Source organism: Mchenga conophoros, linkage group LG15 (assembly GCF_057382185.1).
Source record: "Mchenga conophoros isolate Kocher_MC1m ecotype Shallow Benthic linkage group LG15, M_conophoros_male_GT1.1, whole genome shotgun sequence".
In the NCBI taxonomy this organism is placed as follows: domain Eukaryota; kingdom Metazoa; phylum Chordata; class Actinopteri; order Cichliformes; family Cichlidae; genus Mchenga; species Mchenga conophoros.
The window spans coordinates 39,322,597-39,466,775 of record NC_140540.1 but is presented as its reverse complement, the minus strand read 5'-3'; the positions used below and the strand labels follow the sequence as shown (position 1 = coordinate 39,466,775).

The 144,179-nt window shown below is 40.8% G+C and overlaps 4 protein-coding genes across 7 annotated transcripts; 2 read left to right on the top strand and 2 right to left on the bottom strand.

Moving 5' to 3' along the window:
• Positions 1–47,232: 47,232 nt before the first annotated feature.
• On the bottom strand, positions 47,233–58,366 carry cth (cystathionase (cystathionine gamma-lyase)). The gene is made up of 12 exons (XM_085246839.1): positions 58,113–58,366; positions 56,648–56,729; positions 56,378–56,473; positions 56,126–56,235; positions 55,692–55,826; positions 55,496–55,553; positions 54,982–55,059; positions 54,601–54,753; positions 52,289–52,410; positions 51,179–51,231; positions 49,427–49,565; positions 47,233–48,180 (listed from the first exon to the last, which is right to left on the bottom strand). The coding sequence occupies exons 1-12, from the start codon at positions 58,296–58,298 to the stop codon at positions 48,166–48,168; spliced, it is 1,227 nt and encodes a 408-aa protein (XP_085102965.1). The 5' UTR covers positions 58,299–58,366; the 3' UTR covers positions 47,233–48,165.
• A 3,363-nt stretch (positions 58,367–61,729) lies between these two features.
• On the top strand, positions 61,730–89,562 carry LOC146558897 (ankyrin repeat domain-containing protein 13C). Its single transcript, XM_085246359.1, has 13 exons — positions 61,730–64,146; positions 65,771–65,812; positions 72,238–72,342; positions 76,982–77,067; positions 79,393–79,438; positions 80,339–80,405; positions 81,645–81,789; positions 82,221–82,352; positions 83,229–83,390; positions 86,402–86,481; positions 86,668–86,766; positions 86,951–87,051; positions 87,168–89,562. The coding sequence occupies exons 1-13, from the start codon at positions 63,759–63,761 to the stop codon at positions 87,296–87,298; spliced, it is 1,584 nt and encodes a 527-aa protein (XP_085102485.1). The 5' UTR covers positions 61,730–63,758; the 3' UTR covers positions 87,299–89,562.
• Positions 89,563–90,687: 1,125 nt separating this feature from the next.
• LOC146558896 (uncharacterized) lies at positions 90,688–98,170 on the bottom strand. Of its 4 annotated transcripts, XM_085246593.1 has the most exons (12): positions 97,791–98,170; positions 96,605–96,738; positions 93,862–93,971; positions 93,203–93,292; positions 93,059–93,105; positions 92,837–92,967; positions 92,588–92,669; positions 92,367–92,480; positions 92,063–92,152; positions 91,814–91,885; positions 91,553–91,730; positions 90,688–91,470 (listed from the first exon to the last, which is right to left on the bottom strand). In XM_085246593.1, exons 1-12 carry the CDS (start codon positions 97,910–97,912, stop codon positions 91,267–91,269), a joined length of 1,374 nt encoding a protein of 457 aa, XP_085102719.1. In that variant the 5' UTR covers positions 97,913–98,170; the 3' UTR covers positions 90,688–91,266. The 4 variants fall into 4 exon arrangements, with proteins under 4 accessions (XP_085102719.1, XP_085102721.1, XP_085102722.1 ...); XM_085246595.1 differs by having other exon boundaries at positions 93,862–95,043; positions 96,605–98,169; XM_085246596.1 differs by having other exon boundaries at positions 93,862–94,374; positions 96,605–98,169.
• Positions 98,171–98,614: 444 nt separating this feature from the next.
• xxylt1 (xyloside xylosyltransferase 1) lies at positions 98,615–125,853 on the top strand. Its single transcript, XM_085247355.1, has 5 exons — positions 98,615–99,040; positions 100,468–101,095; positions 107,450–107,597; positions 114,228–114,360; positions 123,198–125,853. Exons 2-5 carry the CDS (start codon positions 100,559–100,561, stop codon positions 123,592–123,594), a joined length of 1,215 nt encoding a protein of 404 aa, XP_085103481.1. The 5' UTR covers positions 98,615–99,040; positions 100,468–100,558; the 3' UTR covers positions 123,595–125,853.
• The last annotated feature ends 18,326 nt before the right edge of the window (positions 125,854–144,179 follow it).

The window sequence follows — 144,179 nt, the reverse complement described above, 5'->3', positions numbered from 1 at the left end:
ATACTTTTGTCGCTTGCAACTAAATAGACTGTAGTCATGGTTTTAGTTACAATCTTTCAGTGACCTCCTCATTTCTTAGTGTTTCTCTGTCACTACACTATTTGTTGCATTTACCTCTAAAAAAAACCTCCCCAACTGCCTTCTGTTTTCTTTGTGGTTGTCTGACACACCCCAATTAGACCTTTGACCCCACAACCGTGGTCAAGGTGGAGACCTGGGCTCCTGCAGAAAGCAGATATCAATTTCAGGAGCGGGACCACTCCTCCTTCACGCCCCCTCCGGCCTCACGCTATAAATGCCCCCTTCACCAACACCCACTGTTCTCATTTTCATGCCCCACCCTTCCCCTCATTTTCCCATTGTTCTCCTCTTCTCCTCTCTTCCTTTTCCTTCATTCACTTCTCGTTAGTACATGGGGATCAGCCCAGCTCGGGAGCCGTCACCAGTCCGCTTTGAGGCCTTCCCCAAACGCAGCACCAGTTACTTCCTCGTCCCTCATCGTTACCGAGGATTTGGTGCCAGCTAGTGAAATAAGCAGAAGAAGATGGATGTATGAATGGATACTTTCCTTTGAATATGCAGGCCAACCCCTAGTGCTCTGAGTCACTCCTTCCCCCATGCGTAACCTAAATATTCTGAAGGCTGATAAGTGTGTGCAGGTCCCTGAATCTGATCAGTGCTTGGTCTTTGTACTGGGACCTGTGCTGTCAAGGAAAATCACCATAACCAGGATACTTACATCTATCTGGCTTACAGATAAGTGAAGATTTAGCAGTCACATGAAGAAGGATTATCAATTTGATAAGGGGTGGCACTGCCTGCATCCAACCAATGAGACACATTTGATTGCAGCAGAGTGTGTGATTTTATAGATAGGTGAAACTATATTATTATAAAAATATTAAGCGGTTAAACATAATTTCTGATGACAGTAAGGGTGTAACGCTCTGTATGAACTGTGTGTGCACCAGTGTTGGGGAGTAACGGAATACATGTACCGCCGTTACGTATTTAAAATACAAAATATGAGTAACTGTATTCCGTTACAGTTACCGTTTAAAAGGGTGGTATTTAGAATACAGTTACTTTGTTGAAATAAATGGATTACACGGCGGTACTTTCCTGTTTCATATATTAGGCTATGCCCTCTCTATTTTTGGTAATTCCGCGGTGGTTGAAACTACAGGGAGTGCAGAATTATTAGGCAAATGAGTATTTTGTCCACATCATCCTCTTCATGCATGTTGTCTTACTCCAAACTGGATAGGCTCGAAAGCCTACTACCAATTAAGCATATTAGGTGATGTGCATCTCTGTAATGAGAAGGGGTGTGGTCTAATGACATCAACACCCTATATCAGGTGTGCATAATTATTAGGCAACGTCCTTTCCTTTGGCAAAATGGGTCAAAAGAAGGACTTGACAGGCTCAGAAAAGTCAAAAATAGTGAGATATCTTGCAGAGGGATGCAGCAGTCTCAAAATTGCAAAGCTTCTGAAGCGTGATCATCGAACAATCAAGCGTTTTATTCAAAAAAATCAACAGGGTCGCAAGAAGCGTGTGGAAAAACCAAGGCACAAAATAACTGCCCATGAACTGAGAAAAGTCAAGCGTGCAGCTGCCAAGATGCCACTTGCCACCAGTTTGGCCATATTTCAGAGCTGCAACATCACTGGAGTGCCCAAAAGCACAAGGTGTGCAATACTCAGAGACATGGCCAAGGTAAGAAAGGCTGAAAGACGACCACCACTGAACAAGACACACAAGCTGAAACGTCAAGACTGGGCTAAGAAATATCTCAAGACTGGTTTTTCTAAGGTTTTATGGACTGATGAAATGAGAGTGAGTCTTGATGGGCCAGATGGATGGGCCCATGGCTGGATTGGTAAAGGGCAGAGAGCTCCAGTCCGACTCAGACGCCAGCAAGGTGGAGGTGGAGTACTGGTTTGGGCTGGTATCATCAAAGATGAGCTTGTGGGGCCTTTTCGGGTTGAGGATGGAGTCAAGCTCAACTCCCAGTCCTACTGCCAGTTTCTGGAAGACACCTTCTTCAAGCAGTGGTACAGGAAGAAGTCTGCATCCTTCAAGAAAAACATGATTTCCATGCAGGACAATGCTCCATCACACGCGTCCAAGTACTCCACAGCGTGGCTGGCAAGAAAGGGTATAAAAGAAGAAAAACTAATGACATGGCCTCCTTGTTCACCTGATCTGAACCCCATTGAGAACCTGTGGTCCATCATCAAATGTGAGATTTACAAGGAGGGAAAACAGTACACCTCTCTGAACAGTGTCTGGGAGGCTGTGGTTGCTGCTGCACGCAATGTTGATGGTGAACAGATCAAAACACTGACAGAATCCATGGATGGCAGGCTTTTGAGTGTCCTTGCAAAGAAAGGTGGCTATATTGGTCGCTGATTTGTTTTTGTTTTGTTTTTGAATGTCAGAAATGTATATTTGTGAATGTGGAGATGTTATATTGGTTTCACTGGTAAAAATAAATAATTTATATGGGTATATATTTGTTTTTTGTTAAGTTGCCTAATAATTATGCACAGTAATAGTCACCTGCACACACAGATATCCCCCTAAAATAGCTAAAACTAAAAACAAACTAAAAACTACTTCCAAAAACATTCAGCTTTGATATTAATGAGTTTTTTGGGTTCATTGAGAACATGGTTGTTGTTCAATAATAACATTATTCCTCAAAAATACAACTTGCCTAATAATTCTGTACTTCCTGTAGAGATGGCACGATACCACTTTTTTTAAATCTCCGATGCCAATATCATAAATTTGGATATCTGCCGATGCCGATATGAATCCGATATAGTCTTTTTTAAATCAATAAAACAGTTTTTCAATATCTTACTGCATTTTGTATAAGGTCATACTATAAGTTTTAAAAAACCAAACACTAAAGCTATTCTGTTATACCTGTATGCAAAAAATACACTGCACCCAAAATATTTCATAGTTCAGCAATACTGATAAATCTAATAAACTTAAACCTGCACCATCCTCACTATTCTGGTATTTTAAAGAGTACTTAGCAGAAATATTAAGCAACCTAACTAATAGGGTTGCCAACTCCCAGCAAAGAAAAAAGGGAACCACCCCACACCTCGTGATGCTTAATTGACGTAATCAATTTTTAAAAAATGCACAGAAAATACATAATATGTATACGTAATATCGGATTGGTCCATCCCTTGTGGAAACCCCAACAAAACACGCATTAAGAGGCTCTAAGGCCTGGGTCTCAATCGCGGCCCATGTCGCCTCTATTTGTGGCCGCAAAATGGTGCGAAGAAATATTAAAAAGAAAATTCACAAAAATGATTTAATATGAAGGCAACAGGCAGAGTGTTACAGGCATAGACCTAAAGAATGTAGCCTCATGGGCGGTGTAGTCCGTGCTGCAGGGAGAATGGACTGCTATACTCATTATGTGTCTGTGAGCGAGGAGGGAGAAAAAGGAGAGTCGAAAAGTACGAGTTGTCACCGAGCAGAAACGGAAGATGGAAGCATGTAAATATAATAATAACCACTGCAGCCAAAAAGAATGCCTGACGAGCCCAGTTGTAAGTAAACTGTTAAGACTCGACTGTACACCGTGTTTGTGTTTTCCTCTGAAACAGTAAGTTCTGTTGGAGCAGCCTTTCAACGCCTCTCTCTGTCTCTCACTAGCAAAGTTGACCCAGACAACAAAGTAAAGCTAGTTTTCAGCTACGAGCCCAACACGAACCCGATGTATTAGCCAGAGGTCCCTTTACGGTTTTACGCCTTTACGGTTCGGAGCCACGGACCTGTTTTATGTAGTTTTATTATATCATTTTCTTTACGAGGTAGCTACAAAAAGTGCAGCCTTACCTAATGTCAACCTACTGTTGCTCATTTTATATTAAGATTTAAAAATCTAGTTGGTATTGGTTTGGCGAGTAGCCTTCAGTAATAGTAATAAATAAAACTAGTACATTCATGTAGTTGTAAAAAGCATGATAATATATTAAGTAATCCGAAGTATTCAGAATATGTTACACTCATTGAGTAACGTAACGGAATACGTTACAAAATACATCTTGGGGCATGTAATCTGTAATCTGTAATCTGTAGTGGAAAACATTTTAAAAGTAACATCCTCAACACTGGTGTGCACTCAAGTACTTTGGCCAAAAAGATTTGCAGTATAAAATGATGCGACTGGGTAAGTAAAACCACTTACCAGTATTACAACTCTACTATTAAGACATAGGACAATGTCATGGATTATTAACTTAATGTTTAGACAGTTTTTATTCTTTCAGCCTTGGCGTCAGCAGTGTTTAATCTGAAAGCAAGCAAAAGGTGTTAGCACAACAATTAGCTCCATATGTTTGATTTGGCAGAGTTTTTACACCAGATGCCCTTCGTGACACAAATCCCTCATAGAGGTGTGTCACAAAGGGCACTCAACAAGCGAGCTTTCTCTTGCCAAGCAAACATGAAAACCTCTACAGTATGGAGCCACACTGAGAGCAGGCAAAAAATAAATATTACAACATTATTCCAATATAGGCCTAGTCTGCAAATTTAAATATAAATTATTGTAAAATGATTTGCAGCCAGCAGGAAAACATTGGAGAAAAGCTGTATCTCATCAGGGTAAAACAAAGACTCCAGATTCCATTAAAAACCTTTTTAGACCCTCTTACTGTCTGTGCACCGAGATCCAAGAGATCTTCTGGGAATGATGGTCCTATTTTCCAGAGAATTGATTGATCAATAGTTGCAATTTGATTCCTATTGATGTCTAATCTTGAGTAAAAGCTGCCGTGGGGATATACCCCAGTTACAAACAAACTGGTAATAAGTAAAACCAAAGACTAACCCTGAAGTTACTTGGATAAGCTCAAATCCTGCTTCATAATGTAGACGTTTGCTTTCCTCAAATGTCTCCTCCTCTTGTGTCCTCCTCCTGCTGCCAGCTCTGACAGGACCAGAGCCCTGGGCTCCTGCACAAAGCAGAGCCCGGCTAATAATGTCAGATTCATTGGGCCTGGGATTGATTTATTTTAATTAATTGGAACAGTCGAGCATTGCTCCTACACTTCTGTTAGATGTTGCTTTTTGTTTCATTTATTCCTTTATGTTGAGTGGCATCTACCCACAAACATTTCTGTTTTCTTATTTTTTTTCTTTTCTTTTCAATGTTATGGTTTGTCCATAATTTCCTCTCCTACTTGCATCTTATTAAAGTCTCACTAAAGTTTTCTTTTGTTTGCCTTCCCCACCTGGCATGTGTCTTCATTTGTGTCTTTTATGTGAAATAAGCGGAGCAGCCATTTTTAACTGCACACTTAGTGTCACCTTCCTCAATCTCATCAGTGGGACCTTGTGGATCAGATCACCTTGAAATTCAGTTTCAACTGTGTTTCTTCTGATCGGTTTAGAGGAAAAAGCTTGTGCCAAAGATAAATTCTGGGTTTTTTTCTGTGCACTTGGAGCTTAACAGGCATATAACTGCTCAGATGTGCACACACAGTTTTGTGGATAAAAACCAGTAACCAACAATGCCTTTATTAAATGGTGCTCCTAGCATTGCTTTGGTATTTTTTTCAGAGAAGCTAACTGAGTAAAGGCTCGATCTGCGAGACTTTATATTTCTTGCTTTAGAAGTAGATTTTATGAGGTTTTGAAGCTTGAAGTGAGTGGTCTGGTCGCATCTTCACACTACAGCCACTGCTCTTACAGCAAGCAGCTTATTTTACATCAGCAGCCTGATGATGATAATAATAACTGGTCAGTGTGAAATCTTCAACCCTGCTTCAAATAAGAGGTAAAAAAAAACAGGGTCATGAGAAAGTTCTAGTTTCTCCGTAACCCTGATTAAACCATGATTGTTCTCCGGTTTGTCCTTGCACTTTGCACTTCATTGGATTTACTGAAACATTGCCACAGGGTTCTGAGGATGACTTTGTCTTTGTGACAAATGTTTGTTTGGCTTTAGTAAGAACAAGGAAACTAATATTATCTTACTTCAGACGTTTATAGGAAGACCAGAAATGCATTTGGTGCAGAGACAATGTAATTTACTACTAAAACTCATTAACTCCCAAACTCCCATGGGGAAAAACCAGTGCTGCTGTTGCTGCTTGGGCAGTTTTTTTTTCTTCTGGTAAGACTGTGATATTGGGAAACCCATCACTTCTTGAAGAGAAGTCAGTTATTGAGGTCAAAGGAAAAACCTTTTTAAAATGAACAAAGTGAAATTCATGAGTTTCTTGGTCTGCAGGCCTCAATATAAAGAGTATGAGCCACAAGTCGATAATATATGGATTTGTGTCGTTCACCTTGTCATTGGGTCTGTCACTCTGTTTTGAGAGTAAAATCTCATAAGTCAAAATTTGAACTGATTTGTACTGTTTAAACAAGGTGTGGTATATCTGAAAATCACATTAAAATCCATCAGCGTACCTTAATATAATGCACAAACCTCTCCTGGACCATTAGGAGTTTAACAATCAAATTTAGCACACAAGTACATCTTGGGCTCCTGGAGGCTCTTATCTGTATCACATCCTAAAATGTTGCCACGTTACATAGAAACCACCTACTCAGTGGCTGATGACCCATTTTTAACATTTATACCATTATAACAACGTATAAAATCACTTATCATTTTAATTTTACGATAGTAACAAAACACCTACAAAGACAATAAAACAATAAAAGTTGTTGAGAACAGGTGTGGCACATTAGTTCAAGGCTGGGAGTGTTAATGAAGCAGTGCTATAATGCATACTGTGTTTTATGAAGCGAATATTCATAGACGCAGTTCTTGATACTCTCTTACTGTGAGAGTGACACACACAGTGTACCAGGAAAAAAACAAAGTAATGTAGAGTATACGAGCAGGTGAGCACCACGGTTAACCTCCCTCACATACATGGACAGACATCTGCTGAGGGGGTAAAACAGTATTAAACAGTATGTTCTCTACAGACATTCTCAAGGAACTCAGCCAAATGCCTCATTGCTATGACTTCAGGGCAGCCAGTTTAAGCAGATTAAAAAGGGGGCATATTTTCACTAGTAGCAGAACTGGATGTGCCAATATGGCAAAACAAGCTACCTTCAACCCTCATTCCCTAAGTGAGCAAAATAGTGATATTTGTCTTGCACTTGTATTACTGCCTTTATTGCATTCTTCCCCTGAAGAATATGGCAGCAGTAAAATTTAGCCATGATTACTGTGTTATGTTGAGTCTTTATTTTACTGCGTTTGTGTATAATAGTCAACAGGGAACTATTGCCATAGTGTTACCAAGATCTACTATTTTTTATTACCAAATACAAATAAGGTCTCTGCCACGTGTAAACAGCAGTCACAGCTGCTACATCCTTCAACGTTTTTGCATTGTATTTGCATGCATCCAGGAACTGCGCCATCACGAAAATGCAAATTAAGTTCAGTGTGGCTTATTGACCACAAGCAGAGTCGAGTCCTTAAATCAATCAAGACGAGGTCACTGATTATTGATGACTTGATCTCATTAATATACGGTAGGTGTGTAGTCAGCCAGAAAGCAGTGGGCCATGCTCGTGTTTAAATAGTGCTCACATTCAGTTCAGTTCTATTTACACAGATACATATTACAACAACAGTCTCCTTAAAGCACTTCACATAGGGAGAGACCCAGAGTTATTTATCATTATCTCTGATTCATGACACAACTCTTCCCATTTATCCAAGCTTTGGAATGGCACAGGGTTACAATGGCTCACATCATTATTCCGCTACCATAGGAATTAATGTCACCTCTCCTTAAGTATACAGTATGTTGTCATGACAACACAGGTAGCACACACCATAATGATTATGGTTTCGGACATTTTATGCACATTTCATACACCAGGATGGGTATGTGAAACGGAAGGTGTTTCAGGAGAACATCAGCAATAATCTCAGACAAGCAATTGTTGTTGCCCATTAATATGGGAAAGGTACGGTGGCCCTGAGAGGCCAAACGGACTGCAACTTAAGAAAACACCAGCAATAAGAAAAAAGCTGGAAAAGCACACAAAACACAACGGAAATAGGAAAAAACTGATTTCCAAAAGCACAAGGGAAGTGTTTCTGTGGAGACAATAACCCGACGGACCAGTTACAGAAACCAAAATATGCTAAGAATTGCGCTGGGAGACACTTAAAAGAAGTGGAGGATCTATTGGTTTTGTGAGGAAAGAAAAGATGAGAAGTAAGTGTGTTAGCCTAACTATTAGCCTAAAAATCCGTCATCAGTATTACATGAATCATGAGATTAAAACACACTTACTCATTATAGAGTTGTGCTCAAATTAATAAGGGTTAAAAGCTACAGTCAACGCAATGTTTGGCTGATCTATGGACTGGAGTGACTTTGGGCATGGAAGGCTGCACGCGCTTACATAACACTGATATCGTGTTTTTCTTTGTGATCTTTTATTCAGTCATGTCTTTTGCTAAGTTTTAAGTAGTGGCAGTTGATTAAACGACATTCATTTAATATTACATACCTGATTCAGAGCATTACACACAGATCAACTTAACAATCTGCAAAACCTTGTAGCTGCAATGTTGTGTCTCCATAAGGGACAGTTGGCTCCAGGAGATAAGTGGGAGTCAGTGCCTGTCCTCGAGAAGGAGAGCATCTTCCTTTGCTGTGTCAACAAGTTCATATTCAAGTGAAGTTCATATTAATACAGGTTTTGTTTCATGGCGATTCTGCGGACGCAGGCTCTGGGCGGAGCCAGGAGTTGAACAGATCTAACATGACAATTAAATTGGTTTCATTCCCTGGCACAGGATGACAGGACTGGAGCAACGACACTGGATAGGAGAAAGTCTCATACTTTCTGAGGTATGAGGTCACTAACCTTTTCTTTTAATTTTCTAGCTCCGTTGATTTGACACATGGGAATGTGTCAAAAAAGGGGGGAAGTTGAGTTTTAACATCAAACAAGGGTTATATGAACATTTTTATGACTTCATTTGTGTTTTTAATAACTTAGGTATGGTAAAGCTTAAGCTAATAGTGACCCAAGAGGTTTCCGGACTTTTTTAGAGAATCAGTGAGAAGCATAAATCATTATTTCCATGTTTAAGCATTAATCATTGAAATGAACTGAATAGCGTTTAGATGATAAAATGCCTGTGTTCATGAGAAGCTGAGTACCACACTGGAGAGGAAACCGTGGGACAGTAGGCGGAAGCAAACACATGATTTTTGGGGGGCAAATGTTAGGATTAAAAATGGCTAATTTGTTTTTGATGTCTTTTGCTAAAATGAGTGGTTTTAATAATTTTCGTACACACCTTGCAAATGTGCTTATAATGAGTTGGCACTCGGTCTTTTGAAGGTCATAAGCTTCGTTCGGCGTGATGGTCCGGACTGATAAAGTGTAGGAAATGCCTTGGGTGCAGAGGGCTAAATGCAAACACGCTTACACACACATAGGATATGATTAGAATAAGTCCCTGGGACATTCTGAATATTCTAAACCAATTCTGAATCGCCAGAAGATCAGTAGATAACAACATTAGATTATTAGAGCTAGGAAGAGAGGTGTTTTGGTTTTCTGTCTCTTACAGAGAAAGGAACAGACACCAGACGAGGTCACAGATATACGAGGATCCTTCGCAGCAGAGACAGACACAGTGACTGCCGAGATACCAACTGGGTCCAAGTGTCATGGCGTTTGGGCTCCGATTAGTCACCTCAAAAGGATGGATCCCATAAACACAGCAATAACCATGAAGGGGGTGGCGGAAATCCAGGAACACCAGACCAACGAGGGGGACACGTTCCTGTTCCTTTTTCTGGGGGATACACAGGACGCACAGGACCCGAGGATACACAGATCGTTGTTTGAAATCGGGGCAGAATAATCCACTGATCTGTGCAATGACTGAAGGGTTGTCTAACCCCTGAGGTTGAAGAAAGAAGAGCAGAGGATCACCCAACTGGAAGGCACTGGTGGCTGCAGCAATAAAATAAAGGCTAAAAGCTCCTCGGACAGAGGTTCTAGTCTGAGTACGTCTGAAGGGTATAAGGTAGCACCAAAATAAAGCTGTGGGAGAACTGGGGAGTGTCATCTGTACCTGCTATTGTTGTAATAATAGTTTTTCTTGCATCTGAACTGCGCAAACACAGAGGTCATCTCACATATGGTTCGTCCAACAGGGGGACAAAGGGCCTCAGGAGTGAGAAGGAATGAACCCGGCCACACTGGATTACAGGGTGTAGGTGAGCTCTCTATTCTAAAGAGCTCATCAGGGGGAGTGTGAGATTATAATATTATTTTATGCCATGTTAGACCCCTAATTAAAGATTGTGAATTATTATGTAGTTTTAGTTTGCATTATTCTCCTGAATTAGAAGAAGGTGATAACTATTGCATTTGTTAAACTGATTTGCATTACATTAGACTGCTGATTTATTGTGAATGAATGATATTGTTTTATGATGCATTATACTGCTGAGTTATAAGAAATACTGTTCGCAGAAAGTCATCGCCTTATTTGTCTGGTTAGAAGAGAACAGAACATGCTGGAGTTTTCTGCCTCATCTCAGCAGGAGCAGATAAACAGGGAGCCAAGGTCGTAGCTTAGGCGCTGTGTGAGAGAAAGCATGTGAATGTTGTAGAATATTTAGCTGGTTTAGAGTTTAGAAATGTGTTATCATAGAATGTAGAACTGTTGTAGAGACACTGACACTGCCCTCAATATAATAAAGGCTGATTGTGTCGTGAACTTAGGAGTAGATTGTAGGAGACCCCTCCCCCACTTGAGCTGTGAAAGTAAAACAGAGAAGAGTTAATGCTGAGTGGAAATTACCCAGAGGATGTATGGGTGGGGGTCTCAACATTGTAACTGGATACCTGTGGTCTGGAAGGGAGAGGGGTTTTATGACCTCTAGGGTGTTACCTATACCCATAGTGTTTTAACTGTCACGCACACACATTCACACGCACATTCACTTATGTGCACTCACACATACACACAGGTATGCGCACACAGACACAGAGTTTGCAGCACACCGTGGGGGTTTTTATGATAGGGTCACCCCTATAAAACTGTGTTTCACAGACAAAGGGGTGAAGATTTTGCAGAGGGACACCGGCCTCGTCTCCCCTTCTAGAAGTGCATGCTTAAATGAAGATGAATAAAGGTTTTGTGAAATGACTACTGAGTTTCGGTGCCGTCTCTGGAAGTTTCGACGAATAAAAGAACCAGGGTAAAACTGATTTCGCAACAATGTTTAGGCTTTTATGATAAGGTGGGGGCCACTAGAGGCTATAAGAGTTTGATCAATGCTCCACCATTTTGAGATCTGATGCTGTCTGCGTGCGGTGTCCATCTGTTACGTCCCTCTGCAGCAGTAACACCATCTCCCACGCGTGTGACCATTAAAATCATTGTTTGACTCAACCCGGCCGGACCAGTGTTGTTATTGTGGTTTTTCCTCTTGTATCCATCCCCAATATTTGAATCCGTAACAATCTCCACACAAGCACTGAGATTTTACACCAGCTGCGATGTTTTAGGTCACAGTGATCCATTGCCTGAGGAAACAGTAATAAAGATAATTTTGTTCAGGTGCACGGATGCTGTTAGATCTTCCATGCACTCAGCAGGTGACCTTTTGACTACTCCAAGGTTGTTTATGCGACCATACTTTTTCCTCACACTAATCACAGATGCATTGTTATGTCTGATTCACTGATCACACAGTCTGCTAACAAATCCTTAATCCCTCAATATTTAAAATATACAGTAAAAGCATAAGCTAGGTAAAGTAGAGGCATCTATCAACCCCTAATTAATTAAATTAAAGTTGTGGCTCTGCTCCTTGAGAGGCCCAGGAGGAACAATTATGTCATTTAGAGCAAACGCACATTTATCTGTCTCAGCATAATGGTCTTTTGGAAGTAGAGCACTGTCCAACAGTAGCAGCAGTGGTGTACATCCAGTATGTGCGCACACAAAACAGCGGGAAGTGAAAAATGTGTCTCAGCTTTTGCAATATATTTCCATCAAGCTACTTTTGGAGAGGACAAAATTAACAATACTAACGTGATTCTGACAACGCTGCACTGCTGCCGGCCTCTTGAGCTCACCTGAAACAGGAAATATGGCACTTCAAACAACAATCAAATCAAAACCGCCTCACCGTCATTATGTTCTGGCCCTGTATTTATAGAAATAACCTCTATGATTTACCGTTTCCAATTCCTCTTTAAAACACTTGCTGGTAATGGGTGAATCATTTTGTTGTATCCAGGCTTTGAACATTACTTGTTTGTCGTAAAGAGACACTTACGCTTAAGCACAATAAAGAAAGACCGTAATTTAAAAAGGCAAACGAATATAAAATTGCCTTTCATTTGCTAACAAGATTTGTGATTTTCTGTGTTAAGATGAGTTTTTGTTCTTCTTTTCACAACTTTTTAGTGAGTTTTATATAAAGTGCTAAAAAACAAATTAAATGAAAACGTTAAAAACACATCAGCTCTCAGTGGGGAGAAAATCAGGCTGGATTTCTGTTCTTGTTCAGACTCTATAATCTGTCAGGATCCAAAGGATGCCGCATTGTTTGATGGAAATTTGAATTATTAACATATAAAAGGCTGAAATCTGTGTTTGTGTACTGACAAATTCAGGATGTATTTCTAATGAGACAATGGATAGTATCCGGAAGACGGCTCAGTGAGCTCCTGGACAGTCTGAAGTGCAACCTGGTGGTATTTGAGGGACCAAAACATAACGTCACAGAGCGCCTCTATTAGTATCAGGTGAGCGTGGGCACCAGTCAATGATATCAATTCCTTCATCCTCCAGGAACTGCCTGCATACTCACACCGCATCAGGCAGGGTGTAATCATGGCAGTGGTTGACCTGCCAGGTTTGGTATTCTACAGCAAATGTCGATCGAGCTCCATACTGCTGGACAGGACCCACTACAGAACGTCAGGGCCTCAGGCCACCTTCATGAACTCTGTTTCTGATTGTTTGGTCAGAAACATTTACACCAGTGGCCTGCTGGAGATCATTTTATATCTCTAGCAGTGCTCATCATGTTCCTTCTTGCATAAAAGAGCAGATCCTGCAGTCCTGCTGATGGATTAAGGTTCACACTCCCTTGCTGCCTCCCAGAGTCCTCAAAGAGACAAAAGACTCTTCCTGTGGAGTTCCTGTTTCCCCCAACTTCCTTACTAGACCCCCACCATTTGTCTTACTGTATGAGTGTGAGACATGTTAAAATCCAGTGGCACCAAGATATCATACAATAAAATAATGTGATTAATACATAAGTAAAAGAAATTCCTATACATGCCCCTTCCTGATTTCTTACACTTACATGTTTCCAATTTCAAATGTTAACACAGATGTTCAGAGTAAATACAGATTGTAGTTTTTTAAATGATGATTTCATTTAGTTTGGGGAAACAGCTCCAACTTTACCTCATGTAGAAAAAGTCATTTCCTTCTAAACCTAATAAGTGGTTTTGTCATCTAGCAAGAACTGCAATCAAGCATTTGCAATAACTAATAAAAGAAGCACTTGTGACAATTGTGTTGGTGACAGCTTTTGTTATAATATCAATAATATTCATATGAATATGGGATACTGTTACATGTTTGCACAGACTTTTGTGGAATATGGAGACACTCCTGGCATTATATGAGCAAAGTGAGACTCATTTTTTAGGGTTGGTGGAGATGAGTGTGAAGATCCAAACAATCCCTGTCAGTGAGGGAGAAGCTTTGATGGAAATATTTGGTAAAAAGTTCACCAGCATGAAGGAAATGAAGTTTCAAACTTTCCTTAGGAGGAGCCCAGCACGCCTGCTTAAAGAAAAGTGAGTGTGGCGATGTGGATGCTTGCAGCGACTGCTGTATAGAGGCCATCCTGCTACACATGAAACACATCAGAGTCATAATTGTTATTTTAGTCACGTGTTTGTTTATTATCCTTATTGTTTTATCTGGGACTGTTTGCAGACATCTCAGAGAGAGGAGACACCAGCATCTGAACAGAGACTCAAACCAGCAACCTGCAGCTCCCTGCTTGGCTGCTCCAGTTTTCTCCTCACTCATGTTGCCCACCAGTGATTTCTAGCTGCCCACCCACACAGCAGGCTAGAATATGCGCTGAGCCTCAGCACCCAATACTTGGACATGTTTTCTTTATTAAATAATGAACCAGACCCCAAAAGTAAACAGCTGTTATTGCTAGGCAACGGGAGCAGCATTTGGTGATGCAGCACCTGACATTCCTGACCATGTGGGCGGAGCATGCATGAAATGGAATGTTCAGTAGAACTGTGCAACACAAGCACTTAGTTCCAGCATGTTTCATTGTATCCAGACACAGCTAGAGACACATCTACAGCAGCATCTCTGTGCAGGACAAACGACAGTTGACGAAGAAACATCAAAAACTTCACTTCACTCCTCTACAAAACGTTGGCTCCTTTGTTTAAAAGGCCAAAATGAATCAGGGGAGAACGAGAAGAGGATCGGCGAGTGCTTCACCTCACAATTCAGTACAGCTGATTAACCTGCAAGAAGAACTTCAAATGATACAGGCTGAAAATATCAAATTAAAAGAAGAGGCAGAAAAATCAAGAGGAGAAGCTAAAGATTCAAAGTTTGAAACTGATGTAGTATTGCAGGAATTACTGCATGTGGGTCTCAAACTTAAAGGAGAGAAAATGGGAAAACAACAGGCAGAAAAGGAGAATGAAAAGATGAAGAAAGAACTGTTGGAAGCTCAAAAAGCATTGGAGGAAGAGAAAAGCACAGCACAAGAAGCCAACAATAAATATCAAACTGCAAAGAAGGAGGCAGGAAATGTGATGCAGGAATTACAGGAGGTGCAGGAAGCTTTTGGAGAGGGAAAAAGGAAAATGCAGTTGGCAACTCAAGAAGCTGCAAATGTAACAGCTGAAGCTGAAACACTAAGAAAGGAATTACTGCATGTAAAGCAACAACTTGAAGAGGAGAAAAGACGTAAAGATGAGGCAGAAAATGAGATTGAAAATTTGAAGAAAGAATTGTTGGAAGCTCAAAAAGTGTTGGAGGAAGAGAAAATGAAAATAGAGGAAGCAAAGAAAGAAATGGAAGATACAAAGAGTCACACTGAAAACATGAAGAAGGAACTGATGAAAGTGCAAGAAGAACTTGCAGAAGAGAAAATTGAGGTGAAGGTATTCAAGAAAGAAATGACGGTGACCAAGAAAGACTGCAAAGACGCACTGAAAGAAATGCGAAAGCACAAAAAGGAAGCTAAAGAGCTCCTCAAACACAAAGGGAAACTGGCCAAACAGCAGCTGAAAGAAAAATTTAAAGATGCCGAGGAGCAGCTCAACAAGACCTTAAACGAACTGAAGGCAAAAGAAAAAGAAAAGCAAGCTGAGGACAGGAGGGGATTCTGGAGCAGACTGCTGAGAAAGAACTGACCCAGCAGCATCAATAGTTTCTTCCCCCTCTCTCCACCTTTCTTTCACCCCATCCTTCTTCTTGGGACGTTTGTTTGTTTTTTAAAAACTGAAATGCACAAATAAAATTGCCATAACTTGACCTCATGTTGCCTGCTTCTTTTCTTGTGTGTCTGTGGATGTAAAACAGTAACACACTTTCTGCTCTGTGTCTTTAATTGTAAATAAATGCAATATGTTTTCATTTTAAAATGCAGTGCAAAAAACTTCTGCTCTGAATCTTTTTTTTAGCAAAAAGCTTTTTTTGTCTGTTGTGGAAGTTTTCCATTTAAATAAAGCCTGCAGACGAGCGGTGAGCAGTAGCTAACATTCTTTAATCAAACACACAAAGAACAGACAACCAAGCTTGATGAAGTCCCTGCATGACCGCGGGACAGACGGTCAGCAGAGTCTGAGCCCAGCATGGCTCTCAGTTAAATATCTCCAGGAACAAAAGGCAGTACACAGCTGTTTCACACCTTAAGGTTCACACTCCCTTGCTGCCTCCCAGAGTCCTCAAAGAGACAAAAGACTCTTCCTGTGGAGTTGTCTGCTTCCCCCAACTTCCTTACTACACCCCCACCATTTGTCTTACTGTATGAGTGTGAGACATGTTAAAATCCAGTGGCACCAAGGCATCATACAATAAAATAATGTGATTAATACATAAGTAAAAGAAATTCCTATACATGCCCCTTCCTGATTTCTTACACTTACATGTTTCCAATTTCAAATGTTAACACAGATGTTCAGAGTAAATACAGATTGTAGTTTTTTAAATGATGATTTCATTTAGTTTGGGGAAACAGCTCCAACTTTACCTCATGTAGAAAAAGTCATTTCCTTCTAAACCTAATAAGTGGTTTTGTCATCTAGCAAGAACTGCAATCAAGCATTTGCAATAACTAATAAAAGAAGCACTTGTGACAATTGTGTTGGTGACAGCTTTTGTTATCATATCAATAATATTCATATGAATATGGGATACTGTTACATGTTTGCACAGACTTTTGTGGAATATGGAGACACTCCTGGCATTATATGAGCAAAGTGAGACTCATTTTTTAGGGTTGGTGGAGATGAGTGTGAAGATCCAAACAATCCCTGTCAGTGATGGAGAAGCTTTGATGGAAATATTTGGTAAAAAGTTCACCAGCATGAAGGAAATGAAGTTTCAAACTTTCCTTAGGAGGAGCCCAGCACGCCTGCTTAAAGAAAAGTGAGTGTGGCGATGTGGATGCTTGCAGCGACTGCTGTATAGAGGCCATCCTGCTACACATGAAACACATCAGAGTCATAATTGTTATTTTAGTCACGTGTTTGTTTATTATCCTTATTGTTTTATCTGGGACTGTTTGCAGACATCTCAGAGAGAGGAGACACCAGCATCTGAACAGAGACTCAAACCAGCAACCTGCAGCTCCCTGCTTGGCTGCTCCAGTTTTCTCCTCACTCATGTTGCCCACCAGTGATTTCTAGCTGCCCACCCACACAGCAGGCTAGAATATGCGCTGAGCCTCAGCACCCAATACTTGGACATGTTTTCTTTATTAAATAATGAACCAGACCCCAAAAGTAAACAGCTGTTATTGCTAGGCAACGGGAGCAGCATTTGGTGATGCAGCACCTGACATTCCTGACCATGTGGGCGGAGCATGCATGAAATGGAATGTTTAGTAGAACTGTGCAACACAAGCACTTAGTTCCAGCATGTTTCATTGTATCCAGACACAGCTAGAGACACATCTACAGCAGCATCTCTGTGCAGGACAAACGACAGTTGACGAAGAAACATCGAAAACTTCACTTCACTCCTCTACAAAACGTTGGCTCCTTTGTTTAAAAGGCCAAAATGAATCAGGGGAGAACGAGAAGAGGATCGGCGAGTGCTTCACCTCACAATTCAGTACAGCTGATTAACCTGCAAGAAGAACTTCAAATGATACAGGCTGAAAATATCAAATTAAAAGAAGAGGCAGAAAAATCAAGAGGAGAAGCTAAAGATTCAAAGTTTGAAACTGAAGTAGTATTGCAGGAATTACTGCATGTGGGTCTCAAACTTAAAGGAGAGAAAATGGGAAAACAACAGGCAGAAAAGGAGAATGAAAAGATGAAGAAAGAACTGTTGGAAGCTCAAAAAGCATTGGAGGAAGAGAAAAGCACAGCACAAGAAGCCAACAATAAATATCAAACTGCAAAGGAGGAGGCAGGAAATGTGATGCAGGAATTACAGGAGGTGCAGGAAGCTTTTGGAGAGGAAAAAAGGAAAATGCAGTTGGCAACTCAAGAAGCTGCAAATGTAACAGCTGAAGCTGAAACACTAAGAAAGGAATTACTGCATGTAAAGCAACAACTTGAAGAGGAGAAAAGACGTAAACACGAGGCAGAAAATGAGATTGAAAATTTGAAGAAAGAATTGTTGGAAGCTCAAAAAGTGTTGGAGGAAGAGAAAATTAAAATACAGGAAGCAAAGAAAGAAATGGAAGATACAAAGAGTCACACTGAAAACATGAAGAAGGAACTGATGAAAGTGCAAGAAGAACTTGCAGAAGAGAAAATTGAGGTGAAGGTATTCAAGAAAGAAATGACGGTGACCAAGAAAGACTGCAAAGACGCACTGAAAGAAATGCGAAAGCACAAAAAGGAAGCTAAAGAGCTCCTCAAACACAAAGGGAAACTGGCCAAACAGCAGCTGAAAGAAAAATTTAAAGATGCCGAGGAGCAGCTCAACAAGACCTTAAACGAACTGAAGGCAAAAGAAAAAGAAAAGCAAGCCGAGGACAGGAGGGGATTCTGGAGCAGACTGCTGAGAAAGAACTGACCCAGCAGCATCAATAGTTTCTTCCCCCTCTCTCCACCTTTCTTTCACCCCATCCTTCTTCTTGGGACGTTTGTTTGTTTTTTAAAAACTGAAATGCACAAATAAAATTGCCATAACTTGACCTCATGTTGCCTGCTTCTTTTCTTGTGTGTCTGTGGATGTAAAACAGTAACACACTTTCTGCTCTGTGTCTTTAATTGTAAATAAATGCAATATGTTTTCATTTTAAAATGCAGTGCAAAAAACTTCTGCTCTGAATCTTTTTTTTAGCAAAAGGCTTTTTTTTGTCTGTTGTGGAAGTTTTCCATTTAAATAAAGCCTGCAGACGAGCGGTGAGCAGTAGCTAACATTCTTTGATCAAACACACAAAGAACAGACAACCAAGCTTGATGAAGTCCCTGCATGACCGCGGGACAGACGGTCAGCAGAGTCTGAGCCCAGCATGGCTCTCAGTTAAATATCTCCAGGAACAAAAGGCAGTACACAGCTGTTTCACACCTTAAGGTTCACACTCCCTTGCTGCCTCCCAGAGTCCTCAAAGAGACAAAAGACTCTTCCTGTGGAGTTGTCTGCTTCCCCCAACTTCCTTACTACACCCCCACCATTTGTCTTACTGTATGAGTGTGAGACATGTTAAAATCCAGTGGCACCAAGGCATCATACAATAAAATAATGTGATTAATACATAAGTAAAAGAAATTCCTATACATGCCCCTTCCTGATTTCTTACACTTACATGTTTCCAATTTCAAATGTTAACACAGATGTTCAGAGTAAATACAGATTGTAGTTTTTTAAATGATGATTTCATTTAGTTTGGGGAAACAGCTCCAACTTTACCTCATGTAGAAAAAGTCATTTCCTTCTAAACCTAATAAGTGGTTTTGTCATCTAGCAAGAACTGCAATCAAGCATTTGCAATAACTAATAAAAGAAGCACTTGTGACAATTGTGTTGGTGACAGCTTTTGTTATCATATCAATAATATTCATATGAATATGGGATACTGTTACATGTTTGCACAGACTTTTGTGGAATATGGAGACACTCCTGGCATTATATGAGCAAAGTGAGACTCATTTTTTAGGGTTGGTGGAGATGAGTGTGAAGATCCAAACAATCCCTGTCAGTGATGGAAAAGCTTTGATGGAAATATTTGGTAAAAAGTTCACCAGCATGAAGGAAATGAAGTTTCAAACTTTCCTTAGGAGGAGCCCAGCACGCCTGCTTAAAGAAAAGTGAGTGTGGCGATGTGGATGCTTGCAGCGACTGCTGTATAGAGGCCATCCTGCTACACATGAAACACATCAGAGTCATAATTGTTATTTTAGTCACGTGTTTGTTTATTATCCTTATTGTTTTATCTGGGACTGTTTGCAGACATCTCAGAGAGAGGAGACACCAGCATCTGAACAGAGACTCAAACCAGCAACCTGCAGCTCCCTGCTTGGCTGCTCCAGTTTTCTCCTCACTCATGTTGCCCACCAGTGATTTCTAGCTGCCCACCCACACAGCAGGCTAGAATATGCGCTGAGCCTCAGCACCCAATACTTGGACATGTTTTCTTTATTAAATAATGAACCAGACCCCAAAAGTAAACAGCTGTTATTGCTAGGCAACGGGAGCAGCATTTGGCGATGCAGCACCTGACATTCCTGACCATGTGGGCGGAGCATGCATGAAATGGAATGTTCAGTAGAACTGTGCAACACAAGCACTTAGTTCCAGCATGTTTCATTGTATCCAGACACAGCTAGAGACACATCTACAGCAGCATCTCTGTGCAGGACAAACGACAGTTGACGAAGAAACATCAAAAACTTCACTTCACTCCTCTACAAAACGTTGGCTCCTTTGTTTAAAAGGCCAAAATGAATCAGGGGAGAACGAGAAGAGGATCGGCGAGTGCTTCACCTCACAATTCAGTACAGCTGATTAACCTGCAAGAAGAACTTCAAATGATACAGGCTGAAAATTTCAAATTAAAAGAAGAGGCAGAAAAATCAAGAGGAGAAGCTAAAGATTCAAAGTTTGAAACTGATGTAGTATTGCAGGAATTACTGCATGTGGGTCTCAAACTTAAAGGAGAGAAAATGGGAAAACAACAGGCAGAAAAGGAGAATGAAAAGATGAAGAAAGAACTGTTGGAAGCTCAAAAAGCATTGGAGGAAGAGAAAAGCACAGCACAAGAAGCCAAAAATAAATATCAAACTGCAAAGAAGGAGGCAGGAAATGTGATGCAGGAATTACAGGAGGTGCAGGAAGCTTTTGGAGAGGGAAAAAGGAAAATGCAGTTGGCAACTCAAGAAGCTGCAAATGTAACAGCTGAAGCTGAAACACTAAGAAAGGAATTACTGCATGTAAAGCAACAACTTGAAGAGGAGAAAAGACGTAAAGATGAGGCAGAAAATGAGATTGAAAATTTGAAGAAAGAATTGTTGGAAGCTCAAAAAGTGTTGGAGGAAGAGAAAATGAAAATAGAGGAAGCAAAGAAAGAAATGGAAGATACAAAGAGTCACACTGAAAACATGAAGAAGGAACTGATGAAAGTGCAAGAAGAACTTGCAGAAGAGAAAATTGAGGTGAAGGTATTCAAGAAAGAAATGACGGTGACCAAGAAAGACTGCAAAGACGCACTGAAGGAAATGCGAAAGCACAAAAAGGAAGCTAAAGAGCTCCTCAAACACAAAGGGAAACTGGCCAAACAGCAGCTGAAAGAAAAATTTAAAGATGCCGAGGAGCAGCTCAACAAGACCTTAAACGAACTGAAGGCAAAAGAAAAAGAAAAGCAAGCCGAGGACAGGAGGGGATTCTGGAGCAGACTGCTGAGAAAGAACTGACCCAGCAGCATCAATAGTTTCTTCCCCCTCTCTCCACCTTTCTTTCACCCCATCCTTCTTCTTGGGACGTTTGTTTGTTTTTTAAAAACTGAAATGCACAAATAAAATTGCCATAACTTGACCTCATGTTGCCTGCTTCTTTTCTTGTGTGTCTGTGGATGTAAAACAGTAACACACTTTCTGCTCTGTGTCTTTAATTGTAAATAAGTGCAATATGTTTTCATTTTAAAATGCAGTGCAAAAAACTTCTGCTCTGAATCTTTTTTTTAGCAAAAAGCTTTTTTTTGCCTGTTGTGGAAGTTTTCCATTTAAATAAAGCCTGCAGACGAGCGGTGAGCGGTAGCTAACATTCTTTAATCAAACACACAAAGAACAGACAACCAAGCTTGATGAAGTCCCTGCATGACCGCGGGACAGACGGTCAGCAGAGTCTGAGCCCAGCATGGCTCTCAGTTAAATATCTCCAGGAACAAAAGGCAGTACACAGCTGTTTCACACCTTAAAGATCTTAAGTTGAATGTTAATATCTATGTGCGAACGTATTTGAGGGAATTTTCTCAGATGTTTTATCATCAGCAGTTACAGTGCTGTGAAAAACTATTTGCCCTCTATCTGATTTCATTTTTGCATACTTTTGTGTTTGTGCCAACTGACAATAGATAGTGACTTAATGTATTTAAATGAACATATTTGAACTTTCCATAATGCAAATGTTTATTTATGTTGTGACAAAGTACTTTACAAAATTTATTACAGTTCACGCTAAGGGAAAGATCCAGGAAAAACCAAATATGTCAATTCACGTGACAGTAATTGTGAAGCTGGCATTGAAACAGCTGATCGTTTTCTGTGAATTAATTACTCACAAACTAATTTTTTAAATTAGTCATGAGATCTAGTGTTCATAAAAACATATTGGCATGAACAACATGAAAGAATGGATCCAGCCTGCCTCGTTCACACTGTGGGATATTTTCTTGGCGCACGTTGGGCCCTTTAGTGGCAACTGAGCATATAAACACTGCATCCTCCCTGAGCATTGCTGCTGTCCATCCCTTTATGACTCTGATGTACCCATCTTCTGATGGCTGCTTCCAGCATAATAACACACTATGTGAAAAAGTCATCTCTAACTGATTTCTAGAGCATGACAGTGAGTTCCCTGTTCTGAAATGGACTCCAGAGTCACCAGATATTAAAGCCGCAACTTTGTGATGTGCTTCACATCTTGTATCTATTTTGTATCATTTTGTATCTTCACATTTTGTATCTGCAACCGACAAATCTGCAGCAACTACGTGACGCAGTACCAAGTCAGTACTAACACAGCGTACCAAATAAAGTGACCATGAGTGTATAGCTGTGGTATTGTGGGAAAACTCAACAGGTCATTTATAACCCTGTGGCTTTGCAAACATCTAACATCACATTTAACAGACAGTTTAAAGATTCATTTGCTTATCTGTAAATATGAGAATTATTTAGCAGCACAAAAAACATTAATATGCATAAAAGCTTAACAACATGTTAGGCCCCAGGGTAAAGTCAGACTTTATTCAAATACCCACACAGGAAATCCTTTAAACAGAAGCTGTAAACTCAAAGGGGTCTGGTGTGTTTACAATACTCTAGAAGCTGCACATCATAGTGATTTTATTCAGGATTCGTAAGGTATAAATGTGACTGGAAGTCCAAACCAAACACTGCAGCTCTTAAACCAGACTCGTGGCATCTTTTAAGTGTCATTACGTTGCCACTCTTCAAATGATGAAGGAGCCTGACATGAGTAATGCTCATCTGTGTAACGCAATGTAAAAAGAGCCGTTGAATGGGACGTGGCAGGTCATTTTGTTCTTCTCAGATGTTTGCAGCAGTAATTGAAGACCGGGAATTTCTCACACGTTCAGAATGACCGCAGGCCAGGGATGAAAATTGGAAAAACAGTAACCATGAAGTTACAAGATCAGAGGCAGAAATATTACTCTGAACAAGAATATTTTCTGATATCCTGTTTTTTGTGAGAGGTTTTACTGTTTGTTTAAGTTTAAGCTTTTTGTCCTGGTTGAACTGTTGTAGTAGTTACTGCTGGTAACGTTTAACACGACTGGTCACAGAATTAATGTTCATTCCCTGCAATGTTCATTAAGGCCCATACGTTTTCGGACAGTGACACACTTTTGTAGTTTACCATGCTGGATTTTAACTCAATTGTTCAAGATTTGACTGAAGTTCATTAAAAGTATGTATAAAGTATCAAGTAAAAGTCGTGGACATCATGTTTGTTCGCTTGGATGCTCTGTCAGGGCTTCACTGCAGTCAGCTTCAGCTGCTGCATGTTTGTGGGTCTCTCTATTTGATAACTAAAAAGCTTGCTGTATTAGACTGTGATCAGGTGATTGAGGTGGCCATTGAAGAATATTGTATTTCTTTCTCTTAAGAAGTATTCGTTTTGCAGTAAGCTTTGGGCCATTAGCGATTCCCGCTGTGACAGGCTGAGCAGAGAGCATATTGCTTCATAATTGATCCTGCTATTTCTATCAGCAGTCACATCATCAATAAACAGTAGCAGCCCAGTTCCACTGAGCCATACATGCCCATGTCCTAAGGTAGCCTGCTTCATGTTTAAAATATGTTGTCATACGCTTGAGTTCATGAAGTGTGCCTTTCCTTTTTGTATGACTCTCATCGTTCTTTCAAGTTAATCTTGTTTTAATCTGGCTGAAAATATTATTTGATACACTCTTTTCTTTTTCAGACGACTCTTTCAGATGTTTTTACGTCAAAATCTAATCTGGCCTTCTTGTTCTTGAGAGTAACCAGTGGTCTGAACTTTGCTTTTAAACCCTCTGCATTTACACTCAGGAAGACGTCTCTTGAAATCCATAAATCCTCGAGAGTGTTCTTGACTTGGTTAGAAGTTGTTTTTCCTAACCATGGAAATAATACCGTCATCATCCACTTCCACCATAATAAAAAGTGAAAGTCTGCTCTTAAATCATATCATGATTGTTTGACTTGAAATCCACTAAGGTGGTATCCAAGTGTCATTGTACAATAACTGTTTACTTTGAGTGTTACATTCACTGACAACAATATTGTCTGTGACTTCTTATTAAACCCTTTTAATGTAAAGCTGTAGCAGCAGAAAATGCTTGGTTTGCATTGACAAGTGCATCATTTTTATTACTACTTTCATCACTGGGTTAGAGTCTCAGTCTATGTTATGCTGTCTGACAGCAGACTGTGTCTTTATTTATTTATATAAATATCTTTGAATTTTCCACTATAATGGATGTGAAATATCTGCAGCTTACAGCAAAGCCCCTGTCAGTCTGAGATGCAGCAGGCATTTGCTTTGTTTTTGCATCAAACATCCATCTGTCCTTATCCCAGCTACATGTTTTAGATCATCAAATAAAATTTATTATTAGACAAAAAACAGAGTAAATACAAAATTCACTTTCTAAATGATGCTTTTGTTGTCTTTGTCTACATCTCAGCTTTATCACACCATTTATCATGTCATCACTGGTCTGGTCCAATCACCTTCTCCCGGCCTTCTCCAGGCCAATCAGCATTCATGACACGTACTTTTAATCTCACTGTGCATCTGTCATTCTCTATGCAGACGCCTGCGTGCAACCCACCTCCTCGCCATCACTGCTTCTCTTCATTAAGGCTCCATTCAAGCCACCTTCGTCTCTGGGGGGGTCCTGCTATAATGCCTTTCACAGCTGGGGTTCTGTTCCACTGAGACGGTCCTAACAGTCAAAAACCTATATCGAAATTCTGTTCATCAATAAATCATGTTCATTCTTTCCAATGATCTCTGCTTTTGTCTAATGGTCTAAAACATCTAAGCTTGACAAATAGGCAAAAAAATAAATCAGGAAGAAGGCAAATTCTTTTTCATTGTATTTTATATAGAATAGGCAAACCTCTGGAAAGTTAATCTGAAGTGCCTTAAAATGCCTTGTTTCTATGGCCGACATGAGGTGACTCCTCGGGCTGTAAAAATAGCCCATTATTAAACGCTTAGAGATCGATCAGAGAGCTCACTTGATCTATGACCTCAGTATTCATTTTCCTAATGACTTTATGATTTTATTTGCTAATTTCAAGTCTCATTTAATACAAAATAGTGTTCATTTTGTTAATGATGGTCCTAGTTTATGTAAATAGGTAATTAAACAAAGTATGATGAGTCTTTTCTTCTCCTCACGTCAGGTTTTGCAAACCAAAATGGTGATGAGTGTCCCCAGCCCTCTTATAACTTCCAATACAATTTCAAGTTCTGTGATATTCGCAGAAATAGTCACATGAATCAGCCATAGTTGTATGCATCGCCAAATGAGTTGGGGGAATACAGGGTAGCGGTGAATAACTTTGTGCAGTGGTGTGGGAGGAACCATCTGCAGCTGAATATATTAAAAACCAAAGAGATGGTGCTAGATTTCCCACAAAAGGCCCCTTTCTCAGCCAGTCTTCTCAAGGGGGTTGAGACTCACGTCCTCTAAGTACCTATGGCTCCTACTCAACCACAAAATGAACACCAATCTTCGCTACTGGAAGTGGTTTTCTGCACAAAGCTGCTACAGAGTTCGGTTGGTGGTTGCTAGCAGGATTCTCTATGCAGTGGTACCAACAATAAGAACATATACTGGCTGAATAGAATAATCAGGTTGTTGGGCTGAAGATGGACCCTGTGGAGGTCAGAGCGAGAGCAGAGAGCACGGTTCAGGTTTAAGTCAGTCATAGGGGTTACTTTCCACCCTCGGCACTCTGACTTCACAGAGAGAGAGTATATACAGCAACAGCCTGCTGTCTCAGAGCTGCTGCACAGATAGACTGAGAAAGTCTTTTGCCCCCTGGTGATTAGACTGCACAGAAACTCTGGAGGAGAGGGACGAAGCAGGGGGCGGAGGAAGTGAATGACCCGATGGACTTTAAGGATGGGATGGACAGTAATGAGTTTGTGAGCAGCTGACCACCACTGATGGATATTATAAAGTTTTATTAAATGAGTTGCTCTGTCCGTCTTTTACACACTATGTAATGTGCACCTGTAATTTTTTGTCAGTTTTAACGTGGCCAGACACATTAAAATTATTTTATCTACAAAAGTGAAAACAAAAAGGGAGACCAAGTGGCTTAAGAGACAAATATAAATCTTAGTGTTCCATATTTGGACTCTGAAGCGTTAGAATGCTTTAATGCAATGAGAAGTCTGGCTTAATGCACCCTGTGTTTTATGATCTACAGCACAAAAATGTTTATTTTGTCCCCTAACAAAGTAAATCGAAAAGCAGAACATGCTGGTAATTTATCTTACCCACATAGTGTAATGGAAAAAGCTGTGGTAAGCTCTCCTCTCTGCTCCACTTCTGCATGGTCTAGGAGTCTAAGTGGCACTGTCACAGGCAGTGAATTGATGCTGTCAAAGACTATGAGGAATGCAAATTCAGCATTAATGGTCTGTGTCTTCCATCTTTGTAAAACAGCCCTTTTTCAACATTACGCCCACAGAGCAAAGAGCTCCTTGCAGTACAGAAATTAATCAAGATCTTAAGCGTCACAAGGTTAATGTGGAAAAGACATCACATAAAACATTTGTCACGCAAGTCTTCATCCTCTAAACTGCATTGTTTTGTATGCAGACACCGACGATGTGACAACATATCGGCTTTCATACTCACTTAGCAATTTTTGATCCTATTTCGAGCAAGTTCATCAAACCATGATGTGGAGCTTTTACTAAATAACAAGCTGAAACTACATCAGTCCAGCCATTAAAGTCATTATCAGCCACAACAGCAGTGTGTCTGTGTGTGCATATGTGTGTCATGGAAATCACCTCTAATGTCTGTATCAGGACCAGTCGACCAACATAGCCACAAAACTGTACAGTTGTGTAATAACAGTCGAAATGAAGATCAATATGCAGGCTGTAGAAGAGTTTCGTTTCTACTGATTTCAAGCTGGGCCGGGAGGCAGTACGTAGGAGTTGACCCAAATGCAGACACAAGTCGGACAGTGATAAGTTTTTAACAAACAGATATGCAAGATAACAAGACCTGTGAACATAGCAGGAGCTCTGACATGAAGGCACTGAAACAGAGTGAGATTAGATGCTGAGTGGGCAGAGCAATTACTGTGGAAAAGGTGAATACTGAGGAGAGTGGGGGGCTGTCGAGAGGGTAGGAGGGTGAGCATCCGAGAGGAGTGTGATCGACTGAGGTTTCAACCTTATGTTTCCAGGAATCCAAGAGTGACAGGCAGGTGAGAGCAGTGAGAAGCTTAGTTTCCGAGAGGCAGGTTGTGGAGCAACGCAGTGAATTTTGCTAAAGTGACCAGTGTTCAGAGTCTTGAGCTGCAGGTGAGTAAACGGCGTCGTGACTAAAACTGGAAGCACAAGGAAATCAAGGCAAGTACAGAGCATAGACATAAGTCTGGTTAGCACCAGAGGTAGCTGACGAACTGACGGAGAGTGATTTACTGCGTCGGCCTTGAGTATTGCCTCACTCATTGCTGTCAATGGATGGTAGGTGAGCAGAAAAGGTGAGGAACTAAGGCTCCGCCCACAAGGTGGACATACAGGATGACAGTGGAAAAACACCAGACTCCAGATGATGCCAGTTGATGGCTTCTGTGACCTTTGTGACTAAAACATGTCATGGTTTCTCTTTTTACCTCTTTCCCTCATAATGACGACCTCTACCTTTAATAATGAGTTTTGACACCTTAGTATATATCAACAAAGATGTGGTTTGATGACCATTGGAATACTTTCCAGGCTTTTCAAGGGTAGACGTATAGGCAGAGACCACTCTCACTAACATCTGATTCAAACCCAGTCACTTTGTTCCATAAGCAGGGCTGAAATGTGACAGAAACCACTCAGTTCAGAAAAGAGCATCAAGGGTCACTTCTAGTACGCATACGAGTTCTCAGGCATCAAACTGAACAGCACTTCAGCTCTGTCTGTTTGGTAAAGCACCCCATAACTGAAATTTTCCCTGTAAGTCCAAGTGCTCGACTTTATGTTCCTGACTCTTCACACCTGCTTCCTTTCTCCAACTCTCTGCTTGAAGTTGGGATTTAAGATTTGGGTTGCAAGCTGTGAAAAGGAAGGTTTCATAGTAGAACAACCTGGTACAGCACAACATCAGCACACCTTTCATTACTTTTTTGCACTATTTATTAGTGACAACTAATGGCAAAAACTTTATTGCTATATTTTATGTTCATATTTTATGCAAATCATTGTGTAGATTATTGGAAAGTCAGGAACTCTCATTTGTGTTCATTAAACATCAAAATGACCATAAATTATGACATCGCCAGGGGCTGCAGTTTAATTTGTTCTTATTTTGCTAAAACTCTATGAGTTTGGCAGTATTTGCTTTAGTATCAACACCCACAGTGACACCATACCCACCTCCACCTGTTCCACTGCAAAACGCAGTTGGTGGATTAATAATTTCTCCTCCGTTATTGGTTTTTCATTCAGGCTATTAACTCCTTTTTTTTTTTTTTGCAACTGTACAGTTTAATCAAATGTTTGAGGCTGGAAGATGCTCCACATTTTGTCAAAGCCTTTTTTTTCTTGTTTTTATTTTTTCTAGCATTTGATTCAGTTTTATTCTCTTTGATGTTTTTGGTTTTTGACCCTTGTCCACTCCAACATCAAGCGTTTCAGCTCTCTTGAACATAAATCGTGTTGATGTCTTTCGTTTATGCACGCACATTTTTATGGACCAATAACCCATCAAAGGAGAGTTTGGAGGACATGAGGCCACAATAAATCTGCATCGGCCAGTGGAAGTGTGACAGGCCTGAGTGTGCGACGGCTGGTTTGTGTCTGGTCTTATCTTGTACTGCACTCATCTGCAAACACATGTTTAATTTCAGTACCAAAGCAGATTGCATCTTTTAATGCAAATGTTACTCAGATCCATTTTGTGTTAAAGTGCGACTAATTTTGAAAATCACCAGTGAAGAAAATCAACTCACTCGACTAAACGTCGGGTTTCAGACTAAAAACAGGAGGAGACTCTTGTTTTGAAAGCCAATCATTCCTTCCATGATTTAGGATTTTGGATGCTCAGAATAAGCGCTTCTCAAAAAGGGGGATTATATATACACTCAACAAAAATATAAACGCAACACCTTTGTTACTGCTCCCATTCCCCATGGGATGGACGTAGAGACCTAAAATTCATTCCAGATACACAATATAACCATCCCTCCCAAACAGTGGTCACAAATCAGTCCAAATGTGTGGTAGTGGGCACATCTGCTATATTGAGATAATCCATCCCACCTCACAGGTGTGCCACATCAGGATGCTGATCTGACATCATGAGTAGTGCACAGGTGTACCTCAGACTGCCCACAACAAAAGGCCACCCTGGAATGTGCAGTTTTTTGCGCTATTGGGGGTCTGGGGACCCAGAACCGGTCAGTATCTGGTGTGACCACCATTTGCCTCATGCAGTGCAACACATCGTCGCATGGAGTCTATCAGATTGTCAATTGTGGCCTGTGGAATGTTGGTCCACTCCACTTCAATGGCTGTGCGAGGTTGTTGGATATTCGTGGGAACTGGTACACGCTGTCGTATACGCCGGTCAAGCACATCCCGAACATGCTCAATGGGTGACATGTCCGGTGAGTATGCTGGCCATGCAAGAACTGGGACATTCTCAGCTGCCATCTGCCCTGAACAATGTGAACCATGATTCATCCGTTAAGCACACACCTCTCCAACGTGCCAGACGCCATCGAATGTGAGCATTTGCCCACACAAGTCTGTTACGGCGACGAGCTGGAGTCAGGTCAAGACCCCGATGAGGACGACGGGCATGCAGTTGAGCGTCCCTGAGACGGTTTCTGACAGTTTGTGCAGAAATTGTTTGGTTGTGCAAACCAATTGTTCCAGCAGCTGTCTGGGTGGCTGGTCTCAGACGATCTTGGAGGTGAACCTGCTGGATGTGGAGGTCCTGGGCTGGTGTGGTTACACGAGGTCTGCGGTTGTGAGGCCGGTTGGATGTGCTGCCATATTCTCTGAAACGCCTGTGGAGACGGCTTATGGTTGAGAAATGAACATTCAATGCACGGGCGACAGATCTGGTTGACATTCCTGCTGTCAGCATGCCAGTTGCACGCTCCCTCATTGCTTGTGGCATCTGTGGCATTTTGCTGTGAGACAAAACTGCACATTCCAGGGTGGCCTTTTGTTGTGGGCAGTCTGAGGTACACCTGTGCACTACTCATGATGTCAGATCAGCATCCTGATGTGGCACACCTGTGAGGTGGGATGGATTATCTCAATATAGCAGATGTGCCCACTACCACACATTTGGACTGATTTGTGACCACTGTTTGGGAGGGATGGTTATATTGTGTATCTGGAATGAATTTTAGGTCTCTATGTCCATCCCATGGGGAATGGGAGCAGTAACAAAGGTGTTGCGTTTATATTTTTGTTGAGTGTATAATAGTAGCAGTAATTTCTAAACAGCTGATGCATAAATACTCAAATTAAAGCTGTTCTTTCAAAAAAAAAAAGTGTCAATGTCCAAAATGACCCATCCATCAATCCCAGTTACCACAGGGCATGAGGGAGGGTACACCCTGGACAGGTTACCAGTCTGTAGCATCCAAAATGACACATATATGCAAAAATAAACAGGGTTTATCTTTTGGACTATGCTGCTTGTCGATGAAATTGTGATCTGTAGTGAAAACAGGAAGCAGGTGGGGAAAAAAACTGGAAAAGTGAAAGAAGTGCTGCAGGGGGAGAAGAATGAAGTCAGTAAAAAGCAACAGGGAATACATGTGTGAATGAGAGAGTTACAGGTGTAACAGTGAAGCTGTAAGGAGAAGGTGTGTTGAAGCTAGATAAGTTTAAATACCTGGGGTCAACCAAAGCAACAGACAAAGCACAAGAAGAGTGTGCAGACAGGGTCGAGTCTCAGGGGTGATCTGTGACAACATCCCTCTCAAGTCAGTTCTTTTATAAATGATCAGCACACTGTTCCTGAAATATGACTGGTTATTTTAGATTGCATTTATATTGACTTTTTGTGTTTATTTACAGAATGATTTATTTGATGTTTGTGTTTGTTTGGTGTTCTGTGTCTCATTCTCTCTTAATTGCCCTCTTGGAGATAAACACAGTGTTGTTGTTTTTTATTTAAATATTCATTGTTTTGTCTCTAGGTTTTCAAATCATTAAATTTCATGTGGGGTCCCAGCTGTTTTGGAAACAGTTTTGTATCTGTTTGTAAATGTGTAACATTTACTCTCATTTTCAATATTCAGTCTACTGCATCAGATGTTTAAAAGCAGTCATCTCGACTTGTCACAGCAGAAGAATCACAGTTGTTCCTTTAAACATGAACAACTACAGCAATTAAAGTCATTTTTGTCATAGTGCTTCATCTACTGTGACAAGACAACATGTCTGCTGTGAGAAAGGTCTGTGGCTCCTGCTAAATTTAAAAAAAAAAGTCTGTTCTGTGTTTGCAGAAAAGTCCACATCAGCGAAATGTCACGAAAGAACGATGCTATTAGACCTGCCCTTTTCATCCTGAAGGCTTGAATGTCAATGTGGGCTTTGGCCTAGCCTAAAATTTTAATACACATATATTTTTAAAATCATGAAGCAGAAAAAAATCAATCTTCAACTTTCCTGTGAGCTGACAGTCTGCCTCAGTAGATAGAAAAGCACACTGACACGAGTGCAAGTTTGTATTTGCAGATTTAATGTGGTATGGTACACAGGGGTTTAGAATGGGTACCAAGATACAATAAAAATCTGCATAAATATGTATATTGCTCTTTGGTGCACTCCACTGCAGAGAAGAAAACTATTATTTCAAACAATATTCCTCCATTAAGTGCTTTGAATTTCCCACTTGTTCACTTTTAGAGTGACTGAAGGACATAGTCTATGATTAACATATTTTTCCTACTCAAAAAGCCATCCCCTGGCCTTTAGAACTCTTTACAGACCCACTTTACTGCATTTACCATATTTATCCAAGATTTTTCCAGGAACACTGAACTGCAGTATTAACATGGTTATTGATAGATTTTCCAAAGGTCATGGCAAATGTGAGGCTGCTGTTTATAAATAATAATATCATACAGAAACAACTGGATTAGCATATGCGTTCCTATGATAATGAGTGTATTATTATCCAACTGTTAACATCTGGAGGTTTGACAGGTTTTTAAATTCATTATGACATTTTTCATATAATAATGAAAGTCTTCAGCATCAAGATACTGACCACCAAACTGCTGTTAATACGGTTGGTGGAAAAGAAGACCAGAGAACCTACAGGTAGTGCTGGAAATGGTGCTGAGGTTGGGATAATCTGACAATGCTGTGTAAGTGAAAACCTGGATCTAATGCACTGACCTACACTTCCTTGCTGGCTGACCAGAACATTATGTCATGACGCAAAAACAGAAAATCTACAATAAAGTTTACAAAAAAGTAATGTGCAAAAGTCTTGAACCCTCTCTTATATCTTTTATAATTTGTTTCCACGGAGCCCAATGCCAGGAATCATTTCTAAAGTGCTTTTGAGCAATAGCTCTTCAGGCTTTCTGGAGTTGTTTGTTCCTTTGTTTGTTTGTTAAGCCACTTAACCCTGACCTATGAATCATTCAAGCATAAAAAAGACCAGGAACTCAAGCAGTAAACTAATGTTCCTTCTACACATAAGTACTGTGTTGTTAGCAGCCTGTCACAAAAACATATAATGTGGTTCTTTTTTTTAAAAAAACTAAATCTATGAAAAATGCCAAATATGACACATTTTGACAGGCATAAAACAATATTTTTACTCCAAGTGCCATCAGCCAAGAACATCGATATAGAAAGCTGACAAATTGCTTATAAAATTGGAGGAAACTGGATAAGTGGATAGCAGAAAAAGAGGTTGCAGGCCTAAGAAAACAAAACTACCTACAGCAAGTGAACAATATCTGAGAAACAGGAAGAAAAAAACAGTGAAGAGCTGACACAGGACCTGATCAATGCACCTGGTGCAAGCGTAAGTAAAGCAAAGCAAATAAGTCAAATTTATTTTTTAAGTGATTCTCACAGACAAACAGTCACAAAGTGCTGCACACACACACACACACTGAAAGAGTGAAATAAATAAGAACATTAAGGGCCACAACAGCCTATTAAAAAGACACAGTAAGACATAAAAACTAAAATATGTTTAGTTTAAAAAATAAATAAACAATTCAATAAAAATTCTCATCAGAAACCCAGTTGGGACCAAAATGTTTTAACTGCTTTTTAAAGAATCCACAGAGTCAACTAAACACAGTGGACTATCCCACAGTCTCTGTGACTCATACTGAAGTTCAGTATACTTCAGTGTGAGTCACAGCTCATATGCATCACTTTTATTTTATAATGTGCTTCATAATTAGGTCACATTAGGTCACATACCTAATTATACCTAATTTGTCATTTTTAGAAAAGTCTCAAGAGCATTTTCAGGATTTGGTTAGACTTGGACTCACAAATCATTCTGACGGTCTTATCAATCAATATTGACACAGCCACGATAAATCAGTATTTCTAAACCCTGGTCTTGCCATCGACTCCCAGACTCCCTCATAAGTCATGCTTGAGATTTCGATGCGTATGCTGTATGAGCTAGTGACAAACAAACCTCTGAATCTGTTTTGTGTCCTTAACTTATCGACGCTTCACCAAAAGAGTGCAACAGTTCCTGTTCAGTTCAGACTGAAAAGAGAGTCTGCCACTGTTTGGCATCATCAGTGTTGAGTTGGGTCACTGGGAGAATTTATTTTGTGCGCACTCTGTGACTTAAACTGCCTGAGGTTACATCTTCAGGTGCTCCATTATTAAAACACTGTTATCATCGACCTTTTGTGACAAACAGACTGAGATAAATGACAAAATCTTAGGTAACCAGCAGGTAACAACACACACGCAGAGATCGCATCCCCTGCAAGCCTTTCATCTGCAGCTCCAGATGCTATAATGGGCTCCCTCAGGAAGATATCCACCACTTTGCTTGTGGCAAAAAGTGGTACAAATCACGTCTTTAGGGATTTTATTATTTGTACATTAAAGCTCAGCATCAGGAACCTTTTCCTCTTCACAACACCATCACCCAAGGACTGAATGTTCCCCTTGAGTGCCTGAGTGTACAAGAGAAAAATCCTTTCATGATCGGGAACATCATGTGTACAAGCCTCATCCCAAGACAAATGGAAATGAAGCCACACGTGGCTCTGACGGCTCTGACAGGCATCTGACAGCTGCTCTTTGGTAACATTAGTAGTAAAAAGTAAATCAGGAAGTCTTGTGTACAGTGAATAATTAAACAACACAATGGTTTATTTTGTTCTGTTCCATTCAATTCAATCCAGTTTTATTTATGTAGTAGCAGTTCACAGTTACTGTGATTTCATTTCTTTTGTAAGGTAAAGAAAACGCCAACAATCAGAAGATCCCCAACTGGGACGCAGTGAGAGTAGAAAGAAAGAACTCCTTTTAAACTGGAAGAAGGCAAAGAAAGCGAAGGTTCATGCCACAACTGCCTGCAATCCAGTGACCACATGAAGAGGAAAAATCACCACAGCCCCAGAAACTAAAACACTTGGTACAACTTAGAAAAGTAGTAAAAAAGATGTCTTATTTTTTTGCCTGTCCCGTTTGGTTCTTTAGCCATCAGAACTGTCTGAAGGTGGATCATCACGTCCTTGCCGTATTCGTCCATTTGATTGACCTTTGTTATTATTATTTATTTATTATATTTTATTTTCAGCTGTTACAGACAGGAAAAAAAATCTCCTGGCTCACCTGTTGAGAGGAGAAAAAATAAAAAAAGAGACAACGAGCAAAAGAGAGAGCAACATAATAAACACAGCACCATTGCAATAATCTGTAACTAACAGTAAATACTAAATATTGAATGATATTGTGTAGCACGCAAGAATGACAGCACACAATGTGCTTTGAGGTAACAGCCAAGAAAGGTGTAGTTTGTGTCTGTGTGCACCTGTGTGGATGAGCTCGCTTGTATTCAAAAGGTTTCTCCATGTAACGATCTGCTAGAGGGAGTAAAAATTCTTAAGACAATCCTAAGACTATCTAATTTATGAGGTACTGGACAAAGTACATTGGAAATAAAGTCATGACTGTCCAACAATATACGGAAAAACATTAAAGAGAGATGGGAGACTGATAAGAGGAAGAAGGACTGTTTTCTTGGCAAGCATTGGAGAAAGCAGCAAACTCCCTTTGTATTGATCTTGTAGATGAATCCATGTGGGCAGCCAAGCAGAGAGCGATGATGAGTGAGTGATTCTGCATTTCAGTGTGACTGTCACCCAAAACACCTGAACTGGTGGACATGAAGGTAAATGTCTCTGAGGCCTACAGCATAATGAGAGCAAATGTCTGTGTCAACTAATCCTATCTGACCTTTGTTGTTTTAAGGGACTTTGCATTTACTGTCATGTTTTTAAGATATCCATCTACAAATCAGATGTGTTAGAGACAGAAATGTCCTGGCTAAATCTGATTTTAAGGAAATATACAGTCGGTGTTATTTGTTATGTAAGTTTTGCTGTCGGTGCCCATTTCTGTATGTCTGAGCCAAGCAAACCTTGAATAACATGTGTTTTTATGGAAGGTATCGAGATGTGCAACGCTTTGCTGTCCCCATGAACTGTGGTAAACACAAAGGTGCTGGCTGGAACCAAAAATAGTTGTTGGGAGTGATTCTGTCGAAAGATTTTCTTTCAACGAATAAACTTTTGGCTAAAGTTCAAGGTAGAAAGAACGAATTAAATAAAAAAATATTAAAAGAAATTTTTCAGCATCTCACAATGTAAAGCTGTCCAATATCTAATATTAAAATTTGTTTAATGATCTAAAAAATGTAAGCGTGACAGCAAAACAACAAAATAAGAAATTAGGAAGGGGACGAATACTTTTTCGTGGCTCGTTTAAAGCTGTAGTGAAGTGAGAATAAATCTGACAGGCAGGAGAAATAAGTGAGGTAAGACTCATCCTTGAGTAGAGAGACGGATGCACTTTATTCAAACTACTTTTTCTTTTTTACAAGATGATGAATTTCTAGCAGCACAGGCAAGGACTTCTGGGAAACCAATAAAACATCACATTGAACCAGATCCAGAGAAATAAGCTGTTCTGTTCACTCAAAAACAGAACACAACACACCGCTGAGAGTGAATAATTGATAGGATACCTCCTCATGACAAGGTCAGGAGAGGGGAGAACAACTCCCTCCATCTCAGCCCACCAATGCAACCGTCTCCTCCATGTTAACACTGACAACTTATTTCCTTGCTCGGGAATGACTCTATGGGAGTAACTATTCTGTGACGTGATGTGCTCCTGCTGAACCAGGTTCTCTTTGGAGAGAAAACACAAACATCAATATAATGACGGCTCCTTATGAAAACATATAAAGTCTCAATAACCAGCAGATGGAGGGTAATTATAAAAAACCAGGCAATTTCCTGCTTGATCTATTGCCGTGTAGATGACAAGTAGTCATGCTATGCTGGTATAGATTTTAGCCTCAAGTGATGTAACCCCACTCACTGACCTTGCAAGGGTAACGCCTCAGTACCAAACCACAATGTGGTAGTTTATACAAACACCTTTAGTAGCAATAACTTTAAGTAGTTATTTTCAGCATAACTTGTCATCTCTCAAGTTAATGTGGAGAAATTTTGGCCCACACTCCTTTATAGCTTTGCTTCAGTTCATTGAATTTATGGATATTTGTTTATGCATCAGTCTCACTCTCAAGGTCCAGAGGGCCTTAAGAGGGCCAGCTCTGCTCTAGGATGCCCTCTGGATGCAGCGGATGTGGTGAGTGACAGGAGAATGGTAGCTAAGCTGTCATCCCTGTTGGACAACATCTCCACCCCATGCGGGAGACTCTGACAGCACTGAGCAGTCAGACTGCACAACAAAGACTTCACAACTGACCAAACACACACATCCACACATGTGCAATAGCAATAACACTAAGTGCAATACTCTTTTTCTGACAACGTTGTATTTTACTCAGTTGTATATAGTATTTTATTCTATTCTATTCTATTGTGTACCGTTGTGCACAGCATCTTATTCTTATCCTATTCCAGTGTTTTTCTAATTTTTGCTATGTAACTTTGCACTGTCCACTTTCTGCTGTAACAAAACAAATTTGCCATGTGTGGGACTAATAGAAGTTATCTTATCTTATCTACCAGAGCATTTGAGTCAGACTGAGGTTTGTAACATTTTGAGTCTTCTCTTTTTCAGCCATTCTCTTGCAGATTTGCTCCTGCTTGTTATCCTGCTGCATGACCCAGTTTGACTTCAGCAGAGGCCTTCTGTCATGGTCTACGGTGGGTGGCTGGAGTTTCCATTAGGCTCCTGAACTGACCTGGGATCCGCCCCTGGGCAGGGCCAACTCCAGCTCCTGCACACCTGGAGCCTATTGCAGGCTATCAAGCCAGAGGGATTTAAACCACACATCGATGTTCACTCACTGCCAGTTCGTCATCAACCCATTTGCTGTACCCACCCTGGCTCACTCCACCTCCGGACTCGGGATACCTAGTGATCATTTTGGAAATCCCTCTGTGCCTCACCTGCCTGCCCTCCTGCCATCACACTCCATCTGGAGCCCCGGATCTCAGGTCAGCCTTTCCACGCCACTCAGCCTCCCCTGGATCTTCATCATCCCCCTCTCAAACACTCCAGGTCCCTAACTGCAAGTAAGAATTGCTGCTCTTATACTGGCCACTTCTGAGCTGCCTTCACTACCTGCCTAACTCCTATATCCTCTCCCCTCAGTGTGACTGTTCCCCACTCAGCTCCGTTCCACTTCTCAGGCCTCGTTCCCTCGCCCTAGCCACGTTCCCCTGGGCACGCCACACCAAGGCTCCACGTCTCGTCATTTTCTGTCTTTGCCACGTTTCCCTTTTTTTCCCCCTTGCACTTAACCGTAATAAACTGTTAAATCATCTACTGTCTCCGCTCTGGGTTTCTGCACCTGAGTCCTATTCAGTACCGGCCATCCGTCGCCGTGACACCTTCACAGTCAGCTGCAAGAAGCCCGGGTCCTGTGGTTGTAAAACAAGCCCAAATCATCAGCCCTCCACCACCATGCTTACAGTTGGTATGAGGTGTTTACACCGGTCTGCTCTGTCAGGTTTTCACCAAACATGTAGTCGTGCATTGTAGCCAAATGTCTCCACTTTGGTCCTGTCTGTTCAAAGAACATTGCAAAGCTGTTTATGACATTCATTCATTTCATTCATTTATTTGTTCATTTTCAGGCACAACAAATACCTATATTGAACATAAAATGCACAAAACAAAAAACAAAAATTGCCTGAAAAAGGAGTGGGACGAAGAAAACTTATTAAATCCATCTGGACATGGACTGATATTTGCAGGCTATAATTTTTGCCGTAGGTTGGTTTTCTAAAATTCACAGTCCCCCGACTGTTGGGCAGTAGAATAATTTCTTCCCCTACATCCTTCTAACCTTTAGCTGAAGAGGTCATCCTCCTACCTTTTGCAAACTGATAAGCTGACATTTGCATTCTATTTACACAGAAAGTGGGCAGTTGTTGCAAAGGGGAGAAAGAAACCACAGTGTGAACTTGTAGCTTAACTATGATATATTTCTATTTCTGTAATTTGAGCAACTGAATGCAGTGCTATTAATACCTTCCAGTAATGACTGTATTTACTGATAAGATAAAGGTCATCACATCTCGCTGCTCAATGATGGCTCAATTTGCACTCCGGTTTTATGTCTGGCCTTTCAGCTGTGACATAAATGGAAGAGTCTTGTTCAGACGAACAAATGAAATTGCTTTCATGTTTTATTCCAGTGGTTATTTCAGTTAATGAAATGGCTACTTGAGATTGCCTCTCAAAGTGAAACATTTCCTACAAACAAAATGTTGTATAAAAAATTTATAAAATGTATTTTATACAACTTCACAGAGAAAATAAATATGTTCATAGACTTGTGATCCAGCAGGGCGATGATCCCATAAACAATTTAAGCTTGGTTTTTCAAATGAAGCAGGCTAATATTAAGCATCAAGAATGACCTTCACCCCAACCTCAACCTATTGAAAATTTCTGCACTGTGCTTAAATCCAGGTTTACGCCAGGAAATTAACCAATTTAGATATAACTCTACCTATTCTGACGGGAGTGGTCAAATATCCAGACAGACAGAAGCTTGGCTACCAAAAAGGTCTCGCTGAGTGGCAGTTTGCTGAGGGACATTATATTAGGGATATATTTATACTTTTAACTAAAATGCCAAATAAATACAAACTTATGCTCTCAGTTCTTCTTTTTTAAAGATGCATGTTTCCCAATTATTCCACGTGGAGTTCAAAGAAATCAAAAAATCCCAAACTCACTATGACATCCATGCCTACGATTGAGTGCAAACTTCTGAGCACAACTGCAAAATCCTTTCATTGATAAAATGAATTAGACTATGCATGCAATCTCAGCACATGCAAACAAAACTGCTTCTGATGAAAGAACAGTTCTTGTGTTTTTCTACACTGCATCCCTACATGTTCGTGTTGAACAGCTATCTGTATTTAGATAAAGGTTTGGGCTTTTGTGTAACAGCTACGCTTACATGTTTGTTAGTTTGTGTGTATTTAAATAAAAAGAAACAAAATGTATTTACTTTTTAATAAAACGATCAATAATATTGAAGTTGGTTGTTCCTATTTAGCTTTTACAATCCGCATGAGTGAGAAATGAAGAAAATCAGTTTCTTTTAAAGAAAGAAGGCAATATACTTTAATCTGTCTGCTGCCGGCTTCTGAAATTGTCTGATAATAACTTTATGAAGTCTGTGAACAACAGACAGAAGTTTCAGCCAAATGATGCATGCATCAGCACTATTCTGTTGACTTTTCAATTCAATTCAATTCAATTTTATTTATATAGCGCCAAATCACAACAAAAGTCGCCTCAAGGCGCTTCATAGATACAGAGAAAAACCCAACAATCATATGACCCCCTATGAGCAAGCACTTTGGCGACAGTGGGAAGGAAAAACTCCCTTTTAACAGGAAGAAACCTCCGGCAGAACCAGGCTCAGGGAGGGGCGGCCATCTGCTGCGACCGGTTGGGGTGAGAGAAGGAAGACAGGATAAAGACATGCTGTGGAAGAGAGACAGAGGTTAATAACAGATATGATTCAATGCAGAGAGGTCTATTAATACATAGTGAGTGAGAAAGGTGACTGGAAAGGAAAAACTCAATGCATCATGGGAATCCCCCGGCAGCCTACATCTATTGCAGCATAACAAAGGGAGGATTCAGGGTCACCTGGTCCAGCCCTAACTATATGCTTTAGAAAAAAGGAAAGTTTTAAGCCTAATCTTAAAAGTAGAGATAGTGTCTGTCTCCCGAATCCAAACTGGAAGCTGGTTCCACAGAAGAGGGGCCTGAAAACTGAAGGCTCTCCCTCCCATTCTACTTTTAAATACTCTAGGAACAACAAGTAGGCCTGCAGAGCGAGAGCGGAGCGCTCTAATAGGGTGATATGGTACTACAAGGTCATTAAGATAAGATGGGGCCTGATTATTTAAGACCTTGTATGTGAGGAGCAGGATTTTGAATTCAATTCTGGATTTAACAGGAAGCCAATGAAGGGAAGCCAAAACAGGAGAAATATGCTCTCTCTTTCTAGTCCCTGTCAGGACTCTTGCTGCAGCATTTTGGATTAGCTGAAGGCTTTTCAGTGAGTTTTTTGGACATCCTGATAATAATGAATTACAGTAGTCCAGCCTGGAAGTAATAAATGCATGAACTAGTTTTTCAGCGTCACTCTGAGACAGGATATTTCTAATTTTAGAGATGTTGCGCAAATGGAAGAAAGCAGTCTTACATATTTGTTTAATATGTGCGTTGAAGGACATGTCCTGGTCAAAAATGACTCCAAGGTTCCTCACAGCGTTACTGGAGGCCAAGGTAATGCCATCCAGAGTAAGAATCTGATTAGATACCATATTTCTAAGATTTTCAGGGCCGAGTACAATAACCTCAGTTTTATCTGAATTAAGAAGCAGAAAGTTAGCGGCCATCCAGGTCTTTATGTCTTTAAGACATTCCTGCAGTTTAACTAATTGGTGTGTGTTATCTGGCTTCATGGACAGATAGAGCTGGGTGTCATCTGCATAGCAGTGAAAATGTATGCTATGTCTTCTAATGATGCTGCCTAAGGGAAGCATGTATAATGTAAACAGAATTGGTCCTAGCACTGAACCCTGTGGAACTCCATAATTAACCTCAGTGTGTGAAGAGGACTCTCCATTTACATGCACGAATTGGAGTCTATTAGATAGATATGATACAAACCACTGCAGTGCAGTACCTGTAATACCTACAGCATGTTCTAATCGCTCTAATAGGATATTATGATCAACAGTATCGAACGCTGCACTGAGGTCTAGCAGGACAAGCACAGAGATGAGTCCACTGTCAGAGGCCATAAGAAGATCATTTGTAACCTTCACTAAAGCTGTTTCTGTGCTGTGCTGAGCTCTGAAACCTGACTGAAACTCTTCAAATAAACCATTCCTCTGCAGATGATCTGTTAGCTGTTTGACAACTACTCTTTCAAGGATTTTTGATATGAAAGGAAGGTTGGAGATTGGCCTATAATTAGCTAAGACTGCTGGGTCTAGAGATGGCTTTTTGAGTAAAGGTTTAACTACAGCCAGCTTGAAGGCCTGTGGTACATAGCCGATTATTAGAGATAGGTTGATCATATTTAAGATCGAAGAATTAATTAATGGCAGGACTTCTTTGAGCAGTTTTGTAGGAATGGGGTCTAAAAGACACGTTGATGGTTTGGAGGAAGTAATTATTGAAGTTAACTCAGAAAGATCAATTGGAGAAAAAGAGTCTAACTTAACATCAATGGTACTAAGAGTAGCTGTAGATAATATTACATCTGTGGGATGATTATTGGTAATTTTTTCTCTAATGATAAAAATTTTATTTGTGAAGAAGTTCATGAAGTCATTACTAGTTAACGTTAAAGGGATGGTTGGCTCAAAAGAGCTCTGACTTTTTGTCAGCCTGGCTACAGTGCTGAAGAGAAACCTAGGGTTGTTCTTCCTTTCAGAATCATTTCTGCCTGTTTTTACTCAGATTGACCAGACTGTACTGCTGGTTGATTGATCCGCATTGTTTTTTTTATTGTCTTTTTATTTATTTTTCCTTAGATCTTGGCTGCAACTGCCGTTGTTGGCATAACGCACAACAACAACAACAACAGTTGCTGCAGCTTCTGGTTTTGCCACAACAGCAACGTCATTGACATTATTTAAAATCAATACAGGAGTAATTATATTCTTTGTCTGCCAAACATAGAGGCTGAGAAATAAATGGCGACAACAAACCCTTCAGACACGTAATTATTCCTTTTCAAAGACACTGTCAATATCGCTTCAGTTTATTCTTTTAGTTGTGTTAGACCTAAAAATAAATGTAACTAAAGTCATTGTTTGTGCTATTTTAAAATGGGGATATTTAAGCTTTCCCAGAATCTATGCAAACTCACTGCAAACAATCATTCTTGTTTTCAGTGCTGAAGACTGTGTGGAAATGATTCCAATGTCCTACCCAGCTTTACTTGCCTAGAATTTGTCTTGTGTGAGACTGTTTACAGTTTCTAGTGTGAAAAATGCCAGAGCTGACTGCAGTTGTTCTCCACTAGAGCTCTTGGCTGACATTGGAAACAGATGGAGCTTCAATCAACCACAAAGCAGTTTTTACCAGCAAGCTCATTTACGCAGAGTAATTCAAATGGGCAGCACGGCAGCACGGCAGCACGGCACATGCATCATACAAACAAACTGGTTCAGTTCAGATTTACAGTATGTCTTAATGTTAGACCAGACAGAGACCAAACAGACTGGATTCTGGTTGGCCATGTGGTCTAGAAAGTTTTTAAAGTGCATGCCAAGTGAGCCTCATCATCATTATGCACACATTAATAGGGCGATAGGCAGGTCAAAAGGCATCTGGACGTCTGGCTTAAAGCTACTACTGTGTTTTGTCTCAGCAGCAGCCTGAGCAGAACAGTGACTTGGTTGCTTTAAACCCTTCTCTAACAGCATTTTAATGACCGTGCTAACGTGTAATTAAATTCTGCTTTTCAGTCAAATAAAGTCTAATTTGAAACCAGATGCTTTTTGACTAAACACATCAGACTTATTTTGGGCATGCTAGACATAAAATTTGTTAATGTTAAATTTGAACAAAGGGTCTTTCTGTAATTCTGGAGAGGTGGCAGGTTATATTTATGTTTTGTGCAGAGTTAGACAAGCTACAGTAAGAAGAATCTAACAACAGTTGGACTCTAAATGAGACATAGCCAAGATTTCTACAAAAGATGCTATGTTTTTTGTAATGTTTGCGTGAATGCATGTCATTCTTTCTGTCTGTAAACACGATAGCTTGAAGGTTTTGAACAAATTCTGATAAAATCTTGTATGAGTGTAAAACGGGATCATTTTAACAGTCCATTAAAATTTGGCTTTCAACAAAGAAAACAAATTGAATATATACAAAATATGACAATATTCCCTTACTGCTCAGAGAGTGAGCTGCCCTGGCGAAGGTTTGTGCTCTTGGAGTGCTTCTTCTTCTATCATAAGTTTGATGTTCCAGCGCCTCTAAAACTCATGACAGCACATCTTGTTTGTAACAATTCCAAAGTGTAAGATTAACCGTTTCCATTTATATGAAGGGTTTGTGTTGGTTTGTTTCCTGGCTAACAGTAGCATGTTCCTGACATCACTTTTGACTGACAAGACACTGAAGATCACTACTCTCCATGCTGCTGTTCATTTAATGGTCCAAGTTTAAATGGCTCAAAGGCTACTGGTTACTGAAAAGAATCCATCAAAGATCAGAAAATACAGAATCTTTCTAAAGAAAAATAAACACACAGTTCTTGTGTCTTTCTGCTTCTATCATTTTTTGATACCTTTCCGTAATACGCCGCTGCCCACACTGAAACACACGTATGAGCAGTGTGTAGTCAATTTCTGGGAACTGGAGTTGATATTTCAAAACAGAGCAAGCTGACATCTGAACTCCAAGTATTTTACTCTCAGATTTGTGTACACGAAAGTACTGTTGGTCAGACATGATGAAGAGCAGAGACCCTCCAGTGAAGGCAAGTAAGTGGTGCAACAGATTGAAAGCACACAATGGAAGGGTCAGAGCAGTCGTTTTTACAGTGTTTACAGTGAAGACTTTGTCCACATTTTCAGTCCCGATTTGTTTAAAATGATGACAGCACATGCTATATTTAACAGGAAATCTAATCCATTAGTCATATTTGTTAAATAAACACCAAGAGCCACACACAGAAATGTGTCTTTCCACAGTAGTCCAGGGTTGTTATTGAAGGTTAAGGTGGATGTGATAAGCAGTGCCCCAAAAAAAGGCTCTGTCTAAATGAGGGGAAATGAAGCTGAAAACCTCAGACGTGTACTTACATTTTCCATTTTAACCGCTCACTGAGTGACAGATTCAAGCCAAGTCACGGATAAAAGGGCTCAGAGCTGAATTTAAAACACTTCAGTAGCCCTTCAATTTTGATCCAAAGCCTGTTTTCCTGTCCCGTTTCCATTTTAGCCCTGAGTTCACACGGGTACAGCTAATGGGACATGCCAGGTTAAACAAGTTCTGTGAGGCTTCTGTGTGAAGATGATTGTTAAGTTAAAGATTTCAGCAAATTTGAAATACTTTGGCAGATGATTGCTGCAGAATATTCTCTTACTCAAAACAAACCTTTACAGTGTGTAAAGCTTCACCACTAGATGTCTGTAGATTAGAATCAGAATCAGAATACTTTATTCATCCCGAGGGAAATTAGGGTTACAGCAGGCAGCACGCTAATGGCGCATGCGCACTTACAAAGGAACCTTCTGACCAACTTTACACAAACATCACATTGGGCAGACATGTCAGAAAGGTAGGCTGATAGGAAAAAACAACGAAAATACACTACATGAGGTAAGAGGAGGAGAAAAAAAACTCCACTCAGACTGAGCTCCTAGTGGGAGAACAGTTTGATAACAGAAAAAACACCTCAGCACAAAAGCACATGATTATCAATACACCATAGAAACACAAGACAAGCAACAGGGGCGGGTAAAGGGTAAGAGAGAGCCGGCGTAGACAGCGCATCCGGTCCTGCAGTGCTGGTCCAGTTGACTGCTATCTTCCCCGGTAGGGCACAAGCATCGAAGGCGTTGGAAAGGGGGAAGAATAGCCGTAACACAGTCATTATCAGGGAACGACAGTGGGAGGCTATTCCAGGGAAGTAATGCACACAAGACAAGACAAGGCTAAGCAGGGAAGATAAGGGTGAGGAGGAGAGGAGAAAAGTGCGACCGCCTTCGCTGAGAGCTAAAGAAGACTGAGTTCCGTTTTCTTGTCCCTCTCAATTCAAGTTCATAATCATAGTTAAAGCTGCTACGGCACTAACGTGTTTTTGTTAGCCGAAAGAGATCAAAAACAGTAAATATACACATTGTTCCCCATAATGGCCGAGGCTGCTCAGCATGTTTCTGCTACTTTAGACAGAAGCTAGACAGACCCCACAGTTTATCCCTGTCTGTGGGCTGTTAGTCCACCGCTTACCTCAGCTGTCAGTGACAGTGAGAAGCATCCACATTTATTTAGTCTGGTATAAAACTATGGTAAACGACTTCTCCTCTGAACAATGACAGCAATACTGCAGTGAGTTGTTGAGGATATGCTGAACTTTGCCTGTCAGTAAGGCTGCTGTTTGTGAAACACTGCTACTCTGACAGTGAATCAACTCTCATATGATGTGAGAATAATCAACTGTTAATCAGAGGGAAAGTGTTAGCTGGCAACATTAGCTAGAATAATGTTCGTTTAGACCAGCGGCCATGGACCGTTTGGTACCGGGCCGCGAGAGTTGAGGCTCACGTGTGAAATTCATGGTTTTCAGGATTTTTATCGATTTTTAGTGTTTTGTTTTGTTTTTTAATCGTTTTTATCGTTAACTCTGTTTCCCTGGGTCTTCTCCCGTGTGTTATGAATAATTCTTCTTTTTTTGGTACCGGTACTGATTTATTATGTTGTATTTATCCACGACATCTTAAAGGCAGGCCTGTAAAAATATTGTCGCACATAAACACGGTCCGTGGCGCAAAAAAGGTTTGGGACCGCAGGTTTAGACAGCTCTTGTGAGCTACCCAAAGACGGAAGAGACGTGTGTCTTACCTGCTGATAATAATTAGCTGTGACTATATTGACAAGAAATAAGCATGTTTATTTTATGCAAACTTTTTTCACACATTAGAGCCCTGACTTCAGTTCAGGAGATGACTCTTGAGGTGAGGAGGAAGAGCGTGACATTTTATTAAGAGGCAGCATTACTTTCTTCACATTTTTGTTTCTGTGGTGAGGGGGACTTAACCTCTGACGATAAAGCACAGGTACGATGCTTCATATCTCAAGTCTGAAGGTGCAGGCATGAAGTGAAATGTCCCTCCACCGCAGGCGGCCGCCTACGTATGTGGCCAGTCTCTAGCCACATACGTAAAACACAGTTGGAAAGGAGAGGTGCTTCCACCCACTGCTTTCAAATATGGTGGTTTCCACAAACCACTTCCCTATTCCTCTGTATTTTTAATGGATACATTATAGGTTCATCAGAAAGCAACAATTTGTTGGAAGATATAAACACACACACTAAATCTTTGTATCCTGATGAACATGATACATTTTTCTCCATTTAATAATTACATAAAATTACTGACTGCAGGTCTGGGTACTGATCAGTCTTTTGCAGAAGATCTGACACCTTAAGTTGGGAATTGCCCCACCGTGCACCCCCACCCCACTGCTGATGCTGAACTCACAACAAGACTTGTGCTTGTACAGCACGATGGTTGAGAGGAAGTGAGACGGGCACAGACTTGCACTTGGACTGATTTTAATGGATTTTTTCGATTACAGTAAATGATGAGCTGTGATGTGGGAGTACAGTGGGTTGCACAAATGGCGTGTGTGTTGTCACACAGATAAAACCCAAAGGAGTTCTGACATGTCTCAACCTCTTGTTTAAAAACATAAAAAGCTCTTTATCAAGCATAATTCTCAGAGATGTTCCTGTAAAAACATTCAGCCGTTTCTACACAGACCTCAACTGGAGTCACTGCTGGGAACGTCTTCACTTGTGTATACCAGACCCTCCCACGTTTACTAGCAAATATCTGGAGCTCCTCCTCTCTTAGTAACAGTTCATTTATATCAAAGTTTTGGCCAAACAAAAAGGACATGCAGCATTTTTTGTTCACCTTCTAGTTTGAGTAAAACAATTGTTCTGCATGGGAAAAAGAAATCTCTGTCCAAAACTGTGAGAGCCACTATCACTTCTAACATTTGGTCAGTAGGTGGCAGCTGAGCCTCAGATTGCAGATGATCGTGTGGAGTCTTTACCTTGCCACCTAAAGTGCCCTAAGGTAGATGACTTACGTTGTGAATTGGAAGTGCATATAAAGTAATCTAAAAATCTGCACATTGATACCATGAATCAACCTGAAGACACAGTTTCATAGCCAGGTTATTCAGAAAAGTGTCTGTTTGACATTGTTCCAGCAGTAATTCGTGCTTCATCAATTTTAACTGAGCAGGACTTTGCCTGATTAAAGCCTTCGAAAAATCCTAATTATAACAAAGCACAGAACAAACATGAAAACAAAGTAAAACCAGCCTAAAAGTCAGCCTCCCCAAGAACAAGCTTCCCTGACAGGCGAATGTCACTGAGCTGAGGTCCCACATGTTGGAAACTCGGGTCTTTCATCCCAAATTTGACTCCTCCACCCTCAAGGATGCCATCTGAAGACATTTCACTTCTTTGGATGCTATTAAAGAGAACAGAAGATAGAGGGGGGAATTAAAATAATTTAATAAATACATAAATAAAATGTACAATCCACATCCAGCTTCTCTTTTTTTCCCCTAAGAATAAAAAGGTCACTCTCTGATGAGCTTAGACGGGATACCAAAATGACTGCGATAAAGACAAGACCAGATTAGATTAATATAGGCCAAAGACAAAACCAGTCACTAATCCAAACCCAGGATCTTACAGAAATATCACCATAAACTACATCACTAACTGACCAACTGATGTCCACAGCCAACCTTTCCTGATAAAACTCAACTGGAAATGAACCCGTCTACCCCCATCTGACCTGCCATCCTATCCAATTAAATGTTTCACAAATCAGAGGTGCCTTTTCCTGGGACCACAGACAGTCATTAGAGAGATTTGTCTCCATTTAATATCCATTTTCTTCAGATGGGCAGCAGAAGGACGCAGCAGCATTATCTGAATGCTGAGGACAGGAGGTACAGCTAAACGAGGTCGTAACAAGATTTTAGGAAATTCAAATGCACTGCTGATGACAGCGTAGTTAGAGGATGGGAATTAGCGGTGAATCATCCCAAACCAGTGCGCTAGAGCTCGGAGTTTTAATGCAGCAGAATCATGGCCAATTTGGGTGACCGTAAATCAGAACGAGTTGTTGGTGTTTAGTTTTGCATCCATTCATAAAATACACCAGAACTCACATCCCTAAACTATCCACGCCAACCAGAACAACGATGAATCAGAGAAAAGCACATTTAATAAACTCTTTGCCACCGTGCCAGGCCAGAGACAGTCAGAGAGGTGGACGAAAACGTCAGACGTCGACACCGGCTGCCAGAGGACGAGATGCGATAAAGATGCAGATGCAGATGTCTGGACACAGTCTGCCAAGTCTGAAAGCGATGCACTACAGTGCTGCACTGCAGTGAGACAGCTTAAAACTGAGTAATGAACTTGAAAATGAATTCTGGGAACACGACAATGTTTCTGCTGAACCAACAAAGAAGTTAAAAATAACATTTGCACTGTATATACTGAGAAACAGCAAATATCCATTTGAGGAGAGGGTATCCAAAAGAGGTTTTTGGTAGAAAAAAGTGAACATTTTATTCACTAAAGCACTAGCTTGACCAACAGGTAAAGTTAACCTTCTCAGGAAGTCAACTCAAGTCTCCCGTAAACTTGATGCCACCACAACACAGAAAGAAAACAAAAACTTAATGTCTGATACTTACAGCAGCAGCCAGTGCCTGATCCAGGTCTTCGATGATGTTGGCTTCGTCTTCCAGGCCAACGGAGAGCCGGATCAGGGTGTCGCTGATGCCCAGCACATTCCTCTCATTTTCTGGCACTGATGCATGGGTCATAATCGCCCTGAACGGTATGATAGAGAAGGATTACACATGAGCAGAAAAACATGCTGAGATTCTAATGGAGAGCATAGACAGTGACTTTATAATGGACATAAAGTGTTGCAATTACACTCAACAAAAATATAAACGCAACACTTTTGTTTTTGCTCCCATTCCCCATGGGATGGACGTAGAGACCTAAAATTCATTCCAGATACACAATATAACCATCCCTCCCAAACAGTGGTCACAAATCAGTCCAAATGTGTGGTAGTGGGCACATCTGCTATATTGAGATAATCCATCCCACCTCACAGGTGTGCCACATCAGGATGCTGATCTGACATCATGAGTAGTGCACAGGTGTACCTCAGACTGCCCACAACAAAAGGCCACCCTGGAATGTGCAGTTTTGTCTCACAGCAAAATGCCACAGATGCCACAAGCAATGAGGGAGCGTGCAATTGGCATGCTGACAGCAGGAATGTCAACCAGATCTGTCGCCCGTGCATTGAATGTTCATTTCTCAACCATAAGCCGTCTCCACAGGCGTTTCAGAGAATATGGCAGCACATCCAACCGGCCTCACAACCGCAGACCTCGTGTAACCACACCAGCCCAGGACCTCCACATCCAGCAGGTTCACCTCCAAGATCGTCTGAGACCAGCCACCCAGACAGCTGCTGGAACAATTGGTTTGCACAACCAAACAATTTCTGCACAAACTGTCAGAAACCGTCTCAGGGACGCTCAACTGCATGCCCGTCGTCCTCATCGGGGTCTTGACCTGACTCCAGCTCGTCGCCGTAACAGACTTGTGTGGGCAAATGCTCACATTCGATGGCGTCTGGCACGTTGGAGAGGTGTGCGCTTCACGGATGAATCATGGTTCACATTGTTCAGGGCAGATGGCAGCTGAGAATGTCCCAGTTCTTGCATGGCCAGCATACTCACCGGACATGTCACCCATTGAGCATGTTCGGGATGTGCTTGACCGGCGTATACGACAGCGTGTACCAGTTCCCACGAATATCCAACAACCTCGCACAGCCATTGAAGTGGAGTGGACCAACATTCCACAGGCCACAATTGACAATCTGATAGACTCCATGCGACGATGTGTTGCACTGCATGAGGCAAATGGTGGTAACAACAGATACTGACCGGTTCTGGGTCCCCAGACCCCCAATAGCGCAAAAAACTGCACATTCCAGGGTGGCCTTTTGTTGTGGGCAGTCTGAGGTACACCTGTGCACTACTCATGATGTCACATCAGCATCCTGATGTGGCACACCTGTGAGGTGGGATGGATTATCTCAATATAGCAGATGTGCCCACTACCACACATTTGGACTGATTTTGTGACCACTGTTTGGGAGGGATGGTTATATTGTGTATCTGGAATGAATTTTAGGTCTCTACGTCCATCCCATGGGGAATGGGAGCAGTAACAAAGGTGTTGCGTTTATATTTTTGTTGAGTGTAGTTTGAGGGAGTCTGATAGGGCTCATCTATTGGTCTCTGCTGCCCCCTTGTGGTGGTCTGTGTTAAACTGCAGCAAGCTTACAGTAAACCATTTACAGAAGAGTGTACTTTTAACACTACCAAGAATAAAAACACTACAGTGACACTTACGGGTGTTCTGCCAAACTTTCGTACCCACCGAGGCTTTCTGCAATCGCAAACATCTGAAATAAGACCACAAAGGACATGAAGATGAAGTGAAGCACGGCGCGTAATGTGTACAGGCGAGCACAAAAGTTTCAAGGGAATTACAAAAAATGAAAAAGACAATTAGTAACCCACAACGGAAACAAGCCAAAGCAGCACTCTTCACTGTTATTTGTGGTCTGGATCATTTTCAGACATTAACAGCGAGCTTACATAGGCCTTTCATACACACAGTGAAGTCCACAATCTGTTCTCCTTGGATCATGCTGCTTCACAATGGTCCACTTGTAACAAATACTATAATAAAACTGGTCAAATTAACATGAAAACAATGTTTTTCCAGTGTGAAAAAAAATGTGATGAATTTGGCAGCAAGTATAAACTGATGTCACATGTTAATTATGGCTATTATAATGTAGCGAAATATTATCAACTTGGAAAGTTTGTAATGTGTCTTGTAGAAAAACAGCGTTTGAAAATGTCACTGTGTCTGTGTGCGTGTGTGTCCGGTCAGTGAAGGCATCTGATCCTGATACAGACTCTATGCAGTCCTATGAAAAACTAAGTACACCCCATGACTCATTAGTTATAGAACCTTTAGAAGCAACAACTTGAAGTAATCATCTTGTGCAAAATAATCGTTTGCACACAAAATTGCAGTTGGATTTATGAAACAGTCGCACTGGCCTATTTTGTTCTTACCACAGTGCGTATGTTCATCGTTCATGACCAACAGTCTTGTTTAATCTTCATACAATTTGCAACCTATCTGCACACTACCCCGTCCACATTTCTCTATATAAGGAAGTAGGTTTACCTCTAGGTGCAGCTGAGAAAGCTGTGAAAGGCAAGAAATAAGAAGAAAGTGAAAATATAGTGTCTGAGGTCCAAACAGGAAGCCAGAAGGGATAGTAGCTCGACTAAACCATTTCTTTGTAATCCCTACAAACACAGTAAGGGTGCATTTAGTTTTTCACAGCACTACATCTCATAGTTTTCCTAAAGCCCAGCAACCTGCTTATTAAATGCAAAATCAAACAGGCCAGAATAAATAAAAACTTTGAGCCAAATTACTTTGAGGTTATTGAGGAAGGTAGTAGCATGCTCAAGTTTCCCTTTAATGTTGAAGGCAATCATCCCTGGACACCCAGTACACTGTCTCTTCATCACTTCGTACTGGGGGTGAGACGGCAGGCCTGTGTCAAAAGAGGGAAGACATATCTCAAAATTTCAAATTTAATTTTAAAGAAAAAGTTGGTAACGTACAACTTAATTTAAATAAGAAAACTGACTAAATTATATTTTATAGGCAAAAGCTGTAAATAATTGGCAAAAACAGCACAATAAGATGAAAGTTAGTTATCTACCCATGAACACCAAAGTAAGTTGGAGGGAAAATGCTGATTAATCAGTTTGCTTAGTTAAAAATTAGCACAGAGGAGGGGCAAAAAATTTTATGGATGAGACACATTCAGTTGGCTACTTTCAATAGAAAATTATGTATTTATTAGAGACGGCACGATGCCACTTTTTTATGTCCGATACGATATCATAAATTTGGATATCTGCCGATACCGATATGAATCCGATATAGTGTGTTTTTCAATAAAACTGTCTTTTTAATATCTTGCTGCTTTTTGTATAAGTTCATACTCAAGTTAAAAAAAACAAAAACAAAAAAAACTAAAGCTATTCTGTTATACCTGTATGCAAAAAATACACTGCACCCAAAATATTTCATATTTCAGCAATACTGATCAATCTAATAAACTTAAACCTGCTCCATCCTCCCTATTCTGGTATTTTAAAGAATAAGCAACCTAACTAATAGGGCTCTAAAACTCCCAGCAAAAAAAAAAAAAAAAAATTTTAAAAATTAAAAAAAAAAAATAGGGACCCACCCCCCACCTCATGATGCTTAATTGACGTAATCAACTTTAATTTGATGCAGTGTGAAAAAAAAATGCACAGAAATAAAAAAAATTTCAAGAATAATTAAATAGATTCAACATCTTTCTTCAACAGAACTGCAGACTGCACAGATGGTACCTTCCCAAAGGAAAAAGTACTACAGCTTACTAGGGTATATTAGACTTAATAGTTATACTATTAGACTTCTATACATTTTACATCAGATTAAAACTTTGGGTGTAAGATTCGGATAATTATTTATTAAAAGCTAGACATTTAAAATGAGAATAAGAAAGAAAAGTATGTCTTTGTGCCCCCTTTTCCCTGTTCTTGCCCTATCGGCCCCCCTGGCTAAACTTTGCTAGATCCGCCCCTGCATAGCCGTCAGCTACGTAGAAAAAGATCCTGGTGTAGAAAGTAATATTAAATAAATTCTAACAACAGCTGATCAAGGTTAAAAGTGCTGCTGTTGTTCAGCCGCTGGTTTCCTCTTTCTGGTGCAAAGTGGGCCAAAAACAAACAAGAGAGATGGACTCGCGACAGAAAAGCTGATCAGCTGATCATTGATCAGTTTCATGATTGAAGTAGCAGCAGGAGAGGGAGGAAGAGAGAGAGAAGAGGCCATCGCTCCATAAATCGGTTGTTAAGCTTAACGCTGGAATGCTTTACAAACATTCAGAGATGAACTTACACACTTGCTTTACTTCTCTCTGGGATCACTTCCTCGGAGATGAAATGCTGGATTGCTAGCGAGGCTACAAATACACACAGCCGCTCTACCACGTGACCACATTGCTGCGACGTGCTACGGTTATGAGCCGAGTTACGCCATGTCGCAAGTTTTGAGGTGCTTTTTTTGATATTTAATGGATCGATGACATTTTTTATTTCTCTCCGATATCCGATCCAGTAATTTACGTCAGTATCAGACCGATACCGATACGTAATATCAGATCGGTCCATCTCTAGTATTTATTTATTTACTTATTATGTAGAAATAGAGGGCAACACAAGGCAGGGAGTGCGTTTTGCTAGAATAAAAAAAAAAAAAAAAAAAGAAGCGTGCCACGGGTCACCGCTCAGCAACGTGAACTCAAGTGACCGACAGTGACAATGGTTTAAAGAACAATGGTTCTTTGGATCAATGTTGTCGACTAAATAACTGGCAAACAAAGCATAAAGAGATGAAACCAGGAAAGGTCAGACTTTTATAGTTTAACTGTAAGACCACCAGAGTTGTGAAAAAAAAGACAGTGTTTCAATGGGGAAGGTCACCATTGGTCAGTGTGACCTCAAATGACCTAAAAAGACAATGTACAACAAACTGTGCAACTTGGGTTTTGCAGGCTCCTCCAAATAAGCTTAAAGCTAAATCAGCAAGAGTTTCCTTGTAAAGATTGAGATTGGAGATAATGACAGGCATGTTTTGACAAGTCTGTGGTATGTGTGATTTTAAAATGTTTACAGCAAATCACCTGGGTAGAGGACGCGCTCCACCCTCGGATCAGCCTCCAGAAACTTGGCAACAGCCAGGGTGTTCTTAAAGTGCCGCTCCATCCTCAGGTGAAGGGTCTTCAATCCACGGTTACACAGGAAACAGTCAAAAGGAGACGGCACACTACCCAGTGCTGACGCAGAGGCGGGATCACATGAAGAAAAGGAAAATCCAAAGAGGTTACAAACAAAGCCTCCCAAAATCCAGATCAACAAATACTTTCCTACTGAAGAGAATTTAAACTGGTCAGAACTTGAGCCTCCAAATACAATGTGTGGCATGGAGGCATATAAAGAGGTTTATTGTACATTTCCATAAAAAAATTTAAAAAACACTTGATGCACTCTTTGTATTTAATCACCATTTTGCAGGAACTTCAGTCGCTCGTACAGATCCTCCCTGTTCATGGAGACGAGTCCCATCACCACATCGCTGTGGCCTGCCAAACAGATTATACAACAATAAAGAGAAGTCCAAAACACAGAGTTTATACTGGAGTTGACTTTGTTGCTCTTCTGTGTTTGAGCTTGTGCGTCTTTGCTATGTGATGATGGTGGGGCAAAACTAACTGGGTGAGCATCAAATTCAAACACCTTGACAAAAGTTCTAACTTCACTGGTGATCCCTGCATGTGTTTCTCTGTTTTAATCGTAGAGACAGGCAACGTGAGCATTTTAGCAATGCTTTACAATTATTATTCATTTAAGCTTAAGATCTTATTTCACCCATTTCAGACTTACTTTGGTACATTTTGGAGACATTTTAGGACTAAAGTAATTAATCCCTTCTAGCGTGCAACAGATCATGTGACTAAGCTCACAAAATGTTTGCATCGACTTCTAATGCAAATGTTAGGTTAGTAAAATCGAACCTACCATTCATGTATTTGGTGGCTGAGTACATGCAGATATCAGCTCCCAAAGCCAAGGGGCGCTAAAGGTGCACAAGAGAAACAAGAGTAAATCATTTCCTGAATTATTCCAGGATGAACTGGAATTTGATTGCAGGAGGTTATCGAACTGTTGTTACACAATCAACAGCGCACAAAATGCACCGTGGGTCAAGTTTCACCTGGAAATAGGCCGACATGAAGGTGTTGTCCACGACCACCACTATGTCTTTGTTGTGCTCGTGGACCAAGTCGGAGCAGGCCTTGATGTCCACCACCTTCATCATGGGGTTGGTGGGTGTTTCAATCCACACCAGCTACGTGAGCAAAGAGATGACGTATAAGTCAAACCAAACATGGGGGCGGAGGGAGGGGTGGGTGTAACTTCCAGAAGAGAAATCACTCGAACTGCTGATTCACAATGACCGTTTCAGTTAGCTTAAAGACACGCCCTATTAAGCAACATACTAGTCAAACCAGACACTGGTACAACAGCATGTGTTTATTTTGCAGATAAAATGGAAACATCTCCTAAAAGGTGCACCCAAACACAAACAAACAAACAAACAACACATGTTCTGAAATCTTCTGAAGTGTAATTTTTGCTTTGACATACCTTAGTATTTGGCTTCAAGGCAGCCTTGAGCAATTGTGGTTTTGTGCAGTCAGCAAAAGACACATCCAGGCCGACTTCAGCTGCGATTCTTTGAAAGTAGCGGTTTGTGCCTTGTGATTAAAAAAAAAAAGAAAATCTCTGTTAGTATCACTAAACCACATAACGCATACATAATCTAGGAAACAAGATAACGTCTCATAGCTCACAGAGTTTGTTTTACACATTTGGCCAAGTTGCAAAGTGGTTTCTCACCTCCGTACACGTCATCCATGCTGACGATTCCATCGCCTGCCTTGAGCATGTGAGTGACCGTCACTGTGGCCGCCAGTCCTGAAGCGAGAGCAAGGCCTGCAGAGGAAAAGGTGTGAGAAGTTGTCCAGAGCAGGAATTATTTTCATCATCGTGTCAGAGAAGCCTAAAATTGGAAGGCTCTGTCATTTTTGAAGCGTTAAACATTTAGTAAAACGATGTTAAAACATGTTGTTTAAATTCACTGCTGTGAAATACGGTTGGCTGACGTACAGTACTTTGCTCCGTCCAGTGCAGCTACGGCTTTTTCAAGGCAGTTCCTGGTAGGGTTTCCACTCCGGCTATACTCGAACCCCTACATCAACACAAGATTTTTACATTTCATCACCACGGTCAGCATTTATAATACTTGCTTGCACCTGTTCAGACAGTAAGGGGATGCAGTTATTTAGTGATCAGTGATGACTTGGTATGTGGCACTTTTGTTAAGTTTAAGTATTAAAAAACCCCACAGAAGTAGATATTTATTATTATTAATGTTATTATAAAATACTTTGTGTTGGATTATATATATGTTGCAGGTACATACAAGCTGTTGCTTCTGCCTACACCCTTTTTGTCTAAAACATAGTCGGGTTTTTCCTTCTTTTTCCTTGATTTTGAAAAATACGGCTTGCTTTGAAAAGATCAGAAAGATGTAAATGAAATAAAAAAATACATTTTTAATTTTTGGAGAAAAAAAATTACCACTTCTAATGGAGGTTAAGTGGTTTGTGTGAAGAAAGCTGACCTGAGTGCAAAAACTCAAAAAAAAAAAAAAAAAGTTTAACTGGTAATGCATTACAAATGAGGAGTATGCAAAGTACCCATGAAGGTGATGTCCAGGTGAAAATAAGTCCAATTCATCAGCCCTCTGCGACTGTTGATATGAGGTGTTTGTATTGATATGCTTGTGTGTGCATTATTAAATTATAACATCCCCACTTTGGTGTCGTGTTCATTGTTCAAAAAGTTTTGTGGATTCTTTAAATGCCTAAGCTGTGCTGCCATGACCTTTTTACAGAGAAGAGGTTTTCTCCTGGCAGCCCTTGCAAATAAGAAAAAAAAAAAAGTTTAACTGGTAATGCATTACATATGAGGAGTCTTATAACTGTGAAACATTAAGCAATGAAAACTGACACTAGTGAACTCTGCCCTCAAGAATTTCTTTCCTGTGTAATGTCCTGCCTCTTTTTGTCAGTGTAGTGCTAGAAATCTGTCATCTGTAAGCCAATCAATGCCAGAAGCAATGAGAAGGGAAAAAACGACTTTAACAATCTGAAACATGAAGAGATAATGATGTTAAAGCGGAAACAAAACAATATTTATCTAACACAGACTCCCAGTAATGGATGGCCATGAACTGGTTATCACACGCAGGAAGGAATTACAATACAAGTCAAGCTTCATCTTTCGACTGAGGGTAGTTTCTTATTTAACAGAGTGCGCAGTCAGTCGCATGCAGTGGGTTAAAAACACTTGAATTCACAGATTTTACGTTAACTTTACTTACCTAAAGAGACATTCTTATTCATGCTAAAAATAATACAAGACACGCCTCCATACAGAGCTAAAACATAATAATAGTATAAGAATAACCTAAAAATATACAAACACTTAGAAACCATCGGGCTTCGTATCGTCCATAACACTGGAACGAGTCTGATCCTAACCTGGCCTAAAGTAACGGGATACTTACAGCGTGCTTTCCTGGAGAGTACTGCTTGAACGTGGTAGAAAGGGAAATCGGCGGCACTACAGCCATAGATTTCCATTGCTCCGGCTCCTGACCGACGTGTATGGCATCTGTTGCAAAGGATTTATAAGCCGTGCGGAAACCGGCGAATAAATCGCTTTGTTCTTCTTTTTTGTCCGCGTTACTCATGGCAGTGCGCTCCAAAAATGACTGCTGCGGGCTGAAGATGAGTACACATTACCCGTGCCCAGTAATGGTAAAAGACATTTAATGGAGCCGTGCGCTGCGCTTGTCTCTCGGAGCCAATCAGCGCTCGACACAAACCGCGATGTGGCGCTGATTTGCTGGGGGTTAGTGGGCGTCCAGCCCACGTGGCCATGCACGTTGTTTACGCTGTTCGTCGTGATGCAACGTTTCCTGCTTTTTAAGTCAGGGTCCGCGTCTCTTTTTCCAACACGGTGCCTACTTTTTTAACACGAATGTGCTACTGCACGTTGTTTCCTTCTGGGTTTATAATTCAGGTATTTACCCAAAGACAGTGATTTATGTTGTTTTGTAACGCAACAGAGTCAGTTTACAATAACACTGACTTGGGGGGGGGGATACTCGATTTTTCAGCAGCCGCAATAAAAGTTCTTGTGTTGGTGGCACAATTCACAGAATCTGGTGCATTTTTTTATCCAATCATATTATTATTATCGCTATTTTGTTTTCTTCTTTAAAAACATTTTTGTGTCTGAAGCTGTGTTTCCAGGAGTGAACCACAGGGGGAGGAAGTGCTCTGTAATGACTTTGAACGAGAACAGTCCGCTTTGCTTTATTGTGTGCAGTTTTCTTCAGTTTGTTGAGCAAATTCACACAAGCGCGTGGAGTTAGTGTGATCTCAAAGTGAAAACAACATCAGATAAATATAGGAACATTTCTGGCTATTTGTTTTTTCTGTCATGGAAACAACAAATTGAATCTTTCTATCAGAACTACATTATCTTTGTTGGTGTAGTCACAACATTTTGGTGTCAGTGAGACAGTGGTAACACGATAGAGGTGGTTTTGATGCAGATTTAAGTATTTGTTGTTGTTTTTCATGAATACGTTTATGTATAGTAATGATTTAGCACGTAGACAGTGGGTGTGCTCTGGTATGGAACGATCTGTGGAAAATCAGAGGTCTCCGTGCAGTCCTGTGATTTAGTAGCATAAAGAAGAACCTTTTGCAGCAGTAACTTGAAGTAATCGTTTTCCGTGTGACTTTATCAGTCTCTCACATTGTTGTGGAGGAATTTTGTTCCACTCCTCTTTACAGTGTTGCTTCACTTCATTGAGTTCTGTGTGCACTTGTTTGTGCACAGTTCCTGATACAGTATTTAGTCAGCTTGAGATCTGACTTTGGGCCCTTGAACCACCTTGATTCTTTTTTTTTTCCTGCTATTCGGCTGTAGATTTTCTGCTGTGCTTGGGATTGTGAGGGACTCATATTTGACTCTAGAATACTTTGGTTTACAAAGAAGTTCATGGTCGATGCAATGAATGCAAATTACCCATGAAGGTGAAAATAAGTCCAATTCATCAGCCCTCTGCGACTGTTGATATGAGGTGTTTGTCCTGATATGCTTGTGTGTGCATTATTAAATTATAACATCCCCACTTTGGTGTCGTGTTCATTGTTCAAAAAGTTTTGTGGATTCTTTAAATGTCTAAGCTGTGCTGCCATGACCTTTTTACAGAGAAGAGGTTTTCTCCTGGCAGCCCTTGCAAATACGAAAACCAACAGGCTCAACTGCAACAAACCCCCCCCCCCCCCCCCCCCCCCCCAATTAAATAAATAAATAAATAAATAAATAATGGGAGCTGTGTGTTTCAGACAGTGTTAATGGACCGTGTTGTTTTGTACATGTTTCAAGGATTTAGGTCTGTGGTTGAAGTGCACAGCCAGTGTTGCATGCTGACAAACTATCAACTGTTACCACCTGTGCCTATTAGGGATTAGGTCCCGGTAGTGTTTTGTGGATGGCTGCGCCCACATGTGCATTAGAACTGCTGAGGAAAGCCTTGTGCTAAAATGCATTTGTATTTTTCTTATTATCTAGTAATATTAAAGATTTTACACATGAAATTGTGAGTGCTGTAGTTCTTATTCATGAGTTAATACTTCCAAACAAGTTATATTTGTTCAGCCTTCTTCTAATTGTACTGTCATGAACTTAAACATTGAATTTGTTAACCGAAGTCTGCAGAATCTGAAGAGTAGGTTTTGGGCTTTTGGCAGTTTCTCTGAGCATTGCACAGTCTGAACTGGAAATCCACTCTTGGAAAGACTGTTGCATTGTTTTAACACAAACTGTGAAAACTTCTGCTTTTACACTTCCAGATAATCAGTAAATCAAGTCCATTTGATTAGTATCTGGCTGCTACTTACTCGCATAATTCCTGTGGAAGCAGAAAGGGTGTATTTAGTTTGAATGCACAGTCACATGAAACCTCACATGACTGTGACTACTGTAAACAAGATCTCACCTTTGTTTTAGGAAACTGTGGACATTTCATGGTTTTGCAGGTATCCAAACAAATCAAGCTGCTGCTGCTATGGCCTTTTCTTGGCAAAGTACTCACTACAGTTTGAACAGAAATTCTGTGAATAAGGGCTTAGAGATCGTCGTGTTTTGTTTTGCTTTTGTCTAAGTATGTTTATGACTATTTATGAAACGGAATCTGTCATATTTCTTGTATTTTAAATACCTTTCTTTTTTCCTGAAGCACTGAGTCCATCATTGTCAGAAAGAATTAATGTTCATTGTTCACTCAGGCTTTTGGTCATACACTTCATTTTAAATGATAACATGAAATAGATTATAAACTAATTACTAATTAGTGGTGATAAAGAAATGCATTCACTGAGGTATCTGGGTGCCATTTTTCTGTTTATTTCTGTTCTTCTTAGTATAGATCTTCCACTATAGATTCATTTGAGAGTTAATATTCCTTTTTATTTATTCGAGCTATTCAATGCGGATGATCCACAGAGAGTATGATACACATAAGATTTCCATCTCCAGCTCTAAACTTTTAAAGTTTTAAAGCTGAGGTCTGTGGCTGAAATTAACACTTCCATATAAAAACATTCAGCTGATGTACTATGTGGTCATTAAAATGTAGAACTTTTATTGTCATCGATGTACATTGATGTATTTTGTAGTATGACCTTAAAAAAAAAATTAAAGTACCTTAGCATTTTACTGAATAAAATATTTATTTATTATATTAATATTTATTTTATGTTGAATTTATTATTCAGTATATATTGCAGGTCACGTGGGCAGATTACACACTGGTAAAAGACCTTAATAAAATGCAGAAGACACAGTAATACAGTATAAAAATTTAAAATCCAATAATGAGTGCAATAGGCTTCTTTTTTATGAATAACAAGCATGCTTGTAACTCTTGTAACTCTACAAATAAACAGTGCAGTGTTAAATAAAAATAACAGTTCCACAGTGTTAAATTATTACTTTACAAAATGTCCTTCATCCAAGTTTTTGTTTTCTGCAAAAACAAAAGAGAACAATATTTTAGAAAGATTTAGCATAAAGAGGTGGTAAGTACACTGTACTGTATGTTAGGTATTTTAGTACCATGGTAGCATTTACTGGATATTGTTTTATAGTGACATTATACAGGAAAACTCTGTCATTCAATAAGGCCCCTTTGTTTTAGTTATTTTTCTCTTTGACCCAAGAATTGATGTGTGAGAATCACAGGCTGGTACAAGGTTGAAATACCACAGAGATCACTCCCTCAGCTACATTAGTTTCTTAATCTTTTAGACGCCTGTTGAAGGCCAAATGGTTTGTTTCAGATTTCACTAATGAAAGAACTCTTTGTTTTGTGCCTTGAAAATATGTCGCTGAGATAATCACAATTGTAGCTGAACTGATAAACTACACAAAGGATGCTTCTTCACCCATGGGCAGGAAGACGCTGCCTTATCTTGGTCTGTACTGGTTTAAACTGATAATCTGCTGTCTCATGAATTTTACCCTCTATATAAACTGTTGTACTTGTGAATAAAGTTGAGTCAATTTGGGAAGACAACCTGAAGCAGTCTCTGTTTTCTTGTTCTCCCAAGCTGCTCCCGAGCTCGTACTAACACGCTGAATGGCATGCTTGAATATTACTTGAGAATATATTTGACTGTGTTACAGACTAAGGTACATTCTCTGCTGATAGACGTCCACGCCTCGAAGGAAGTCGATCCACGGATTAGGCCCTGGAAACCGTTTCCTTCACTGTACACACAGCTTTTATGAAAATAAAAGACAAGCCCCTATGAGCAGACAGTTTTTGTTACATACATAAAAAATATATATAATTATTGTTGGGATAAACGAGAATAGACTGCGTTAGCTGCGGGGGGGTTGCTGGCTGTTTCCCATGTGTCATGTAAGTTTTAAAAAATCATAGGAAGTGTAACTCCCTTGCTGATATATTTTTGAATGCAGTGCTTTCATGCACAGTACATAATAAAAATAAAATATGTTTAGATTTTAAATAAGTTGCGACCTCCAGTTCGTCAGAATTAACAGCCTGGAAAAAGTAAAATTAAATTAAAAATCATTAAAAAAAAAATTAAAGAGGAGCGAGGAAAGACTTTTCACGAGAGAATTAATTGTAGTTTTGGGGGGATTTTTTTTTCTTTTTTTGAGGAATTTGGTTACTCGCGAGCAATCTGAACGCTTTCAGTTACAAGGCCAAAGCTAATGGGTAGTTGATGTGTGTGGGAGTTGGATTTCGGTGTTCGTGTAGCTATATTAGAGGTCATTTTAGATTAAAAATGTAAAATATCAAATCACTTTTATTGTCACATCACATGTGCAGGTACACTGGTACAGTACATGTGAGTGAAATTCTTGTGTGCGAGCTTCACAAGCAACAGAGGTGTGCAAAGTACAATAACATAAGAACAAGCAAATATAAGAATGGCTAAATCTGAGAATTATATGAATAAATATATGTACAATATAAGAGTGTATGCATATTACTGAATGTGTATACTAAATATGTATGTCTACGTGTGTATATGTGTGTGTGTGTGTGTGTGTGTGTGTGTATACATATTTTACAAATTAAATAGAGTAAAAATAAAAAAAATATATAAAATATACAGAGGTTGGCTCTTATATGGCTCTTAAATTTGGACTCAACTCAAATACATGAGTAAAATAATAGAAAACGTGTTTATTTTACACTACTGTAGGCTGTGTTTTGATAAAATAGGAGCGGCTTCAGTGAGTGGCCGGTAATAACCTTTCCCAAACTCTCGCGATAATACGAGCCGGAAGATATCAGCCGAAGCGTTCGTACTAGTCAACTGGAGCCGCTTATGTTGTACTGCAGCCGTCGACAGTTTGGGGCGGTAGGAGGAGAGTGGACTGTTTGTTTTCATAAGAGACCGGCAGGAGGGGGGTGCTACTTTTTCGTCCTCGAGCAAACTGTGGTTTTTGTGTGTCCGTGGGAGAAGTAAGTGTTTTCATGTTGTGCAGTTTCCAGTGTTTGCGCGAAGACTTTCAACTGGCGAATCGCATCAGTTCGCCCGGAGGGTCATCGTCAGCGACGACACCCTCTGCTCCGTCAGCGTCGACCGTTTAGAAAATGACCGGAGAGAAGGTCCGCTCCCTGCGCAAGGACCACAGGCCGAGCAAAGACGAGGACTTACTGGAGCCCGACGAAGAGGCTGCGACCGGGACGTTTACAGCCTCCAGGACGAACAACAAGAGCAGAGCGAGTAAAATCTTCAGCAACCACAAGTTAATCAAGTCTTCATCCACACAACAACAGCAGCAGCAGCAGAACCAACAGTCGCAGATTAATGCTAACACCAACACACTGTCAACATCCGATGTTATCGATGACAACAACAAAAACCCCATTATCCGAACTGGGCAGGACTTTCCGGTGCACGAATGTGTATTTAAGGGAGATGTCCGACGACTGTCTTCGCTCATACGGACGCAGAATATCGCCCAGAAAGACGTCCATGGTGAGTTTAACAACTGCTCATCTCAGCTGCCTTTAAAAAGCCCACAATGAACTGCCAATTTCAAGGTCCAGTGAAGCTTAGTTTTAGCTAATAGGCCATCATTCTCCGGCAGCATTAGATGTAGGCGAGGTTTCTTGTTGCCAAGGCCCAGATAACTGATGTCCAAATTGAGGAGCAGTTTAATGTCAATACCCTGTAATTTCTTCAAATTCACTTCTTTCAAGCCTGCATAAGGAAAGGTCCCAGCGGCCTTTCAGTCCACATTTCAAATTTATCACATATTCCTTGTGACATGAGTCATCTTTAAACACTGGATGATAAGTTGGTTCAGGGCCCTATGGCTAACGCATCAAGGCGTGTTGTGCGAAACTTTGGGATTCCCAGACTTGACTGCAATTCATCTGCAAGGCAAAGTCTGTTCAGATAACGCCACATTTTCCAAATCAACGCATTCTTAACTGACAGATCTACAGCGAAGGGTTGTTCCGGTTCGCATGTAAAGAAAAAAGGATGGGCTGTGCTTACTGTCAGCTCTGGAATGTGTTCTGTCCTCAAAACACTGACATGCTGTAATGAAACAACGTAGCAGAAGGGGAGGGCATTTACTCTGGTGATGCTGAAGAATCTGAACTTGTTAAGCCTTTTTGCCTTCTCGGTTGATGGTTACCTGGGCTCAGTATCTTGAATTCGTGGCTTTATTCCCATAAATTTTTAGCTTCTAGTGGATATAAGTTGAAGCTGGACCATCAAATCACTGAAGTAAGGCAGGCTTTGTTTAATATGTTTATTAACACTATTATATTTCATCCATTCACTTTGCTGTTTTGTTATGATTTTTTTTCCAGAAAACTTGTTGCTTAAAGAAATACCTTTTTAAACAATTGTTTTCCACTTGCTTGTGGGAGGGAGGAAATAGTCCCAGTGAATCCAGACAATACTTTCGTAACACTGCGTTGTTGACGAGTTAAAATGCAGCTTGTTTACAGATTAAACGTCATTTACGTCAGCTGATTTTGGATTGGTGCTTTAAAAAATATCAGTGGTTTATTTGAAACTGTCAACAGTGGTGGCTGTAAGTGAACTCAGACCTCATATACACAGAAAAAAATCTTTCTGTTGTTCATCACAGCGTCCCTTGTGATTTTTAGCTGAACCCCAGCTTTGGCACATTTCCCCATATTTACCCCACGTTGTTTTTGGATGCGTGCCTACCTCCGTCTTCCTCTGTAAGGGAGAGCCTGAAGGAGCTGGTCCTACAGTTTGGCCAGATAGTAGGTAGAGGCTTTTGCACACCTGCCACAAATATCATTTCTCTCTTGAATGATTACCATGTAACACATACATTGTGTCTGTTAGCAGGCCATGTGCCTGCCTCTGAAATGTAGCTTGCTTTGTGGTGCAGTTGGGTAGTAATCAGTGGTATTGCCATCATGGTAGGAGAAGGCACAGTGAGCACAGACTTACCATATCATTTGGAATTTAGCAAAGGCTGCCTCCCAGATTAAACATCTAATTCACTCCAGCTGTGACAGCCCTAAAGGCAAAATGCTCTTCGAAGTCTCTCGCTTGTTTTTGTTATTCTTAAATGCAGTACACAAATTCTGTTTTTTTCCCCTTTCTTCAGGAAACACACCGCTGCATCTTGCTGTCATGATGGGACATAAAGGTGAGTAGTGTTGAAACATTCACCTCCACGTGCTTTATTTTGGTTTCTCTCCTTGTCTCCGTCTCCGTGGCTTTTTAAACACGCCTCTCTGTAGGCCCGTGCATCTTTTGTTTGTGTGTGTTTCAGTTTATTTCCCTCCCTTTGTGTGTGCATTTGCCAGGCTAAGCACCACCAGACATTTGTCACAGATCACCACATAGATCCCAGAAGGCAAGATGCTCATGCATGAATAAAGAGGTTGTGTTAATGGATTTTCTCCTGGTCAAAATCACGATGGAACAAGAGACCTTTCCTTCTTTATCTGTTAAGAGCGGGTTTTCTTTTCTCCCCAACTTTATAGATTCACAAAGGATTATCAGATCATATTTAATCAGTGAGTACTGGATAATGATGATAGTGCAAGAATTAGGCCCCTCTCAGTAGTTAAAGTCTCATTCTGATTGATGTAACACTGCTGGCTCGAAAGACTTTAACTTTGAAGCTGGCACAGGAGGTAATTAGTTGAGATAAGCGATGTAATTTTCAGTGCCTATAATATTTGCTTAGTCTGTTATTTTTAGTTACCTGCCAGTGTCTCTCACCAAAGAGGTTACTTTGGTTTTGTGATCGGTTCGAATTGGCTTGTGAAAAAGAGGTGAACGTGTTTCAGAGGCTACAACAATGTGTATTTTCTCAGAATGTTGAACATATAACAAATTGCACATTAATGAGATCTGGGCGTCTTAGAATAACTGTGAGTTAAGAGTATATAATGAATATGTCATGATGTATCAAGGCAATGTAGGAATCTTACATGAGTTTGTTTTTAGAATGAATTGCTCTGGCTGGACTGAAAGCATCCACATAAAACATTAAAACGCTGTCCCTTCAAGACTCAATGCCTGCATTTTAATATGACAAGGAAACATCAGAACATGCTTCTGAAAAATTAATTTAGCCTTTTTTGCAGTCAGCTCCTGATCAACCATTCAGGCATAGGGTTACCCGTGCTGCACATTGTCATTTGTGGTGTTTGTCACTGAAGCACGGGTTTCGATTGATTTCACATTCGCACAGCTCAATTTCTGTCAGTGTGATGGCTCTGCCACTACCTACTGGTAATTCAGATAGCAGAGTACCGAAGTGTTGTCGTGGACGGGACGCCATGGAATTGATTTTGCTAATGAGGTTGCCTGTCTCTTGCCTGAGCTGCTGCCTGGTCCTCTAGGGATGCTCAGGCCAGACGGGCTGAAGGCTACAGCATGAGATCACAGCCTGGGTGTGGCTGGCCTGTTGGGATGCAGAGGACAAGGCTCTCTTTGTTTCTGGCTTTTCTGCATATATGTCCGCCATTGTGGTAATGACAGTTGTGCATATCAGCAGTCTACTGTCTGATCGTTTGCATGACTGGAATAGTTGCACAGGTGAAATATCTAACGTAAAAGACGAAGAAAATCCAAAGCAGAGCATAATGCAGTCCTGAAAGCTGATGTCATTGTCAGAGGAGTAAGACAGTTTGTCTGGATTCTGCTTCCTGTCATGTGCCTGGAAAGAAAACTCTTTCTTTTTTGTTTCTTTCTTTTTTTGTTTCATTTGTCTAATGGGTGTGAATGAAAGATAAAATGGTGAGATTCTAAAAATGGCTTTGAAAGATACAGTTCCAGTGAGTGTTTGACATTAGTGGGCCACCCTGGCTGGAAAAAAATACTCTAAAGTGGCACACACATGCTCATTTTAAGATTTTGATTAAAATAGTGCATTTGAGTCAAACAGGAAAAGAAAATTTCCTGTTTGACTCAAATCCACAATTGCAAATGTTGCTGAGTATGTAAATAATGGTTAAAAAAAAAAAAAAGCCAGATCAACATTTAAAATGTACTCAGACTTAGTCAAAACTGTAGGGTGAAGGTAGGGAGCTTTAACAGCAATCGGATCCTGTCGACAGAAGCCCCATCTGCAGCCAGTGCACAGCAAGTAGCATTAGATAAGTGCTTTACATCACCATCCTGTTCCCTCACTCATGAGTTGAATGCGACTCAAGCAGGACGTCTGTGCAGCAGATGCACGTGCAATCAGCCCAGCAGCCCACAAGGAGTTTTCCTTTATCAGTGCTCGCACAAGTGCATATTAGATCGAACAAGACAGCAAACGGTGGCTAATAACAAGCAGCCTAAATGTCATTTTATCCAGTTAGCTAACTTTGTTTATATTTAAAACACTAAATACACACACAGCAATACATTATAGCCATTTTGTATAGAAGCTATGCTGCCCAAATTGGGACAAGTGATCCCAAATTTGTCATGATTTGATCATGGTTATATAAAATTCAATTTCATTTTATTTATATAGCGCCAAATTACCGCAGCAGTAACCTCAAGATGCTCTTATATTCCAAGGTAGAGACTGTAATACACAGAAAACAACCTCTTTTGAGCAAGTACTTGGCAACAGTGGGAAGAAGAAACGGGAAGAACCCTCCAGCAGAACCAGTAGGTTGGGAGTGATGGGAGGAAGGCAGGACAAAAACACACTGTGGAATAGATCCAGTGGAAGAGATTCACAATAACTAAGGATGAAATGCAAAATGGTGTGTGTAAGCTCATAGTGAGTGAAGAAGAAACAGCCATCATGGAAAGCCCACAGCACCCTAGGCCTATTGCAGCATAACTAAGGGAGGATTCAGGGTCAACTGATCCAGTCCTAACTCTATGCTTTATCAAAAAAGGAAAGTTTTAAGCCTAATCTCATACCAAATATCAAATATCATACCAAATATTCTTGGACAAGATACTAACTCCGATGCATTAATCGGAGTGTGAATATTTGTGAATGTTAGAAAGCACTTGCATAGAAAAAGCATAGAAAAAAAGTGCTTGTATGAGTGGATGAATGAGGTAAGTTGCATAAAGCGCTTTGTGTGCTCAGTGTTTACCATTTGAGAGGGGCCTGCTTTTAAATATCCTAGGAACCACCAACCAAATAAACTGGCAGTCTCTGAGCAAAGTGGATGATTGGGTGGGTATGGTGCTGTGAGGTTTTTAAGATAGGATGGGGCCTGATTATTCAAGACCTTGTATCTTGTGAGAAGGATTTTAAATTTGATTCTGGATTTAAGAGGGAGCCTATGAAGAGAAGTATGGGTCAAATATTCTCTGTCTTTCTAGTCTGCTGCAGCATTTTGGATCAATTGCAGGCTTTTCGGAGAGTTTCTGGACACTGATAAAAATGAATTCGGAAGTGAAAATTCTTGAATGATGGACAGAAAACAAAGCATAACTGATTTATTTGAGTAATTTAGTTAAACTACTTCTGATAACTAAATACTAATCAAAACATTATTGTATTAAAATTTAATTTGTTAGGAATCTTGTGGAAAAATCTGATGTTCAGGTCACAGAATTATCAGGTAAGATACTTTTGGAGAGAGCCAAAGGAAATAAAAAAGGGGTGGGTGTGTCTGTCTGTGTCCTTGACTCTGTAGTGACCAGTGAAAGATAAAACAGTATCTGTTTGTCTCCACCTGAGCACCATGTCCATGATAATGTGTAAATCGATATTACTTTGTTACGATAAGAAAACAGAACTCTCGGCTGTTCCAAAAGTTTGACTTGTTACTCATTCCTGAGAGAAATGCAAGTCTTTGATATCTCTGAAAGCGCTTCTGTGGATGTAGCTGCCATGTTGCTGTGTGTGTCTTTCTGAGAAAATGTTTGATGGTTGATTATGAAACTGTCCTTGAAACCAAATGGTGGCGTGCCACACACAGGCACATGCCACCTTCATCCTGACCTGCTTTTAAACCGATCCTCATTTGCTGCTGTTTGAAGCCATTTCATCTACAGCCATGGCTCAATATCATAGCTCAGTCTTTACTTAACTGTTGGTAACAACTTGAATGCGTCACAAATGCTATTATTTCACCAATAAGAGCAAACAGGAGACAAGTGCTTGAAACGGGAATTACAAATGTTTGCCTGGATGTTCAAGTTTAAACAAACACTTTAGTCAGTGGAATAGCCACGTGTCTTTGCTGTTAGTCACATTTGATACAAAAAGCCTTCATTATCTCAACATGATGTAGCTACAATTGTGCTGTGATGTCCCGCTTACCTCACAGGTAATGGAAATGTATCAGAGTCGATCTTCGAATAGCAACTGTTTGTAATTTTTATCTTAAAGTGCGAGGCGATTAACTTAGTTTCTGCATTTAATTCACATCATAAACAACTGACATAGAACTCAAGTGTTGTGTGCCTTTAAAACAAAAGTGTATCCATGATGCCACACTATACGCTTGCATCTGAAACACAAAACTCAGACCAGAAGCTTGAAGGTGTGGGGCTCAGGACACACGGCCTGGCTGTTCTCCTCGTGGTTATATAATGCATGTCTGCTAAATGTTGTCGTTAACATTACACAATCGTTTGATTTAGCAGAGGGATATATAGGTCAGAGCCTTGAGGAAATGCAAAGCTTACATCAGAAAGCATGCTCTTGTCCGTTTGTTTGCCTGTGTTGCCTCCATATCAACTTCTATTATCAGCGACTGAGTCCCGGAGCTGGGTGACAGTTTGAACTAACATGTAAAGACTGGGCTTTGCTGTAATGTTGCATTATTATTCACTTTTCAGCTATCTTCCTGTTACCAATGCAGCTATTTTAATTCATTCAAGCATGCGATATGAACAGTATTAGTCAATCTTTTTGAAGTGGTCAGCTTTTGGACAGCGTTCGGCATCAAGCAGAAATTTACCAAGAAAATCCATTAAAGCCAGTAATGAGCCAAGTCTTTGAAACTCTGCATCACTGGTGTGACCATAATGACTTCCCAGTGCCGCGTCTCTGTTCATCTCGATTTTCTTTGCCATGCTCCCATCTTGATGTCTGCTGTACTATACACAACTGGTGTTACTGTTAATTGCTTATGAGGAGAATGTAGCCTAACTGTTTGAACTGGTTGATGTCACATCTTGCCCTTTTTATTTCTGTAACTACACTCCTGGGAGAGACGTGCTTCTCTTTGTTGTGTGGTTAATGCGTCTAATAAGGAAGAGTTTCAGATTGTATTGCCCTCCGTCATTAAGACTTTGTGTTACCCTCTTTCTCATTAATGAAACATGGGGAGTATGTAAATCAAATTCAAATTTTATTTGTCACGTACACAGTCATACAATGTATATGGTGCATGTGGTTTTGTGATGTATTTGATAGCTGTTATTATCTATGCAAAAAAACAAGTCAGGAGGATTTGAATGAGTTCATGTGATACACCCATGACTAAAAAGACCGGTCGAGCAAATGTAACTTCTGGCTCCAACAAGCAAAGGCCCCACATATGCACTCAGCAGCGGACCATTAGCACTTAGCCCCTGCTTAGCATTTGTAGGACTGTGACTTTTCGGGCCAGTGCTGGGACAGAGCTGTACAGATGCCAACATTATAATGAGTGATGTCACAACAAAACTGACAGCTGAGCCGGAACAACAGGCTTCAGTTGTGGCTGGCTGTAGTTTGTTGACACGCTGCCCGGAGAGCAGAGGGATTTTATGCTGCACTTACTGCTGATCTCACCATAGAAAAGAGACGAAGCTCTTTGGCTGTTTTCCAGGTGTTAGAATTCAAGCACCGCTCGGAGGGTGACTACATAGTACCAAGGGATGTCTTTTCCTTTAGCTCAAAATTTAGTTCGTTAATTTAAAGCAATGCAGGACAAAAAAAAAAGAAAAAGGAAAGATTCCAAGTCTTGCATAATTGTAGGTCCCATATGGCTTTTTGGTTAAAGTTCTATACACAAACTAGCCCTCTGGACACCCTGGAAACATTGTGAGAAATGTGCTCTATGTAACCGATGACACCTGTACTGCAGAGTAGTCAGTTTGAAGTAAACACATCAGATAAAACTTGCAGAGCAGGAGAAGTAAAGCTGTTTAACTTTGCATCTCATTTTTGTTCGGTTCCTCTGTGGTTTGAAAATCGAACACATGACTAGAGCTGGACGCAGGGTTTTTCTTCTGTGTATTAAGCAGTCACCATAAAAAATATCAATGTAGTTTTTTTTTTTTTTAAGTTTTTATTGTTTTGTTTTCAGCATATATTGTATTATGTGTTTGCTTCATATTAATAGGATGTAAAATGAAGATACATAAAAAAACATACCCCAAAGCACCTTTTACTTCTGTGGATTTTTATTATTAGTTACTGGAACATTAATTTCCTAATATCTATGACTATGAAGTTTGGGTGCTGTCACATTTTCAGACTATTTCTGGTCAGGAAATCATCCTTCAGCCCGTTGTCAAGTCAAGATGCCAAACTGAAATCTATTAGGTCTGTGGTACTGCTAGTGAGTCGTGTGTTAGGCACATTCCTGGTGGCTTTTTGGGTTTTCAGTTTGTCCTTCTGTTTGTCTTTTGGTGTTTAGTGATTAACTGTCCTCCTTGCAGAGTGTGCCCATCTGCTGCTGGCCCACAATGCACCAGTGAAGGTGAAGAACGCTCAGGGATGGAGCCCCCTCGCCGAGGCCATTAGCTACGGAGACCGACAGATGAGTAAGTATCTCTGACTCGCTGAGTAGCTGGCTTTGCTCAATAAAACACTCACGCAGAGGTTTGAAACTGATGTTGGTCAGTGAACTCGTTTACTAAAGCGAGGCATCAGGCTTGCACCAGTGGGAGAAGGCAAGAGAGAGAAGTTTTCATCAACAGATACAAATCAACAAACGGCTCTGCACATTCTTCCACGCGGCCGCCTCGCAGTGAGGCCACCACACCGGCCTGGCTCTTTTGTCCCTCAGAGGGGGGCATTCCTCAAGGCCCTCTGGCTTTTGTATTCCAGTGAAAAGCAATTCATTAGATATTTCCCTCAGTCCTGATAGGCTGATTATGCTCAAGCCCATATCACACGTGTTTTTGTCCCACGTTTCATAATGCCCCAAAAGTTTGTTTTGAAACAGTGAGAATGTTTTGTATTATTTCACTGTCACGAGTACCTGTGGCACTGTACAAAAAGTCACGTTAGATTTTTTGTAATGACTGAGGGAGAATGGATTGAATGACAGCTGTTACAGTTTTGCTAGTAGTGCTCAGCTAGTGAGAATTTCACCTGCAATCTATTTAGAGCTTTTGATGACAGAAACAGGAAGGCTTGAGGTTTGTTCACTGTGGTGGGGTCTGTAGCTGTGGTGAATGCATTAAAAGTATTTTACAACCCTTCACTACTGCTACAGAACTACCAGGTTAGGTGTTGATTGGCCCACTTCATTCTCAGCTATTGGAACATCTCAAGTACAGCATTCGGATTTTACATATAAGTTAATAAGTTCCAGTTAAAAAATGACTTTGCTAACCTAGTACATGTTGATACATGAATGAAAGAGCTTGCTCTTTCATTCATGTATCCACACAGCCACTTCGCACCAATGTTACGTCATAAACGGAAGCAGCTTTAAGTTCCTCCATTGACTGCTTCCTCTAATGAACTGACTCAAAGTATGTCTGTTGACTGAAACCTCTAATGAACTCTAATGACATTTCATCTTACAGCTGGCAGGTTTCTTGTGCAGGTGACCATGCAGGTACATGTTGCAGTAAGGTTTTAAAGAAAGGTGTAGCTCTCTATTCTCTGCTCAACATTCATTTCCCCCGTATGTTGTTGCGACACAGTGCGTTTGTTACCCGGGTGTGTGGCTTTCCGTTTGAACGAGGAGACAAAATGTGGCTCAGAAATAGTTTTTGTCATGTGTTTGGTTCAGAAAGAGCTATTTCAGTCCTCGCTCGCCTCTGCCACACAGCTGTGTTGTCAGCTTCAGGGACTTGTTCAAAGAGAGTTTCAGTCATATTACTGTATGTGAGGCAGGGAGCTGCTTTTTCATGTGGGTGTCAGGCAGTAATGGTCTCACTAGCCTGAATAAACAACCAGACTTGGCAAGAAAAGTTTAAGTTGAAGAAGTTTGGCTTAAGAAGATCCTTTTCTCTTTCTGTGTCTTTGTAATAAGCTTGAGTTTAGATTTTTCTCACATGTTTTCTTCCTGTATTCAAAATTTATAGAGCTATTAGGAGTCACTTATAAATATCCACGATTAAGGCATTAGAATAGATTAGAATTAGAATAACTCATGATTCATCAAGTCATACATACACAAGATCACTTCATAATAGAATTAGTGCCAACAATCAGCAGCATTCATACATACAGAATAGAAATGCATCACAGCGTCTTATTTTTCTGTATACTAATTGCTTTTGGCTGAAATAATCCCTGACTATTAAATCACCCTGAGGGCACAAGTTCAACATCAAATAATCACTAACTGGCTTTCTTGTAGATAGAATCATCGTTATCCATAAAATTCATCTTCTTATCAGTATATGTTGCAGTATATGCTATTAATGTTATGGTGTTATATGTTATAGTGCATGTGTGAATCAAAACAAGGCAGCATTCAGTAACAAATGAGGAGATTTATATTACTCCTCCAACCTGTGCAGAAGAGTCAGGGTTAGAATTCCTGTAAAAGTAAAGGCACCAACAACACTATCACCAGCATATTTGAACATTTTCAGTTGGATAATTTTTATTTCTGAATATTATTATCTTGATTGACTGACTGAATGATATTTTACATTTTGCTTTTTCGGGTGATATGTGTGGCATTAGAAGGAAGAAAAGTTGTTTTTTGTTTTTTTATTAAGGCCATAGCAAAGCAAACGAATTCTTAAATGTTATTTTCTTATTTATTAATTATAAGCTGCCATAGTTTTATTTTAGCTTGTAACTAGTGAATTTTTCTACATTTATTTGCAAACAAAGGTTTGTTTATAGCCTCACTGTAACCTCACTGACAAATTAATGTAGAGCAAAATTATTGTGCATATAAAAATATGACAGCACAGGCTGCAGGGATAAAGAACAACGGAATTCTGTTTCAGCTTGTAATTATTTGTTATGTCTAAAAATTACATTTTCCTGATATGATTCAGAGCGTTTAAATGAAACTAAATTGAATCAAGCTCCCTGCATGTGATATGTCATCTTCAGTTAACTCGGCCGTTTGAGTTAGCTTGCAAAATTTGTCGACCTCGGTGAGTTTTCGCATCCATTTAATATTCTGGCCTGTGTCATTTTGAACTTTTCCCACATTCTTGGAGACCTGCCAGCAGCAGCCCTCCACCTGCGTATCTTGTTAAATAGTTGCCCTTTGTGGTAATGTAAAAGCAAGTTTTTTGTCTTGACTCTGTCTCTTTTTATTAGTGTGGAGGTGAAACTGCTGAGATCACTCGACTAATTAGTGCCAGCAAAGTGCCCCGATCAGTATCTCGGTGAATTAGTGCCAGCGTGGAGAGTCAGTTGGGTTTAGTGTTGAAACGGCCCGCATTGGTTTCTCAGTCTGTGTTGGCTGGGTGGTCTGTGACCAGATGGTGAGATTTTACTCCCTTCCTTGTCCTGCTGCGAGGCGGTGAGGATCAGGAGGAGCCCCATCCAGAGCTTGTCTACACTCATTAGGCAGCCAGGCCACAAAGACACCCTCATCCTGTAGTTGTGTCTGTGCCGGCTGGCGCATGTGCGTTCCTGTGCTCTCATTTGGCCTAGTTTTACCGTTGAGTCCTCTGCCCCTCTGTGCTGCTGCACGGGGAGCACCAGTTAGACAATATGAACAACATGTTTGTGTATGTTGACTCGCCACGTGGACATGCAGGAGGGCACAGGAGATGGTCAGGCTGATGACTATGCCATATGGGCACTGCTGCTTTTAGTCCTATTAAAATGTAGGACGGGCGGGTTCTCAGTGGCCAAACATATCCCCCCCTTTTTTTTTTCATAACTGCTTCCATGACTTAATCACTGGAATAGTTGTTGTCATTTATTCCCTTCATGGCTTCGTCAAAAGCACCACAGTTATGTTAGTGAGCAACTGATGCTCCCACTCCCTAATAAGCATCACATAACATCTAAATAGTTGTTGTAAATTTGCGTGGAACCGTTTTCTTTTGCACAAGTCTCCTGCAGCCAGTGCTGCAGAACGCTTGTTAATGTGACCCATCATGGCTAAAAGCCCCCTGTGAGCATTCCTCTCCCCTAGTTCGTTAAGGAGGTTAAAGGAGTTGCTCATTAGCAGGCAGCTCTGTATCTGCCATTGCTGCTCCCTTTGAACTTCCTGGAACGGTTTGATCCCTGCAGGCTATGCATCAGGGTTGGTTGGATGATGCTGGGAGTGCCCCATTTGGCTCCAGGAAGCTGGTAAATCTCAGTAAAAATTGCTGTAGCCTGTAGCACTTTTTTTTTTTATTGTTGACATGATTCGCTTAGAGAAACCGTTAAGTACACAGTATTTCCTGTACGTTTAAAAACGTCTTGCCCTAAACGTTAACCTTACCAATATTGCAGGTCTGCCCTTTGCTGTGCAGCATAAAAACAGATGGTATGATATTTTTGGGCATGAAAGAAGCACAGTATCTGTCATTCTGATCACCACCTGTAATTTTAAATAAAACTGACGATGTTCTGCAAGGCACTCAGATTGTGGGAAATCTTGAAAGATGCCCATATGGAAGTGAAGCCCAGCACCCTTAATTTTAGAAATGTTCAAGTAATCATGATTAACCTCCTAGGACCTGGCGTCCACATATGTGGACATCACATTTTGGGTTATTTAGACCAAAATACTCAATTTTGCTCTACAAGGGCCTGATATCCACTTATGAGGACATTATACTGCTACTGTTACTCAAAATTTTAAACGAATATGCTCATATGTGGCTCTTATTTTTCTTAAAAACAAAAATAAATAAAAAAAAAAAAATCTGGCAATTTTTCGTTTTTACATTCATCGGGCCCCAATGTGACCAAATTTCAAAGAGAAATTAAAAATGCTGCTGTGGAAGAGTTCGGGTTAAGGACAGCCTGTCTTTCAGGGACTGTGGAGAAAATGGTCAGATTTGCCAAAACATGGTTGTTAAACTTTTTTTTTTTTTTTTTAAACATGGTTGATCAACTCACAGTAGAATATTTATTAAGTTTAGCAGTGGGATCGGATCCAGTAAAACAGGGTTATAAAAAATATTCATGGCAAAAAATAATGTGCCATCCAATAACCTTAAATTAAACTTTGATATGTTTTTGTATAGAAAAAGCTGGTGTGTCACTTTTTTTCTCTTCTGTTTTTCTGCTCATCTTTCCGTGCGCTCTCAGTCACAGCGCTGCTGAGGAAGCTGAAGCAGCAGTCCAGGGAGAGCGTGGAGGACAAGAGGCCCAAACTGCTGAAAGCCCTCAAAGAGGTAACGTAGTCCTAAAGTCCTGCTAGAAGCCAGTTTTGCCACTCTGCACCCAACTTTGGCAGCCTCTTTTTGTTTTGTTTTGTTTTTTGTTTTTTGGCCGCTATTTTGAAGCCTCTGCCCTGAACGAACTGAGTTGGAGCCGTAACTTTATTTTAAATACTCAATGGACTATTAAAAAAATAAATTTGCTCAAATTAAGTTTTAAAAAGTCTTTTTACCTTCAAGTTAGCCATTATGAAGCTGTAGAAGTATAATTCCAGAGTGCTGACACCATCGATGACTCTCACCAGAGCACTAATGTCATGCTAATTAATTCAGTAAACCAATAAAACCAGCCCTTTTTTTTTTTTTTATTGTAACAAATAGATATGCCTGCCACTACACAGATGAAATTGCAGTGAGTCTCTGCTTTGCATTTGGTGGTCAGAGGGCCCGGTGGCGCCAGTGTCCGGCAGCCTCGCCTCTGTCAGTGCGCCCCAGGGTGGCTGTGGCTACAATGTAGCTTGCCATCACCAGTGTGTGGATGTGTGTGTGAATGGGTGGATGACTGGATATGTAAAGCGCTTTGGGGTCCTTAGGGACTAAGTAAAGCGCTATATAAATACAGGCCATTTACCATTTACCTTTTTTTTTTTTTTTTTTTTTTTTTTTTTATTGTAACAAATAGATATGCCTGCCACTACACAGATGAAATTGCAGTGAGTCTCTGCTTTGCATTTGTGTCGGTTAAACCACAGGATTTTTCGAGTACCATTTCTCTCTTTTATAATGTCTCTGATAGTCCTTGCTGCTCCTGACCCTTTGATGGGATATCTTGTTTTATGGTCATCAGATCTTTTTACCTGTCAGAGTGCTCTCATTCAATTCTGTCCTGTTTCTTTTCCTTTCACTGGGATCTATTCTGCAAGCACAGCCTTAGCACATGTCAGGGGTAGACATTTGTTCAAACACAAGTAAGAGAAACAAGACACTGCAGACCGACTCAGAGAGTATTAGAAAACGTGCGCACGGGTGAATGCCTCTGAGAAGACACACACACCGAGTGCAGGCTCGGTTGCTTTATTTATAGTGAAAGTAAGTTACATAGTACTTCCTCTTTTAACAGAAAGGGGAGAGGTCAGGCATTATCTCAGCTTATCTGACCTTGCACACATACACTGAAAATAACAATGCAGAAGTATATCATGCTTATCTGACATCACTAGGGATGGGTATCGTTTAGGTTTTATCCGATACCGGTGCCAAATCGGTACTTTTGAAACGGTGCCAGTGCTCAAACGATGCTCAAACCGGTGCTTAAAGAATGGAGAACACAAAATTGGTCCAAAAACCTCTCATGGTCAGCTGTTTTTTGTAAAAAGATAACAATGTTAGCCTTTTCTGCAGCTATGGGGCATATATGGTATCACTCTTGGCTGGAAGCAGTGCTTAAACAATGGAAAAAACACAAACTTTGTCCAAAACCTCTCATGTTTAACTGTTTTCCACTTTTTCTTTGGTCATTTTAGCCTTTTTGGCCAGGGTGAAGGGAGTATCTGCCATCAAACAAGAGGTCAGCTGTGCAGTAATGCTGAGGAAATCAAGAACAGGACACGAGCAAATAAAACTCTGCGTTTTATCGTGTTTAAAGAGGTTATACCACTTCACCTGACCTTCCTCCCTCACTGTAAAAGTTTTAAAGTCTCAAGTACTTGACAGACCTCGAAGGCTGTATTTTCCCTGAAATGATGAGACCGGCGATTTTCTTGTGTCATCATCTCTCTGAGATTATAAAGCTCTGGGAAGTGATGATCCTCGGCCAGCCTGACATCATTGCTGACGTGTGGATTGAGACCACCGATCGTAGCGGTGATCCAAGCCTTACAAGATAATTAGACTGTACTGAGGTGGGGTTTGCTATGTAAAGAAGCAGAGGCTCAGTTATACTTTCATGTAAAGTGAAACGCTGGCGTGCTACTTTTATAATCTCATTAAATAAAACCAAATATGGTGTCCAAGTCTGTGGTTTAATTTATTTTTCTGTTGCATAGAGCTCGCTATGTCACTATTGTTACAGTGGGTGAATTGTTCTGTCATTATCAAAACCATCGTCCTCGTGGTGTAACTCAGTAGGAGTACTATTTATTTTTGAGTATTCTTAATAATTTATTTATTTTCAATCTGGTGGCTGTGAGGCACAGAGAGGGTAGGGAAGTTGGAGAGTGTTGAGAGACAGACTCTGACATTGTGGGTTTCCGGCCTTTTCATCAGATCTGTGGAATAATAATCAGCAGTAGAAACACGTAGCCTCACTCCTTATTGATTTTTCTTTATCTGTGTTCACAGCTCGGAGACTTTTACTTGGAGCTTCACTGGGACTTCCAAAGTTGGGGTGAGTCAAGTTTCTCTGTCTGCTCTCCTTTGACAGTTTCTCAGATTTGATCCACTGTGGAAATGAATCACATGTCATTGTTCTGAAAAACGAACACTAAGGAATCTCAGGGAGAAGAACAGACTTAGTGTTCAGGTGGTTACGGATGGATTACCGTGTATCATGAGGGACGTTGAGTGACGTCAAGCTGAAAATGACAGTGCCTGTTTGAAATGAGCCAATACGCCTTCCTTTAAAATGGATGTCTCACCTTTAATGATCTAATACATCAGGTAAAACATAACAGCGGGTAAAACATAACAGCGGACCTCACAGATGGAGCACGGTGTGTGGCGATAGACGAAATGCCTTCACTAGAGCTCAAGCATCAGCATTTGCTTAGCTTGCAGACCAAACCCAGGACTGTAGGCCTGGGCTGATTTCTGTGTACTCAGTGTGTCTTTGTGAATTATTGACAAGGTGAATAGGGTTATGTAACACACACGTGATGGTAACAAAATGTAAAATGGTTACATAAGGATATATTTTTGCCAGTTGAGATGGTGTAATAGTGAAAGTTATATTTTTAAGGTTTGTGTGCTCGGAGAACAACACAGACTTGTATCAGATGCACATCTTGCTTATTGACTGGTCTTTATTTTCTGTTGTTGTTTTTGTTAATGCGCAACTATTCTTCTGTACTTTGGAGCAGCAAGTAGAGTATCATGCCTTCAGTTACTTAATACGATAGGGACTGTGAGTTATTAAATATTTAGCTGTTGAACTACTTCTGGTATGTGGCACTCTAGTTTCCAGGTTTATATGCCACCAAAGCTTTGAAATCTGCAGTTTTTTTTCCTCAAATGTGCTTTCTAAATTTAGACGTTTTACACACCCTTACTGTATCTTTTCATGTTGCAGTGCCTTTGCTCTCCAGAATCCTGCCTTCAGATGCCTGCAAGATCTACAAACAAGGCATCAACATCAGGCAAGTCCTGTCAACAAATGTTCATTTAAATAGCATTCTGACATTTCAAAACTCAGTCACTTCTCAAGCTGCCTGTTAAAGTAAACCAGAAGATGCAAGCCCTGCCATATTAAACATTTCCCAGAGAAAGCCTGCTCTTCGTGCACTTTGTTTTTAAGGCTTGCTGGTTTATTTGTAACTGCTGCTGTACACAGCATCCACTCGTCTTTCTTTTCTCTACTTCCAGTTTCTCAGTTTTGTTAACTAGAGTGTGAAATCAGCGCCTGCAGTATGAGCAGTACGAGGAAGCCGAACAGCGATCCCTCTGTGCGCACAACTCTTCCTTCTGTTTCGCTTTAAATCACAGTCTCATAGATGAAGCTACTGTACAGTCTACTGTGCTGAGTAGCTCACTTACAAAGAGCATCAGCAGAAATTCATCACACCCTGACACATGCTGACACAGTCTCAACAGTGAATCTACAGTAGGAATATATGCCGCTGTGCTCCAGCGCCTTTCAGGCAAAAATCCAACGCTATGCAGGCTTGAGGGCTGGCTTCCACATTTACAGCATATGCACATAGATTTTCATACATATATGACAAATCCTGCCACCCCTTTATCACGCACGTAAACCTATGCCTCTACGTTTGGGTTTATATCAGCACAGTCTATTTGAGGATTGAATTGAGTTTGTAAAAGTGTGTGTGCGCGCGCGCGTGTGTGTGCATCTTCACTCTTCCTTATGAGGTAACCTTGATGTGGAGCTTGTCATTATTCTGTGAAACCGCTCCTGGCTGTCTAATTTGGTATTCAAAATGCCCTCTTATTATGCCAGAGTTGTAGGGAGAAAAAGGGAGAGCGAGAGACGGAGCGGGTGAAAGGAAAAAAACTGTCACAGCAAGTTCATTTACATACCAGCTCCACGGTGTGTCAGGCCTATCATACCTACCCGTAGCACCTACCGCTTTGTGTGCATTCTTCTCAAGCAGATCACTTATTCTCTTTGCCGTCACGCTTTATTTCAGGACTACCCACTCTGACAACACAAAGAAAATTTTGAAAAGTGCTGTTGGACTCCCGTGGCAGTGATTACCATACACATTGTCTCCGACCTTTCAAAAGTGTAACATCGAGCACAGTTTTGTCTTCGCTCACAGTTTTGACACGGTTGTGCTGCTGGCCTGAAAAGTTAACTTGAGCTCACAATAATTCTGACTTTTGTCTCCTCTGTGTATGTTCACGATGTGTTTATGCAGACTGGATACAACCCTGATAGACTTCACTGACATGAAATGCCAGCGGGGTGACCTCAGTTTCATCTTTAACGGCAATGCTATTCCCTCAGAGTCTTTTGTTGTGCTGGATAATGAACAGAAAGTCTACCAGCGGATACACCATGAGGTGTGTGAAACCCTTGGGACCCTTTAATTTGTGATGTCTGTTAAGAACAAAGCAGCATATTTAAAGTTTTGTCATTGACTTGAAAAATGCAGGTTTGTGATTCTACAGTGAAGACAACTAAATCTAAAGTTGTTTAGTTGTGTTTAAGTAAATTATATAACAGTGTCCCTACATATTTTGGTATTTCTTATGCCTAGCAGGAATATTTGACCTGATGACAGCACTAGACCAAAGGTCAGGGCATCTAAATGTTAACAGATGTAACCCTCTGGGAAACTACAACAGTTCAACATCTTGTGCAAACACTTCAGAAAGAGTTGGAGGAACCGACTGACATCATTGTTTCCAACACTAGGATGTGGCTGTTCAGTGTTCACTATGCATGATGCATAATGATGTGCTATATTTATTTATTTATTGTACACTTTAAGGAGTCGGAGATGGAAACAGAAGAAGAAGTGGATATTCTGATGAGCAGCGACGTGTACTCCGCCACACTGTCCACCAAATCCATCACGTTCTCTAGGGCGCAGACTGGTTGGCTGTTCAGGGAAGACAAGACGGTGGGTGTCATTTGTCAGCTTTTAGAAACTCTGCTCTGACTGTGGACCTTCAGGGACTTTTAAAAGTTTAAGACATAACGACTGTAGTCAACTTTTGAACCCAGTTCTTGTACTTTATAACTCAGTTGACTGGGATAGCTGGTGAAATTAAACTTTACTTATGGTTTCACAGATATATCAGTGTGTAACGTGACATTGATTGCAATATCTCATTTTTAGGTTGTTGTGTTTTTTTGTTTTGTTTTTGACTGTTTTCTTTAAAAAAACGGACCTGAAAAGAACATCAGCAGCCTTTAGACCGGATCTGAAGCCTGATCGATATGAGATTTTAATACCATGTATTTGATGATCATCAGATATATGGACGGATACCAAAACCTTTTTTTTTCTTCCAGACACATGAAACATAAACAGATTTTGCTAATGTTGTTAAGTGTGTGTATTTATGAGTCCTTACTATAATAATAAGACGATGGCCTTGTTTTGCCGACGGGGAAATTTGAGCGTTCGGTGGTAAACTATTCAGTGTTAATTCATAACAAAGGTGTTTTTCTTCTTTAGCTTCATCGTTTTTATTTATTGGCAATTTCAAATTCCAGTGCCAACATATCATATTTCCTGTTGTAACCCCCACACCAGGAAGGAAAGGCAGTAAATACATCAGAGAGGCAGTGATGACCCCAGGAAGGGAGCTCAGGTGACAGGATTGGGGTTCAAAACAACACAGACAAATCTGGCAGTGTGGAGTTAGTGACTGAAATATGACAGTATTGCTTTTTGCCCTCTCAATCCTTTGTCCTTTTGACTTCTGTTCGAAAGGGAAATTGGTCAGTCTGTGGCAGGGGGGAACTTATCTAACTGTTTATTAATCTCCAGGAGCGCGTGGGAAACTTTCTGGCCGATTTCTACTCTGTGAACGGCCTGGTGCTCGAGTCCAGGAAGAGGAGAGAGCATCTGAGCGAGGAGGACATCTTGAGGAACAAAGCCATCATGGAGAGTCTGAGCAAAGGAGGGAACCTCATAGAGCAGAACTTTGAGGTGAGCATCACTGACATGAATAAAGATTTATGTGTCTTTGTTTGATAACTTCACAAACCAAAAAAACAAAAACAGTCTTCCTGTGGTTATGCCTATTTTATGTGCAGTTGAAGTCCTGTTTTGAAGCTTTAACTTTAGCATTATAGCATCACATGTCAATTCTTTAGAGCCAACCTTCAGCATATTTAGACGAGAGGTTGGATTGATAAGTTATGAGCTATGGCCAAAAAGCTGCTTAGCTATCTGCATCCATATTATTAGGCACAGAGTTATGGAGTGCTATGCAACATTCCAGTTCAAGTTTATTTATATTGCAGCAGCACACAATAACAGTCATCAAATGAACTAGTGTCCTGCTAGAATCCAGCAGACTTCTTGGACAGACTGTAAAGTTAACCGCACATCAAGCCAAAACACACAAGCACTACAATCATAGTCGGGAGGTCCAGTTCAGTGACTTGAATTTGGAGACATGAAGTCTGGCAGACAGCTACCAGCTGCAGCTGCCTGTAACGGCATCCAGGCGTCCTTCAAAGTGGTCGTGCTCCCAATAATTCAAACTTTAGGTCCTGATAAGATTTAAATAGGTGAGTTAAGTACATTTTAACAAAGACCTCTCGCTTATGAAAAGGGAAGTGGAGACCAAAGGTTTGTGGTAGTAAACTGAAGTTAGGTGCTTAACATCTGAATCTGTGAAGGGTGACTCTGTTTGGGCCAGGAAATGCAGTTTTTATCACTAAACGTTTGTCACCATACTTCTTTTAACCTTTTTTATTTCTACAGGGAGATACAGTGCTGCAGGTTTGATGGGCACTGAAATGTACTTAATTTACATTTCTCTAGTTCATTTTCCCACAGGTTCTCATTCAGCAGTGAAGTTAAAGTCGTTAAATTTGTGTTACAGTTTTTTTTCTTTAACTTGGGTCAGTTTGTTCTAACATGAATCCTCGAGTGCACCTGTGTATCAAGTGCACCTGTACACCTCCAGCACTTTGTCGATAAACATTGTCTTTACTTATACCTGCAGCGTAACCACCAGTCCAATCCTGAAACTGTCCTGTCCCGCTGGAACATTGGGGTAGGACACGAGCCTCTCAGACAAAATAAACCTCACAGTACTCCTCACCCCCGTGTCCATACAAAGATAAATCCTACAGAAACGGACCCTGTCGAGCCACTTTGTATGGTTTATTGAAAAATTCCTGACTGGATCCCCACTAATGTTCCTTTTGATGTTTTTATTTGTTTGAAGACAGAATGAACAAATGCCCCTGAGCCACTCTGCATGGATTCAAATTCTACCACTGCCCCCCAGTGGTGAAAGCTACTAAGCTGTTCATCGCTCACCCACCATCCCCTCACTATAGTATGTTCGAGAGGAAGCCGTAAACACAACCACTCTGTGAACATAAAGCCTCTCGACACACAATGGACGCTCACGGCTTTTTGTTCTGTTTTTGACCGTCCTGTGTTCTGTGTTGGGCTTTGTTTCATCAAAGTGTTCTCTGTTGTCTGTCAGAACTTTGTGCTGATGTGAATTGGTGCCTGCTCTTGTTTAAAGTGGGGGGGGAAAACAGTTTGAAGGGATATCATTTTTTGTTTTAGTTTTGATGTGAAAATAGTCTCGCCTCCACACCTGTGGAAAATGATACATGGGAAGTGGATGAGATAAGCAGCTGCTGTGACGCAACGGTGTTTACTACAGCAGGAGAGAACAAGTCAGTCTGTGGACGCAGGCAGAGCGTGGGAGGCTTTGGAATAGAGCTGGACACTATTGATCGCACAGATGAAAGCTAACCCCCCCCTCCCGGTGCCGTGGAATGATGGGGGAGCAGGTCCGGCATGCCAGCAGATCAAGGTCTCCACAGCCTGTGTGTACTCTGTCCTCATCACAACAATGTGCCAGGCCTGGTACACAGTGTGAGAGAGGACATAATAAGGCTGCACACCTTATGTCAGCCATCTCTTGGCACAGAGGTGTCTCGTCATCCAGAACCTGTTTTCAGATTCTTCTGCCCTAGTTGTCGTACTCAACCACAGCTTACAAAACAGAGATCGGCTGGTTTAATAGTGATTTTAAAAAAAAATCTGAACTCTGGCAGAGCAGGGAGCTAATATTTAGGAATAGCAGACTGTCAAAGCACCTCGTAGTTCAGAGTCATCCAGAACAGATCGTCCAATCTTAATATGAACTGACACCGAAGAAGAACATTAAATCAAGAAGGCCAAGCGCCAAACGTTTTCCAATTTTTTGTTTTTAAAAAAAACATTATTTCTTTTGAAGAAAGTTGTCTTTGATCCTTCGTTGCTCGTGGGGAGAGTCACTCACTTCAGCTGATAAAAATGATCTGGTGAATGAATCTGATACGGCAGCGTTACAGCTGAATTTCAACAAAGCTTAACATTTGAAGGCTGTTTACTGTGCAGCTCCTGTTTATTCAGTTAAGATCACTGGTTCACACAGTTGTTATCAACCATGAACAATAACATAGAATCTAATTTCAAGGCCGGCACAACAGCATCAACAGCTCTCCTTCTCCTCCTTCTTCTTCTCTGTGACCGTTTGTGACGCTCACCCGCTGAATTAACTAAAGATTTAACATCACTGAATCAGGACTTTCTAGATTAAGTTTGGTTGATTCCCGCTTTTAGTAATTACTGATTTAGCTTTAATACTATGCTAACATTTAGCTTATTATATAAAGTTACTTTGCTGTTGTTGGATGGCTGTTAATTATGTCAGCATAAAAGTATACTGCTTAGTGATGCGCTGGGGCCCTCTAGTGGCATGTGCCGTGTATGTCATTGCTCTGCGGGGAAAAATTAAAGGTGTGTAGGTAAACACTAATGTTGATATAAAAGTAATGACAAAAAACATCTGTATGTCACAACTTAGATCAGTTTTAACATTTTTTTTGTTAGTTTCACTCACTGTTTTTAAGTGTGACCTTTCAGTATTTTACACTTTAGCCTAACCATGACCTTTTTTTAATCTCTTTTCTGACTTTTAGCCAGCAAGAAGGCAATCTCTAACCCCCCCGTCACCCAACACTATATCCTGGGAAGAATACATCACGGCTGACAATGGAAAGTAGGTGTCTGAAGTGTTTGGGAATAAATAAAGCAGGAATCTCTACGTGTGCCAAATGCAATATTCACATAGGTTGATGTTTTAGTTACTGGAAGAACACTGGTAGTTTTCCATGTCTGCATTAATGAGCTGTGAGCTCTTCCTGACTGAACTGCCTTCATCGTGGGATACAATTTTCTGTCTCAGAGCTCCTCATCTAGGAAGAGAGCTGGTGTGCAAGGAGAGCAAGAAAAACTTCAAAGCCACAATAGCCATGAGTCAAGACTTCCCTCTGAGCATCGAATCGTAAGTCTTCATTTAAGCTGCCCTCCAGATGGTTATTAAAAAGCAGGCAGCATCATTTTCTATTGGTATTTTCAGGCTTGTTTAGTGGGGATAAAGGGGGAAATTATTCATTCATTGAGACCTAAATGCTTTAGTAAAATAGACTTTGTTTTTGTTTGTTGATTTGGGTTCTCGTGTCCCTCAGGTTACTGAATGTTCTGGAAGTGATTGCACCCTTCAAGCACTTTAATAAACTCAGGGAGTTTGTTCAGATGAAGCTCCCCCCTGGCTTTCCCGTCAAGCTCGGTAAGCAGAGTTTTATATGGTGTTGCAAACAGTAGTCTGCTGATTGATGTTCATGACTTTTTCGTGTGATGTGTTCTTCATGTCATCCATATAATTGTGCTCTCGGCTCCCCGCAGACATCCCCGTGTTTCCTACGATCACGGCCACGGTGACGTTTCAGGAGTTTCGCTACGATGAGTTTGATGAATCCATTTTTAGCATTCCCAATGATTATAAAGAAGACCCTAGCCGCTTCCCCGACCTTTAACCTCACACACTGGACACTGAACCGCAAACAAGCAACGAGGCAACATTATGCTACAGAGGGTACTTTTTGAATTTAAGAAACAAAACAAAAAACATGAGGAATAAAAACTGTGTTTTGCGACTACCCCTCGCCCGCCCCGACTCTGAATACAGACGGCGACCAGACAGCCTAACACACCTAAATTTAAATCGGAGGTAGCGGGTTGTTCGACATCTCCTCGTGTCGCAGGTTTGAACTTTACCTTTTAGATTTGATTCGATGCAGCGTCCGAGGCAGGAAGCGCAGGTGACTGTGAGAATCTCATCAGTGAAGGGGCATTGGAGTTAATATGAGAAACAACACAGCAGGTGAATTTTCTGTATATTCAGTACGAGTATGAAAAACAGCAGCTCAGCTGATGCTTTGTATTTAAGTATGTAAGTAATGTTCATAAAGGGACTGTTTTAAACTGATGTGTAGTTAAAGCACTGAGTGACTGTGAGAGACGCTGGAGAGGAATTCCACTTGAAATTGATTTTGAGATCAATTTTTCACTTTTCAAAACACTCGTGAAAAATCATCAGCCTTTTTTTAAAAAATATTTTATGATCTTACATTTATTAAATTACATATCATAATTTATGTCCTAATCTATGTTACAGGCCTGTGTAAGAACTCTATTAAAGAACACACTAGACTATTCCTATTTAATGATTAAGGATGAAATGTAAATGTCCAAAGGGGTCGAATTATTACTAAAAAAGTGTTACTTAAAAAAAAAAAAAAAAAGGATTATAACGGCCATGTTAAGTAAACAAGAAAGTGAAAGGTCTGTTATTTTAATTTGGATGTAAGTTTGAAATGCCAAGAATAAGCTTGACATTTGACTCAACGATATTCTTGGGATGTGAGGTTAATTTAATTAGTTTTTTCTTAAGGTGGCCTTTATAATCCTTTGAGAAGTTTGTTTTGTATAAAGCTGAGTACTTTTTGTAGATAAAAGTCCTTAAAAAAATCAGTTTTCCGTAGAATTCCACTTTAACTGTGCACATTTTTAACGTGTGCGTGCGTGTGTGTGTGTGTGCGTGTGTGTGCGTGCGTGCGTGTGTGTGTGTGTGTGTGTGAGCGATGATTTTTACTGGCACAGAGTCAGTGAATATTTGAGGCACTATTTGGATCCACTACACCTACTCGCCTTCCAGCTGACTTCTTAGACTCATGTTGTGAAGCTGAATCTTTAAACCTGCATTTGAAATATTAACTTTTAATGGCGGCAGTGGTAGCGATGCTGCAGATTTTAATGGTACTGCGAAGTCTGAGCGACAGGGCAGTGTAAGTTAGGCTAACCCAGCCTTTTGTTTTTTACTTCATCAGATTGTTTTGTTGTTCTTTTTTTTAACTGTGTAACCAACCGCACAGTTGTGCTAAAAGAGGAACTCTGGGGATTGTACAGTGAGCAGGTGTCTGGGAATCAGTAAGTACAGCATTCATGCCCCTTTTTTTTCTTACACTTCAGGCATTTCCACCGCACACTATAGAAATACATGTTCAGTTATTGATTTGTCTTTTACTTTCTTTTTTTATTCCTACGTGTTTATGGGTTTCAGACATCCTCTGCAAAAAGAAGAGTTGTGTAATGTTTTTTATTTTTATGCATCATGTGACATAATTTGAGACTGTTGGTTTGTAAATGGTGGGAGTTGCTTTTTTTGTACATACTTATGTTGCTTTAACAAGAAAAAAAAAGAATCTCTTAATTGTTTTGTTGGATTTTTTTCTTTCTACTCCCTGGAGATGTGTGGAACCAATAACCTGTCAGCTGTGTGAAGAAGCTCAATATCAGTCTGTAGGAAGGAAGGAAGGAAGGGTTTAACTCTAAGGAGTCTTCGTAGGTGCTGCTATGGTTCATGAGCTCTTAATGTTGATACAGACAGCTTTCTGTGGGATGTTGCTATTGTACTGGTGGCTCAGAGTTGTTCAGCATCCTAATCATTGAAACACCGTGCTTACATATGCATATTTAGTATGATAACCAAATGCAGTTTGACTTTTCACATTCCATAGTACAGGCAGGCGCAGCTAGTGGAAGTGTGCCTCTTCACTGACATAATGCTTTACATTTATTTGATGCTCCTTCCCGAATTCAGCTGATTGGATTTGACATGTTTTCTGTAGGAAATGATTCATCCATGTCTAAATGTCAGTTGTACAGCAAAAACTGTTGTATAAGTCTGCGACACTATTTTCATATAAAATGTACCAAAATAAAAAGCCACATATCTAATGTTTGCACTCTTGTGTTTTTTCTAACTTGGTCATATTAAAACATGCGTGGCACGGATACGACACCTCATCTGGGTATCCTTTTATTCTGAGCTCGTTCTGGGGCATCCTACACTTCCTCTTCTTTTTTTCTTTTTTAACCTTTGTGGGTTTATAAGTCTTTATTTTGCGTTTTACTGGACAATGGGACAAGACATGGTTGTCAAATAGTCAATATTTCAGTTTTTGTTCAACTAAAACGGAGCTGCGATAGAAAGTTTGGTTTATAGCTTGACTGGGCAGAAAAGAGAATCCGCAGCAGCCTTTCAGAATATTTTTGTTCACGTGGTTTCTGAAACAAAGCAGAAAAAAAAAGAGAAAAAGTTGATATATAAAGTAAAACATGACGACCTGTCCTGTACCCTTAATGGTGAGTGTTGACACCTCAGTACATATCGATAAAGATGTGGTTTGATGACCATTGGAACAGTTTCCAGGTTTTTCCAAGGGTAGCTGCATAGGCAGAGACCATCCTCACTCATTTCTGATGCACATTCAGTTATTTTGTTCTATACGCAGCCTAAAACAGTCAGACACCCACCAGTTCAGGGAAAAAAAGCTTCAAGGGTTACTCTTTGTTTCAAGAGTTTAAGAATTAAATTACTTTTGACAAACAAGCACTTGCACCTGAGGTGGGAGGGGCTTATAAAGAATATGTGCAGGAGGAAGGCTTTATCTACAAATATAAATTGTGGCACCCCCACCCTCTGTACAGTTCTAACTACTGCAAAGTAAGTGGTTGAGAGAAATAAAATATATTTATTTATTACTGGCTGGCTCATGACTTCTCCACACCACTGCATGCATGCCTCTAATTTAGTACTTTTCTTTCACACACACACACACACACAATGCACTGAGCTGTTTAATTCTCAGGCAAAGTCTCTGTACATGGCAACCGTAAGCATGTATAGTTTATCCCTCAGGTTTCAGTGGAAAGAAACTCCATGAATGTAGAGATTAGGACTGAACCATAACGTGACAACACCTGAGTGAAGGTTAACAGTTGCCAGGCACCCAGAACATAACCACAGAATAAATCCCATCGTAGCAATTATTTTTCAAAATAAGGACCCTTGTGGCGCAACTTGACAGTTTACCCCAATTTTATTTGTGTCCTTTGGAAATTCTATTGCAGACAACATATTTCATTGTCACAACACATTTCAATCTACAATGTACAATAATAAAGGGTTGTAAATAGGTCAGTAGAGATGAAACAGCTGGGTGTGTTACACAGTTAAAGCAAAACGGTTCGTTTGGAAAAAATAAAACGGTGAGTGGCAAACAACGAGCAGTGTGAATGAGGACAAAGTCCTGACCAGTAAAATATTTACAGATGCTGCGTTTTTAGAGGAAAACGCTGCGTATTCTACTGTCAGAAAGACAAACAAACTCCAATGACAAAATCTTTAAAAAGTACAGCAATGACAATTTAAAACCAGGTTTCATGTTCTTCATATTTTAGTAATTGTTTCTTATATCTTTACAAAAGTTCTGCCTCCCCCTCCCCTCCGTACACCCCACTGCCCACCCTCCTTTGCAGTGTTTCTACAGTTAAGACAAAATCTGTTTAACTTGGAGCGATCAGGCACAGACATATCGTGGCCTATATTAAAAATATAAAAAGGACAGTGAAAAGACGATGCTATCTGGTTTGGACGTTTTTAGTCGCTCATCTCCATGTCTTCCTGGTGGTGATCATCTCCATTCAGTTTGGACTTTTTGGGGATTTGACCCTCAGATCTCTCCATCTCCTCCTGGCTTTTCGGGGACGAGATTGAGTCAGAGTCGCTCTTCCTCTCGTCCTCCTCCTCCTCTCCTTTTTCGCTGTCATAACCCTGCTCCTCCTCATCGTAGTCCCGAGTCACCTGTGCCGCATTTAATCACGTTAATGACGAGCAGAGTAATGCATCCAGCCACCTGTCTCTAAACAGTGCCTGCTCTACATACCTTAACATCTCCTTTCTCGCTGTCGGACTTGCGGTCCCGATCTCGTTCTTTGTCTTTGCTCTTTTTTTTCTTACTGTTGGAGCGTTCGCGTTCGTCTCTGCTGCGGTCCCTGTCCTCCCTTCTGTCTCGGTCCCTTTCCTTCTCACGGTCCTTGTCCTTCTTTTTTTCTTTCTTGTGGCTGTAAAGAGAACAAAAATATTTTTAAACTGTGGCACTCAAAATTAAATAAACTTCATTGTACATCAGATGGAGAAAGCTCACCGTCTGGGGGACGGAGACCTGGAGACCCTTCTCTTAGGGGAGCGAGAAGCACTGCGACTTCGCCTGTGTCTCCTGAGACACACAAAGGAGTAAAAATAAGTAACATTCATAAAAACATCCTCATCATTTATTCAGGACTTACTTGATTTTCTGCTGTCTATAGAAGAGTTAGAGCTTCTGGTCTTTCACACTGTAAATTGGCTCACCTGCATTTCATCATATTATCACACCGTATTCAAGACTACTCACCGATTAATGCTCCGAGACCTCCTGGCGCTGCTGTAGCTTTTGGGGGGAGTCTTGGATCTTTTCTTGGACTTCTCCTCCTTCCTCCTGTCTCTGTACGAGATGAAAGCAAACAAAAACATTACCAAACATTTTCATGCCTGAAAAGTCTCAAAACCTGGAGCTGCCCACTGCCAACGTTAAAAACTAAAGCTCAAAAATATTTTTGACAAATTTCAATTTTGAAATGATCAACCTCTGGTCTCCAAGCACACTTTGAATGAAATGAAACACAGGAGCCATTTTGCTCCTCAGGATAACAGCTGACCTAGATCTACTGCGACGGCTTCGATCCCGGGAGTAGGACCTCCTCTTCCGTGGGCTCTTGGACCTCCTCCTGCTCCTTGAATGAGACCTACGCCGAGATCTGCTCTTCGAACGTCTGCTCAAAATAAGCAGCAGCACATTTACAAACAATTAATATTCAAAAATATACTAATTATGAAACTAAAAAGGCTTCACCCGACATTGCCGTAGACGCATCTTTACCTGTGTCTTGAACGAGATCTGGTTCGTCTACGCCGTGAACGCGAACGGGAGCGGGAATGTTTGCGCTTGTCATCTTTCTTACCTGCAACAGTAAAGACAAAGTTATACATGTATTATACATTTACTTACTGCTCTCTAAACATCAATAAACAGGTAAACTGAGAAGTAATTTCCGATAACACGTAATCTATATGAAGCAAGTATTTCTGGTACAGTTATATTTGAAGCGTGCTTTGAAACCGCGCTCACTTCCTGGTTCAATAGCTGCAGAAATAAGAGACTGGGCCTCTCGGACTCTCTTCATGGCCTCTTCAATCTCCTTATTCGATGCATCAGCCTTCAGCCCTGGACTCAAGTTCAATCCAGCTGCAAGGTTCAATCTGCAAATGGCATCAATTATTTAGACACTGCTCAAATAAATATGTATGCTGACTGGACTGCACAACCCGTCTGTGTCTGCACTTTTCTTACTTGGGATCCATGGATTGCATGAGCTTCAGGAAATCTGCGGAAAGAGCCTGGAAAGAAAGGAAGACAAGGATATTACTATGATTTTAAGAACTAAGAACTTTTTTCTTGAACTTAAACGGCGCTATGAAGGTAACTGATCCTCACCTGGGGGTTCATGTTCGGTCCGGGCATTCCCATAGCAGCCATCTGCTCAATGCTAGGAGCTCCAAGACCGCCAAATGGTGTCGCTCCCATCTGAAATGTGGAGCATAGACACTAGAATATATTGTAGAGGTAAAAAGCATAGCACGCTTTATTTATGTAACGTTTTGGAGGGGGGATTTTTTTTTAATAGGATACTTTCAGATGTACTGTTTTTGTTATTTTCAGATAATTGTGCTTTAGAAAGAAGAGGGGTGCTTGCAAATGGGCCTAAGGCTTTGTGATGGATCAGAGAAAAGTGTGTTCAGCAGGCTCCAAGCACCTGCTAGTCAAAATCTGTGGTCCAGTAGCTAAATCTGATCAAATAGTAGCATTGCTAACTCTGAACCACCAGCAGCTTGCTTAGTTTGAATGAATTACTGTGCTTTTAGACATAAATGTTACCAAATATCCCCACCAAGACGAAAAAAAGCCTGCTGTGTGTTTGTTTATTGCAATAAGGGAGATTCATGCCCTTTTCCAAGTTAAATTTTGATTGATGGCTGCAGAGAAGGTAGGAGCAGTTTTAGAAAATCATCAACATCTAAAATATCTTTTTCCCCTGATCAAATAACAGTTAAATATTATTGTATGATATGTTATGTGAAAATGTAAAAACTCACAGATGCCAGAGGATTCGGTGTCGGAAGAAGGCCTCCACCGGGCATCATTCCTGCCACAGCATTGGCTGGAGCCAACAGCGACATAGCTTTAGATTCATCGGGAATGACTCCTGGAGGAAAAACCAAGAACATCTCAGTACATCTTCAAAGACGACGTCGACAACACTCAGACAAGACTTGCAGACAAGCCACCTCAGTCTAACTACACTGTAGTAAAAGAATGAAAAACAAAAATCCACTTTTTTGTCTTGTCTGTAAATCTTGATCCCTGACTTTTGTTGTTGTTGTTGTTGTTGCTGTTTTGCTTTGTTGTGAATATGATTGTAGGATTAGCAGCTATAAGTTTCAAAGTCACAATACACACTGTGGTCAACACTGCCAAGATTTTATCACCTGTACTTGTTTTTTAAGTCATGAACCAAACGTAAGCAAGCACAGCCAGTTGTCCCGTGGGATGTGCTCTCAACTTTCATTAGATGTTTTATGAACAAGCGACTCGCGCCGGCTGCTTCGCTATAAAGCACACAAAAACATTGAGATACAGAAAACAAAGTTCATGATTTGGGTGTAGACACAAGGGTACATTTCAACATCACTTACCATTACCAATACAAAAAACAGAAAAGGCTTACTCATTTGACCTTTTCTAGCCTTTTTCTGGTGGGTTCTCTCTCTTTTTGTTTTTTTTATACAACCCCACCACAAAAAACACTTAACAACCAGGTAAAGTACTGCTAATCAAATACAGTACTGACAGGTTTTAGCCAACAGTATGTCACAAAAAATATAGTAAATAAACAATAATCTACACTGAACAATTACAGGCTATTGGCAGCAAAGGTAGTGATAAGAAAAATATTCCCAAAGCTGAAGAGAACCAAACGGTAAAAATGACAGAAAAAAAAATCTCATGAGATGATCATCCATGGCTGTGCAATCTGAAAACAGGCTATTTTTTAATCTGACATGTTTCTTTACATTATGAAGGGAGGAGAGAGGGAGGGAGGGAGAGAGGGAGAGAGAGAGAGAGAGAGAGAGAGGGGGGAGACATGCACCCACGCACACCCACGCACACAACAGAAAGGACACTTGAGAAACAGGATAAGGCTGCAGAAGACAAAACTGTTGGTGGCATTTTCAGCGGGGCCTGGTAAATAGGGCTGGCTGAACCAGGAAAAAGAACTGTAAAACACAACAACAAAAGAAACACCACTGTTAAACTTGAGATTCACTCAACTCGTTCAGAGTCATGTTTGGAGAGGGTCAATTAAAAAAATTAAGTTAATAAAAATGCATTTTTACGGCAACATCAAGAGGCTTAAAACCATAATTATCTCTTGTGTTAGTGAAAGTTTTGGAATGCAAATTTACAGTAATACAGTAATTTATAGTAATAACAGTAATACAAGGCTTTGGAAAATAAAGCAAGTAAATGCCGAGGGCAGTTTCTGTGCTTATTATGACCAAAAGCCAAATCAGAATTAACTGCCACAACACCCGCTGGCCAAAACTCAGATGATGGCAAACACCTTCAAAAATCTAGTCTAGCATGCACAGCTGATTAGTTCTTCTATTTGGCATGCTTTGTGCTGGTGTAGGGATGTCCCGAACATTTTCTCTTCTTTTATTGGTTTAAAGTCTGATTAGTGTTAACAAAAGGAAACAGACCCAAATTTTGATCCAGTATTCATATTTTCCCTCTAATGTAGCTGTGTGATACGTTTCCAGCTAAAGAAATTGACATTAAAAAAAAGAAAAAAAAAGTCAGTTCAGTTTGGAGACTTGTGTGCGTGTTTGAAGGGGATGGATTCAACATCCACACAGGTGTTTTCTCTTATTAGGCTGATCAGACCAGTTTTCAGGAGCTTCACCCTGACTCTTTTCCTGGTTTTCTTGCACCTACTGGACTAGAGTTTGCGATCCAACCATCACAGCCCAACCCAAGCCGATCCTAAAAACATGATCAAATCAACCAATAACCGAAACACCTATGTGTATGTGCAGAGCATTTACTGCTATGTCACTGTGGATCTGATGGCTTTCACAGTATCTAAGACAACATTAAAACACATTGCTGCCGAATTTCAATTCGCAGAAGGTTAAAATATAAACAGAGGATCAGAAATGGTTCCGATATGTTTGGATTGCCTTGACACTATTCTACTTGCTCGGGGTATCCCTTGTTTGGTGAATGCCTACTACATGACACACATTGTATCTGAGAATATAAAAAATCCTTTCAACATGTGAGGACATTAGAGTTCCCTGCACCCTCCCAAATCCCCTAATTTGATTAAGCAGTTGTGAGGCTATTTTTTTCTTTTTTCAAAAAAGATGCCTTGAACAGAGAGAAAAAAAAGTTAATATTTTACTGCAGAACAAGAGAGAGAAGGGGCTTGCGATTGGTGCCATTATTTTTTCTAATCTCCTGATGGCATCAGAGGACCACTTTCAGCCAGCAAGGAAGGGGCTCTCTGCAAATGACTTGTCCACTATGAAAACCACAACACAAATAACAGAGAGAGAAGTTTACAGCTAGATTGTAAGACACAGACACAAATGTACATTTCCCTTTTACATACCTAGAAATGCCAAGCACTGAAAAGCTTAGCTGCTTTCTCATGGCAGTAGGAAAAACAGAAACCTCAATGTCTCTAGTGTTTGCAAGTCTAACAAATACACCTACGCATTATGACGTACGTTCAGAGATGACCACAGCCAAAGGAATAAAACAGATACCCACCTTCAGCGAAAGGGACCACGATCAAGGCTCTGTCCACGAAGACTGTGTTCGTCAGGTGTTGGGAAACTCCCACGGACTCAGCCTCAAGGAATTTTACAAAACAGACACGTGAAGTCACAGGCAAGGGAGAGTCACTGGAAGAAAATACAGATAGGTTGTGCAAAGAATACAAACAAGGGGAGACAACATGCCTTCTTCATACTCAGTCTGTGTCCACAGGGACAAGAAAGCACAGGAGTGACTCTTGTTCCCTGCATCCTCTGCATAGTACAACACAGTATCATCCAGAGGTGACACACAACCTTTTTCTTCAGCCATTTCTGATCCTGTTGCACTCCTTAGCACCACAGTATGAGGATAAAACTCAATACTGGTATAAAACTGGCGGCGATCAAACTTTCAAACAGTTACTAAATTGTTACAACTACATCTACCCGGAAAATCACCACCTTGATTATTTCATACCTGTCCAGTAGCCACGTGTAATTCAACAGAGAAAACACAACACAGAGAGAATTAAGGTAAGAAAACACTGTGCAGTGTGTACTGTAGTTCATTATTGTCCACTGTGGATCTAAACAAAGCATGCACCTAAGGAAATATTCCAATTTAGCTCAACCAGGCGTGTAACCAAATGTCCCACTGCTCATTAAGAGTCATAATTAGTTGTTCTTTTGCACTGTCGCTGGTTTAGGATGCTAATCAACAGCTCATTTTATACGAAAAGCTGCCACATAAGTCCCACTTGAAATCAAAATAATTAGGAGCAACTCTGGTGATTATTAAAATTAAGCCATTCATGCTTATTTCTCCCGTGTATATTTTTATGACTTTGTTTTCTGACGGAGAGATTACAGATAACTCGATAAACAGGATGTATAGCTGCCTACCGTGTATGTGTTAGATAACCGACTTACACAAACGATTACCAATTTTTTGATTGCTTAATCGACAAATGTGATAATCGGCAGATGCGTATGGATGAAGAATTGAAGTATTGTTAAATACATGCATATCTAATTTGAAAGAAGCAAGCGTTGCCACGTTCAATAAAGACGCGGGAGCATTAGCACTACCGTGCAGCGAGGCCTGCTCGATGCTGTAGGCCTCAGCAAGAGCCCCGCGTGAGCCGCCATAGATAGTGGAGGAGAGGATAATTTACCAGTTCATAATTCACAATACTCACTCGGGCGGGAACAGTTTGAGCTCCTCTATGGTTCCGAGGAATCCAAACAGAGTCCTCATTTGTTCGGACGTCGTACTCGGTGAAACGTTTGTCACCTGGATTACGTGCGTGTTGGAATTCATTTTCGCGAGTGCTATAGTCGAGCTAGCTATATGCTAGCAGCGTCCCCGAATCTTAAACAGAAAAGACAAAAACCGTAAACGTTCACAACTACAAAAACATCAGGCGACCACAAAAGCTAGCATCTTCCCCAAAGATAGATGGTGGCTGGTTTTTTTTGTTTTGTTTTTGGGTTTTTTTTTTTCCTCCGGACAGCCCTACAATAGTGAGCACAGAACAACAATGCCACTGCCCAAACTGTCGTGAGGTTGCTTTGGATACTTCAGGTACTGTTTGTAGAATCGTACTTAAGAATTTTTCCTCCATATACAGTCGTCACAGGGTCAAAAATATATGCCGTACGTTTGATCTTTTCAAGAGATGGAGTAAAATTATATTGATCATAGTGGACTGCACTGTGTTACTAATAAAATCCTGGCACTTTGGTTTTGAAGGTGGAATCTAAGGTAGTGCACACAAATGTATTGATGCCTATCTCGAAATTAAACATTTTGAGGTAATTCTCAAAGTCTGTTGTGCTTTAATGTGATATATAAATAAACTTGACTAATGTTCTGTAAAATAAACGAAATAGTGTTTCATAAAGCTGAAACGAGAAATGCACTGGAGAGTAAATAGCTCTATTTTTCCTACACCACATAAAGGCAACACGAGTCGGAATACGGCTGAAACCAGGTGGGTGTGTTTAAGGTTGTGTCACATGATTCTGTTGCTAGGCTGTTAGCTGGTGGCTTCTCCATCTGATGTTAGTGCAGTCTATTACCTCCTTACCCTAAACTATGCTATTATACACAAATCGTTTTCAGGCGACAGCGATTTGCGCATATACAGCGAAAATTTTAACAAGCAAACCCTGATTAATTCTCTTGATGTGTGTGCTGAAAAATCATCGCTGTAGTGGCTACTCAACGACCCACATCTAGGCACGTTGCTGGCTAGCTTAGCACCCGTTTTAGGCGGGATGTCAACAGGTTTCCGTAGTGTTAGTCTTAGTTTTATCTTTCAAAACGTGAGGAGGCAATTTAGTAAATGAGACAGAAGCTGCCACTTAAACCGAGGAGATCTCAGGACAGCTTACTCCCTGGATAAGCTGATATGGTTGAACCACAGAGATCAAGAACATGAGACAGGCAAGTGGATGCACTTCTGTGTTTTATTTTGTATCATTGGAGTTAGAGTTGGTGTTTACATTGAATATAATCACTGTTTGCCCAACAACAATATTTAATTTGATTTATTTTCTTTATGTAATGCACTGATCCAAAGAATAACATGTTAAAATCAAGACACTCGCATAGATGAGCACAGAATTACTAGCCCCTATATGAAAGATTTTGCCTTTTTAAGTATTTCCTAAGTGCTGTTAAACAGGACAAGGAATGTTTAGCAGATTTTCCAAGCACCCTAGTTTTATTTGGGATGTCTACATGATCTTACTTTAACAAACAACTACCGGGGTCAAAATTAATAGCTCCTTTGATGATAATAGTCTTTTTTTTGGTGGTAATAGTGTGTTGTAGTTTTCAACAATCCCAGCCTATTCTTCTCTTTGGTGAGTTTCTAGATTTTGATGGTCTTTTGGCATGGACTTTGGTCTTCAGTTCAACCCACAGGCTTTGTGCAGACCAGCCTGTAATGTTTACTTCGGTGCTCTAGTTTCTTCTCACCTGACACGCTTCTACTATGCATAATCTTTCTTCGGGTTATTCTTAGTACACTTCAGTCTGTCTTAAGGATATCTGTTCATCCGAAGTCAAGTTTTTCTTAATCTTCAACCATGCAGTCCAATTCCTTTGCAGGGTTCTGCTGATTTTCTTCTTTGAGAATACAATTCCCAACTTGGCTAAGTCATTCACTCGTGCCTTGGCAGTTGTTCTGGGGTCTTTAGACACATCTCTCACTTGTTCTCTTTCCAGAGTCTTTGAAACCTTTCACAGGCTGCCAGGCTTGTTCTGTACTCTGTGACTCTCTTTGAATTTTTTGATGCAACTTCTCACTTTTCTGTTTCTTCGCAGTTGAAAACACTGTGATAACTTTGTGTATCCATCTCCTGCTTTGTGGGCATAAACAATTCTTTTTCTAAATTATAAACTGATTTTGTTTGTTTTTGGCGTGATGCTTTCTCAACTGACAGCACTGTTGTGTCACATTGAAAGACAAGCCTCAGTTTGAGCATTACAAAGTTAAAGCACAGCAGTGGTTTGTGGTATGGTCAGTTTTTCAGGGGGCTAATATTATTGAAATATAATAATGCCGCCCAACACCGACTCTACTCTGGATCTTGCTGCATATCCCAGGATTGGAATAGCAGTGCTCAAGCGTCTTGAGGCGACTGTTGTTGTGATTTGGTGCTATATAATTAAAAATTAAATTAAAATGAAAAACATTCAAAGATGAATTTATAAGACCATGGAAATAAGATCTTTTAATGGCTTAGCCAGAATAGATCATCAATCTTAATGCTTCACTTAGATTTGGCTGATAGGTGATATTTAGTTTCATGGTCCACGCCAAAGCTTAAAACTAAAGCAGATGTTTGTTTTTGTTACTCTTGCAGGAGAATGTGGAAAATCTATGAAATCAAAGATCATGAAATGCTGAAAATCTTCCCACTCACGCTCCCGTTCTCATGACGCCAGCAGGGAGTTATGGGCTTCTTAAGGGTAGTAGCCAGAATCATGGGTAGGATCAGTACATTCAGGTCCTATCAGCTGGTGCTTCTCCTGGCTGCTGCACTCGCTGTTGTAGCTTTTTACTACTTTGGCTCAGAGAGACAGAATTTCTCCAGCACCACAAAGAGGATCAAGCAGACCCAGGCCAGTCACAACACCAACAGAAACGATGCAGACCTCACCGTGGACACCAGGCTCTCGCACCCGGACGAGCCAAAGGAGCAAGGATGGGAAGAGCGAGGTGTAGAAGAAGACGGCGACGCTTTGACGTCCAGGAAAGCGGACAGTGAGGCTGGTTACCAACATTACCATGTGCTAATGATGTTCACCAAAGTGGACAAGAGCCGGAGCTTGCAGGATAAATTCCGAGTGGCCATGCTGTCCATGGTAAAACACGGACACTTCTTGGAAGGAGAGGTGTTGGTTCTCCACTTTGTGAGTGACCAGGCCAGCCAAGAACTGGGCAAGAGGATGCTGCTGGAGCTTTTCCTTGACACAACGTTTAAATACGAGGTATTTCTCGACACTCACTCCAGTAAATGCCGTTAACTTATTTATTAGTGTTTCTGACCAAGTATCTATTTATTTTGACATATTAGTTTGTTAATAACAAAACAAAGGAGTAAGTGATTTATGCAGTTAAACACTTGACAGACTGTGTTCAGCTTGATTTATATTTCTAAGATATCTCTATTTCTAATGGGGAGGGAAAAATATGTTTATGTAAATTCTTCTTGTGGGTAGCAGATCCTATTTTTAGAGCCCAAAATGCTCATGATCCACACACACTTTCTGGGATGGTATTTATATTTTTGCACTGAATGAGTGAGAAGGGTTTTTTTTTGTTTTTTTTTAAAGGGAGCTTCTGATAGAAATGTCTAACTTTTGTAACACCTTGACTAATCACTAAATAGAACTGGTGCGCTTCCTGTGAAGCTACTTGACCTTTTAATCAAAAATCCTTCCGTTTAAGAAACACATTGGCTGTACTTGCTATTTACAGTTGAAACACAGGGGGGCAGTGTTTTCCTGCCAAGCTGATGCCTCACACATGGGAATATCCCTCCCTTATTGTGTTCTTCCTGCCAAAAAACAGGATTATTTCCCCCCTCTTGTGCTCTTTCTGTTACATGCATATTTTACCCACTTTCTCCTGTTTTGTATTTCTCACAGAGCACACCATCATAAACTGGCTTACAAACTACAATCTCCCTTTTCAGATCTTCCTCGACAGGCAGGGCCTCCTTTCTCAGGAATGTCTCATCTTATAAAACCTCTGCTGTGGATGTTCCACTGCTCTTTTATCTTAGGCTGATCGCATTCCTGCTGGGATTGGTCAGGGATCTGCTCGGCTTGGGATCTTGGCAGTTTAGTGGCTGCAGGCTGGATCGGATCCCGTTCAAATGATTCTTTTGCAATCAGACCGTACTCAGACTTTTCTAGTGGACAAGTTTTACTATGCAGAGCTAAGTCCTCAGAGGACTGCTGCATGGATATTAGAAAAATGTTGTGTCAAAAACCCATTTTTGGTTATATTTGCTTAAAGCATTAGCAGGGACTTGGTCAGACAAGAGTTCCTCTGTGTTGGTGCGGAAATGCTAAACCTGACTTGTGGGTATTTTCTTTTCCTTTTGCATTTACTATTTCTGTCACAGTTCTATGTCCTTCTTACTGTACAGATCCACTTTTGTGCAAAAGTCTTGAGCCACCACTCATATCTTTATATTTGGGTAGGAAAATGGGTGCACGGATTCATTGAAACATGTGCAAACACACATGGAAGTACAGCATAGAAGGGGAAAAACAATTCTAATGAGCTTCAAAGTCAGTATTTGTTCGATCTTCAAAGCAGCCTGAAATCACTTGGGTGAGTTGTCTGCCCATTTCTGTAAGTAGACTTCAGGCTTCTAAAGGACATTCAGAGTTCTTCTTTGTTCTGCTCCCTGTCAAAATGACCCCGCACTGCTTCAATAATGTTAAGGTCTGTGCTCTGCGGAGGCCAATCGATGACTGATGTGTTTTTCTCTCCATGTTTGCTTTTATTACATTAGCAGTGTGTTGGGGATCGTTGTCACGCTGAAAACTAAAGTTGCCAATCTGAGACTTCACAGATGATTTTGAATGGTGGAGCAAAGTCTGACTGCACTTTTCTGCATTCACGATTCCATCACTTTTTGACAAGATCCCCAAAACCTTCGCTTGAAATGCAGCTCCACTGTTGTACCTCTCTCCTGACCTCCTGGTTTTCAGTCCAGTTCTTGTGTAATTTGACGTATTTCAGCCTTTTCCTCCTGTTCCTTTCATTACAGCCACCCTTCCACTGAGACTGTTTGTGATCAGGCTTTAGTAAACAGTAGATGGATCGACTAAGCACCAGATCCATCTCTCAGGTCCTGTTTCAGGTCTTTTCTGCTTTGTTTTTTTCCCTTTTAGACATGACTTTCAGATACTGTTCATCTGCTGTGCACAGATTTTCAGGCCAGCCACCTCTTCCCCAAATCTGCAATTATCTCAAACATCTCTGGCTTGCCACGTATGCTTCATGCTCCTCTCTCCCCTGGTTTCCTCTCAGTATGCTCTCACGTGAAGACGTTTCTGTACTTTCTGTACTGCAGTGCCCTCTCACCTTTAGTCTGATGTAAACACATCTTGACAGTGCTTTATGTTGTTGTTGTTGTTGTTTTTTTAATCCAAGCTACACGCTCCATACATTCAAAGTCGTTTTTTTTTTCTCATCAGTCTCATAATATCATTCCAGACCAGCAATTTAAAAAAACAAAACGTTTCTAGATCATGAATCATAAAACTGCCTTCTGCCGTCACCGCCACGAGTACAGCCGCTGTCTCTCCTGCTTAGAGACAGCGGCAGAAACGTATACCAGCAGTTTAGATGGGACAGAGACTCCTCGGGGTCTGACAAGGGCAGTGTTGACATCCTTGTCTGCTCATCTTGAGGCTCATTCCTGTTAATGATTTAACTTTAAGGAGCACGAGGATTAGATGAGTATGTATTTTAGGCTACATTGCTTCCCAGCAGCAGCACATTAAATGGCCCACTTGACATTTGCAGCAGAGAGACTGCAGAGTCACGCTGCCTAGAGGTTACGCACTTTACTCCCTAACCATATTTCATGGAACTCACTTGAGCAGTGTCTCATGCAGTGCTAACAGCTCACGGGAATTAAGCAGTGTTGTGATATAATTCCTGGGTTAATATCTGCGTCCTAATGGCAGTGTTTTTGTGTCAGAGCCATTGTACAATGTGTTAGTATTCTGCAGCTGATAAGAGGACATAAAAGGCAATAACAAGTCGCTCAGGAGGATCTAGGAAACACAAGATCAACTCATAACATGGATTTAATAAAACTCAAGAAGGCTTTTTGAGGTCACTGATTTCTATTTATCCTGTAAAGTTCAGGTTCAAGGACGAGGTTAATGTCTCATATTCCTGAAGTTAATGTCATACTGACAGAGACTTTTGTGTCCACATTATTAAATCCACTTTGTAAGCATCCATCCTCCATGTTTATGTTACATATGTTCATCATTTCTCTAGCTTTTCATTCAAAAACATGTTATTGCTCATTAAGTAAGTGCAAAGTCCGAATCTTTTCAAGCTCTGTGCTCTCTGAAGGGAGCGCTGCTCAAGTCAGGCCACAGAAGTCAAAAAAGGAACTTTTGCTCAGTCCTGGCACGCCTTCAAAAGCAACACGGCGGCTGCCAAACATGTCCAGCCTTTCAAGTTCACTGCTAATATTACTCGATCAACTGATATTTTAAAACATCAGAGCTCGAATGATGTGCTCGAGTTTCTCTGCTTGGTTTTTGTCGGTCAAACAAAAGTGAAAACTCTCTGGCTTTCCATTTATGTGCCACAGGTAAGATTTTATGAGTCAGAGTGTCAGAATAAACATACACAACAGTGTGAAGTTTTGGGGCTTTGAAAGTTGGAACTGGGTGTGTTGCAAAAATAACTACTGTTCATTAAACCAGGACACAGTATTTTAGTACTTTCACATAAGCCTGCACTGGGAATTGATAAGGTTTCCCTGTACCAATATAGATTACCTGGGACGTTTTATGACCTTTTTTCTTTCCTTTTCTTCACAAATCCACCTGAACAATACATTTAACCCCTTAACTCTTTACCTCCTGAAAGCCTCTCGGCCTTCTAAGGCTACGTCCACACTAGCCCGGATAGATTTGAAAACGCTCCGCGTCCACACTGTTTTCAGTCGTTTTCAGAGTTGTGCGTTCACATTGACAGTGAGGTATTGTGGCAACACCACTAACCTCGTCAAACACCTCAGAGTAAATCATATCACAGAATATGATGAGCTTATGTGGAGGCGAACCGAAGAGGAGGAGTGGACAGGGACAGGTGCTGATAGGGCGAGACAGACGTCTCTCACAGAGTCCTTTAGTGCTGCAGGCAGGCAACATGCTCAAATAGTGCACAACTTCAGGTTTTTTATCTCTATAGGATTATTCTGCATCATTAAGCTATAAGAGCAAGTAATGTAATCATTATGATGCCATATTATTATTATTACAATTACATAATGCAGTTTATATATTGTATTATTAAATACAATGAAACATTAAGTGTTTGTACAGAGTATCGGTATCGGATCAGTATCATCGATACCACCCTGGATTTTACTTGGTATCGGATCGAAAAGGAAATCAGTGGTATCGCACATCACTAATGTGTGAAACGCAAGAAGATTCGACCTGCCTCATTTCTGTCTGCCACTTATTTACTTTCCGGCTCTTTGAAGCGTCGCGGCAGAATGTCGAGGAAAAGCAGCGAGTTTTTAAAATGGACTAACAATGAGGTGGAGTTGTTGCTGCGAGTAACACGAAAGTACAAAGTTGCAAAAGCGAGTGAGAATTAAAGAATTTGAAGAAAAGCTATCTGGAGCACGTACAGACTGATATTAATCTTTAATAGGGCTAAACAACTGCTGTATAACGCCCTCTGCTATCTTAGTTTAATTGGTCACATGACTGCATCATGTTTTAGAAAGTCTGCGTTTTTGCTGTCCACACTGCAACGTGAAAGCACCGTTTCCAAATGTATGCGTTTTCAAGAGCGTTTTCAAAACGCTGCGTTTTCCATCAGCCAAAACACCGTCTCAGTGTGGACGGGAGGCCAAAACGGAGAGAAAACCCAGAAACTATACTAATGGACTAAAACTACGTCTTTGATGTATGCTGTGGTGTCAGAGCTCGTCTTTAAGGGTACAGGGGAGGTCATCAAATATCGTCTGTATGTTGAAAACAGTTAAACCTTTAATTCCTTTAGTGGGAAAAACACCATACAGCTCCTTTAATCTGTGACCTCAGTGAATGCTGATAGATTTAAGGTCTCAGTCAATGCTTTCATGTTGTATTCAATGTAATTGTAACTGTAAATTATGATGGGGGAGGCTTTAGGGCAGGGCTACCTTAGGATGTATTATTTATTTGCTCAGTCCTATCCTTGTTTTGCTCTGTTCAGCTTTAAAACGGCAAGTTATCGACAGATGAAATGTTCTGCCTGAAGCTTTAAGATTTCAGTTTTATTTATATCGTCAGCTCACAACAACAGTCGCCTCAAGGCTTTTTATATTGTAGGGTGAAGAGACTACAATATTAGAGAGAATAGAAAACGCCAACAATCAGGGGAGACTCTGAGCAAGCAATTGGCAACAATAGGAAGGAAAAACTCCCTTTTAACAGGAAGAAACCTCTAACGGGACATCATGGGAGAGAGCTGAAATTGCTAATTGAATCATTTAATCATTAATCATGATAAAATGCAAAAGTATAAACACAAAGAGAGAGAAAAGAGGTGAGTAAAGAAGCACTCAGTAGCTCGTTGGAAGTCCCCTAGCTTCCTAAGCCTGTTGCAGTATAACTAAGGGATGGTTCAGGGTCACCTGATGCAGTCTTAACTATATCTGCTATCAAAGAGGATCATTTTAAGTCTAATCTTGTAAGAGAGTGTTGTTTCCTAAATCCAAACTGGGAGCCTGTTTCATTTTTTTTTAAAGAGAGAAAAAAAGGACCTGATATCTGAAGTCTCTGCTTACTATTCTACTTTAAAAACCTCTATGCACGTCGTCTAACCCTGCAGTGCACAAGTCCCGGTAATTGCAACGGGTTAAGACTTCTTTTCGCCACACTGACACGTGTCTGGCCTTAACAGAAAGTAGCCCAGCCCAAATCGACTTACTTATTTTTCCTCCTGCAAGAACACTTTAATGATAATCACTACTTAGTGTATTTTTTTTAAATCCTCTTGCCCTAATCTGTAGAGATATCTACTGTACAAGATGTTGTGGGATTTGAAGCTTGCAGAGGCAGCATGAAGGGAAACTTGGGCATAAGAAGGCAGCACCTAATGGAATTTGGGTCGTGGACTGGTGCAGCTGTTTGCAGCCATCGTCTGAACTGAAATCACCAAAACGGAAAGATTTCAGCAGAACTTCCATAGTGGAGTCAGCGTTACTTCATTGGGTCATTCTAATAGGCAGGTTCTTCATTACTTTACTTCACATTAGCTCAAGTCCAGATCTTCTGCTTAGAAAATATCCCATGCACCCCTGATCCTTATCACAGTGCATAGCTCAGCATTGCTCACTGCTTCAAGTATTTGTCATAATTTAGTCCAAATAGCTTAGTGTGCTGTAAATGGATTTCAGTATGACATAAACATTTGAGTAGACAGTTACCGACACGGTAAGCGGGGGAAGTTAAAGGTGATGAGCTCACTAAACCTGTCCAATGCAGACAGTGGCCTCAAGCTGCACCAGTTGTTGAAAACGATATTATTTTCCCAGCTTTCTTTCACGACTCAATTTTGTTCATATTTTCCTGCAGGTGGTGTTTCATGACGTCGTGGCTCTGACTCAGAAGCTCTTCCCTATTGTGGAAGCCATGCAGAAGCATTTCAGCGCTGGCTCCGGAGCCTATTACAGCGACGCCATCTTCTTTCTGTCCGTAGCTATGCATCACATCATGCCTGAAAGTAAGACGTGGAACATTTTATCCCATTTAGTCCCTTTAGTTCTTATCCTATCTGACAGCAACCGTCGCCTCAGTTATTACTTTGTTCCTTTGCTTGAGGAGAGAAATGTACATAACAGATCATGTTTCACATATAGAGCCGCAAGCTGTTGTTGACGGGTGACGATATGTCAGAAAAGTCTGCGTTAGTTCTCTGGCGTACCGAGCTTTAAATAAACTCAGTCACTCACTTCTTTAATTTGCTGGTGCGCAGCTGGAAAAAAGCAGGTTGGGCAGGTATCTCACATGCACGTGGCATGCTGCAGAGGCCCTGGGGAGTGAGGAAGGAAGGATGTGCTCTGTCATTACTGTCCATACCGGTGCCTCCTGTGTGGGTGCTGACTGTGGGCAGAGATCTCTTCTGTTGTGCACTGTTGTGGATCACTTCAATGGATGTGCAGCATGGGGCATGCAGTAGAGATCAACAATAGAGAACAGCTTACATTTTTCAAATGTTTTCAACGTTACTCCGTATTCCAGTTTAAATTTATCCTAACATGAACAAGAGGGATGAAGCTGAAGCGTGTTCAGCTTGATGGTTGGTGATGGCAGTTGTTCAGGTGAAAGCTTGAAGAGATGAGCCTTTAAGTAATTTTAAGAGACGTCATTCATCCAACTGTCTAATTGTTAGACTGCTCAAACTTTAAAGCGAATAATTCAAATAACAAATAAAATCTCGCTGGAGATCGTGTCCTTAAAGCGCTTATTGATCAACCATGTGTTGCACGTCTGCTCTGTGTGCCCACGTGGTCACACATTTCTATTTAAAGAATGCTTTTATCTAGAAAGGGCATAATGTGGTAGTTTTGGGACAGGTGGGGGTGAGAGTATGTGATGCACAAAGCTACAGCAGGGTTGTTTTCTAGGCACCAGTCTTTGATGTAACTGTTTCTCTCATCACTGCGTGAGATAAGCAGCAGACAAAGAAGCTTCTGATTAGTGGCACAAGTGTGAAGGATGGACGTTTTGTCAGATTTGTTGCTGTTTTCAAAAGAGAATTCATGGAGGAAATTGTCAGCACTGTTACGCTTTCCTGTACACAGTCTGAATATGAAAATGTTTCATCAGCGCATATGAGAAATGCAAAATGTTTTTGAGGTCCTTATGTTAATTTTTATTAATTGAGGTACAGGTTACGCCACACTGATGCTACAGTAGAGTAGCATAACATAAAGAATTCATGAGGACATCAAAACCATGTAAGTGTAGCATGCAGGTCATTAAATGTCTTGAAAACAGATCTATGTATTCTCTGTCCTTTGAGAATAGGCGAGAAATAAAATTGCACAATGGAAAGCTGTTAATTAATGACAAGGTTCCTAAACACTTGTTCTGTTTAGGGGAAAGGTGTTACGTGCTTTTGTGTCCCCTCGAGAGGTAAACGTGCTGCTACTTGAGTCTCTGCTGCGACCTCGTCTTTTGTTTTCCACACAGGGTTAAAGTGACACTGTTAATGTGCGAACCGCTTTGAAAAAGTGACAAAGATGATAACTGAATCCCAGGAAGAAGCAGCGGTTTTGTTGAAAACTGTGATTTTGAGTCACCTCTCATTTGCTTATATTTTGCTTCCAAGATGCCAGATGTCATTTTTTTCAAGTGGTCTTGAGAGATGGTTTTCCAGTTTTTCTTTGTTTTAGGCAGCAGCCTATTGCAAGAACATTTCTTTAGTTGAATCTATAACAATTGAAAACGATAACACAGTTTGACAGGCTTAAACTGGTATTTTTGCACCAACAAGGTAACTCCCAACGAGCTCTCAGCCAAAAACCTGGCACATCTCAGCGTGTTGTACAATGTGTCCTTAAAAAATTTGAGGAAACTGGACAAGGGGAGAATAAAAGAAGCGGCAAGCCCGAAAAACGACCTACACCAGATGAACAGTATCTAAAAGTCATGTCATTAAGAAACATGTAAAAATCTAGCAAAGACCTGACACAGGGTCACACATATCGATGACAGTTTTAGTAGGGTTAAGGTTGTGTCTGTATACCTACCTGCCAGTGAAATCACACATTTTAATGTGTGCAGGTTTTCTGATTTGTAATAATGCTGCTCAGTTTCAGTGAATTGTTTGGTGTCTTGAAGGCGTCTTAATTGAACCCAGGTGGAGCCTAGCTGGTTGTATTATCACACTGAACAACACCAGAAACTCTGTGTTCAAGTAACTGACTTGAGTATCCTCAGCACGGGTTAAGGTTTGAGTTCATCAATCTAGCTAACATGTTAACCTTATTAGCGTCATACTGGCAGAGAGTAACTTTCAGGAATTTGTTTCAAGTCTACAGTTTTGCCGTTTGCAAGCCTAAAATACTGTCACTTAGACTTAATAAAGTTTGTGAACGCAGTACAGCTGCTTTCTGTTGTCCTGTTTTTCCATTTTATTTTTATTGTTTGTGACTGTAGGACCTCGTTGTTTGGAGTAAACCGTTTATATTGAATCAGGAAACGTACTTTTGGTGGCATTTTCTAGTGAATCTTGGTAAAAGCAGAAAACAGCGTCTCATACGAATAGACTAACATCAAGGCTATTATTACAGCTTAATGAGGTTGACCCACTTTCTTACTTTAAAAATAAATAAATATATATCATGTTAGGTAACAATGTCTCTGTTGTTTTGTTGCTGTGCCTGAGTTTGACCAGATCTGACCAGAGCCTCAGGCAGGCTCTAAGCCACACTAATGACATTATTCCTGCAGTAAATAAGTGAAAGCAGCACCCACACACCTGGCCCAGATTGACCTCAACTCACATATTTTCCACATAACAATATTTTTTTGTTTAACTGTTTGGGGGGGGAAAGAGTTTTGTATTTTGATCATACGGGGATGGATTCTTTTCAAAAGATTATTTATGTAGAGAAAATTAAATTGAAATAAACAAACAATGTAGAAGTTTCCTACTATTTTTATATGAGTGCGTTTAATTTATGTTTCATATCTTAGACATAAAGATACCGTTAAAGATGCCTTCAGTCTGTTTGGAGATTAGTACATACAAGTTTAAGAAATTAATTAATTTAATAATTAAGAGAGGTTTTCAACAAAAATACAACAAATCTCGTCCTCATCTCTAAATCAAACTAAGCAAATGCACATAAAAGTTTCATTGAAGTTTTGACTTATGTGTACACTGACCGCTTTCAAACTTGAAGTACCCTATTTTTGGGGCTATAAGGTGAACTTAAAATCCTGTAATTTTCTCCAAAATCGACAGTGTGCCTTATGTATGAATTCTGGTTGTGCTTACTGACGTCGAATCGATTTTATGTGGTACACAGCGTTAAAAAATCTGTCAAAAATGTTTTGGTACGACTTTGGTGAGCTATGAAGCCGCATGGCTTAGAGGATTACGGCTACAGTAGTCAGGAGCCTCGCAGAGTCATCTGGGTCCTAAACTCCGTCTCTTCAGGTCCCAAAGTCAAATCAACACTGCGGCATCACTGAGAATTAAAAACTGTCTAAATTCTTTCATCTTTAATAAAATGATCAGCATTGCTGCTTTACCAGGTGTAACAATTAAGTTTAACATCCAGGCATCCATGAAAACAGAATTTATTAAATGTAACTGCGTTAGAAGTTAGCAGGAAGTTAGCTCGCTAGTTTCCACCTAAACATGATATAGCATGTTCTGACTGAGAGATTTCTGAAACAGTTCAAACGTACAGCTCTGCTATCATTTCCAACATAAATGAAGACAGGAAACTAAACAGCAGTGACGTTTGTAGGGTTACTGAAGTTGGGCTAGCTGGTATATAATGATGTGCTCCTCATACATGCCAACTCTCCTGATTTTTCCGGGAGAATCCCGAATTTCAGTGCCCCTCACGAAAATCTCCCGGAGCCACCATTCTCCCAAAATTTCTCCTGATTTTCCACCCGGACAACAAAAATGAAAAACCATATCCCAGTATTCATAGCGCGGCCTAGCCAAGTCCAGTCTCCAACAATGGCGGCAGCTACTTAGTTTTAATATTACTCTTATTTCTCGTTCTGGGTCGCAAAAAAACTTTTAACATATTTTCAGGCGAGAATGTAGCTGTGTAAACTTCAAATATCTGAGCATTAATGAATCAATGGTACAGAAGTGGAGGAAGCAAGAAGAATGAGATGAGTAAAGTTTGATCTGTTTCTTTATTTCCCAAGAGCTGCCTTTGGGACCAACATGGACTTAATCCATGTTGGTTGGATAAACCATACATTTAGGTTTAGATGTAGAGGGGGAAAAAGACGATGTCAAGTTTATTTGTGTAGCACATTTAAACACAACAGATGTTGACCTAAGTGAGAACAACAATCACTATGACAATTAGGGGAGGAAAAAAGGAATTACAAATCAGCACAAGAACATAGTTTGTTTAATTAAAAGAAGGATGAAAGCATAATTATAAATAATTAAAGATAATAATAGGGCTGGGCCATATCATACCGTTCACGGTAATACCGGTATAATGTTGGGCAACGATAAGAAAATGAAATATCGCGATAGAATATGGGTAAAACGCACATGCGCAGTGCCTTTGTTTTCATACGCACATGGCGGAAAAAGCACGGCGGCAACGGAGAATGTGGAGGGCGAAAGCGGCTCGTTGAATGAAACAGATGAACCAGAACTGGTTTGTAAAAATGCTGCAACTTCACTGGTGTGGAACTGGTTTAACTTTCATCCGTCAGATACACAACAAAGCACTATTTTTGGTAGCGCATGCTAGCGGGCCGTCGTTATTACCGTGTTGTTTGGAAAATACGGGGCATTTAAAATCAATCCTTTGACTTTTCTGGAAATCGACAAAGCCCCTTATAATCCCGTGTGCCTTATGTATGAATTCTGGTTGTGTTTACTGACCTCGAAACGATTTTATGTACACGGCGCTCGAGAATCTGTCAAATGTTTTAGTGCGACTTTGCTAAGCTACGAAGTCGCACCGCTTGATGGATTGTCGGAGCATTATGGCTATCGTAGGCGAGCATTACGTACTGTGCTTCAACATAATATTACTGTATTGTGTGTGTATAACCTCTTTTTAAGTTTTGTGGATATTATACATGGTTATGCTGAGGATATGTCGGCCAGTTTCCACTGGAAATGCCTTTTGGTTAAACTGTCAGCGAGGAATTTGCATTTGCACTGTAAAATGTTTATATAACTTTAATGCACATAAAGAACAGCTGCTTGTTTAAGTGAAAATACATTGATGTTTTTTTGGGGGGGGCGGGGGTTTGCACTAATAAAGTTGTGAAGTTGTAAAGTATTTTGTCTAGTGTCAATTATGTCGTCAGTCATATCGTTATCGCAAATTTTCAAATGTATATCGTGATAAATATTTTTGGTCATATCGCCCTGCTCTAGATAATAATATACAATAATAATATAAAGACGTACAGCAATGTAGGAGCTGCAACAGGGTTCTTTGTGTTATCATTACTCAAAAATGCAAAAAGATAAATGTTGATTTGAAAACATGCAGCTCCGCTTTCACCTTTAGAGGACTTTGTGTTGAGTTATTGGTCCAACATCAAACCCACCACATTACGATGTTGTAAGAACTGAAGGCCCTCTTCCTGTTACACTCACGCTCGTTAAGCCATGTTAGTACAAACAAACAGCGCTGACCACGCAGAGATTACGCTTCCTAGCCCCTCTGTGTTGCCACAGCACATTCGGGCATTGTGATGTGCAGCTTCCTTGTTTGGAGAGCACAGAAAACAGGTTGCTGCCGCACTGCTGAGCCATCGTCTTTTCACGTCACTTGTTTTAACAGACAGAAGCACTTAAATATGTTTATGTGTGACCTAGCTGAGTTTTTCTAGTGACTTAAGCAACATTAAATAAATAAGGTCACTGTCTTTCATTGTACGACCGCATTAGTAAGACTGAGGAGACATTTAATCACCAGACATTTAAAAACGAGAATGATGTTCTGAAGTGTCCTGGATCTCAGAAAGTCGCCACATCTTTTCAGTCCATCGGCTTTAGATGTTGTTAACTCGACAGCCTGTAGGTGTTCATCGTTGACTTTACATCCGAAGTTGACACAAGTTTTCATCAGTTCATAATAACGTTGTGAGCACAGTGCCTCATTCCTGAGCATTTCCCATCCTTTCATCACTATGCCAACCAGAATAATATAGGAAGCTGAAACAATGAACTGATGAGGGCTCGAATATCCTGGTTACTGTTATTACAGGTTCTTTCCCAGACCACAAGATGCAGTGTTAAGCATTTACTCTGCATGCTACGCCACTGTGTTCACGTTTCGTCATATTCCTCTCCACATTTTCTTCTCGTGCATGTTTCTCATTTCTAGGTCAGTGCTAACATTGCACAGAGAGAGGCCAAACGAGCCACCTCGGAGCAAAACCTCTGTCAGTGTCTGCTCTTATTTCCTCTAACTCGGTATTCCTGGAAGGGCCAGTTCTCTCACTAAATGTTGTTATCCAAGCTGAATGATGTGCTAGTGGTCACGGAAATGGATCCTTCAGGGAGATTTTACTCAGAAGTACATTTTCTTGGGATCATTTTTAAAATAGACAATCTATTTCCATTATCTGTTCAACTTAGTCTCTGCATTTATCCTCTGTGTTTCCATTTCAGGTCTGACGCGCATAGTGCAGCTTGACTTGGACCTGAAGTACAGGACCAACATCAGGGACCTTTTTCAGGAGTTTCACCGGTTTCCTCCAGGAGCAGTTATAGGGATCACCAGAGAGATGCAGCCAGTATACAGGTAAGCAGTGCAGACCTACAGAGCACCTACTAGGGAAATCTGAACCTGCCAGTCGTTGGAAGCTTCAGACTGACACCAGTCTGCTGCATCTTGACATGCACATGAATAAAAGTGAGGCTCTCTGCTTTTAACTTCGGCGCTCTTGCTTTCAAGTGTTCGCTCAATACGTCAGTATAATTTCCGGCTCAGGCTAGATCAAAGGCTACCATCTGTCATGAGGAGAGACTCGACTGCTGGGCTTTGACTTTTGGCGAGAAAGCATCCTCACTTTGTTTTTAAATTGTGCCAAAGTAAAATTCAGGTGTCAGTCTGACAAAAACAAATTACACCCTCTTTCAATTCAAAGGTTTTGTATGTCTGGATGTAATAAAGAAATTCATCTGTTCCTAGCAGGTCTAAAAATGTGATAACTACAGCCTCAGATTAACAGTGGCACACAGCATATACTATATTGTGTCAGTATGTATTTAACAAAGAGCATATAAGAAGGTCATAAACGGCTAAGTGCACTTGATTAATTGAGAAGTTTTGTCAGTTTTCTGGTCTGGAGCGTTCAGGTGTGTCTTTAACACAGTGCCAGTGAGGAAAGACGTCAGCAGTGATGTTAGAGAAGCAATTGTTGCTGCTCATCAATCTGGGAAGGGTCATAAGGCCAGTTCCAAACAATTCGTCCATTATTCTACAGTGAGAATGACTATTCTCAAGTGCAAAGCATTTAACACTCCTTCCCAGGAGTGGACGTGCCAGCAAATTCACCCCGAGGTGAGACCACGATGCTCATGAAACTGCAAAAATCCCAGAGCTGCATCTCAGACTCTACAGGCCTCATTCAACATGTTAGATTAGTGTGGCTTGTTTGGATGGGTTGCAAAAGGAAAGCTTCTTCTTGCTAAAATGGGGCGACCGTGGCTCAGGGGCTTGGGAAGCACATCTGTAACCGGAAGGTCGCCGGTTCGATAGTGGCATTGCAAAGCGTTTTGGGTGCCTTGAAAAGCGCTATATAAATCCAATCCATTATTATTATTATTATTATTATTATTATTATTATTATAAAAACAACACGGCAGCACGGCGTAGGTTTGCAAAGCTGCATCTAAATGGACCACAAGACATCTGGAATAATGTCGTTTGGATAGATGAGAGTGTGAGAGGTCCCGGGTTCGAATCCCGGGCCGCACGGCTGTGACAAAAACCCAGAGGTGCATAGGAATGTTCCAAACTATTTTATTATTTTTTTATTTCATGTTAAGTTGAACCTGGCTGAAATAGTGTGTTGGGACCAAAAGAGAGCAGCGCATAAACAAATGCAGGTAAACCTCAATGAACTGAAAGGGCACCGTCAAGAGGAGTGGACCAAAACTCTTCAACAATAATGTGAGACACTGAAAGTCATACAGAAAGCAACGAGACCCCAAACTTCCTCAGTTGTCGGAGGTGGTACAGGCGCTGCCTAGCCTTTTCGGACTGGACCTGAATGTGGACAGACCATGTCAGATCTGAGGAGATGTGGACACGTATGGATACATATCAATGTCTGTTTTATATGTGTTTTGGTCACCAGTACCACTTTCGACCGATAGTGTGACATTAACATGATTTAATCCACTGGCCTGACAAAAAGTAAGGGAAAGGGAGAGAAATAGAAAGTAGAGAGAGAAGACAGGAAGCAGGAAGTTCATCTTCATCTGCTAATTCTTCTGTCAAATGAAGTATAAAGTCCCTGAAGGTGACAAGCAACCCTTGAATTGATCGGGATCGTGCATACATACGTTTGTAAGTGGTGTAAGTGTACATACCACATTTTTAATGAAATATTAATAACCAGTTGAAACGCTGTACAAATCTCAGTCGCTCTTGTTGACCCCAGATGGATTTCAGCCTTTTTGCGCCTCACATGCATGCTCACAGTTGGTGTCTCTCACAGTTGCTAAGTGAGAAGGAACATCAGAGGTCTGGTGTCCAGACTGATTCACAGGAACCTAAACGCTGTGTGTCTTTCTCAGATACAAGCACAAATGAAAAAGTTGCAATGCAGCCTGTAACAGGAAATTAAGCAGCCTTTCTGATTGTAGTTTCAGGATTTTCATGCGAAATGAAACACTGGGATTGTGAAATATCGACATGAGGCGAAATTCCTGCAGAATCTGAAATTAATTTGAATTTGATTTATGAAACTGCATCCTTTTCAGGGTTTTGGAAAAAGACATCTCTGTTATGTGTTTGGCAGCTATGGAAGAAATTAACTTCATTTACTGGAGACAAACACAGTTTAAGGGGAAATGCTTTGAGGGGAAATGAGGCTCTCATATCTGCAGAGACTCATATTTCACCTCTGTCGTGCCAGCATCATCCTAATGCGCTTAACTTATTTGCATCGTTTCCAAGTAGTGTTGCTAGTTTATTATTTTCATATTGTCATCTGGACTTGAAACTTGAACCTCGAGCACTTGTTGCATATCTGGTATTTATTAAGGGTGTATTGGACTTTACCTCAGCTGAACCAATCAGACCGGCTACCCAGGTCTTAACTATACCTCGATTTAAAGGTTCACGTTAATAGATTTGTTTCTAGAAGCATGTTTCACCATTCAGCAAGGCTTGGTACTAATATGTCATTTATCTTTTCTCCAACTATGAAGAAAAGACAAATTCCCCAACACTGAAATCTGAAAACTAAACCCACTGATTGACAGTCCAATGAGATACACAAGAAACAGCAGGTGAACTGAAGAGAAATAACACAGTTCATAAATAATTGTTGTCACTTCACAGCGAAGATTCAGAAAACGATTTAAAAAACAAATACAAGAAAAAAATCTTTGTGGAGAAGGAAAAAGAAGCGTTTTTCACTGGGAATAAAACGATCAGTCAAACCAGCAGGGGTCCTTTTGAAAGCACCCGTATACAGAAATTCAAATGGAAATTTTTGGAGAGTTTTTACAGTGAAAAGGGCTCCACATGTGGTAACAGGCCTTTACTACGTTAGTCAAATGGTTTAGAGGTCTGGCGGACTGTCCCTAAATACTCTGTCCGATCTAAAATCTGGTTTGTTGTAAAGTTTATGAGATGATGTCAGTGTTACAAGCTGTGTTGTCAAACCTGCTGATAGAGGAATGTCCTAGATTGTGACTTTACACTTGCTCCGATTTATAAGTCAGATTTATAACTGGCTTAAAATGAGATTCTGCAAGTGGCATAACTATGAGGTCAGACTTAGAAGGCCAAGTTATGACAACTATGGTGAAAATGTTGTTTTGAGTCTCTCATGCCAGAATAATAATTGAGGATTTGGCAGGAACCACGATGAGTCACCTGTTAAGAAGTGCTCTCGTCCTGCAATTCATATTTATCTCCTGTCTCTCTCTCAGAACTGCCAGGAGTAAACAAACTGTTCATCACTCACACTCAGAATCCAGCAACACGCCAGTTTGATTCATACAGTACAAAACTCTGAGTGCCCTCGTTAGGCAGTGGAAATTTATTAAATCCTCTTGGACATGAGGATCCAGCGCTCCGATGTGGCGCTCCAGATTGAATCTCTTTCCTCCCGTCATCCTCGGCTCTGCAAACATGTTTTTAAAACACTGCCTTAAATGCTCATTATATTTTATTAACATACAAAGGCGTTAAAATAAGCTGATGTGGTAACAGATGTCTGGTCAGGTTCTCTGTCTTTTCAGCATTCCTTTATTGGCTTTCTTACCGTTGCATTTCTGAACTTTATGAATGAAAGGCTCATAGGTGCATCTATTCGAAACCTTGGATGAGTTTGAATCTCAGTGACCTCGGCCTCAAGGTCAGAGTAAGTTTTCTGAAACTGTTGTGAATGCAATAACTTGAGAACAAACCAACATAGTAAGTGTGTCTGCTGGGAGGGTGATGGGTAGCTGCATTGCCATACTTATGAGGGGTTGCCAGTATTTAACGTACTCACTGGTGTCTGCACCCACAGAAGTGAAACTGAGCTGCACGCTAATAAATCTTAAAAATGGTTACTTTTAGTGGAACATATGAAGGAGAGAAGACTTCAGTGTATACACAGTGATAGGAAAACCTGACAAATGCATGGATACATTGACGAAATACCAGCTGTTGCATAGCCTAATGAGCAAGCAAGCCTATAATTACTTTGTTTCAGAAAGGTACAAGCTTTGTGCTAATCACTGCTGCTGCTGCTGCACTACTGCATATTACTATCAAACTGACCAATCACAGTTGTTGAGGTCTGTGTTTCTGCAAAGGGTAATTATATTTCTGTGAAGATTCACATCAAGCTCTGTACACTGATTTAGTCATTGTGTGTGTGTGTGTGTGTGTGTGTGTGTGTGTGTGTGTGTGTGTGTGTGTGTGTGTGTGTGTGTGTGTGTGTGTGTACACACAGGTAAACAAGGGCCCCCGATTTTCAGGCTCTTTGTTCCTCAGCTGATTTTTTTTCCCCAGTTTTCTCCAAGATAATAAAACAAACACACCAGGTCCGTTTAGACTACTTCACTGTTTTCCACTCCAGTGCAGCATCAAAACAGGACGTCACTGTGTGTGTGCTTGTGTGTTTGTGTCGATGTCTGTGTGTGTGAGATAGTGAGACTCAATGAGCCAAGTCCAGGTGGGAAGTTTCATGCAGGAGCAGCTGCTATACTGGTACAAACACGGGCAGGTGGTTTCCTGTGGGCTCTTGAAGATTGTGTGCTAATAAAACAATTAATCAAAAAGTGTTTAATTTTAGAAAGAAGCCAAATAAGGATAACAAGTCACAGGTTTGCTTTCTTTGCACTATTTTTAAACCCTTCACTAAGGTGGCTGTAGACAGGAGGTAGAGCAGGTCACCTACTGATCGGAAGGTTGGTGGTTCGGTTCCTGGCTCCTCCAGTCTGCATGTCAAGTATCCTTGGGCAAGATACTAACCCCAACTTGCTCTCCGATGCATCCATCGGAGTATGAATGTCGTTAGAAAGCACTATGTGTAGATAAAGTGCTTGTGAGAATGGGTGTGATTTGGTGAATGAGGCATGTTGTATAGAGCGCTTTGAGTGCTCCGTGAGAGTAGAAAAGCGCTATATAAGAATCAGTCCATTTACCAATTTTTTCCAGCAATTTCTCAGGCTTTTCTTTAGACATGGCTTACACATCGTACACAGAGTGCTTGTGTATGATAAAGTACAGGAAATCTTGTCAACGTGAAGTTACAGATTAAGATTTCAAGTGCACGTGATATTGAAGGCGACAAGTGTGATATTAATATCGTCTTCTCTGCAATGCCTGTGCATTAATCTTATCACTAACCCCTAATAACTCACGCCAACCAAAGTTAAATTCCTCTGTAGCGAATGCGTTTCTATGGCCACATTTATATGTTGTTTGTAATGCTTTGTTTGCTCTCAGGATTTGATTGATGCTTGCTTGTCATGTGTGTTGGAGAAGTGCCATCAGTGGAAAAGCAGTGTTTGTGTGTGCATGCTAATCAGTAAATCTGGTGTCTCTGTTCTTCCCAGTGGTTTACCAACACTGGGAATCCCCACTAATGTCCTCCTGTGGGCCTGGACAGGCTTATTCAGCAGCAGAATACCAAGAAATCGTATATCAACTTACGTTTTTCCACATTAAGCTCAGTGTCTGTCTCTGCACTGACATGTGACTCACTCACTCTTGCAGTTTGTGGGGGTTAAAAGCACATTCCCCGAGCTGCAATTGATTTTTCTCCTCTTTCCTTTTTAAAGGAAATTTGAAAGTGTTGACAGCGGTTAGCTTTTGCGTCACTGAAATTCTGGAGGATATTGCTGAAGCCACTGGCTGAGATCAATAGAAAATACAGAGATTCAAGTTTTTATTGTTTTTCTTTCTCTTTTTTTGTTTCGAGGATTTGTTTTTGTTCCAATTGCAGCGACAGGTCAGGACCAGTGTAATGTCAGGATGCATGATCCAAATTAAATAAGTAGCACTGACTCTGCACCCCAAAAGAAAGAAGCCTTTTATTTAATTACATTTAACCCAGACTGAGTGAACATTGGAGAAGCCTATCCGTTATCTGTTTGTCATCTCTGCATGCTGTCCTGTTAATTGGCCTCTAGCTAATGGACTTGATAATATTTAAATTTTTGAGACTTGCTATTAGCGAGGCAGAGTGCACGTCCTCTTTTCCTGTGCCGAGCAGAGAGAGGGCTCTCAGCTCACACTGCGTTTTGGTGCTAATGGACCGAGCATTATGCAGGAGAATACATCCTCCCACCAGCCACACTGAGAGCACATCCTGCCCCTGAAAAATTCATTATTGGAAGAAATGCCCCGTGCCTCTTCCCTTGCAGCTGTCGTCGTAATGTTTTAAAACCCCGGAGACATGCTTACATAAGTGTCACAGCCACGGGCGCACACAATGAGCAGCGAGGGAATTGCTCTCTTTAAGCTTTGTGTTTTGAGGCTCCATTGTGTGATGCATCCCACATGTTTCCCCTTTTTGCTGTAAGATGATACCGAATGCTTAATATGAAATAATGACTAATGTAGCACGGACACTGAGACACTTTGTCATTGATCTTAATAAAATTAGATTTTGCATCTGGCGGTCAGCATCATCATCAAGAACAGCGAGTCTACCATGATGCCTTCATTCAGTCAACAGAATTGCCAAACGTTGTTTAACATGACGGTGTTAAATGACTTTAATCATGCTTTTTAATGACTCTATTCTAAAATTAAGCTCTTTATCATCTCTTCTATTAAAGCGTCTCTTTTGCATCCATCCTGGAATTTTAATGTGTTTTTGTGTATCCCAACTACAGACGAAAAGGGCCGGACTTTTCATTTGCACAGCCCAGACTCCCTTCTGTCGGTTAGCACATTTTTTGCAGTTATCAGAAACCAGGCTGTTTCATATTCTGAAGAAGCAGAAGCATGCATTTGGAGGGGATGGCAGCACAGACTGCCCTTGTCACCAGCTACTGCTTTTCATTCTTTCACAAGTGAGAGAGACACTTGATTTGAAAGGTTGGCAGTGAAAATTCAAGGCAGGAGAGGACGGAGGTGTGAAGAGTATGAGCCCTAATCTGAGCTAGTGAGCTTATTTGCTCACTTTGAGTGAATGTGGTGTGAGTGTGCTGGTACAAAGCCAGAGAAAGTCTTTGTGTCACAGCATGGAGAGCCATTCTCTATTATTTGCTCAGTTTTCTAACCTTCTCCAAACGTAGAGCGGAACGTTTCATTAAAGTTTAAAGGGCTTTTCTTGGGAATATGCCTTGCCAGTGCCCGGTTAGACTCCATTAACATTGCGTATCATAGATTCTAAAAGGTGCTTGGATGCTTAAAAATATTCCTCAGAGATTTTTTTTTCTCCCACGTTGACATGATTGCATCGCACAGTTGCTGCAGATTGGTTGGCTACACGTCCATGATGCGAATTTCCTGTTCCCCCACATCCCAAAGGTACCCTGCTGGACTGAGATCTGGTGACTGTAGAGGTCATTTGAGTGCAGTGAACTCACTGTCACGTTCAAGAAACCAGTTTGAGATGTTTTGTGACATGTGGCATGTTATTCTGCTGGAAGCAGCCATCAAAAGATGCGTACGCCGCCACCACCGAATCGTTAACACTACGCAGAATGGATCTATGCTTTCATGGTGTTTGCCAGCTTCTGACCCTGCTGTCTACCCTCAGTTTCTTGTTCTTCGCTGACAGCTAAGAACAGGGAAATTTTGACTAATATTAGCTTCACATAAACTCTGGAATGCATTTTTGTCCAAAAAAAGGACGGTGTCCTGTTGCCTTATTTGTCATGTCTGTAACTAGTAAGATAGAAGTCATACATTACTGGCCATCATGATGCTGAAGAAAATGCAATTTATTGTTCTTAATGTATTTTACTCAGTACTTACTTACTTACTTACTTACTTACTTACTTACTTACTTACTCCCTCAGAGCAGCAAAACAGAAAAGTAAATGTTCCCTGACTTCACCATGTTTACTCTGGATGCATCTCAGTGCACGTACATCGTGCAGTGCACGTAGACACAGTGAATGTCTTTAAAATGATAAATACTCCACAGGGGCCCCAAGTCCCCAGTCACTAACCACCACACTCTATAAAACTGTGAGGATAAGCTACAGCTGCCAAATATAGGTCAGCAATAATACGAAAGTGTGACTCAGAATCTCCTGCTCCCACAAGATTTGATCAAACTGCACACACACAGAGAAAGACAAATGCATACTGTGTATGATTTTTATTTATTCTTTTTCATTTTTTTGCCGCCCACATGCATTTATTTATCCAAAAAGTCAGCAGAGCAGAAATTAAATGAGTGGTTAATTTTGTTTTCTGTTTCTGCGTTACTATTTCATCTACTGTAGCTTTCCTCCTCTGTGGCCCAAACTAAGAATAAGCTGTATCTGTGTGTACGTGTGCACAAGCAAGCAAGTAAGAGCACATTTCCATTCATCCTCGTCTTCAGTTGGCACGAAACATCTTCGCACCAGCTGTCAGTACACAGAAGGAGCATTTTGTACTTTCTTGAAGCAAACACTTCATCCCCACCCCCACTCCCTAAAAATAAAAATGGTACAAGCAGCAGCATAAAAATCCTGATCTCCCTAAATTTGATAGGGACGCCTAAACCACAGCAATAGTTTTCCTGACAAATGCATGAGGGAAAGAAAAGGTCATGACTACTTATGTTTCTTCTTCAAATGAAGTCATCAGTTTATTCATCAGTCTGAAAAAAGGCAACTTTCCCTTACCTCCAACCCTTCATATTCAACCTAGTGTTTTGACTGTTACACACATTTTGCCCAAATGCACTTCGACATGCAGACCCATCCTTATTCTGGCACCTCTTCTTTTTTCCTCAGGCACACTTTCTGGCAGTACCGGAAGGAGAACCCTCAGACCAGAGTCGGGGAACCTCCTCCTGACGGCCTCCCGGGCTTCAACAGCGGTGTGATGTTGTTGGACCTAGGTGCTATGAGGTCCTCGGCTCTTTACAATAAGCTGTTGGAGCCCAGCAATGTGGCCAAACTAGCAGACCAGTATCGCTTTAGAGGCCACCTGGGTGATCAAGACTTCTTTACCATGATCGGAATGGAGCATCCTGAACTGTTTTACTCCTTGGCGTGTGGCTGGAACCGGCAGCTGTGCACCTGGTGGAGGGATCACGGATACGGAGACATATTTCAGTTGTATTATCGCTGCGATGGACCTGTCTATATCTATCATGGGAACTGTAACACCCCTATACCAGACGACTGAGGTTTACACTGGCTTGATACTACAACTGTTTTCATTTTATGGCAGTTCCCTTTTGTGACCGCAGTCAGATATCTTGCCCCCTGCTGGCCAAGGGGACCCCACCCCCCAACAAGATGTGGTGTTTGTGGAAGTTGTTTTAGCACAGGTCGCCATTATGAGTGAAAACAGCTCTGCATTACAGTCGTACAGAGTAGTGTATTAACAGGAGGTTGTTTTTTCCGGTACTACACACATGACATTATGATGTAATGTATACAGGTCCATGTGGGATTTGAGCCCGTCACTGCAGAAGGATTTTACTGCTCTTTCATGTTCCGCAAACGCATAAACTTGTTTGCTAGTTTGGATGTGACTTAGACCCCAGCCACACAGGCGTACAGACTGGTGTGTGGCAACCAGCGGTCGTGAGGGAGCTGTGAAGGAGTTGTGAGTGGTTGCTTGAAAAATAATTGCTAAAGCACGAGTCACACAGGCTGGGAACCTTTGGGAAAACTGTATTCCTCTCCTGGTTGGCAAAAACCTTGGAATTGCTTTGGCTGGTAGCATATTGGCCTGAGCTGCAGTGACAACATGAAAGGTGCGCCACACTTTTCCAGATTTTACTGCAGCTCTGCTAGTAGTTAGCGAGTGTTTGCAGACAGCATCATGTAAGTACGGGCAACTGTGGAAATCTGCGAGCAACCAAAGCAATCACTGTGAGGTTTTTGGTGCGTTTCCTTCTATGAAACAGAGCTCACACAGCAAGAGCCAGCCACTTCCAGGAGTCAGCTGCCAACTCGTTGGGGAATATATGTTTCCCTAGCAACTGCATCCAATGTGGCAGACAGCTCTTGAGCAGTGCAATAATGATGTCACAGGAGAAGCATCTTTTATTTCTGTGGAGAGAAAAAATTGCAGTGTTGACGTTTGATTTAGGTTTATTGTTTATATATTTACAGTTTCAGTTTATGTGTTTAACAAACTTAAAAACAAGAGCATCAAGTACACCAAGTAGTGTACAGTATTTAACGCAGTAACTCCCAAATCACTAACTGATGTTGAAATATTAATGCAGTGAAGCAAATGCGTAGACCGACCTCGGCTCGCTTCATTCTCCGACACGTCGAGTTTTCAGTGTCCCAAGTTCAGCCTACATCACACCGTAGCAGGTGAGGGCTAATCTCTGTCAATTACTTGTATTTTTTCTTTCTTGCAACCAGAGGGATCGCTCTTCGTGGACTTTGTGGGTCAGCCACAGCTCTTTTCAAACACGTCTTTACAGGTAGAAAAGCAGAAGTGAGTGGGTGGGGGGAGACAGCAGAGAGCTGGCCACAGGGATTGGAGAGATAACGATTAACAATGACGACACTGAAGGCTGTTGTTTGTGCCCCGTGTTTGCAGTGTAGCCGAGGCCAAACAGACCCACTTCATTCAGACACGTTTCTGAAGGAGCGTTGCGGCCAAAAGCGTGACTGCGGATGCTGACCCACTTTTCAGTTTTCTTGCTGTGCTCAATGAAGTCCTGCTCAGATTCAAAGAAATGTCAACACTCGATATTAATCAGAAACTTAATCGCTTTATGTAGCACTGAAGCACGCTGCCGAGGAGAAAATGAACCGTGGGATAAGACTATAAAAAGAATGTCTTCAGTTCTCAACACCTTATAGCTTTTTCTGTTTTACTACTAACAGAGCCAGTGGCTTTACTGGTTACATGATGATTACATTAGTTTTACTGGGATTGCCACTATCAGTGTACATCACTATCAGTTTCAGTGCATTACAGTGTTTAAAATGACATAAAATGGTTGATATTGATAATCTATCAGAAAGCATGTACAATTTTTTAAAGTACAGTCATGTACCAGAAAGGATGGATTATTAAAGGGAAGGATGAAACCATACGTTCCAGCTTGGTCTTATGGACCTCTGCCAACAGCTGTACTGTAAGTGTCATACAATACATCCATGTGATGGTTTGTGTGTGAACTAAAAACTTGTATATCAGTTTCTTGTTGGTACTCTGCTAACACATACAAACCTATTTGTGTCATCATCTAAAAAAATGTTATATGTGTATCGTCTAGAGATTCACTCACACAATTTCTGATTCCAGGTTATTTTTGTTTGTTTGTTGCCAATTCTGATTTTCTTTCTAAGAACTACACCTGACAGATTATAGAAAAATAAAGTTTTCTTTAATGCACCAATTACAGTTTGGAGTTACAGGACATGTTACTGAAACAATTGAAAATAAAATGCTTTATTGATATAAACAGAACTAATGTCAGTTTCTTAGATCATTTTGCATATAAATTTACCAACAGTGATCCTTTTTTATTTTTCACTCAACTCCACAACTTTCCTGTCACTGCTTTGGTCCTTTGCTCATACCGAGGCTCACACCAAGCTTGTGGCTAGCTCTGAGCTCTGGCTAGCTTTAGCTTTAGCCACGTTCCCTTCTTTTAAATGGTGATGTGAACGCTTTCATGGTTCTCCCCCTACCTATTTGCTTTAGTGTCTTTACTCACAGTGGAGAGCCTCCACAGTAACGACATATTAACACGTGTCTGCGAGTGTGCAAGCGACTGTTTGTCTGCACTGCTGTCCATGTGCTGAATATGCATGAAACAGACGGGGTCACTGGTCAGTTGATCGGTATTGTCGAGTGCTTATTCCTGTGTTACGTGCATCCATTGCCATGTCAGTTGTTTCTGTTGTCCTTCAAACACTCAGACTTTGTATAAAGCGTTTTAGCTCGTTTGGCTAAATGACCAATGCACTTATGCAATTGTGAGGCATCCATCATCTGTCTGTCCCTGTTTGTGAGCCTCTTTGACATCTCGTTGGCTTTTAATTAGTCATTAGTTTGTGCAGATGCAGTCAAGCAGTGACAACAAAACTTAGACAAGCAACTACACCCTGGTTAATCTGACTGAGATCATGGAGAGTGTGAATAATCTGGTGTGTATGGCATTGATGTACTAACACTATACTTACCAAAGTAACAGCTGTCTGTATTTTTCACTTTAATAACCCCTCAGCAGATGATGCTAATGTCTAAAGATCAAATTTGTCTTGACGGAACCAAATGAGAAAGCTTTACATGCCCTTTTCATTTAATAAAGTCTTCCTGTGAAAGCAGCAGAGTTATCAAATCTTTAAAATGTTGTTACATTGTGTGTTTCTCTTTCCTAAATAAAATGTCTTGCTGTTATTAAAATTCTTTGTCCTTATTGTTTGTGTGCGCGTGGGAGGTAAAGCTGCCAACACTTCAGTAAAAGAGGATGTGTTTACTTACGTAAAGTATAAAAATGCATACAGATCAACCTCGCTTATGTTATAACACCAGTCCATGTCTGTGCTCTTGTTTATCTGCTGCAAGCCAGGCCTGACCCATTTCTCTCACTCAAATTTGCCATCACACCCAGTTAAAGCTCCATAAGCAGAACATTTGCAAGAATGTAATGATGTTATCTTTGTCATCAGTGACAGCCTTCATTCACTTGTCCTTGTAAACATCTGCAATCGTTTGAATGGTGTTTTCTTGTACAGCAGGGTGCAGCGTATTGTGGCCTGTTCCTGTTGTGTTAATGTGACAATCAGCGAGGAGATGACAGGCTCGTTTCTTTTCTGCTTTTCATAGAGTTTAATCATGACAGCAGAGATCGCAGCGATCAAATTCAAAACCTACATTTAATTGAGAAAAGTAGAAAAAAAATCAGCATAGCTTACTCTGAAACAATATCTGCTCTCTTTCAGTTTGCTGTAGGCAACAGGTTCAGGTACACCATTTTAGTTTTTTGCTTTTCAAGCAGCCAGGTGTTTTCAGTTGTAGCTGTCCATGCTACATGCGCTAATACACCTCTGTTTCACCTTTTCTGGGATGGTAACAAGATAGATTTTCTCATTTTGATTAAAACCACAGGACCAGTTTTCCTTGACACCTGTATCCAGCTCGAGCACAAAGAAGGACGCGGTGTTTGTGGACCTTCAGTGTTTCTTATCTGTTGTTTTTATCTGCGCTTGATTTTTTTCCCTAAGCCTGCCGCTCACCTCTCGTCAGATGGGGAGCAGACAGCCGTCCCCCTTGAGCACTCATTTCGCCTTTTTCAGTCAATGTTCCACCAGCACTTGATAGGCATAATTAAAAATTCAGGCAAACGCACGTGTGTAATTAAAATTGAACACTTAAACTGCTGGCTTATGGTGACAGCTGCTGTGGTAGAAAGAGAAAAGTAATTGAAATTCAGCAGACTTTGCTGACAGTCTGTCCAATTTGAACATTCAGACCATATCGAATCAAAGATATATTGCCTTTGCTCCTTCTGAAACACATTCAGCTGACAGAAGCTCCACGTAACCCGTGTGCAAATATGTGTACGTGGAGTGTTTTCACTTTAACCTGTGTGTGATTGTTTGTGTGTATGAGAGTGTAGACAGCACAACACACCAATTGGAAAAACAAATGTAGGCCAGTACCTTCCTGAGAGCTCCTCCACCTTGTCTCTCCCTCAGCTATTTTCTCTCTAGTATCTCTCCCACCCATAGACCGGGCAGGCTGCCCACTAAAAAGTTGAATAAGCGGCCTTCATCCATCTGTACAGTTTGTTCTGCACTCATTGTTGCTTTACTCAGACTCCATAAATGTCTTTAGAACTCAATATGCACGATAAAAAAAAATTTATTTTTAGTTTTTATTCTTTTTCCTGAAACTAAAGGGAAAACACACCAGCCAGCCTGGAAGAGCATTGTATTGAAATAGATACAAAGTTGCATTATGTACATGCTGTGTATGTGTGCAATATTTAACTATTGGGGACTTTAGCACAACATTTAAAACCATCCTTGCTGCAAACTGATGAGCAAACTGACAGACCTGGGACTGCCTCACTCCATCTGCCTCTGGATAAAAACCTGATCACTCCCAGAGGGTGAGAGACGGCCACTACATCTCCTCACCTCTCAGTCTCAGCTCTGACTCCCCCACAGGGCTCTGTGAGGATCCCCCTACTCTTCACCCTCCCTACTTCCCATTGCATACTCGCCCAGTCCAGCAGCAGCAGCATCAAACTTGTGGATTACACCACCGTACTGGGGCTCATCTCTGGGGTGGATGAGTAGCTGTCTGGTTGGTGTAAAAGGATTACAACTTGATCCTTAACACCACCGACACCAATGAGCTGATGATTAACAGGAGGAAGGAAATTGGAATTCGGTCCATTTTCATCAGTGGGGAATGTGTGGAAAGGGTGTCAGGCTTCTGGAGCTGCGATGTGCACATCAAAGGGGACCTGACCTGGAGCACAGACAGAAAGCAGGCACAGCAGAGGCTTCACTTCCAGGAAGAACCAACACATCCAAAAACTGCTTGTGTCCTTTTACCATAGAGAGCATATTGACATACTGAAACGGTGTGTGGTTTAGCAGCTGCACAGTGGCAGAGTGGAAAATGCTGCAGATAGTCATCACCACTTCCCAGAAGACCATCAGATGCCCTCTCTCCTCTCTGCAGGAACTTTGCAGTCCCCGCTGCCTCAAAACAGCCCAGAGCATCCAACCCCAGACACCTGTTTGAACAGCTGCCCTCAGGCAAGGACAAAGAGATTTAAAAAATACTTTATCCAAAAGAAACAACTTCATTTACACTGCTCGAGCTGTGCAACTTTTTAACACAATGAATTATTTTATTGTTTCAGCTTAAATGTCTTTTATGTGTGATATAATGTGACACTTACATGTATATTTTATGGCCCTTTTTTAAAATGCATTTACTTTCAATGGGGTTGGATGAATCAGACGTTTGCACTGATTTCACTGTACATGTGAAATGACAATAAAGATGTAATTATGACACTTAACCTGTCAAATGTTCTGCTATGTCTAAAAACCAAGTTAAAATTCACTGCAAGCCAACAAGTCCAGATTATAAGACAATGTAGTGATGTTGAAAAAAGGTTTTTTTTCAATAGCATCTATCGCTTCATATTCAAAGCACAATCATGGTGAATACCTGTGTTCTAATTCATTTCACGTGTGGTTCAACAGCAGTTTGATGCACTGATGCTGTGTACGAGTGCCCACAACAGCACGTGTCTAACCTTGACATAGTCAGTCAATATGCATTAAAGTCCCAAGGTGAGTGTAATCAATGACAAACATTAAGTGCAGCTGTCACGTGCACATGAATCCTATGGCTTTATCCAATTTGTCACCAAACACAGGCTTACTATTTTACACTGAACTAAGCCTAAAAGGCTTTAATACCAGTGACCTAATTTGTCAGCTTTAAACAAAGTAACCTAGATCAGCACCAACATTAAATGTGTTCGTCTGGATATGTTTTATAAAGTTTAGGGTAGGTAGGTATTCCTGACAAACACACCAACAGTCAAATACCACCAGCTGGAAAATAAAAATATTGGGTGGAGTATCAGGAAACAGATTAAAGCTTCAGACAAGAACAATAGTGATAAAGGACAATGATCTGTATGCAAATGTTCGGGTCTTCTTTCCTGTCCTCCTTTCCCTCTCTATCCATTACTATTTTTCATCATGCTCCTATCTTGGCACCCAAGTTTTTGCATATGCATAGCAGTACACAAATTAACATGCACTCACACACGGCACCGCCATCTGTGGCTTTTGGAGATTGCCTTGTTTTCAGCCTCTCAGTGTCACAACAGCTGTAACTTCTAAACAAGAGGGAAGATTATGATGACAGCAGAGGATCATTTCATGAATCACAAGCGATGAAACATCAGTGCAAATGGCACGACCTGAAATTGGGCCACGGACTGTCAGCGCTGTTGACTGAGGCTGACTAGATTAGCCAAGCAACAGGTTTGAACTGTGCAGTTTTATAAAGTTTTATGCAGTAAGGTGATGAGCTATTATTCTACGTGACACTCACTGATGGAATAGATTTCCCAGGGGGGAAAAGAAGGAGATAACGCCACGCAGAGACAGAGAAAGATGTGAGACAGGAGTTATTTCAAAACTTGTTAGACTGGAAATTTTAAGCATTCCTGTAATGCCCTTGTTCATTTTTCCCCTTTTGTTTCATCATCCTTTATTTACCCAGGTGAAAAGTCTCATTGGGCTCAAACAGATACTGGATGCAAAGCCTACACGATGTGTTGCTGTTTTTTTATATTGTGAAACATCCTGCAAAACAACTTCAAGTATACTACATTTATTGTGTTCAAAGGTTGCATGAAAATACCAGGTAGTTTTAGTGCAGGCCACACTGGTTTAATAAGTTTACAGTGATTAACTGGTGCAGAGGGACTGTGTTGTTCATGATCCAGGTTGAGTTGGGTGGTGGTGTTGCTTAGATTCACTCACTGAATTCTCACATGCACGATAGCTTGTGTAACATTAGCTTACATCACGTTGAATTCAGTTGGATAAATCCACAAACAGTGAATCCAGAGCAGCAGCAGCACACAAAATCTACTAACTTATTTTTAAGTGATTCTTTTCCCCACATAGTGCCACTAGAACTGATCTTAGGGCTGAATCTCACTAGCTGAGGACATTCGATAGAATTAGAAATTTGAAATAAAGTTTGTATTCGATTGTATTAACAATAATTCAATATTATCTTTAAATGGCAGGTTATATTTGTACAGAAATACCTGGTAGAAGACACTATTTTTATACTATGAGTATGTTTCAGAGTTCACTTTCTGCTGGAGATCTGTTCCTGTTAAAAGTGAGTTCCTTCTTCCTGCTGTCACCATTGGGCCACTTGTAGGGGATTACCTGTTTGTTGCAGTTTTCTCTCTAACGTTGTTCATTCTTTACCTCACAAAATTAAGTTCTTTGAAGTAACCGTTGAACTGAATACTGAGGAGAACAGCAAACACACACAAATATGTGTGTGTGTCTTTTTATATACACTGTATTGGCAAAAGCATTAACTGAATTCAGGTGTTCCAATCACTTCCAAGGCTGCAGGTGTATAAAATCAAGCACCCAGTCATGTGTAGAGTGGGTTGCTCTCGGGAGCTCAGTGAATTCCATTGTGGTACTGTGACATGATATCAAGTGGATTGTGCCAAGTGTAAAGTTTGGTGAAGGGGGGATTATGGTGTGGAGTTGAGTTTCAGGTGCTGGGCTCAGCCCCTTAATTCCAGTGAAAGGAACTCTTAATGCTTCAGCATACCAAGACACTTTGGATGATTTCATGTTCCCAACTTTGTGGGAACAGTTTTAGGATGGCCTCTTCCTGCTCCAACATGACTGCACACCAGCACACAAAGCAAGGTCCATAAAGACATAGATGAGCAAGTCTGGTGTAGAAGAACTTGACTGGCCTGCACAGAGTTCTGATTTCAACCTGACAGAAAACCTTTGGGATGAATTTGAGTGGAGGTTATAAGCCAGTGTCTGAAGAATGGTCCAAAATTCCCATAAACACTCCTAAACCTTGTGGAAAGCCTTCCCAGAAGAGTTGAAGCTGTTGGGCCAACATCATATTAAACCAAGTTCATATGCATGTGAAGGCAGACATGCAAACTTTGGCAATATATACTTATATAATAATAAAGTTTCTTTACTTTTCTTAGATATTTATGTTGAGTTTCATGTGAATGATTGAGTGGGAATGGGACTGATTCATTGGAGAGGTGCGTCACCAACCACGGGGAATATGGCATCTCACAATGGACAGACAGTGGGATACTTCAACCGGCTGTCTCAAGAGCTACACCTAGACACATTACAGCCATTAATACACGAGATATGGAATTACAATGCCTTCTGGAAGGATACAAACTGTGAACACTGGCCGGGAGGCTGACCCATATAATATATGACTCTGTCTAGCTGAAATTAGGTCTCTGTGTCGCCCTACTTCTCCACAGGGAGACGTGTCCACACTGACTTCTAATCTTGTATTTAACTGCAGAATCTGATTTACAGTCTGAGGTGACTCACGACTCTATCATGTTGAGATAACTGAACTTATCTTCAATGCACTGGATTCACTTAATGTCCAGTTTCTTGAACTAACTCAACAGACTGTTGGAATATTTTCTTATAAACTCATCCTTCTTAAGCATTTCTGTCCAAACAAAAAGTTATTAGACACGAAGTGCAGCAGCACTACATTAAACCAGGTATGATTCTTTCATGGAAATGACTACGTGGGTTCAGGAACACTCCAGAAATCACTGTGTATGAACACAGGTCATCAGGTCATCCACAAATGCAAGTTAAAATGCATGAATGAAAAGTAGGGGGCATCATCCAGGAACACTTTCAAAGTGGAAAACTATTCTGTGCTCGGTCGAATCAAAAATGTAATTCTTTTTGGAAAACATGGACAGTTCATCATCTGGACTAAAGAGCAGAGGGACCATCTAGCTTGTTATCATCACACAGTTCAAAAGCCTCCTCTATCTTTGCTGGTATGGGAGTGCATTAGAGCTCCAGATGATTTCACCCAGAAAAACTGCATCGGAGATCACCTGCTGCTTAAAAAAACATTTGATTTATGATTCTGAAGTGCTGGCTAAATGCAGAATTTCCACAGACACAACCAGTTATTTATGTTAGCACCGTGAATGCATCGCACAGATGAAAATAGAGGGTCTATAGGAACCTTGGTGTATCATTATTTTCTTATTACTCTATGCCAGTGGAAAAGAATGACAGGCCGCAGCACACACACTAACTTTTGATGGTAATATTTATAATTTTATCCATCAGACTTAATTACTCATTGCTGAAGGTGACAGACGCTGTTCTGGTGCATTTTAATCTATGCTGCATAGCTGTTTGTACAGACAGTCAGAGCTGTTTGACTGAAAAGGCATCAAAAGGTAAACTTGACCAATAAAGGATGGTACTGGGCAAGTTCCTTGAAAATGGTAAATATATTAATTTTGTAGTTACTCATTTACATGGTCGCCTAAGAAGACCTTTCAAAAGATCTCTGGTTTGGTCCCAGCAGGAGACACAAATCCCTTTGGAGTTGTGTCAGGAATGGCATCCAGCATAAAAAAATCTCCCAAAATCAAACACGCAGCGCAACCTGCTGTGGTAACCCCTTGTGAATAAGGGAACAGCCAAAAGTAGTTTTCTTTCTTTAGGAATTACTCACAGTTACTCACCTAACAAGGGAAAGATCTTTGGTTTTACTTCAAGAGGAGATCAAATCCCTTGGGGGTTGCATCAGCAAATGTGAAATCTGCCTCGGAGTGCTTTGAAATCGCACGGAGTGAGCTGCTGCAGTAACACCTTGTGAATATGTAGCACACATCTTGCGATTAACACACAAAACATAAAACAAGATACTATGATGGGCAGATCAGCAGTTTGCAATTAGTTCATGTGACTAAATGTCCAATTTTAAACCCTCATACGTCTCATTATAAAATGTAATTTCATTACACTAATAAAATAATGTGTTACTGCCTGACACTGATAATGAAGAATACAGTAAAGTCCTGTCCACACACATTCAGGCTTCGGCGTCAGTGGCTCATTCATTGTGGCTGGTTACATTTAATTACATGCAGTACAGCATGGCCAGTGTCACTAATGCTAATAACACACTCAGCGCCTTTACCACCCCACCCTTCAGCTTCTGTGCTGGGCTCTCACGTGCCTGATTTAACTAAGATTTAATGTTCCTAAGTGTGGTCATTTGTTTCTCAGGTTAACTGATTTCTCAGTCATGTTGAGATTCATCACAAGCTTTTTTTTCTTTTAAATCACTTAAACTGGGCTTAACATTTGCTACTGCCCTCACCTCCGTGAACTGCAGTGATTCTAGCTGTTGCAAGGTGTGGCTGCCTGATTCACTGTACTGTCAGAAAAAGCTTGTTTAAAATTAAAAATTATATTCTAATTGTATTGTTGGGAAAATAAACGAAATTCATGTTTTTATACCCAAATTTGAGTCGGCACACTAAACTTCTCTGGTGATAAAATAATATTAAACCACTAAAACAATTTTTTTTCTGTTTGAGAATCCAAGTAAAAATAGTAACTTGGCATCAAAAATAATAATAATGTATTTTACTATTTTTTCAGCAAAACAGTAAATTTATAAATTCACAGAAACGTAATATGATATCATTATATTTTGATTCAGTTCAATTCAATTTTATTTATATGGTGCCATTCGTCACCTTACAATGTGCCACATTTCCTACAGTGATAGAGAGAAAACCCCTGCAGCCCCTGTGAGCAAACACTTGGCGACAGTAGGAAAAAAACTCCCTTTTAACAGGAAGAAACCTGCAGCAGATCCAGGCTCTGTTAATGTTTTGTGTTTTTTGGTTCTTTGATTTTGTTTTTTTCATTATGTTCTAGTTTTCTTTGTCTAAAGGGTTTAAGGTATGTCATAAGTTTAGGTTCTCTAACTGGTTTATGTTCGGTTGTTTAATCCTTGCCGTTAATAATTATGTTTACCTCCCTCAGTGTCTAGCCTTGTCTTGTGTTTTGTGAATCTTCTCTCTGTTTTATTCCTCCCGTCCTTAGTGTTAAGCTTGCGCGTCTTGAGTTCAGGCTGTGTGTTTCCTGGTTCCTGTCTTATTTTGATAGTCCCAGTCCTGTGTGCAGTGTGTCTGGTTTTGTTTCTCTTGTCTCTTTGCCTCTGATTTGTCCCAGCTGTGTTTCCCTTCTGTCTCCCATTCCCTGATTGCTCCCTCTGTGTATTTAAGCCCTGTGTTTTTCTTGGTCTGTGTCATGATCTCCCTCATTTCTCACTGTCTGCCTGCTTAGTTTGTTTGTATTTTTAGTTTAGCCAGTTTTCTGTTTTGCCATCCAGCAATGAAACTGTGTTTGAGTTCACCGTCTCACCTCCATGAATCTGCATTTTTGGGTCCACCATTCCTGCCTGCACACAGTACTTGACAGGGAGGGGCAGTCATCTGCTGCTACTGGTTGTGGGGAAGAAGACAGGACACAGGAAGCATTTCAGCATTAACAATCGTGATTAAAGTGCTTGTAGATACTGGTGGATTTTAGTGCTGTCAGCGTTAATCTCGTTATAAAGAGATTAAAATGACATTAACATTGGCACATTAACGCAGCAAATCTCTGTTAACGTTAACGGGTTGACGCCATCCAATACCACGCATGGGGCGATCCGCGTTAACTTGCTAACAGAGATTTGCCGCGTTAATGCAGTTATGGCGTTAACCCTCTCAGGCTCAAATTAAGTTTTTGTTGCTAATGCACAAAAGAATACCTGCAGTGGTACTTCTGAGTAAAAAAATCTCATAAAATATGTATGTGGGGTAATCAGGCTGTTAGCTTTTACTTGTTGCAAATCTGCAACGCCTGCCTTGAGAGGGTTAACGTCATTTTAACGAGATTAACTCAGACAGCACTCGTGGATTTACTATTAAAAAATACATAAAACTTAGTTTATTAATGATCATTTCTCTTAATTTATGACTGCCATATCAGAAGTGTTGCACTGGGTGGTGATCTAATTTGTTAAGCACTGTACTTTAGTATACTGTCATTTTTTAAGAAACGATCAACTGGAGAACGTGAGAGATTTGTGGTGATTAAAAAACATTTTCTCAGAAGACCCATTTCTTCTGTTTGTTCTGTCGTCATGATTACTCTGACTAAACAGAAAATGAATCTCCCATTAGTTTTACGATTCAAAACGTAATTACTTTAATTGTAAAAATTTTAAAAAGACCATTTATGACCTTTTGGCTCCAGCAAGGCATCAGAACACGAATGACCCACATGTTGAAACACCTTAGAAAACTGACCAACAGGGGTGACGAAGCCTGAGACAAGACCACAGAGAGCAAACACTGCATCCAGCTCTCTTTGAAAGAACAAGATAATTCTCTTATGGTTATATATCAGGTTAATCCGCCTTGTGTGTGTGTGTACTGAGAACTGCCACCTCCATAGTTTGAGCTCCTCAGGTAATTCAAAGCTTTATGTATTAGTTACATGACAGAAAATGTTGACCCCATTCTGCGACATACGTTGGTAACAGGCTTCTGGTGAGATCATAGGACGGAATTTCCGGGAGTATTTTGGGATAGCAGGGTAAAATTGGGCAGTCGGTCAGTGCTTAAAGACAGTCGCAGAACAACCTTGGTGTGCACGTAATGACTGAATAATACTGTGACTGCATAGCATTCTTAGTCACATATATAATGGAATCACTGAATTCATGCACGTACGCTCTGGCACACTTAATTACACAAGCTAGCTGAAAGGTCATGACTATGAAGCTCTTATATGTTGATGTCATTTGTCAGGCTTGATATAAAAGACAAAAACATGCCTCACACTGTAAGTAGGTCAGTGTGCTACAGAACATGCAACAGGCTAGCAGTGGAGAAGCTCCAGCAGTGATTAACAGCCAATCACTGCATGTATTAGAAAACTGGTATTAGGTCATCATTAGAAGACCATCTGTGGGGAGTTCATCACAGATCTGCTGGGCTGTTTTAATTTTATTTAATCAATTCAAATCAAAGCTTAAAAATTCTTGAATGGGCTGAAGGTTGGCGCAATAAGCAGATGGATGCAGTGAGTCAGAAAATCAGCTGACCTCGCAGCGCAAGTGTTGTCATTCTTTAACCGCCACCGCTCCGTGCTGCGTGTAACAGAAATCACATGGACAAAAGGGATTGCGAAATAAATATCTTTATGCTAACAGATCTGTGAAGGCTCTCCATCATCCAGGTCATGCAAACATAGCTATGCCCAAGCTTTCTAAAATGCATTGCTGCCGTCTTAAAATGTTATATTTTCTCAGTTTAAACCTTTTGTATGTTTTCTATTTTCTATTGTGAATCAGTTTCTACTATGGGTTTGTGAGATTTCCACATCATTATATTCTCTGTTGTTTACATTTTACACAGCTCCCCTCCTTTTACAGATTTAGGGTTGTACTTTAAGTAAAAGTCCGTCTTCAAGTCTATGCACAAAATTCAACTCAATCCATCCAACAACTTTTTCCCCCTTGGTGCTATTGCAATCATGACTACAGAGATTTTACACATGCATCCTAAAACTACACCATCTAGACCAGGGGCAGGCAACTCCAGGCTTCAAGTCCCGGTGTCCTGCAGGTTTTAGATGTGTCCTTGATCCAACACAGCTGATTTAAATGGCTAAATTACTGCCTCAACATGTCCTCAAGTTCTCCAGAGGCCTGGGAATGAACTAATCATTTGAATCAGGGGTGTTGACCCAGGGTGATATCTAAAACCTGCAGGATACTGGCACTTGAGGCCTTTTTAACCTTTACATGTAGTTTAGTTTAAGATGGTAAACAAGGATGTTTTTGTGCATTTATCTCACTGCCTGTAAGGCTCTCCAGCACAAACCCAAACCTAGCTCAGACACTCCTTTCTTCACACAGAGCTGCTCACAAACAGCATGAACATCAGAAATGCTGTGAACACCTTTTAATTGCCTGGCACAGTGGAGCACGTATAACTCATGACACCCAAGCCACACGGGTTGGCATGACTACATCTTGCAGCCTGTGCATGAGAACTCTTAAGGTCCCAGTATGCTACTGCGTAAGAAGCAAGCAGTGATTAGTCAACGTGCAGCAGCTGTGTTAATCAGCCCTCCCTGACACAGCTTCCCAAACCTTTCTGCTCCACCTGTTTTTCTGCGACTGAGCAGAAACAATCACCAGACACTGCTGTCATCGCTGTCATCGCTGTCATCGCTGTCATCGCCTCGCTTTAATGAGCTGTCTGGATCGTGTCCTGGTAAAGACGTGATTATTAACAAACCAATAAATCAATTATTGACTGAGCTAGACGGCTGATAGAAACACTCAACTTTGCGTAACTATGACAAACAGTTACGCTGTAACTTCCCTATAAGTGTGGTCTCTATTGTTTGGAACATCATTATAAGCCACCACAGGGCCATATGCTCAAAGGCTCTGCCCTGATTCCTTGGCCCAGATGGCTAGCGTCCACTGGCTCTGTCTCTGCCAAGGCAGTGTTGGTGACTCACTGGCATTTAGGGAGTCAAACCTTCTGAGGTGATAAACACGCTGTTGTTGGACTGACATCACTGACATGGAAGCATCTTAATCACAGGTTTCATATATGTGGAATGGAAGATATGAAAATGGAGTTTTGTCATGGTGTGATTTCGACTAAGTCTGAGGGTTTTCTAAAGGATTAAGAGACGTTTCTTAGAGAAACGCTTTCATTACATTTTATTATATTACTGATTCTGACACACTATCCAAAAATAACTCCAATAAGCAATGGCTTAAGTTTCACATATAAAACAGGGGCATGTACAAAATACATTAATCTTAGTTGGTGTTTTATATAAGCGAGCAGTGAGAGTATGTTGTAGGTCACAGCTTCATCTACCATAGAAATAGTAAATGTTAACGTATGGGCTGCTGAATGATCTCACATGTTGACAAATCATCTATTTTATATTCACAACCACAAAACTCACATTCATTAACCATATGAAGTCATTCATTAATGCTAACAGCAGGACTCGGAAGCTTTGGGGTGAGAAATTTCTGAGAAATTTCTCAGCAGGCATCCTTTGAAGCCCATAGTCAATTGTTATTCATCACATAGAAAGTCAGCAGCTCTGAGCTTCTAAGAGCCAGGAGGGCAGTTGCTGGAGGCTTGGGTTATGTGCAAACTTTAATCTAATGTCCACAAGTACAAATAAGGATCCTGTTTAGAATCATATATTAACACTTAAGAACAATTGTTGTAACATTGTTTCCAGCCAACAGAACGAATACGAGGAATAAATCTGTGTCTGCGAATCTATATTTATGCTGGCACGAAGAGCTCTTTGTTTACTGACATAGCCAAAGATTTATCAAAGGGGTTTCATGTAGGCTCAGTGAGAGGGGCTCTATGGCAGCTGTAACAGGTGGAGTTTTAGAGATTTGTAACATGAAGGATGTCCAGGGGACACACAGTGTTACAGGTATGAATAAATAACCCCAAAAGGAACTAGAAGCCCGATATTAAGTGATGAAGTGCAGGCGTGGCAGCCAGAGATCTCGCTGGTACCAGTGAATAGACACACCCCTGAGATTTCTATTCAAATGCAGAGAAACCTGTTCAAACCCACACATTTGGCAAGACAGGAAGAGAGAAGAAAAGAGAGAAGGCGGGGAGTTGGAATTGAAGACGTGGGGAACGTGACTAAATGTCAAATGAACATTTCTAAATGTCACAGTTAAAATGATAAAGATTAAAAATGTAAAACGTTTGTTTGGCTAAATGGATGGATGAATGTGACTTAAAAACCAGCAAGCTTGAAAAATCCTAAAATGCTCCATAGATTGGGCAGCACGGTGGCACGGTGGTTAGCACTGTTGCCGCACAGCAAGAAGGTCCTGAGTTCAATTCCACCATCAGGCCGGGGTCTTTCTGTGTGGAGTTTGCATGTTCTCCCCGTGTTTGCGTGGGTTCTCTCCGGGTACTCCGGCTTCCTCCCACCGTCCAAAGACATGCAGCTTGTGGGGATAGGTTAATTGGATAATCCAAATTGCCACTAGGTGTGAATGTGTTAGTGAGTGTGAATGGTTGTCTGTCCCTATGTGTTAGCCCTGCGACAGACTGGCGACCTGTCCAGGGTGTACCCCGCCTTTCGCCCTATGACAGCTGGGATAGGCTCCAGCGCCCCCCGCGACCCTGAAAAGGATAAGCGGAAGCAAATGGATGGATGGATGGATGGATTGGGAACTGGAGACCTTTGGATGTATTTTTCTTTTTCGTCTTGTCAGCTATTCTGTTTTTTCCTTGCTGCTTAATTTCTGCGACAGACTGATGAGTAAGTATTAGTTTCATCTCCAGTGAACTTAATAATATGCCATTAGTATAGTAGTATAGTGGGCAGCAAAGGAAAACTCACTGGCAAATCAAGATGTTTCAGCACAATAAAATATATTGGCAAGCTCCTCCTGGCATGCTTCTGCAACCTTCTACATCAAATCTGTGCCTTCTGCATGAATTCAACATCCTGGAATCGGTTTCCACATTCATCTGCGCACAACAGCATTACACCTGCTGAGATGTTTTGATCAGTTATATCTGCCGGTTTACCCGCATTAATCGTGCTTTGCTTCTTTGTTTTCTTTATGTATGTAAGTTTTAGAATAGAATAGAATAGAATTCACTTTATTGTCATTGCACATGTCACAGGTACAGGGCAACGAAATGCAGTTTGCATCCATCCAGAAGTGCTTTAGCCGTGATATAAATATATTACAATATATATTAGCAATAATATAGATATGTAAGTATATTACAGAAATGGGTCTATTATGTTATAATGTACACGGTATGAAGTATGTTATGAATATTCTATAACTATAAGTATGTACAGGCTGTAGTGAGTACAAGCTATGTACAGGCTATGTACAGGATATAAATATGAAAAACTACAGAAATCTGAGATATATAGTTATACAGAAATGTGAACTATGCAAGTTATAAACAGTTGTAGGATTAAAAATTATCGAATGTACAGAATGATTATTTACACAGAACTATACAGTAGTGCAGTTAAGATAAGTGAGATATAATTCCTACAGAGGCTATAAAGTGCTGGTGGTTGTGAGTGGTGGTTCAGTCCATGTTATTATTGTGTGTTTGAGGGTACAGTTGTCCATTGTGTGTGTGTGTGTGTGTGGTTGTGGGTGGTTGTGTGTGTGTGTATGTCCAGTCCGTGAGTTTAATGTGGGTCAGATGTCAGGAGGCAGAGTTCAGGAGTCTGACAGCTGTGGGGAAGAAGCTGTTCCAGTACCTGGTGGTCTTAGTCCGGAGGCTCCTGTAGCGCCTCCCAGAGGGCAGGAGGGTGAAGAGTCCATGTGATGGGTGACTGGGGTCTCTGATGATTTTCCCAGCCCTTTTCAGACACCGCTTCCTGTAGATGTCCTTTATGGCAGGAAGTGGTGCTCCGGCGATGCGCTGGGCAGTTTTCACGACCCTCCGCAACGCCTTCCGGTCCGAGGCAGAGCAGTTCCCGTACCAGACTTTTATACAGTTGGTCAGGATGCTCTCGATGGTGCAGCGATAGAAGTTCACCAGGATGTCTGAGGACAGGTGGTTCTTCCTCAGAGTCCTCAAGAAGAAGAGGCGCTGGTGAGCCTTCTTGACCAGCTTGGAGCAGTTGGTCGTCCAGGTGAGATCCTCGGAGATGTGGACTCCCAGGAACTTGAAGCTGCTCACACGCTCCACAGCCGTCCCCTTAATGTGGATGGGTGGATGTGGGTCAGCATTCCTCCTGTAGTCCACGATGAGCTCCTTGGTCTTCTCGGTGTTAAGCAGCAGGTTGTTTGTGTCGCACCACTCAGCCAGACGATCCACCTCCTCCCTGTAGGCGGCCTCATCGTTGTCACTGATGAGGCCAATCACCGTGGTGTCATCTGCAAACTTAATGATGGTGTTGGAACCATCAGCAGGTCTGCAGTCGTGGGTGAAGAGGGAGTAGAGGAAAGGGCTCATCACACATCCTTGTGGTACACCGGTGTTCATCGTGATTGTAGATGAGCAGCGGTTATCCAGCCGGACATGTTGGGGGCGGTTGGTCAGGAAGTCCAGTAACCATTTGCAGATGAGGGAACTGATGCCCAGGTCTGTCAGTTTCCTGATGAGTTGTGAGGGGTGGATTGTATTGAACGCTGAACTGAAGTCTATAAACAGCATTCTGGCGTAGGTGTTGTTGTTGTCCAGATGTGAGAGGACAGAGTGCAGTGCGATGGAGACTGCATCCTCTGTGCTCCTGTTCTGGCGGTATGCGAATTGGTGGGGGTCCAGGGTGGGGAGGAGACAGGATGTGAAGTGTGCTAGGACCAGGTGAGCACTTAGTGATGATGGGGGTGAGTGCTACTGGGCGGTAGTCATTGAGGCTAGATGGGTTGGAGTTTTTGCGTATCGGGACAATGGAGGTGGATTTGAAGCAGGCCGGTACCACAGCGTGGGCCAAGGACAGGTTGAATATGTCTGTGAGCACTCCTGCAAGCTCCCCAGAACACGCTCTGAGAACACGCCCGGAGATGCCATCAGGACCTGCAGCCTTGTCGACATTGATCCTGCTCAGCACCGCTCCTACATCGGTGGGGGAGAGAGTCAGAGGTTGGTGGTCTGGCGTCATGTCTGTTGTGGTTGTGGGGTTCCCTCGCTCAAAACGAGCATAAAAGTTGTTGAGCTCGTTGAGGAAGGAGACATCAGAGGATTTGGTGGTCCTGTAGTCTGTAATGGTCTGGAGTCCTTGCCACATGCGTCGGGGGTTGGAGTTGGAGAAGTGTTCTTCTACCTTCTTTTTGTAATGGTGTTTGGCTTTTTTGATACCCTTCTTTAGATTAGCCCTGGCTGTACTGTAGGCGTGTGCATCTCCTGACCTAAAGGCGGTGTTGCGGGCCTTCAGGAGGAGACGAACATCCCGGTTCAGCCAAGGCTTCTGGTTGGGGTACATCGTGATCCGTTTCTGGGTGGTGACACTGTCTGTGGTTTTGGAGATGTAATCCAGTACAGATGAGGTGTACTGGTCCAGGTCTGTGTGGGTGAACCTATTCCAGTCTGTGTTTTTGAATCTGTCCTGGAGCACTGCGTCTGTCCCACCAGGAGACATGTTGGTGGAATCGTGGGAGGACTGTCTTTAAGTTGGTGTGGTTGAAGTCGCCAGCAACAATAAAAGCAGCCTCGGGGTGTTTATTCTGGTGTTTGTTAATGGCTGCAGAAAGTTCTTTCATGGCCAACCTAGCATTAGCGTCGGGGGGGATATACACCGCAGTGAGTATGATCGAAGTGAGTTCTCTGGGGAGATAATAAGGTCTGCATTTGGTCTGCATTTGACCATTAAATGTCAAATGCAATTTTCATCTACATGCTATGTTTTGTCAGAGTGTGGTTACACAATAATGTAGGTCATGTTACTCACTTAAGATTTGTATTTTCTTAAGAGAGTATTTTAATTTTAAACACCATTGCAATCTACGAGGAAAGAAAAATGGGATGAAAGACAAAGGCGAAGAGTGACATGAAAGCTGATGTAGACGGAGAGTGAAACAGTATGAAAAATAATAAAAAAGACAAGTGAGGGTATAACTAGGTGAGCAGCTGACTGATTAAATCTCTCAGGCTGAAGATAAGAAGATGCCAAATGAATGTCCGTTAGAGGAATACACTGACAGAACACACCAAGCTGTAAAAGCTACAGCATAATCACTCCTGGCATGCAGGGCGGTGTCCTGTTGACGGTGAGAAGTGTTGCCTTCCACCAGTTTGACCCAGAAAACACACGGATGCTCTTTCTATTGCAGACTACCTCCGCTCTTTGTCGTTTTAATTTCTTCTCTCAGAAGAGCCTGATGTTTAAAGAGAGGATGCAAATGCAAATCACTTCCCATGCTTTGTACGGTGCTTTAGAAAGCAGCGATGTGACGTGGAAAATACCAACGCAGCTTCAGATGTGTCATCAGTGATGCGTTCAGAACATTTTGTTCCACATCAAAGTAAAAGCTCTGAAATTAGGAGGAAGATATTTTTTTTAATTCATTGTAATTAACAAGGCTAACTGTTTGAGCTTAAGTAAGCCCAAAGCAGCTTCATTACAACTTGCTTGGACGCAGATAACCTTGCTGCGTAT

Excerpts from the sequence above, each read along its gene's own strand:
- LOC146558896 (XM_085246593.1), bottom strand. The coding sequence starts at position 97,912 with ATGAATTCCAACACGCACGTAATCCAGGTGACAAACGTTTCACCGAGT. Across the intron at positions 92,481-92,587 it reads AGATCTCGTTCAAGACACAG|ACGTTCGAAGAGCAGATCTC; the intron begins GTAAAGATGCGT and ends TATTTTGAGCAG. Across the intron at positions 91,471-91,552 it reads GCGAGAAAGGAGATGTTAAG|GTGACTCGGGACTACGATGA; the intron begins GTATGTAGAGCA and ends AATGCGGCACAG.
- xxylt1 (XM_085247355.1), top strand. The coding sequence starts at position 100,559 with ATGGGCTTCTTAAGGGTAGTAGCCAGAATCATGGGTAGGATCAGTACA. Across the intron at positions 101,096-107,449 it reads ACACAACGTTTAAATACGAG|GTGGTGTTTCATGACGTCGT; the intron begins GTATTTCTCGAC and ends ATTTTCCTGCAG. Across the intron at positions 107,598-114,227 it reads GCATCACATCATGCCTGAAA|GTCTGACGCGCATAGTGCAG; the intron begins GTAAGACGTGGA and ends TTTCCATTTCAG.
- LOC146558897 (XM_085246359.1), top strand. The coding sequence starts at position 63,759 with ATGACCGGAGAGAAGGTCCGCTCCCTGCGCAAGGACCACAGGCCGAGC. Across the intron at positions 82,353-83,228 it reads TGTTCAGGGAAGACAAGACG|GAGCGCGTGGGAAACTTTCT; the intron begins GTGGGTGTCATT and ends ATTAATCTCCAG. Across the intron at positions 86,767-86,950 it reads TTCCCTCTGAGCATCGAATC|GTTACTGAATGTTCTGGAAG; the intron begins GTAAGTCTTCAT and ends CGTGTCCCTCAG.
- cth (XM_085246839.1), bottom strand. The coding sequence starts at position 58,298 with ATGAGTAACGCGGACAAAAAAGAAGAACAAAGCGATTTATTCGCCGGT. Across the intron at positions 56,730-58,112 it reads ACTCTCCAGGAAAGCACGCT|GGGTTCGAGTATAGCCGGAG; the intron begins GTAAGTATCCCG and ends GTGTTGATGTAG. Across the intron at positions 55,827-56,125 it reads CCTTGAAGCCAAATACTAAG|CTGGTGTGGATTGAAACACC; the intron begins GTATGTCAAAGC and ends TTGCTCACGTAG.